The 143337-nt window shown below is 47.0% G+C and overlaps 3 protein-coding genes across 12 annotated transcripts; 2 read left to right on the top strand and 1 right to left on the bottom strand.

The window, feature by feature from the left end:
• Positions 1–20066: 20066 nt before the first annotated feature.
• On the top strand, positions 20067–41068 carry ERFL (ETS repressor factor like). Its single transcript, XM_084816297.1, has 5 exons — positions 20067–20130; positions 31338–31572; positions 36168–36357; positions 40059–40182; positions 40458–41068. Exons 1-5 carry the CDS (start codon positions 20067–20069, stop codon positions 41066–41068), a joined length of 1224 nt encoding a protein of 407 aa, XP_084672423.1.
• A 3848-nt stretch (positions 41069–44916) lies between these two features.
• Positions 44917–105314, bottom strand: ARHGEF1 (Rho guanine nucleotide exchange factor 1). Of its 9 annotated transcripts, none has more exons than XM_084815070.1 (33): positions 105187–105313; positions 93188–93287; positions 92457–92540; positions 92146–92259; positions 89177–89278; positions 87278–87320; positions 82294–82399; positions 80210–80350; positions 78546–78575; positions 76131–76233; positions 75635–75728; positions 74865–74900; positions 72026–72190; positions 71828–71930; positions 71088–71099; positions 70047–70235; positions 68395–68579; positions 66680–66826; positions 65320–65402; positions 63535–63660; positions 62486–62600; positions 59654–59754; positions 59460–59537; positions 58826–58901; positions 57813–57980; positions 55628–55715; positions 55108–55218; positions 54147–54217; positions 53341–53508; positions 52782–52955; positions 52368–52519; positions 51503–51600; positions 44917–49514 (listed from the first exon to the last, which is right to left on the bottom strand). In XM_084815070.1, the coding sequence occupies exons 2-32, from the start codon at positions 93212–93214 to the stop codon at positions 51523–51525; spliced, it is 3270 nt and encodes a 1089-aa protein (XP_084671196.1). In that variant the 5' UTR covers positions 93215–93287; positions 105187–105313; the 3' UTR covers positions 44917–49514; positions 51503–51522. The 9 variants fall into 9 exon arrangements, with proteins under 9 accessions (XP_084671196.1, XP_084671198.1, XP_084671202.1 ...); XM_084815072.1 differs by having other exon boundaries at positions 54147–54214; XM_084815076.1 differs by having other exon boundaries at positions 54147–54214; positions 72038–72190.
• A 37-nt stretch (positions 105315–105351) lies between these two features.
• CD79A (CD79a molecule) lies at positions 105352–132497 on the top strand. 2 transcript variants are annotated; one of them, XM_084815096.1, is made up of 6 exons: positions 105352–105466; positions 119274–119618; positions 123448–123921; positions 127522–127640; positions 130251–130319; positions 131120–132497. In XM_084815096.1, exons 2-6 carry the CDS (start codon positions 119573–119575, stop codon positions 131240–131242), a joined length of 831 nt encoding a protein of 276 aa, XP_084671222.1. In that variant the 5' UTR covers positions 105352–105466; positions 119274–119572; the 3' UTR covers positions 131243–132497. The 2 variants fall into 2 exon arrangements, with proteins under 2 accessions (XP_084671222.1, XP_084671223.1); XM_084815097.1 differs by having other exon boundaries at positions 105352–105719.
• Positions 132498–143337: the final 10840 nt, after the last annotated feature.

The raw sequence follows: 143337 nt of genomic DNA, 5'->3' as shown, positions 1-143337 counted from the left end.
CCACAGGAAGGGGGCCACCACACTGAAGGCTCTTTTCCTGGTGTACTCCAGCCAGGCCATGGGTCCCAAGTTGTTTAGGGTTTTGTTTAGGTATAGGCAACATTCTCAACTAGGGAGAAGATGACTGACTACCAAAAGAACACCTGGATGAGTTCAGGAACTAAGTACCGTCTGATATGATTTGTTTGTTTTCTTTTTTTTTTAACCCTCTGCTGGCATTTCAGATCTCTCTCTCCCTCTGTCTCACTGGAATTCCTCTCCCCATTCCACACACACACAGTCCACACTGCAAATCTCCTTCCTTCCCGTCTCCCCGTTGCTGCCAGAGGCGCCCCTGACAAATTGGGTGTGCGATTGGGAGCCCAGAGTTCAATTAGCAAACACACTGAGCGAGCCATCGGCGTAAGTGACCTTACAAGTTTAATTAACGTCCCATCATTATGAGAGATTGAGATCAAACCGCCGTCACTTTGATAAATTAACAAATTATCATTCCTGGGTCCCCTCACCCCCCCCCCCCAATCCTGTTCGGATCCACTCCGGTTGGCTGGACTTCAGGCTGCGCTGTGCCTGCTACAGAAGTTCAGTTTTTCAGCTCTCCGTTCCTGCTCCTTCCCAGCCATATCTGCTCTTTCCTGTCTTTCTACCTCCCTCCGTTCTGGGAAGGGCCACATGCTGGATCAGCACTTACTGTGTTCTTCCTCTAAACCCCTGATTCTACATACGTTGGATCTAGGCTTCATTGGAAGCCAGCTCAAATGACACCTGAAAGGGAATGGACCTCTTCACAGGTGACGTTAACTTTTTAGGTGTATACCTAACGAGCTTTTTTAAAAAGCGAAGTGATTAAAAGGTATTGACAAACAGGTATTTGAGAACACATTGGGTGGCAATACTGCTGCACTCGGAGAGCTGGGATCGGGCGCTGCTCCTCTTGACAACATACCTGGGTTTGTTTCTATGTCATGTGTGAAATCTCCCTGAAGATTGGGGTGATATATAATATTGGTTTGGGGATTTTAAAGCAAAGCTGCTTTAAAATCCCTGCAGGACATGGGGGCCAAGATGAGGAGATCCTTTGGGTGGCAACTTTTCTGGTCCTGAAATCCCCGGAATCTTACGAGTGTTACTTGAATTAGGGTGGATTCAAACATGTATGTAAAGCAAGTAATTATCCAGCGCTTATTTACTCAACGCTTGACGGCAGGCAGCTGAATGTGTGAACGTACTCCCCAAAAAGCATTTGGGCGTGACACCAAAGGTATTTGTCATGGTTCGTTTGCTTAGTCGGGTCATCACTCGGTGCTGGAGTCTTTATGAAATACCTAGTGCTGGAGAACGGCCGGATCTTTCTTTCCTTCCCCTGGTCCCCTTCCCTCTTCATTTCTTATCTTATTTGTTTTGCAACCTCAGTCCCCTTCCCTCCCCGCTTTTGCATCTTAAGGCTAATCCACCCCCTTTCCCCAAAGCTCTCTCCCCAACATCCGCCTGCCTCCTCTCCCTTTCCCTCTGGGATTAGAAACAGCACAAACAACCCCCGCAACTACCTGGATGCTCATGAAAACGGGGAGAATCTAAAACGAAGCGCAATTGAACAGTGAAAAGATGGGATCTCGAAAAAGAAGTGGGTGCGTGTGTGTGGGGCTAACTTTTATTTCAGATGGAACATAACTGTATTAATTTGGGCCGGTAGTAGAGCTTATCAGAGGGGGTGTGCAGAGTAAAAAAAGTTAGGTCACCTAAGGATAGGGAGAGCCGTGGAAGAGATCTTTGCTTTGGGTTTTCTCTCGCCTGTAGCGCACGGTTTTTTGCTCGGAGCTGGGTGGGGAGAGAAGCTTTGAAGTGACTGAAGAGTTCTCCAGTCTCCCCTCTCCACTTCCCGGCCCCCTTTTGAGTCCTTGCCATAATCTGGCGCGTATTAGAGTGGCCTAATTGCAAATCGATGCCGTTCGCAGCCCGCCGGGTGTTTGCAAAGTGGTTGTGGATGTTAATACCAATTCAAACTCCCCACCCCCATCCCCAACGGACACACACACACACACACACCTCCCCAAGTTCGCGGCTCTGAGGATCTCCCACAACAGGACCCAAATCCACAAGCCCGGGAGTGGCTGACCAAGCGAAGTGCCTGTGCTGTTCGGGTCTCTCTCCCCCCACCCCCTTCCCTGCCTTGCCAGTTCAATTCATGGAGACACATCTCCCAGGAAAGAAGCGCTTTCTCGTGCGTTTTGGAGACAGTGGCTTGGATGAAAGAGGGATCCGCGCTTCCCCAGAAAGAGTTTCTTGGCCTGCTCCGGTAGAGGAGCTCGGAAGGTATCTCGTCGAAGGGAGGTGTCTGCGGGACTGGGACCCCCACCCTTTCTCAGCTCGGATTGATGAATCTACTTCGTCAAAACGAGAGGCTTTCCCGTGCGCTTTAGCATCCATTGCGCACAGTAGACTCTCTACAAGGGACTCGTAGGCTTCAGTCCTAACACACTAGAAGTGTTAAGTAAACACTCTTTTAAAAAAAGTAAAATGAAAAGGAGCATGGGAAATGACGCTGCGAGGAGAACTGGAATTCCAGACAGCAAGTGTCAGCGCCATTAGATCCCAGACAGAGGACTGGTTCAGATTGGTTCAGACGTGCATGTTCATCAGCTGATGACTGCAACACCGAAGGATGATTTCCATGTCTGGATGGGTCAGGGGACAGATCTATCACCACGAATCACTTTCATATTTCCTGTACCTTTGATTCTGTGAGCCGATTCCTGTAAGCAGATTTGAATGTTAGATCATATTCTCACATTCGGCTAGAGAATTATTTGATGTGGGCGAACCGGGTCGTCTGAGTGGTAGCAGATCGGGTACCACAGACTGAGTGCTGGTGTCACCTGACACCACCTTAAACCCAAGACTTTTCATTAGCGGAGGCAGTTCACACGTCCAGCTTCCTGTTACCTAGAGAGGAGATGCCGAAGGAAGCGCCTGCATGTGTGAACGCTCAGCCCTCAGATACTGGCTACCGGTACCCGTCCAGGCGTTCCTGGAGGTACCATATCCACAGTGGAGGCTGGTGGCTACGATTTTGGTGGGGCTTTGAAGCCATTCTGGGTTTCAGTCAGAACCAGCAGGAACGCTAAAGGAGCTATCCAAGGTGCTGAACCTATTGGGAGACTAGGGTTCAGCAGCTTGGATGGCTCCTTTAGAGTTCTGGCTGGTTCTGACTGAAACCCAGAATAGATTTAGAGCCCCACCGGAATCGGAGCCGCCAGCCTCCTCTGCCCTATGCCTCACCACCCTCAACGCCTGGTCTCTCCGCTAGTTTAAATCTCCCTCCGCGCGGCCCATTTGGTAAGCTGCGTCCGGCTTTCCGTTTAAGAAAGTGCCTCTTGGGCCCAGCCTCTCCCGCTCTCTCATCCGGCCTGATGCTACTTGGTAGGCAGAGCGCCTGGCGCTGCAGCACAGGCCGGCCGCTCGCCGAGGAGCCCCCCTGAGGATTCGTCGCTCTGCAGCCGGCCGCGTTTCCCCCTCCGCTGACAAAAGGGCGTCTCGGTTGGTTTTTACATTTTCTTGTCATGGCGAAGAGTCGCTCTTGGTGTCAGGCCATCCCAGTCCCCGAGGGGGGCGGGCGCGCTTCTTCGCAGGCCGATGCCACTGTGCGGGGTGGAGAGACGGAGACCGGGGCCCAAGGAGCGGATGGGACAGGCCCCTGCTCGTGTGGGGGATAAGGAAGGAAAAGAAGGAAGGAAGGAAGGAAGGAAGGGGGAGAGAAAGAGAGATTTGGCGGATGGATGAGGATGAACAAATGGATAATGAACAGGTAGGCGGAGGAAGATAAAGGTGCCTATAGAAGAAGGGGGGGGGAGCAGAATGGATAAACACATACATTTCGTAGTTATCCTAGTCAGGGGGATGAAAAGACTGGCGATATGTCGATGAATTGTGGGTACTGTCGGGAAAGATGCGAGGCGTAATTTTATTTTAGTGTTATTTAAGAAAAAAAAACTTGGTTGAAAATCCCTGCAACGACCTGGCATCAATCTCTTCGAATCCCAGAGGTGTGCGGGCTTGTTGTAGTTTCGTAGTGGTGCGGGAAGTGCACTCTGTACATACCCAGAGGCACTCTCTTATTTCTTATGACTTCAGATATTATCAGGCTTAGAACTCTTAGAACAGGTTTCAGGACTAAATTGTGGCGAACTCCCGCTGAAATTAATCCCAAGATGCTTCGACAGACGGATATGTATGACTATAGGTAGGGGCTATATATGGGGCTGACAGAAAAGTAGACTGGAAAGCAGCAGAAGAAAAGGACCTGAGAAAAGAAACAGAGTTCAGCTGTGAATGAATGAGTACATAAGTATACTGGCAGATAGTAGTAGGAGGTGGGATGAATTTTGGACAGGCTCTTACGGCCAATAAGTAAGCCTTAAGGGACGCATTTCCACCTTTTAGACCGGGAAAGAAACTGCACAAACGCTGGGAAACCACCAAACCATCGGTGTTTGAGGGAAAGGAGGTGGGGCCAGGAGAAGGGGCCTGGCCATCTGGAGAATCCTGGAGGGCCGGATTTGGCCCCCGGGGCCTGACGTTCTACAGCCCTGACTTATATCATCCTTAACATTTCTTTAGATAATGCTTTTGGAGTGTGCACATTATCTCTCGAGCATTGTCATTCTCAGTCATTCATAACCCTGTAAAGTAGGCTCCTATGATTATCCCCTCATTGAGAGGGCGGGCTGAGGTCCGTGCGGAGACTAAAGAACAGCGGCTTGCCTTAAGGCCACCCAGGAAGTCCATGCTCATGGCGAGAGTCTGAAGAGGAAGTCTGTGGCTGGAGGGATGCCAAGGGCTGCGCAGGGGCACGGATGGGCAGAGAACGGCATCGAAAGGGTGGCAGGAAGGAGGAGGCGGTCGCGGGGATTCTAGTGCCCTCTAGAGGCACAGGCATCTTCAGAATGGTGGAGCTCCCTAAGAGCTGATTCGGGAAGAGGGTTACTGGGGGTTGAGACCTCCCTCCCGCCTCCCCCCCCCCCACTTGTCTCCTCTTTCCGTTCAGTCTAATGGGCTCAAAGTTTCTCTCACTTGTGCTGGCGATGAGGGAGGCCAGCTTTCCTTAACTGTGGGCTCAGCAACAATGGCGGGGAGATCGGAGAGGGAAGAGAAGGGAGTAATTTCATCTCCCCGGACCCAGAGTGTATATATTTATTTATGATACTCTGGTGCTCCAGGAGATGTTAATTAAGGGGGAGATTTCAAAGGGAGCCAAACAGCCGAAAGGGGTTTCTTGGTGCCTGTCTCTCCAAAGCTGCGGAGGAGTGGAGTAGGTGATGGGGGGCGGGCGGGGGAGTGTTGAAATGTATCAGCATTTTAACTGCTGATGGTTTCCCTTGGTTGTTTCTTTTTTTCCTTAAACAAACAAACAATAAATAAAAAATCAGCCACTCAGGAGCAATTTTCACTTTTCTCCACTTTCTTTACATCCTTGCTCTTGTTTATTACACACACACACATACACACACACACGCTGCACCTTTTTCATTCTTTACTCCGGCACTAGCCCAATCTCTCCTTTCTCGTTCTTCTTTTTTTTTTTTAATCTTATTTTCTAACCACCTTTCCCTATAAGTTTATTCTCTTCTTTCCCCACCCCGCCCTATCAATTCTTTCCTCCTCTTTTCCAATGAGAAATTATCTCTCTTCAGTACTTTTAAAAAAATGGATCCATATCCATTCCTTCCTGTCTTTAATCATTCGAGGTGAGGAGGGTCTGTTTATTAGATGAATCCTTTTTCTCTTCGTTTACTCCTTTTCAGCAGCTCTTTCAGTAGCCTTCTTTTCCCCCTCAGAAAATTGGGGAAGCCACCTTCTCCTAGAATAATTCAGAATTAAGGAACGTAATGGGAAGGAAGGAAGGAAGTCGGTTAGAGGACGGTAAAAAGGAAGATGTGTTGGTAAATCAATACAAGTGGGGATATCTGGGTAGAACTGGCTAGAATCTTTTAAAAATACCCATTCATTCATATGTATTTACCTGGGATGTATGCTTACCTGAGAGTAAGCCCCACTGAGTACAATGGGACGTACTTCTGAGTAGATATTAGGATTGCATTGTAAAAGATTTTAAAACTAAAAGCGTTGCACTATATATATATTAAAAATATGTTAGTTTTTCATGTTAGGATGGAGAAAATTAAACAGCAGAGCACTGAAAATGTTTGAGATTCAAAAGTGTGAATACAGAAAGCCAGTAGAGGAATTCTCTACAAAACCTTCACTGCCATTTGCTTCTGGCGAGGAATAGAAGGCGTTGCAATGTCGGATTGACCACCCTGCCGCATCCGTCCCTCTTCACTGGCGACCCAGATTTATTTATTTTGATGATGGTGATGATGATTTTCATTCTGTCCAGAGTCTCCCACTCGCATGAACAAATAGCCCCGGATTGTCACAAACGCCTGGAAATTAAAACTTTCAAAGCCATTGTTCAAAGAGAGCCCACCTCTGTCTGAGCCCCGATGACAGAGTGACATTTTTTGTCCTCTCATTTCGACTCTCTCTCTCTCTCGCTCGCTCGCTCTTTATTTTAGAAAGATCAGAGAAAATATGATTTTTTTTTAAAGAAAAAAGAAAAATCAATTTTAATTTCAGTTTAGAAGATTGTGTTAACAAGGGAGCTAGATGGGGCCATATCACTTGAGTTGTCTCTCCTATTCAGCCTGGGTGCTTTTCTTTTTCTCCATGGTTAAGGCTTTCCAGAAAATGCGCTTTCCACCCCCACCCCCAATCTTTTTCTTCTCGAACCACTCAGGAGGCGAAGGGCTGATGTTCCATTTCTGAAACACACGCTTCATTATCCTGGGATATTTAGGAGGGGAAAATACGGCAATTGGTCCAGAAGGGCATCTCAACCGTTTGTCTTTAAACACACATCTCAAATTCAAAAGCAGCTGCGCTGTCCAAGTTCCCACCTCCAGGCCCTCCGGCCTTGGAATAAAATGCAGGAGAGGGCTTGCTGAGGCCTCACTTTTGGAGCCCTGTTGAGTTCTGTTACTTTGAGAGGAAGATGGAATATTTAGCAAGAGAGGGCGTTTACTCTTGAGAGCGGTGGAGGCTGGTGGCTCTTATGTCAGTGCGGCAGTGAGTCCACTCTGGGTTTCAGTCAGAACCAGTCAAAACTGTAAAGGAGAGGTCCAAGGTGCTAAAGCTCTTGTAGAGTTCTGAGTGGTTGAATAACCTTGGATAACTCCTTTAGAGTTCTGACTGAAACCCAGAGGGGATTCATCCGCCCACTGACATCAGAACCACCAGCGTCTGCTGCTTGAGAGCTCCCTTGCAAGTAAGGCTGCAGTCCTAGGATAAAATCCAACATATGTCCTACTTAGAGTAGACCCATTGAAATGAATAGGACTGATGTTACTCATGCCTAACTTAAGTCTCATGCATTTCAACAGGTCTACTCTTAAGTAGGACTTATGTTGGATTTTACCCCTATGCAGCTCATGGGCTTACTTGAGAGTAAGCCCTCCTGAGCTAAGGGAGAGCAGCCTTATGCTTCTTTTCGCAAAAGCAAGAGCCACTAAGTTCAATGAGATTTACTCCCAGGTAGTTTGCATAGGATTGCAGCCTTTATCCCGACTAAACACGCATAGGATTGGGCCGCCAGTGCCTGTTGTTTGTTTCTTGCCACAACTTAGATGAGGTTTTGGAATATCTCTGTGCGCGTTGCACGCATAACAGCTTCAGCCGTTTATTTATTTGTAATACTTATATACCGCTTAATATAATAAAACCTTTAAGTGGTAGGCTAAACGTCTGCCTACGGCATTTGCTAACATCCACACGTTCTTCCGTTCCCATGTCCTATCCTGACTCTCTCTCCCTCTCCTGCCATCTCCCCCGAACTTTAGGGCGCTCGTTTCCATCTCATTGGTTTCAACGCGAGAGTGAAGGCTGCAGTCCCAGGCACGGTGACCTGGGTGTCAGCCCTGCGGGACTTGCACTTCTGAATGTGCTCTCAAGTCACTGGGGGCTGGTGGCTCCGATTGCAGTGGGGCTGCAAATCCTCTCTGGGTTTCAGCCAGAACCAGCCAGAACTCTAAAGGCGCCATCCAAGGTGCTGAACCCAATCTCCAAAATGGGTTCGGCACCTTGGATAGCTCCTTTAGAGTTCTGGCTGAAACCCGGAGCAGATCCACAGCCACCAGCCTCCACTGCACACAGTAGCCATAGACTCAGGCTGCACCTTTCTCACGTGCCCATTGAGAACGGGTCACTTTGGCTGGATCTGTAAGACTTTGCCTTGCGCTGCCAGCTTATGCTGAAAAACTCTTGGGACAGAAGATGCACCTCGAGGCCAGGGACATGTTACCCGTTAGGCAGGGATGGGCAAAAAGTAGATCTCCAGATGTTTTGGACTTCCACTCCCAGCATTTCTTGGTAGCCCTGGCCTGGGCTTCTGGGAGTTGAGGTGCCAAATATTTGGAGAACTGCCTTCTGCCCACCCCTGCCGTACGCTGATGGTACTTTAATGGTAGATCATAGGAAACACGGAAACTGCCTTCGCCAGAATCATACCACTGGCCCTTCTGTCTCAGTGTCGTCCACACCCACCGGCAGCGGCTCTCCAGGGTTTCAGGCAGGAGTTTTTCCCAGCCCCACCTGGAGGTGACAGGTGTTGAACCTGAGGCCAGTGGAGGCCAGTGGCTCCGATTTGTGGGGCTGTGAATCCATTCTGGGTTTCAGTCAGAACCAGCCAGAACTCTAAAGGAGCTATCTAATGGGGGAGAGCTGGGAGAGGGTTCATCACCTTGGATAGATCCTTTGGAGTTCTGGCTGGTTCTGAGTGAAACCCATAAAGGATGCATAGGGCCACTGAAATCGGAGCCACCAGCCTCCACTGCCTGAGACCCTTTGCATGCAAAGTATGTGGTCTACCACTGAGGTACTACTACTTCTACTATTAGCAGTAGTAACAAAGTAATACAGTTGAAGCTCCAATATTTTGGCCACCTAATGCGAAGAGAAAACTCCCTGGAAAAGACCCTGATGCTGGAAAAGACTGAAGGCCAAAGGAGAAGGGGACGGCAGAGGATGAGATGGCTAGATAGCATCACGGATGCAATGAATATGGACTTGAGCACGCTCCGGGAGAGAGCGCAGGACAGGAAGGCCTGGCGTGCTATGGTCCATGGGGTCACGAAGAGTCGGACACGACTGAACGACTGAACAACAACAACAATACAGTTGACTTAGGAAAGCAAGTCAAATCACACACTGGCAGGGGAGCCCTTTTGAAAACTTTCTGCATCTTTCACAGCAATTCTTACGTGTGTGTGTGTGTGTGTGTGTGTGTGTAATTTACCAGCTCTTGTTCTCCAGCAAGGCAGGAGCAGTGTCTACCTGTACAGTGGGTTTCTCTCTCCCTCAACATACCTACTTCAATGTTTACTATTTCACTTCTTCTCAGAATGCCCTGTACAATTTTCTCCCCCACCCTAATTCTTACCTGACTTACTGGGCTGTGCTAACCTCACAGGGAAGTATTATTGAGATAATGCATGTGAAATGAAGCACTTCAAATACTTAGGGAAAAGTGCTTGGTAAATGCTATATTGTGCTTGTTATTGCTTTTGGTAATAGTATTGTTACTACTATTCACACACATATTATGTATGCATGATTACTGCTGGAACGCATACATGCTCTCACTCAGAAAAGAGTCCCACTGAGCTCAATAAACCTTACTCCCAACTAAGTGTACAGTAAGTAGGATGGCAATCTGATTTAAAAAATAAAATAAAAATTGAATATTCTGAGACATATAGTGTGTGTCTTGAGAGGGCGGTGGGGGAGAGAGAGAGAGAGAGAGAGAGAGTCTTAGATGTCAAGGTCTTTGGAAGTTCCCCCTGAGCAATAGAGAACTTGTGCATGAGAAGTTAAAACATCAGAACATAAGAAGAGCCACGCTGAAACAGACCAAAGGTCTACTTAGTCCAGCATTCTGTTCACACAGTGACCAATCTGATGCCTATGGAAAGCCCTCATAAGTAGGATGTGAATGCAATAGTACCTTCCTATTCATGTTCCCCAGAAACTGGTATTCAGAGGCATAATGTTTCTGATACTGGAGGTAATATATAGCCATCATGAGTAATAGTCACTGAAAACCTATTCTCCATGAGGATAAATTCCAGGTTGGGCTGCAGTCTTAGAAGTCTGATGCAACTGCAATTGTGTGTATCCATCACCTGTTCATCTGGCTGGAGTATTTCCACTATCTGAACTATACACATGGCCTATTTCCTCTCTCTGGCAATTGTTAAAGTAATACCAAAACACAGGAGGAGACCTAAGCCAGCTGGATGCAACCAGATTTGGAAAGAGTTTTACCATAATTTTATTGTTGTGTTGAGAGTCTTGAGTTTCCATTGGAAAAGAAAAGCAAGATATAAATTGAACAAATAAATAAATGAATAAGAACATAAGAACATAGTTATTCTTTATAAGAATAAACTATCTGTGACATATAGACCATAATAATCTAGGTGAAAATTGCTATGTATACATGTATACATATATTTTCCCCATTGTTTTGCACTTTGACAATCTGGAACTTATATAAAACTATTGGGCAGTTGTACTAAACAGGATACACTTTTACCAAATAGGATACACTGATAGAATCATAGAACAGTAGGGTTGGAAGGGGCCTATAAGACCATCAAGTCCAACCCCCTGCTCAATGCAGGAATCCAAGTTAGAGCATCCCTGACAGGTGGCTGTCCAGCTTCAACTTGATTGCCTCCAGTGTGGGAGAGCCCACCACCTCCCTAGTTCATTGGTTCCATTGTCATATTGCTCTAACAGTCAGGAAGTTTTCCTGATGTTCAGCCAGAATCTGGTTTCCTGTAACTTGAGCCCATGATTCCGTGTCCTGCACTCTGAGATGATCCAGAAGAGATCCTGGCCTTCCTCTCTGTGACAGCCTTTCAAGGACTTGAAGAGCACTATCATATCTCCCCTCAGTCTTCTCTTCTCAAGGCTAAACATGCCCAGTTCTTTCAGTCTGTCTTCATAGGGCTTTGTTTCCAGTCCCCTGATCATCTTTGTTGCCCTCCTCTGAACCCTCTCCAGCTTGTCTGCATCCTTCCAAGATCCAGTCAAAATTTAAGTCGTTTGAAAATCCCACTGATTTTAATAGGCGAGATTATAAATAACAGTTAATACTCATTATGAAATCAACAAGATTTTAACAATATGTCATTGCAGGTGAAAGGTGCCCACTATAATCTGCCTCATGATAGATCATTAATATAACATATAGTATATATTGTACGTATTGAGTGTGTGTGTTGATGAGGCATAAGCTTGTGCTATGTATGTAGAAATGAAAACAGATCTACAGGCATGATAGAAATACATTGCTATATTATGATTTCTTATTTATTTAGCACCATCGTTGTGCATGGTCGTTTATGAAATAACATACAAACAAACAAAAGATGGGTTCCTGCCTCAGCAACCTTACAATGTATAAGTTTTGAAGTTTGCAAACTGCAAAGCAATTAAAGCATGTACATTTAGGCTGCAATCCTATTAAAGCATATACATTTAAGCTGCACTTACCTGGAAGTAAGCCCCACTGAACTCAATGGGACTTACTTCTGAGTAGATATGTTGAGGATTATATTGTGGGTAAGGCACTGAAATTTCTCTGACCCATCTGGCTCCGGTAATTAATAAGTTATTATCAAAATTGTGATCCCCCTTGGGGCATTTATTTCTGGGTAGGAATTTTTCAAAGGAATGTGTAAAATAGTGTGATTGGGTTTGAATTAGGCAATAGGGATCTAGGATTAAAATTGGGCTGGGGCTGGGGCTTGGATTGTCCTTTCCAGTCTCCCCTTTCCACTGGGATACCCGGGGTGGGAACGGAGGTGTCGGAAATGCAGCCAAGAGTTCCGATATGCCGGGCGGAAAAACAAACACACGAACCAACAACGTGTTGTTGGAAGAACTTGGAAGTGCATTAAAAATAATTAAATGAGGCAGCACAAGGTGGGAGGAGGGGAGAAGCCCTATTAGACTGTTAAAAAATAATTATTAATTACTTTACTTAATAAATTGCTAGCTCGCTTTCCTAGCGAACTTCTGGATGTGACCTAGGAACGTGGGCAGTATAATAAACTGTAGCCTTCACAGTCGATCATAGTCAGGTGTTTCTGTCTATCTGTCTGTCTGTCTATCTCCAAGTACAGCTCACTCTCTCCAATATACTCCATTCATCCTCCCTTCCTTCCTTCCTCCCCTGACCATCATATCCAGGTGTGTCTGTCTGTCTCCACGTACAGCTCACTCTCTCCAATACGCTCCTTCCTTCCTTCCTTCACTGTCGATCATATCCGGGCATGTCTGTCTGTCTGTCTGTCTGTCTGTCTGTCTGTCTGACTGTCTGTCTGTCTGTCTGTCTCTCTCTCCACGTACAGCTCACTGTCTCCAGTGCATCCCTTCCTTCCTTCCCTCTTATTTCTTCCTTTTTTTTTCTTCCTTCCTTCCTTCCCTCCGCAAAAAGCTGTGATCCAGTAGAATATATGCTCCAGTCCCAAGGGGATCAGCCTTCTGCATCTGCCCTTCTGACTCTTGTGTGTGTTCAGACCCCCCTCCCCAATCCACCATTTAGGGAGTTAGTAGTCAGACACTTCCTTCCTCCTGAAACTCGGATGATTCGCCGTTGTTAAACTTCCAACCTGCATGTTTAAATAAATATTTGTCCGGTATTTAAAGCCCGCTCCCCAGTCCCCCTCCTTCCCTCCCTCCTTTCTCCCTCCCTCCCTTCGCCTCCCTTCTCTGTCTTGTTAGAAGCAGGTATTTGAGTTTTGATCTGAGATTTCAGATCAAAGAGGCTTCGCTGGCTATTAGTTTCATGCCTCCGCATTGATCCCCCATTGATCGAGCGGAGTTTGCCCTAACATGTGTATAGGGGCTGCTTAGAACAGGCCTTGTGGAATGGGGGGCGGGGGAGGGCGTGGGGGGGGGAATCTTCCAGCTCTGGCTTCTTTCGCCGGAGGTTATGGAACAATGAGGGAAGAAGGAAAAAACCTTTTCATCCTCCAAACGCCGCCGCTAGATATCCAAATCGATAATTAATGACAATGAATAATTTACAGTATCGATTCCCAAAAAGGGGTGTGTGTGCGTGTGTGTGTGTGTAAAGATTGGCAAACATGCCCTTTAAGATTTTAAAACGAGAGCGAAACCGTACAAACACCTCCAAACACACACCTTTTCCCAAATTCACGGGGGAAAGTCCCCGATTTTTGCATCGGGAAGTTAGATGAGGTAAGCATTTCAAAGCAAAAGTGTATAGATGCGTCTCTCCATCCCCACTGCAAGGTGTGTGTGCAAATTTGCGCTTATGGTAGAAATAGGCATATGTCGCAGCTTGTGCACAAGTATTACTCCTGTGCCTTTATTAAAAAACCTGTAGGGGTGTGTGTGTGTGTGTGTGTACAGGGTGCAAGCTTTAATCGTGTGTTAATCAACAGAGGCTTTAGTTGATTAATCGGTAAAGGCAAATTTTAATCCACTGGGTTGGGAGTTGAGAGCACACGGGTTCATTTTTGAGGCACTAAATTCTGGTGTCATGGAGAATGACACACTAAATATTAGAGGTGGATTTTCCTTTTACCTTTAATGGCTGCTTTGATTTATTCAGCTGTTCGTTTCCCTACACTTCCTTCAGTATCAAGACACCCATATTTAGGTATTGGTAACACGCAAATTTATTTTCGGTTTAATGGGTTAAAGGGCAGATGTGTAACTAAAATATTTAATCGGTTGACAGAATACAAACAGGTGTACCTGCTTCTTTACTTCGCTCTTGTACATATGTTTAAGTCTGTGTTGCTTATAAGTTGGCTTTAGCGTCATACATTTGTCTTGAGGCAGGTATTGCAGCTTTAGGCACTAGGTGGGTGTGCACCCGAACGTGTGAATGTAGTGTTGGTTGCACGCTGAAAAAGTAAATACACGCGTGGCTCTGTAGTTTCTGCGGACCTCTTCAGCTCACTATGATACATGCAGTCCTAGGAACTAGGTCCCACTGAACTCAGTAGGACTTCCCAGTTTTAGGATACAACTGGAAATTATGTCGAACCGAAGAACAGATTCCTTATATGTACAGACGAAGCAGGGAAGGACACGTTCACACACACACACACACACACACCTCACCCCCTCACCCCCACCTCACCCCACACAGAAAGGGCACCCGGACTGAAAAATGGAATACGTGGATGTCTGGATTTTAGAGCCTTTTTTTTAAAGGCCAACTTCAAAAAATGTTCTTGGTGATCTCTCCTAAGGAGGGCATGGGGAAATTGATGGGAACTGAGTGAAAGAAGAGAGGAAGAAAGAAAAGGGAAGCGAGCAGGCTACAAAGGGTGTGCGCTGAGTGCTTTTCGCGTTTTTCGCTCCCTCTTCTCAGATTTGGGGTTGTTGGGCGCTGCTAAGCCCCCTCCTCGCTTTAGGAATATGCAGAGATGAGAGAGAGCGAGAGAAGGAAAGGGAAGGCGAAAGGGAGGGGTGTGTATGTGGAGAGGGGGAGGAAGGGAGGGAGGGAAGGAGGGGGAAAGCAAAGAAGGGAAAATTCCCTCGGCTACTTGTTATAACATTTCTCCAGGAGGTTGGAGGGAAGTTGAAAGCCACGGTAACCGAAATCAAAACTAACAAGGAAATGATCTGCGCCTCTCATCTGGGCCCCGGCTCCTGGGGGCCTGCAGGGGGAATCTGCTAGCTTCCTCTTTGATTTGTAAAAAATGCATTACCTCCCAAATCAAACGGAAAATTACTGCAACCAAGGACAAGAGGCTGGGGGCTGGCTGGGGCCGGGGCTGGGGGGTGGGCGTCGGTGACATCCTAGCAGCACGCGAGTGGGAGGCGGCAGGTTTGGGGATATTGGGGGCAAGAAAGTGAGGGGCACTTTCAGGCAGAGGGGGAGGGCTGGTGTGGGCCCCGCGTTGAGTGTGGGTCGGGAGGCTGGAAAGAGTAACCGCATGGCATCGCCAGTGGACGGCGCTGTCCGTGGTGCTGAACAATGGGGACCAAGCCCCGATTCCCGTGTACGTCTCGCATTCTTGAACATCCGCCTCTTAGTTTTCAGTATCTAGTTAAACCAGACTACTCGGTTTTTAATTTAAACTGTCTCAGCCCCAAATTTCACATTTAAATACACCTGCTTGTGGGTAGTCTCCCCTCCATGGTATCTATGTATCCAGACCTGTAGCCAGGCGAAGTGTGGGTGTGGGTGTGCTGGTCCCCCAAATTTTCTCTTCCACCTCTAAATATTTTTGCAAACAAATAATTAAAAACAGTTTACAATTTTGTCTTTAAAAGGCCTGCAAACCAGATGAACCCCCCTACTTTTCTGGTGACCTACTTTTCTGGTGACCCTTTCACAGAACTTTTAGGTTGGCTATGGACCGCTGTCTGTCTGTCTATGTATCTATCTATGTATCTATCTATCATCTATCTCCCTCCCTCCTTCCTCACTTTCGGGTTAATTTTGTTCCTTCTATTACCATCATCCATATGCCCTCTACCCATCCCCTTTATCCCTCCCAAATTTCTGGAACCTGATCTGTCTAATGTAGAAGTATGTTTGTGTCCCTGTGTTTAAGCAAGTATCACGGCATCCGTGTTTGTAAAGAAAGACAGAAACAGAGAGGCATGCACTACACACGGGTAGATATAGGTATGTGTAAAAAGGTAAAGGTGTCCCGAACCAGTCTTGTCCGACACGGAGGTTTATCTCTGCCTGTATCCCATTCTATAAATACATCATGCCCCTAGGTGGGTACAAGTTAAGGGCCAGCCCCTCCCAGCTCCAGTCTAGTATACAGAGCAACACACTGAAGTGTGAAATATATCACCCTGTGGCCTCGGGAGCGTGAATCAAAGTTCGGGGGCTTTAACAAATATCACTTTCTTTTTCTTTCTTTCATTCAGATATGTCTGTGCCTACAATTACGGGAGGGAGGGTGTTGAATGTTTGTTCCCAGTTTCTCCCCCACCCTTAAAAATAAAGTTTCAGTTCATTGAAAAGTTCGCGAGGTGTGGGGGCGAAGACCTGAATTGTGGACCTGCCAAGACAATGTTCAGGGGCACATGCAATTGCTCGTATTTATCCCATGGGGATAATACTGTAGTGAATGGCCTAAATGACCATCTGCCTTTTCGGGGAGGGGAGGTGGGGGGTATTCTGGATGTGGTGGGTGTGGAGTGAGTGGGTTTCCTTGGCTGAGACGGGGGGAGGGCAAATCCTCCTCGTCTCTTCCCTGCTTACTTTCACTTCTCGTAGCGAGTCTCTCGCTCGCTCGCCCTCTGCCTTACGCTGCTGATGGAGCAGTGGTTTCAAGCAAACACACGCCCCTGATGGAGACAAACAGAGCCAAGCGATATGCTCAGGCGCTGTTACCCTTTGCGCTGCTGCCGCCGTTGCTTCTGCTGTCCGGACTCCGCGGAGGCGGCTGGAGCTTGGATTGCCCCCGCCCCCTCGCCCCATCCCATCGCCATCACCGCAACCTCTCCGACCTCCCCTCCTTTCTAGCAAGCCTCGAAGCCGGCTGGGGAAGGTTGCGCGGGGTAGGGGGGAGAGAGGGGGAGGGAAGGAAGGAAGGAAGGAAGGAAGGAAGGAACGGGTAGAGAAAGAGCAGAGAAAGAGTAGAGTGTGAAAGGGCGAAGGAGGACAAGGAGTGGAAAAGAACTTGAAACGGGAAAAGGAACGGGTGTGGAAAAGGTCAGGGAAGGAGGAGAAAGGGAGGGAACGTGAAAGAGGCCAGGAGGGAGGTCTGGAGTAGAATTAGAGTGTAAGGGACCAGAAAGGGGAAGAAAAGAACTGTGTGTGTGAAAGAGGCCCGCAGAGGGAGGGGGGACAGGAGGGGGAATGTGAAAAAAGCGGGTAAAGACAGTGCAAGGGAGGGTTGGAGGGGAAGAAGGGAACGTGAAAAAGGACGAGGACAAGATAAAAAGGGGCAGTAGGAAAGCAGCAGGTAAAGGAGGAGAAAGCGAGAGTGAAGGATTCACGAGGAGGGAGGAGGGAGGGTAGGTAGAGAAAGCGGGAAGGAGGGAAAGAGGGAGTGCGAAAGGGATAGAGGAGGAGGAAAGGGAAAGACATGGGCAAGCAAGGAAAGAAGGAGGGAGCGTGAGAAGAGCAGGAAAGAGAAAGAAAGAAAGAAAGAAAGAAAGAAAGAAAGACAGACAGACAGACACGCACGTTCCCTCTCCCTCTTTTGTATCCGGGAGGCGAATCCATAAATGATGTGGCTCTCCGGCCCGCGTGCCACTCGCCAGGCGCCGAGCGCAGTCGCCCATGGCACCGGCTCCGCCGCGGTAATTATCTGGCAGCCCGGCCAGCCGCGCGCTCGGCCCGGGGCTGGCTGGAGGGGAAGGGAGGGGGGCGAGGAGGGAGGCGTGATTCCGCCAGCAAGTAAGCTGACTGGGAGGGGGAGGGGAGGGGGGCTAGGGATGGTTCCCAAACTAGGGAGGAGTTGCCCCCGCTCTGGGCGCCAAAATAATTCCCTAGGATGGAAACGTGGCGGGGAGAGGTAAGGAATAACTTGAAGCTGTTGTGGGGAGCTAATGGGGGGATCCGTGCGGAGAAAGCAAGCCACATCTAGGGAAGAGACGGGAAAAAGCTGAAAGGGCGGCGGGGGACGAGGGGTTAATACAACTTAATAGGAGTAAACTGAGCATGCGTTACGTATGGGAAGGAGGGGAGAGGAAAGATTTGAGGGTGTAAATGCACCCTTTCCCTGTTATTTTGTTACCTTCTTTTCCCTTCCTGTAGGTTGTAAGCTTCTGGGGGCAGAGACCTGTCCTTTTACATTTCCTCGTTATCGTTAATGTCTTCATATATGGTAGTGGATAAATAGAACTGATTGTGTAATAATAACAACAACAATGGCTGGGCGGGGGAAATCAGAGGTCTGAGGGAGAGAGTTTGAAGGTTTTCGTGTGCGTTGGGGGGGGAGAGCTGAGACCTGCCCGGGGGGCGGGGGTTGATGGAGGACCGGGCCCCAGCAACCTATATCCTACTTGCCTGGAAGAGGTAAGTATTCTGTGAAAGAAGCTGGAGTGGAGGTGCGGGGGGGGGGGGCGCTTGTTCGTGGGAGGCTACGTTTCTGGAGTCTGTGCATAAAGTTTTCTTTTGGGGGGTGAAGTGGGGAAAGATGCTGCGGTGGCTGAGGCGGGTGAGCAGGACGGGGGCTTTCTGTCCCCGGTCAGAGGAGAGGGCTCCGCCGGGAAAGAGATGGCTCTGTGCTCGGGGCCCTGTCTCTCGGAGCAGCACCTTACGCCTGTTCACTGGGAAGGGAGCCCAGTGGAATCTGGTGGCTCCGATTTCGCTGGGGCTGTGCATCCATTCTTGGATTTAGTCTGAACCAGCCAGAATTCTAAAGGAACTATGCAAGGTGCTGAGACAAGTTTGGGGACAGGGTTCAGCACCTTGGATAGCTCCTTTAGAGTTCTGCCTGGTTCTGACTGAAACCCAGAATGGATTCGCAGCCCCACCGAAATCGGAGCCACACGTCTCCACCGAGTGAGTCCCATCGCGCTCCGTGCGATGATGAACTTCCCGGCCAAGCGCGCTCGGGATCGCAGCCTGCTTGAATAAGCGCCCCCCCGCCGCCGCCATCTCCTCTCAACCCCCGGAGGGGGAGGGCGCTTTTCATTCGTCCTAACTGTTGCTTTCCCTTTTACCTCTTCCCAGTGGCTCTCCGTTTGAGCGGAGGGTAGGGGGAAATGGGACATGTCTATTACGAAAAGCAGCAGCAAAAAAACAGCAAACAAACCCCCCATTCCCTTTCTAGGGACGTGGGGGAGCGGGGTTGCAGGGGCTGCGACAGTGAGGTCGGGAAACTGGACAAAGGCTTCGTGTTATGAAAAGAAACAATATACGTATACATCATCGCCCCAAATGGGCTGCCAGAAACTGTGCGCTCTCGGTTTCCCTCGCGTCCGCGAGGACACACAGGGCCACACCACAGCAGATGTGCAAGAAACCGCACCAGCTTAACTGTACACGCGCACACCTGTATCCATGCTGGGAATGTGTTCACACGAGCATCAGCACACAGGTTTCCTGGACACACATAGAGGCAAAACACACACCAGCAGCCCAAACTACTGGCGAAGCACCTGGACTGAAGCCGCCTGAGGGTTTCTTGGGAGCAAATCCCATTCAGCCCAGTGGATCGAAGGGCCCTTTCACACATTCCAGCAGACCCAGGTCTGGCCCCAATGGGGCACAGCACCCATCTGGATCGTGACAAACGCACCCGAGTGATAACACGCGTTTGAAACCGGCCTTTGCCGCATTCACACTTTGCGATGTTTAGGTGCAGGGTACACCTTAAACCACTTAAGGGTACACCTAAAAACGTAACATGTGACTCGGGCTTACTTCCCAGTAAACAGGGAGAGGGTCGTTCTCCGTGTCGCATTCCGAGTACTCCAGCTGTTTAGCGGCTTGCAGAGAGAGGCAAACTTCTCGCAAAGGCAGCGACAGTCAACTACAAAGGTCAAGATTTCACCGTTTCTGCACGGCGGCGGCGCCGGCGCCGTCGGTATTCCGCGCGCCAGGCTAGGAGCGCGAGGCACCGCTCTCGCTCCTCTCTCCGTCTCCCTGCCCCGCAGGGCTGCCCCGCGCCTTTTACGCGCCGGCGGGAGACCGGGAAGCGGGCGCTGCCGGGGCCGGAATTTAAGATCGGGCTGGTGGCTTCTCCTTCCCCGGATTTGGCCCTTGAAGGAACCCTCAGTGCGCGGAAAGGAGGGTTTGGAGCTGAAGGAGGCACCCATCTCCTGGAGCTGCGGGGACAGTCAGCCTGCCTGAACTTTCTCTTTCTCTTTCTCTCCTCTCCCTCTCCGAAAAACTCGCTCTTTCTTTTGAACTCATTCGCGCGCTCTTATGCAGGCGTCCACTTCTGTCTCGCAAACCCATCTTCCTTCCTCTGGTTCTCTTTCCTCCCTCCAGTCTCACCATCTCGACTCCCCTTTCTCTGCAGGTGTAACCTTCTCTCACCATGGACTGTAACTGCGTCTCGGATCTGCTCCTCACCTCTCCACTTCCAGCCCTCTGGACTCCAGGTAAAGTTGACTTTATTTTATCCGAAACCTGCCCGCGGGTCCCTCTGGGCTTTATGCCTGGCCTCGCCAAACGGCGGAGGCAAGCAGGGCCTTCGGCAGGGAAGGCGGGCGATCTGAGCTTCCCGTCGTTTAAAAACGCAGACAGCGCCGGTGGGGTTTGAGATTTCGCCCTTACAAACACGGAAGGGCCCAGAATTACCTGGAAATGGAGGCGCCTTGTCCTTGACACGTCCAGGCAGAGAGCCAGACCCCGTCCTTCCCTCCTGAGGTTTCTTGAGCCCTGAGCCCCTTCCTTAATAATGCAGAAAGAGAGAGAGAGAGAGAGGGAGGAAGGAAGGTAGGTAGGTAGGTGCTGGGGTTCAACTAGCCCGGAAGTCACCAGAGGGGCCCGTTTCGATATGTTCAGGACAGGGGCAGCTCAGTGGCGGAGCGCCTGCTTTGCATGCAGAAGGTTCCAGGTTCAGTCCCGGGCATCTCCAGGTAGGGCCAGGAAAAACTCCTGTCTGAAGCTCTGGAGAGCTGCTGCCTGCTGGTGTTGGGCTAAATGGAGCGATGGGCTGACTCACGACCAGGCAGCTCCCTATGTCCCCTCCCCATTTTATCCACACAACCGCCCGGCGAGGCTGAGAGAGGGTGACTGACCCATGGTCACCCAGCGAGCTTCGCAATTGAGTGAAGACTTGAACCCAGTCTCATCCAGATATTCTATCAGCCTAGCCCAACCAGGCGCCCTCCAGATATGTTGGATTACAACTCCCATCATCCCCATCCAGCATGCTCGGCAGCCTCCGCAACTCAGCACCCGCTGTGTGTGTTGGACTACAATTCCCATCATCCCAGCCGGCATGGCCAGCAGCTTCCCCCAACCCAGCAGCCTCCATATGTGTTGGACTACAACTCCCACCATGCACAGTCATCTTGACCCATGGATGTGTTGGTTGAGGGTACTGTGCTGGGGAGGTACACTGCTGGGAGGTAGAACAGAGGATGAACTCTCTCTCTCTCTCTCTCTCTCACACACACACTCACACAAACACACACCACCACCACTACCCCACCCTATTTCAGACCAAATGTGAACAGGCTTCAGGGGTTCTGTTATCTCTGTCCTGTACACTGGCTCCATATCATACCAATCTGAAGCCTGAAATCTGACCATGGGTATTCAGTGGTGAAGGTACTAGGCACATCCTCTGGGACACTCTTTTCTGCATTGTTATTTTGACTATCCCAATGCTGAGCATTAAAAGTAGATTCTAAGATCTGGTGACAAGTGGCTCAGAGGAAGCCCTGGGACACCAAGATCTATTAGTTGAGTTCTTCAACACATGTCCCATTGAAAAGAAGGGAATGGATATTACTGTGCTCTTGCACAGTTTTCATTCATTTTAATGCAGGAGAACTTCCTGCAGGGGATTGTGCCCCATTTTAGTTAGTGGAAGTGAGAATGCCATTTAGATTTTCTGCCAGGCCTCAAAACATCTTGGGCCAGCCCTTCTTCCACATTCTTTTCCTACCTACAGGACCTCCATAATGCCTGCACACACCATTTGTCCTTCATTTGACCCCCTGGCTCAGTTTTGGAAGCTTTTAATGGCAGGGTTTCAGTCTTGCAATGTGTGGATAATAGAGGATTTCTAAGCATGTACAGACTGCCTCTCCCTCATTCAGCTCCTACATAGCTCCTATATAGGGGGAAGGTCTTCCAGGTAGAAAAATATTGCTTTCTAGGTAAGCTTGAGCCCCAGGATGACTTCTTCTTCTTCTTCTTCTTCTTCTTCTAGAAATGCTGCACTGATACATACATCATAGCCACATACTACTTGCTATAGTAGAAAACCACACACATCACCCTCAATATCACAATCATCACTACAGTAGAGGTCAAATGAATGTTCACAAATATTTCAAATGCTGGTAGTGATATTTGGTATGCAAAATTCCATTTTGAGAATTCAGATTTGAACATTGAAGGTGAATGATTTCCTCAAGGTTTGAGTGCTTTAGAATAGTAGGTATCTCTTGGTTGTTTTGATACTAACAAGTGTCAAATAGGAAATCCCATAAGCTCTCAGTTGTCAAATAATAAGGTTCCTCCTGTGCAAACACCGGGTCATTACTGACCCCTAGAGGGACACCACTTATGCTGGTGTTTTCATGGCAGACTATAGCGGAGTGGTTTGCCATTGCCTTCCCCAGTCATGACTACCTTTCCCCCAGCAAGCTGGGTACTCATTTTATCGACCTCGGAAGGATGGAAGGCTGAGTCAACCTGAGCCAGCTACCGGAGACCCAGCCTCCGCTGGGAGCGAACTCAGGTCGTGGAGAGAGTTTCAGCTGCAATACTGTCACCTACCACTCTGCGCCACACAAAGCTCTTTGTCAAATAATACTACATACCATTGCATGCCAATTATCAAATACTAATACCATTGCATGTTACTATCAAAAACAGTGAAAGGGTGAATTTGTGAACCGCCCAGAGAGCTTCAGCTATTGGGTGGTATAGAAAATAAATAAATAAATAAACAAACAAACAAACAAATAAACACCGTGGGTTGAATCCAGCCTTAGTCATACTAAGAGTAGAGCAATTGAAATCAATGGGACTTAACTTAGTCATGATTAACTTAAGTCCCATTAATTTCAATGGGTCTACTCTAAGTATGACTAAGGATGGATCCAATCCTCGGTATGTGTTTATTCATTTATTTTGAATATGTGTGCCTCACTTTTCTTCAATGAACTCAAAACAACTTACAAAAAATAATAATACAATATGTTCAACAATAGTACAATTTTAAAAAGAGGACAGCCACAAATAATAAAAAGCAAGCAGCAGAAAAAAAAAGGCACTCCCCCTGCCTTTCAGAAGGAAAGAAACATAACCAGCAACCAACCCCAAACACCTCCCTAAAATGCTGCATCTTAACTAAGCATAGAAAAGAAAGAGGGAACAGTCAGTGTAGCATTGGTGACATGACTGAAAAGACTCTTCTCCTTGTACCCATGCACTATATTTGTGTTGGTGGAGAGATCCAAAGCAGGACTTCTGGGGTTGATTGGGGCACACAAGCAGACATACATGGAAGAATATGGTCCTTAGCTACCCATCTCCCAAGTTGTTTATTGCACATCAGCTCTCAAATACAGTCAAATATCACATTCTGAGATATTTATTTTAAAAATGTATACACCATCCTTCACTTCTCAATTATGTTGTCAAATGCAAATATTAGATATCAAATATCCAGAGGCTTCTTTGGCAAATATTTCAGTGGTCAGAGAATGTTTGGTAAATACAAACATTCAGATTCATGACAGTGAATTTTGCAAGCTAATTCAATGTGGCTCCAATATAGAGAATATCCAATAAATACAAATTCTGATAAATACAAATACAGGATGGGATGCAGAGCCATCATGGATTCTGGGATCATCCTCTCCCAGTTAGCGATAAACAAACAGGCATTCTCATACCCACTGGTTTCACACATCTAATAACCACACCCTCCCCCTCTCTCACAGCAAAATCTCCCCCAAGGGTCTAGACAGCTCTGGAGTTTGTAGCTCCAAGCTGAAGGCTGGGGGGCAATCGTGACAATCAAAGGAGCTCTTTTTAACCGCAGGGCACTCTTTTCCATGCTGGGCCTCAGAGGACAGAAGGCTTGCATGTTTCATTAGCCAGCTGACTGCATTTCTTTCCCCCATACACCCAGGCTGAAATCATGGCAGGGCCGTCAAAGCAAGAATTGCAGCAGGCTGATAATGAAGAGGAGAAGAAACAACCCCCATTTTGTGTATTTTATTTTTCTACATTTGTATCTCACTGTTTCTCCAAGGATCGCAGGGCAATATATGTGGGTTCTCTCTCATCTCCATTTTCACTTCCCAACAATCCTGAGACGTAGACTATAGTGCAGTGGAGGCTGGTGGCTCCGATGTCAATGGGGCAGTGAATCCGCTCCGGGTTTCAGTCAGGACCAGTCAGAACTCTAATGGAGCCATCCAAGGTGCAGAAGTGGAGGCTGGTGGCTCCGATATCAGGGGGGCAGTGAATCTGCTCTGGGTTTCAGTCAGAACTCTAAAGCAGCTGTCCAAGGTGCTAAAGCTCCTTTAGAGTTCTGACTGTTTAGATAGCTACCTTGAATAGTTCCTTTAGAGTTCTGCCTAGTTCTGGTTGAAACCTGGAGCGGATTTATCACCCCACTGGCATTGGAGTCGCCAGCCTCCACTGCTATCATGTCTGGCCCATGGTCACCAAGCGAGCTTCATGGCTAAAGCAGGGGTTTGAACTCCAGCCTCCCCATTCTAAATCCAATACATTAATCACTTCACCACACTGGTTCTGCTTTGCAAATTAGGAGCAACCGCCATGCACGCACGCGCACCGCCATCACCACCAATTCAATACTCCGAATGTCAGGCCCAACACTCTAGCTACCACTGCACACTTGTTGTACTTCCCTTAACCCTCTGATGTTATTTGCCCTGTGTTTGTTTTGCTTGTTGGCTTGCTTGCTTCTTTGTTTGTGAGGGTGGGTGACTTGACAGAGGGTTTAAATCAAGGTTCGTGGGGGCTTAACTTGTTTGTATACAATGTACCTGTTTAAGCAAATTTAGTCCTGTTATAATCAATGTAGATCCAACCACTTCTGGTTAATTAGGGCAGAATGGAGAAAATGTGAGAGACAGAGCAGGGATCATCAGGGAATAGCCTCCTGAAAGGCGTAAAGAATTTCAGAACAGCCTCTGAGCTGATCAAGGAGCTGGAGCAATTCCCCTAAGAGGAAAGCTTACAATGTCTGGGGCTACTTAGTTCAGAGCAGGGGTGGGCAATTTGTGGCCCTCCAGAGGTTTTGGCCCACAACTCCCATCAGCCCTACCCAGTTTAGCCAATGGCGATGGGAGTTGTAGGCCAAAACAGCTGGAGGGCCACAGGCTGCCCACCAACGAGTAAGGGAGGACTTGATAGTGGTGCAACATTGTGCATGGTGTAGAGTAGCAAGTGGATTGCAATATGCTTTTGACTTCCTCACGATACACGGTCTGCTGCCCTCATGTCCTGCTTGTGGGCTTCTCAGAGGCACCTGGTTGGTCACTGTGGGAAACAGGATACTGAACTAGATAGGCCATTGCTCTGATCCAGCAGGGCTCTTCTTAAGTCCCTGCTTCTCTTCATAAAAATGAAGCAGTGGTTTGTGTCGGACCAACCTGGCCATTTTTCTCCGGGGCACAGGTCTTCAAACCTTCCGCCTAAAGCAGGGGAGGCTGGTGGCTGCGATGTCACTGGAGCAGTGAATCTGCTCCAGGTTTTAGTCAGAACTGTAAAGGAACTACTTGGAGAGCTCCTTTAGAGTTCTGACTAAAACTGGGAGCGGATTCACCGCTCCGGTGACATCAGAGCTACCAGCCTCCATTGGCCTAAAGGGAACCCTTTTTGCATGAACCTCTCTGCTGAGGAATCTTCATGTGTTGCAGAGGATTCTCTTGGGGCACGGTCTGTTCGTGGCAGGTCTGCTACACCTCACTAGTGCTCCGTATGAGCTGTGGCTGCTTTCAGAGAAGCTCACCTACCAGTTAAGCTTCCATGGGACTCGAGCAGGGTGGCCACTGAGGAATCACCCCAAACAGAGGAAATGCATCACCAAAAAAAAAACAAAAAGGAGGGCAATTTGCATGAAATTTGCAAATGTTAATTTACATGCACAGATGTAAAATGTATCCTGATAAATTTCCAGATAATTAAACGATACCAGTGGCCCCACCGGGGCTGAGTTTCTGCTCTAGAGTGCAGTTAGACATTCTGTTCTGTCAGTACAACGGCACCAGGGATGGCTGACAACTACTTGGCATTTATTTTTCCCTTTATAATTACATTATAAATAATGTTTTAATAAGTGAACACATTGCAACCCTATACATGTCTACTCAGAAGTAAGTCTCATTGTGTTCAATGGGGATTACTCCCAGGTAAGTGGGTATAATAGGATTGCAGTCTAAACAGCTTTAAGTTCAAAAGACTACCCGTATTTATGTCTCGATTGTTTAGCTTCAACTTAGAATCCCATCCCAATTTGATTGACTGAATTTCTATACCGCCTTTCTGAATCCAACCAAAGTGGTTTAAAAAGTGTTCAATTTTTTTTAAAAAACACAACAGAATAAAAACATAGTAAAACATTAAAAACAACCTTGAGAACCATAGTATCAAATTTAAAAGTCAAAAAGATTTATCTTGACCCCCATCCTGAATGCAGAGAGAGGGAACTAGTCACAATTCCAGAGGAAGCACATTCCTGAGTTTGGGAGCAACACAGAAGAAAGCCCTTTCCCATGTGTCCATCCAGTGGGTGTCTGTAAGCAGGGTGTCTTCAAGTGGGCCTCTCCTGCTGATCTTAATAACCGAGCAGGTTCATAGCAAGATATGGGGTCCCTCAGATAGCTAGGCCCTAGGCCATTTAGAGCTTTAAAGGTTAAAACCAACCCCTTGAACTGAGCCTGGAAAACAATTGGCAACCAGTGCAGATCTTTCACTATTGGGGTGATATGATCACGATATCGTCCCCTGGTTAGCAGCCCTGCTGCCACATTTTGCACTAATTGAAGTTTCTGGACACTCTTCAAGGGTAGCCCCACATAGAGCTCATTGCAATTGCTTAACCATGATGTAACCAAGGCACAGATAACTGTTGCCAGATTAATGTATCCTAAGGCTACCATCACCATAACATTTAATGCTGTGAGCCTGGAGGTGGATTGTATGGGCCAACCACATATTTTAAAATCATCAAAGAAGAAACTCCATGGACATTACATTGTAGTCCTGTAAGATCCCGTGGGCAAAAGGGCACTACTTCATTGGCCCCCTCAAGCCTTCAGTCAATGGAAGTGTGGAGAAAGATAGCAAACAAGTTCCATTGCACTGAATGTGGAGACTGGGAGGCATCAAGTGTTCGGGACTTTCCAGCCAACTACTTGGGCCTCCTGAGGGAGGCCAGTCTCACACTTTGAGAACCATGGCATTCAAGTGATGTATAGAGAGGCCATTGGGAGAGTGAATGTAATTTACTGCAGGGATGCCAAAGGTGCTCTGTGTAACTGAAAATCAAGGCATTGATCAGCACTTCATTAAGCCTGTTAATGATAGATTCATAGATAGAGGCACAGATCTGAGGAGGCTGGCTTGACCTCTCCTGCGTGGAACAGGCCAGAGTATCTCCCTCAGCACCTTCTGCTTGAAGTCCATCCCCCCTGAGCTGCAGAGAGAGCTCAGCTTTTAGCCATGATTAATTAGTTGGGGTGGAGGTGACTGAGTTGGCTATCCTGGCTCCTTGGAGATGCCTGCTTTTAAACACAGTGTCAGGTTGTTATTAAAGCTCACTGCAGAATTAAGTTCTGAACATGGACATAACTACAAGGAGTGGAGCATCTCAACTTCAGGGAAGAGATCTCAAAGGACTCAAGCAACATTTTCTAAGTAGCATAAGAGGAAAGTCATCAGCAGAGGTCTTGCCTGTATGCAAACAGTGTGCGTGCATGCACGCACAACCATCTGCACATGAGTGTTTCCATGTGCCTGGTGCTAGCAATCAGCATGGTTGGGTATATAGCAATAAATTATAAAGGGTACATTCATCAAAACAGAAGATATGAATACACAAACTGATGAAAAAACAACCTTTAAAAGAGTCCACTCAAAAATAAATTTGACATACGTACATGGTAAAATAACATCAAAAATTGCATATGGTAAAATGGTACCAGAACACCATATGAAATCCGCTCAGAAGTGATAAAGTAGCAGGGAGATTGGAAGTCCACAGAAGCATTCTAAAAAGACAACCCAATCATTCCAAATGCAGTCATTTTAAATGCAATAGTGCCTTTCTTGGATCTTTGCTTCCAGACAAACTATTCCTAGTGCTACCAAACATTGTGCAGCTATTCCATCTTTTTCCTCTTTAATGGATTCTTTTCTGGAAACAAAAAAGATGGATGAAATGGTGGGAAAACATGGGAGGGATACAAATGGAAGACATTGTCTGGACCCTTGTAAAACTCTGTGAACGTTGCAGTATGTTTGCAGAATAAAAGCCTCACCTGGACGCAGCCTTAGGGTGCAATCCTATGCTGGCTGGGGAATGCTGGGAGATGTAGGCCTTTTCTCTGTCTAAACATGCATAGAACTGCACCCTTAATCTGCTAATGAGGAATTAGCCTTATAATATACAAAATCTCTCCTAGCACCAGCTGGTGACAGATTTATGGATCCATTTCTAACTAAATGTTTTCTCATAGAGATTCTACTTCATATTCAGGACATTAAACATCAAAACATATGGCTCTTTCAAAACTCATTGCAGAAAAAAATATTTAACTACTTAGGAATACATCTTCGTAAGGTGTAGCAACCTTTAAATCCATACAAAAGCAAGACAGAGTTTTGTGGTGCCTTTTAAAGACCAACGAATTTATTGCAGTAAAGAATTATCACAAGCCTTTTGCATTTCATGGCTTTTGGGGCCCATTGTTTACATTTTTCTCCTGCCCTCTGTCCTCATGTATATACAGTATCTGCCAACCAAAACTACCACTTCATATATGTGACAAACTGGGCTCTAGCCCATGCAAGCTTATACCGCAATAAACCTGTCAGTCCTTGACAGTGCTATAAGACGGTTGTTTTTGTTGCACAGACTAACACAGCTACCCCTTGGAATGAATCCATACAGTAACTAATTCTCATAGTACAAAGGATTTTACAGTGAAGCTGGAAATATCTACTTAAAGTATATAGTCAGGAGGAAAACCTACTCTCAAGACTGCCTCTTACTTAATGCCTCTCAACATAACATATTCTTACCATAAGTAACTATTACAGCCTGTTCCCATACAACTTACTCAGAAGTTAGTCCCACAGAGTTTGATGGACTTACCCCCACGTAAGTGTGAAAGGCATTGTATGTCTAGAAGTCAAAATGACTTCAATTGCACTGGTAATGGTGGGATGTACTCTGCCCCCCACCCCTGCACTGATCAGCTGTTCTGTAAAACCCTGACAATTTTCATTTTCATTTAAAACCAAAGCAAACTTCTAGCTGTCTTGGCTGTATCAAAAACACCCCACATACAAGAGCAGACAGTGCTAAAGACTAAGGGAGCAATCCTAACTACCAGATCCACTAGCTGTAGGGGGTTAGCATGGGGCAATGAAGATGTCCCCCCATCAACAGAGAGGTGCTCCACTGGTGCAGGGGGGCATGTCCTCTTCAGAGGCCCCCATTATACCCTCAAAAAGCTCCACAGCTGCAAAACAGGGGGTGAAAGCAGCCTTGGATCAGCTTTGTTCCCCTGAGAGTTCCAAGGATTGGGCCCCACTACTATATCACCTGCAGATGCCATGGTTAATTCCCCCCTTCCATTTAAACCAATGGGGTGGAAATAAGCAAAGGGCTGGATGCGCCTGATCTCGGAAGCTAAGCAGGGTCAGCCCTGGTTAGTATTTGAATGGGATTCTGCCTGGGAATCAGGCTTCCTGCATTCAGCAGGGGGTTGGACTCGATGGTCTTGTAGCCCATTTCCAACCCTATGATTCTATGACCTAAGACCTTTTTATTCTCCCAGGCACTTTAGTTTTTCAGTTTGCTTTATGTCTGGTATTGTATTTTAAATTTTTGCACTGCTGCTAGCTTCTGTTTGGTTATTATTTGTATTTTTATACTGTAGTTTTAAATGTTTAAACTTTTATTGCCTGTATTTTATTGTCTTGTATTTTATGGTTTTAATTGTTGTGAACTGCCCAGAGAGCTTCAGCTATTCAGTCAGAACCAGGCAGAACTCTAAAGAAGCTATCCAAAGTGCTGAAACTATTTTGGGCAATAGGGTCTAGCACCTTGGTAGGTACCTAGAGTTCTGGCTGGTTGTGACTGAAACCCAGAATGGATTTACAGCCCTACCAAAATTGGAGCCACCAACCTCCACTGGTTTTCAGCTCAACTCAGCATAGCGATTTGTTCAGTACACAGGGGCCAGGATCCTCGGGCCTGGGGGCCAAAACCAGCTTCCCCATATACAAATATTTATAAAAACTGCAGATGGCAAACACTGTCTTAATTGAGGTATTCCTCCCCCACTTCTTATGCATGGGAGAGAAAGTGATTCCCCCTGTGTTGTGCTTTGGACTGATTATTTTTACTCATATACAAATGTATGCAGATGTAATTAACTGATTAATCAACAATACCCCATTTTACTAATCAACTAAGATTTCTGTAATCGGGTGGCAGCTTATGGCACATCAACTTCCAAGGAGGTTTGGATATTTAAGCAGATGCAGAATTCCATCTTTCCTTTGTGGCCTCTGATATACTGGGAAGTTCCAGGGCACAGAGCACCTTTGTTTTGCCCAGGTGCAAACTGGCCCAGGATGTGTTTCATGATTGGGCCAGGCCCCCAGTCTCCTTCCTCTGCACCACAGAGAGAGGAGCAGTTTAGCCTTTGCCTGCCACCACTGGTGCCAGAACTGATTTCCACTGGATGTGCCCAGGGTGCAGGAGTAATACGACCCTACACTCTCCAAGTCCTCATGGAATAATACATCAGGCTCTCCCAAACTCGTGCCCTGTAGATGTGCTGGACTTAGGGTTGCTGGAGAAATCCATGACAGGTTCAAATGAGTTTGGATTTCTATGAATCCAACCAGTGGATTCCACACCAGACTGGCTTTTTCTGAGTCATGCAGACTTGTGGGCCAGTTTTTCACTTTGGGGAGGGATTTGCACTCATTTGCATTAGGGCTAATGCACATTCACTAAGGCATATTACTTCAAGTGCACATTAGCACTAATGCAAATTAGTGCACATACAGTGAAATTCTGGTAAAAAAAATCCAAGTCTGTCAACAAGCAGATGACAGAACAAAAGACACCCAACAATCCACAAAACTCAGATGGAATGGATTTAACAAAGTTCGTACATCCCTAGTTGGACTACAACCCCTATCATCCCCAGCCTCTATGGCCAATGGCCACGCTACCTGGGGGCTATGGAGTTGCAGTCCAACACATCTGGGGGTGCCAGGTTGGGGGAGGCTGTAACATATGATATCTAGGAACAGATGTGATTATCCAACTTGCCTAGAGCGGGCCCTGCCTTCTGGATCAGCAGCAACTGGTTTATTCTCTTCTCCCTCTTTCCACCGGCAGGCTTCGCCTTCCCAGACTGGGCCTACAAGCCCGAGTCAAGTCCTGGCTCACGGCAGATCCAGCTGTGGCATTTTATCTTGGAGCTGCTGCAGAAGGAAGAATACCAGAATGTCATCGCCTGGCAAGGCGACTACGGGGAGTTTGTCATCAAGGATCCAGACGAGGTGGCCCGGCTGTGGGGCATTCGTAAATGCAAGCCCCATATGAACTATGACAAACTGAGCAGGGCCCTGAGGTGAGGCATTGGATGGGATGAGGGAGTAGGCCATGGGATGAGATCTTGGCCATTTCAGCACTCATGCATCGGGACAGCTCCTCAAGGGCCGGCTGGCCTTATGCTCTTGTGCTATAACACCATGGCTCCCCCTAGCCTTGTACTGAAGCATTGCTGCCTCTTCTGATTCAATGCTGGGACCCAGTGCTCCAGATGGTTTCTGAAACCCACCTAGTTCTCCGAACTACTTCTCTGAACCCACCCAGTTCTCTGACCAAGGTTCAGGCCCAATTATTGCTTCTTGTCTTGCTTTATTCCCTCATATTCCATGAGAGCCAGTGTGGCGTAGTGGTTAGAGTGTTGGACTGAGACTCAAGAGAGCCAGGTTCTAGTCCCCACTCAGCCATGAAGCTCACTGGGTGACTTTGGGCCAGTCACTGACTCGCAGCCTAACCTACCTCACAGGGTTGTTGTGAGGATGCAATGGAGAGGAGGCTGAAATTGATTAATTGCCTAACTAAGTGATTGGTTAGTTGATTACATTAAGCAGATGTGCATGGCACACAACCTGTTGTGTTTCTTGCTGCTTTGAAGATTCTGAAGGAAGGAGGCAGTTTTAATTAATTGTAAGGTAACTTAGGATTTAATAAATGAACTTAGTAAAGCAATTGCACCACTCATGCTCCTTTGATCTGGGGAGAGTAAGGCACAGCCATAACTTGAGATGTTGGGCAACACAAGCTTGTCTCCCAGTAACATCTTGGGGTAGCTTTTATACAACATTAACCATTGACCATGGAAGAATTATAGGACTTAGATCCAGATTTAAGCTGCATTAACTGTGCTGGTGGAAGTCCAGCTGCTCCGCCCCCCTGAAAATGCTGCACAGAGAATCGGGAGACCCTGATGAATGGAGTGAGCTGTGGGGTGTGTGTGTGGGGGGGGGATTCCCAAAAATTGGGCAGAGGGTTCTTCCATGAGTAGAGCCCTTTCTCTTGTGAAAGTCCCCTTCCTCTCACAAAAGGCAGAACCCGGATCCAACCAGAGGTGTGTGTACAACGTGGGTAAAATGAACCTCTTGAGGGATGTGTATATGAACACATGTCTGAGCAAACTCAAGACTACTTAAAGTGGATTCATTTCCACTAAATGCCTTTTAATTAAACCCCTGGGTTAATTAAAAATTTCCCCATACTCTTACATGATTATAGATAAAATGGGAATTGTAATCCATAATAGAGATTCTCAGTATGGATCTGGGCCATGGTTGTTATCCTACTTTAAGAATTCACACCCTCTCCTTCTTCCCCCAATGATACATAGGAAACCCTTTGTGAAACCGAGGGGATCTTGGAAATGGCATGGGGGGCAGGTCTGCCATTTAAAGTTTTCAGCACATCTCACCCTGCCTGTGTGCCTAAAACAGCACTTTGGATCCTGGCCAGAGGGGACTGAGGGATGATCTTCCTTTTAAAGTGTCTTCAGGCATCAAGAATGAAAATAGGTGTTTAACAAGAGGCCCTCTTCCTGGTGCAGTGGCATAGGGACAAGAAGACCAGGTGGAAAGTAATTGGTTTTAGTCTCACTTCAGCCGTGACCTCAGTGGCCTTAGGAAAGCCGCTGTCTCCCAGCCCTCCATCTGTAATATGGGGATAATAATAATGCAGGCCTACCTTTCAGGGCTGGTTGTAAGGATGGCTGCAGTAATGTCACCGCAATGTTTTGGACACTTGAAATGTACTGTGTTGCTGTCATCGTTAACGTATAAAGTCCCTTCTCCTTCTGCAGCTGATGGATAGGGTTAGGTTGGTCTTCTGCTTGTGATGAAGTTCTTCCTTGGAAAGCAGAGGGTTCAGCTGCCCAGTGGTTTTGATTACCCTGCCTGATGGCTGAGTCCAACATCTGCTTCCCTTCAGCTCTGTGATGCTTAATCCAGTAACAGTTTAGATTAATCTTTTTTAAAAAAAAAAGTTGAAAAGATGCCTTGATTAATTGGACAGATTTTTTTTTAAAGTTAGCATTTTCAGTATCAGGGCTTGTACTGCAGATGGCAATACAAAAAAGCTGTAGCTGGCAAAAAAACCAACCCTTCTCCCTGTGCAGGAGGGATTTTTGTGTGTGTGCCTCTTCTTAGATTGTGCCTACACAACAAATATGCATCACTGAAATACAAAGCACCTTTTTTCTTCTTCCTTCCTTCCTTCCTTCCTTCCTTTCTTTCTTCAGATAACTATTGGTTTATTCATATGCACCTTCGAGCAATTAATTACTTGATTAATCAATTAAACTCATATGATTGATCTATAAGATTTTGGTAATTAAGTGACAACCCTACAAAGTGTTATTGTTATCTATAATACTGGTTTCCCATGCTATCATGTCACAAACCTGCCCCTTCCTGGCTCTCCATAACTTTATTAAACTTTGGGGATGGGGACTTTCCCCCAGTTAGCTGTTTTCTTGTGTAATTGACTGACAGTGATATTTGTTATTGCTTATTAATTAACTGCGCCTCTCTGGCCACTTGAGATTCCACCTTCCTAATTAATATTTATGAGGAGCTAAGCACTATTGACGCTTCCTATTAACTCAGCCTGGGAATTCAGCTCTGCTCTGCCCAGTAAATAAATTCTGAAGACTCCCTGATAACCCCAGCTCTCTCCCTAGGGCACCAGCTTAAGGGAAGCTAAGAGTAGGAGATTTATTGCTAGCACAGAAGATTCACTAGGAGGCACTCTTTGTTATCTATGCTGAGACTGAACGACTGAACAACATCAACAATACCAATAGGGGCAGAGTGGGTTGCAAGGACTAAAGTGGGTGGTGTAATGTAACGTGCAAGCCAATGCCTACTGCTCCATTTGATTTCTTCTTCTTCTTGGCTGGTAAATCCTTTCTGAGAATTTATAATATCTAGACTGAGTTTTGCAGTATGGTCAGATTGTTCTTCAGGAATAACGTAGAAGTATTCCAGGTGATAGCCATCATCTCTTGTTTGACCTCAGCATCTTGTCCCAGATAGACTGCCTCTGACCACGGAGGCTGAATTTAGTTCTCATGGCTACTGGCCATTGACAATAGACCTAGCTCCCGTTAATCAGGATGCTGTGTCCCGCATTCACTTCAGCCTTTCTTCTCCCCCCTTCTCTCTTTATCAAACCTCATTTATGCACATCCCCTGGATTTTATTTACTGGTAGAGCGAGGTTTATTGTTTTCTTGTTTTAGGGGAGGGTGTTTGCCATTTTTGGAGAGTGAAACACTCCAGGTTTGTTTGCTTTTTGTTTTGCTTTTTAAGAAAAACCAAAATCTTTTTGCATCATCACCATTTGTATCAATGATCCACCACCAAATGCACTGTGGAGTTTGCTGAAAAAATACATGGAATAAAAAAAATAGTTTCTGTACCATTTGGGAACATTTCCAATCCCTCAGAATGAAAAACTCTGGGGATTCTGATTTTCCTGGAATTATTTGGATAGAAAAATAAAAGAAATAACCAATTTCTCAGCCAAAACAACACTCCACACCCCAAAATGCTCCCTAAGCAGTGCTAGTAACTGTACATTTCCCTATTTCATTTCCTACTTGTCTGGTGAATAAAATTTACATATATCCATCCTATATAAGCAGCAACTATTTATGTATTATTATATATGTATGCATATACCTATGTATGCATCTCAGATCATCTTAAATTGGTGTAGTATTTTACCAGTTCCTATGTTAAGAGGTAAATACCTATTTACTCTTTTTATTGTGACTTATTCTGTGGTGAACTGCCCTGAGTTGAGTTTAGATATTTAGATGTAAATTGTGGGTTTTGTTGGAGAGGGGAGCAAGAAAGTAAGCAGAGTTTAATTTTCCATCACTTGACAGTGTAGGGGCATAGAACCTGCTTCAGAAGTGACTGTCAGGTAGTCCCAGATCCTGAATCTTCCCCATCACCATGATGTATGCACTGCATCTTGCTTTCATCTATACCTGAAATAATTAATGAATAATTGATAATCCAGCAAAAAGGGTTCTTTTCTCCAACCATAGATGTATGCAGTAGGAAAAAACCCTTAATTTAAACCTTTCACAATCAACACATTTGTAATAGATTATTACTATTGCAATAATAATAATAATAATAATAATAATAATAATAATAATAATATTGTTCTTGCCATTGGTAAATGTTTCTGACTTTAAAACACCATTCTTAATACCAAAGCTCCAACGCTGCTTCACCCACTGAAAATACATCCCAGGAAACATCCAGTATCCAATTACAAAATTAACACAGGGGATCAACACCTGCGCTTAACCTCTCAAAGGCATATACAAAATTCACTCTCAGTTCATGCCTTTCTATGTTTATGCCTGCTGCACATTTGAATGGATGGAGAATTTGTCAGGTTTGTTGGATTGATGATCTACAATCCTTTGTGGGAGAATGCGTATATCTTCACCGAGTTACCAGTTTTATAAGATCAATAAATAATAAACAAACATCAGTCCCAGTTTTGTGCATTCCACCATGATGTTTTGGCAGCCTGCTTTGGTCAAGAGACATGTACGCATTCCACTTGTTGCTACCTCACCTTTCCCTCTTGCTTTTCCTCCTGCCAGGTACTACTACAACAAGCGGATCTTGCACAAGACCAAGGGCAAACGCTTCACCTACAAGTTTAACTTCAGCAAGGTGGTCTTGGTGAATTACCCTCTCCTGGACATGGCTGCCAACTCCCCATTTCTGCTGGCCCAGAATCCCTTCAATGGGAGCAATCATGGGGCTGACTGTACCCCGCTGACTCCAGAGGTATGATGAGCTACAGAGGCAACAGAACTGTGGGGTGGGGTGAGAGAGAATATAATGGGTTGAATCCAGACTTAGTTATTTTAGAGTAGGCCCATTGAAATTAATGAGACAAGTTAGTAATGACTAACTTAAGTCCCATTGATCTCAATGGGTCTATTCTAAGCCCGATTAAGTCTGAATTGAACCCAATGTTTTTTGCTCCTAACAGGAGCAAGTGTTTTAGGTCATGCTCTGATCCAGAATTTTGATGCCAGAGCTCAGTACTGGAATGCATGATGCAGTTTTTTAAGTGTGCCATGGAGCATGTGCAGAGTTGTTATTCTTTTCAGCCCACACGTTGTTGTTGTTGTTGTTGTTGTTCAGTCAATAAGTCGTGTCCGACTCTTCGTGACCCCATGGACCATAGCACACCAGGCCTTCCTGTCCTCCGCTCTCTCCCAGAGTGTGCTTATGTTCATATTCATTGCATCGGTGATGCTATCTAGCCGTCTCATCCTCTGCCATCCCCTTCTCCATTGCCTTCAATCTTTCCCAGCATTAGGGTCTTTTCCAGAGAGTTTTCTCTTCACATTAGGTGGCCAAAATATTTGAGCTTCAGCTTCAGTATCTGTCCTTCCAATGAGCACTCAGGGTTGATTTCCTTCAGGATGGACTGATTTGAACTCCTTGCAGTCCAGGGGACTCGTAACAGTCTTCTCCAGCACCACAGTTTGAATGCATCCATTCTTCGGCGCTCAGCCTTCCTTATAGTCCAGCTCTCACAGCCATACGTTACTTCTGGGAAAACCATAGCTTTGATTAGACAAAACTTTGTCGGCAAGGTGATGTCTCTGCTTCTTACTAGGCTGTCTAGGTTTGCCATAGCTTCCCTCCCAAGGAGCAAGCGTCTTTTAATTTCATGGCTACAGTCACCATCTGCAGTGATCTTGGAGCCCAAGAAAGTAAAATCTGTCACTGCTTCCATTTCTTCCCCTTCTATATGCCAGGAAGTGATGGGGGCAGATGCATTGATCTTTGTTTTTTTAATGTTGAGTTTCAAACCAGCTTTTGCACTCTCCACTTTCACCCTCAACAAGAGGCTCTTCGCTTTCTGCCATTAGGGTGGTATCGTCTGCATATCTGAGGTTGTTGATAATTCTCCCAGCAATCTTAATTCTGACCTGTGATTCATCCAACCCGGCATTTCTCATGATGTGCTCTGCATATAAATTAAATAAGCAGGGCGACAATATACAGCCTTGTCGTACTCCTTTCCCAATTTTGAACCAATCAGTTGTTCCATGTCTGGTTCTTACTGTTGCTTCTTGACCCTCATACAGGTTTCTCAGGAGACAGGTAAGGTGGTCTGGTACTCCCATCTCTTTAAGAATTTGCCACAGTTTGTTGTGATAAACACCATCAAAGGCTTTAGAGTAGTCCATGAAGCAGAAATAGATGTTTTTCTGGAATTCTCTTGCTTTCTCCATGATCCAGTGAATGTTGGCGATTCGATCTCTAGTTCCTCTGCGTCTTCGAAACCCAGCTTGTACTTCCGGTAGTTCTCGGTTCACATGCTGCTGAAGCCTAGCTTGTAGGATTTTGAGCATCACCTTGCTGGCATGTGAAATGAGCGCAATTGTGTGGTAGTTTGAACACTCTTTGGCACTGCCCTTCTTTGGAATTGGAATGTAAACTGACCTTTTCCAGTCTTGTGGCCACTGTTGAGTGTTCCAAATTTGTTGGCATATTGAGTGCAGCACTTTAACAACATCATCTTTTAGGATTTTAGACAGCTCAGCTGGAATACTGTCATCTCCGCTAGCTTTGTTAGTAATGCTTCCTAAAGCCCACTTGACTTCACTCTCGAGGATGTCTGGCTCAAGTTCAGTGACCGCACTATCATGGCTATCAGGGACATTCAGATCTTTCCTGTATCGTTCTTCTGTGTATTCTTGCCATCTCTTCTTAATCTCATCTGCTTCTGTTAGGTCCCTACCTTCTTTGTCCTTTATCATGCCCATCTTTGCACAAAATGTTCACTTGATATCTCCGATTTTCTTGAAGGGATCTCTAGTCTTTCCCATTCTATTGTTTTCTTCGATTTCTTTGCATTGTTCATTTAAGCAGGCCTTCTTGTCTCTCCTTGCTACTCTCTAGAAATCTGCATTCAGTTGGATATATGTTCCCCTTTCTCCCTTGCTTTTCACTTCCCTTCTTTCCTTAGCTACTTGTAAAGCCTCATCAGACAGCCACTTGGCTTTCTTGCATTTCTTTTTCTTTGGGATGGATTTAGTTGCTGCCTCCTGAACAATGTTACGGACCTCCGTCCATAGTTCCTCAGGCACTCTGTCTATCAGGTCTAATCCCTGAAATCTATTCATCGCCTCCACTGTATATTCATCAGGGATATGATTTAGGTCATACCTGAATGGTTTAGTGGTTTTCCCTACGTTCTTCAATTTAAGCCGAAATTTTGCAACAAGCAGCTCATGATCTGAGCCACAGTCAGCTCCAGGTCTTGTTTTTACTGACTGTATAGCGTTTCTCCATCTTTGGCTGCAAAGGACATAATCAATCTGATTTCGATATTGACCATCTGGTGATGTCCATGTGTAGAGTCGCCTCTTGTGCTGTTGGAAAAGAGTGTTTGCTATGATCACCGTGTTCTCTTGGCAAAACTCTATTAGCCTTTGTCCTGCTTCCTTTTGTACACCAAAACCATGCTTGCCTGTTATCCTGGTGATTTCATGACTTCCTACTTTAGCATTCCAATCCCCTATGATGAAGAGGATATCTTTTTTGGTGTTAGTTCTAGAAGGTGTTGTAGGTCTTCATAGAACTGATCAACCTCAGCTTCTTCAGCCTCAGTGGCTGGGGCATAGACTTGAATTACTGTGATGTTGAATGGTTTGCATTGGGTTCGTACTGAGATCTTTCTGTCATTTTTGAGATTGTACCCCAGTACTGCTTTTCCCACCCTTTTGTTGACTATGAATGCTACTCCATTTCTTCTAAGGGATTCTTGCTCACAGTAGTAGATATAATGGTCACCTGAATTAAATTCGCCCATGCCTGTCCATTTTAGTTCGCTGATTCCCAAGTTGTCGATGTTCAATCTTGCCATCTCATGTTTGACCACCTCCAGCTTACCTTGATTCATTGATCTGACATTCCAGGTTCCTAAACAATATTGTTCTTTACAGCATCGGATTTTCTTTTCACCACCAGACACATCCACAGCTGAGTGTCCTTTCCTTTCGGCTTTGGCCCAGCCTCTTCACTCTTTCTGGCTATTGGAGCTTAGCTGCGACTCTTACAGGAGCTTGTGGGCGGGGCATGAATTTTCCCCAGCAACCATATATTGTTCCTATTGTAATGCAAAGTGCTTCGGGGTGGCTTGTTCTAGAATGGGCCCATTTGCTTTACAAAGGACCTCCTCTTGGTGGAGAGGATAACTGGTAGAACTGCTTTGTTGATATGGATCAGCACAACTGCCTAAATTTTTGGACTGTCCTTGGGGCCCGCAGCTCTGAGGACTGTCATGATGCTCTTGCACATCAACATTTACCGCTACACCACTGGCAGTTAGGTACAGGATGGACAAGTCAGGGGTAGTTTCCATTCAGGTTCCAGTTTAAGCACTTGGTTGCAGAGGTTAACCGCTTGTTCTTTGGGCTAGTGGATCTGTGTAGACTATTTATTCTCCTCTCCCTTTCCCCTAGACCCTACAAAGCCTCTTCTCTAGTCCTCGCCTGGGGGACCCTGCTGCCCGCACCCCACTCTTTGAACGTCAGCCAGAGACAGAGAAGCTGCGGCTGGATGCAGCCTTCCCTTTTCTGGGGTCAGGTGAGAACAAACTTACTGCCCTGCTCCCCTCTCATTCCCAGCCCTAATCATGAGGGAGCGGCGGTTTCCTCCAAAGTAGGAAGGCCCCTTTTGGGGTCTGCCTGTTGCAATTAAAACACCTCCCCCAAATGTTTTTCCCCCCCATCCCATAATGCTGAGATCTAGCCCCCAGGGGTTATATGAGATCAGGAGACAATATATCAGAAATTTAGTGGCTCCAAGGCTTTGGTGCTAAGAAATAGATCCAGCTCATATCTCTTTCCTTCTCCCCACAGGTGTTGCAGGGTACACAAAGCCCCCCAGTTTGCTGACTCCATATGGCAGGAATGCTTCCTTCCCAGACTACCCCTGGAATTTTAACCCTTACTTATCCAGCACTTTTCCCCTGAACAGCTCCAAGTTACCCACTTCCCTGTACTCACCCCATTTCTACCCCAATCCCCTGTCAGGGTCACTAGCCCAGCTTCCAGCACCCATCTCGCTGCTGCCAGTGGATAGCGCTGAGCGAGCTACAGCTCTGGGGGCTGGCTCTGTTCCCCGTCTCTGCCTGCCTCCTCATGGCACAGCCCTGCCCCTGCGTGGCGAAGGGAATGCGATAAGCAATCGTGAAAAGGAGTTGCTGGGGACCAGGCCACAGAGTCCATCAGGGGGGCGAGGGGCCAAAGAGGACCCCGGCTCAGACTCCGAGCTGGAGATCACAGATCTGAGTGAATGTAGTTCAGAGAATGAAGGTTGCGATTTCAGCCCTGACAGCTTGGAGGCGCTGGAGAGCCAGGTGCAGAATTACAAGCGGCTGGAGACAGAACGGACGGCAGGAGCAACACCGAGGCAGCCAGAGGGGGCGGAAGCCACTGCCAAAGAGGGGAAGAGTCTGCTGGGCAGCTGAACCCAAGCTCCAGTGAGCCCAACTGCTGGTCCCTCTCCAGCAGCAGCCAGATTCTTCAAGAGCTTAAAGCAAACAAAAGCAAACAAAAAAGAAAACTCCACCCTGTTTGTTTGATGTCTCTATTTTTATAGGAAAATTTTATTCATTGAATATACTGAGTCTAATCCCCCAAAGCACCCTGCTTCCTGAGCTCCCCACTCCTTCGCATAGGGCTGGAATACTTTTCCACCTCAATGCCATCAATAGAGGGCCTCCCTCTGGATTCCTGCACCTGTATTCAAAGAAGTACGATTCCTAGTTTGGTGGGGCCCCCCCTCCACCCTGCAAGAACGGGAAGGCAGTAATGCATCCAAGCAGCCCAATTGGAAAGAGCTGGGTTCCTCCACTCTGTTCCCAATAACCTGCTACCAGCTCAAAGAACTTTTACCATCATCTGTATCAGCTCTTCCCCATGCCCAGCCCTGAGCAAGCCAGAATCACAATATATCTGAAAAACATCTCACAGGCTAAGACACTAACCACCTTCAACACATTCTCATCCCTGAAATTCCCTGCCCCAGGGAAGCTGTTGCAGCTTTCACCATTTAAGGGCAAGAGTCTAGTCCTCATGGAGGTGCGGACAACCAGCTTGCTATTGTGTCTGGCCCGCACAAGCCAGTTTGGTGGCTGAGGCAGAAATTCCAAATGCCTCTGCACAACTAATTAACGGTGGCCCAATCTTTTGGAAAGTTCTCCTATACAAACCTTGCTGAAATGAAGAGCAGGAGCTCTGTGGACCCATTCTTTGACTGCTTGCCTCCCTTCATGTCATTAACCCCTGCCTCATGACAAGGTCATCTCTGCTTCCCACAGGCTGGGGGCTGCCATGAGCATCCTTCTCCCCCAAGTTAGAGTGCTCTGTGGAGAGGCCTTCAAAGGACCCACCAGAATGTATAGAGTGGTTGTGTGAATCAGCCTTTAAGTACAGGCTGGGATCTTGGACTGTGTGCAGCTTCTCACATCAGAATATGCTTGCTGATCAGTAGGGATTTGCCTCAACATAGTGTGTGAAAGAAGCGTTCAGCCTTGGACTCCAGGGCCTTCCAAGATCCATCATGCTGATTTCTACTCCCAAAATTGTTAAGTAAAAATCCTAGTCCCACTCCAAAATAAATAAATAGGGTGTTGTAACCTGGGGGAGGGAGGAGCTACATTTTACCCCCACCCACCCCCAACTTTTCAAAGTGCAATATTGTCTTGTCATGCTCTGGTGTGACCCTTTCTGTAAAAATACTCCCCACTCCTCCCTCCAAGAAAGTTTTCACCCTATCACTGTGCTTGTGTCTCCGTGTTTTAAAGAAGAAAAACAAAACTGTATTTGTGTGGTTGATATAAAGAAGCTGTTTAACTCCCACCCCTATATATATTTTTCTTTCTGTAAATACTGTATTAATTTATGGAGTGTAAAAAAAATGAAAGAAAAACAGAAGGAAAAATTTACACCCAGCAGGTCATGATCTCGCTGGCCTCTAAAGCAATAAAATATCTATTCGTCATTTTGTCTCCACTCACAGGTAAAAATGTGTGCGTGTGTGTGTGTGTGTTTAACTTAGTTTAGCTTTGGTACATGTGGGGGGTAATCATTCCAATTTTAACATTACGAAGGGGCATGTGGGGCTCTGCAACAAAACGTTGCAGTGTGGCGTGCTGCTGTTCAGAGTTCTAGCCACTCTCTCCCATCTACTTTTCTCCAACACAAAACAGTGTTTTTGTCCATGCTGGGTTGTAGTGGTGATGGAGTGAGGTTGACACATTGTTGTCCATTCCCAACTAGATTAAAATCTTGGATTTTTCCAATTTCTATGGACAGTTCTCACGTCTGTCCCTGGGGATATTTAAAAATAGTGTCTCAGTGTGAATCAAAAAATTACCTATTCAATGAAATGAATAGGTAATTACATCTATGTTTTTACATCTATGCGTCTCTTCATTCATTCCATTCCCTCTCCCACCCCAATTTGTTTTCCTCCCAACAGTCTATATTCCATGCCCACTTTGTACACTTGGTCCTCTTTAGGCTGTTTCTGCCCCCTCCCCCAAGTTTTCTGTACTTCTGCAACCCTCAGAGTTATCCCATCTGCTGATAATTCCCTCTTCCATGTGAGTGGTGCAGATTCAGCTACATATGCACAGGCACGCAAAGACTTGATTCAGTATTAGAATAGATTACAAATGGCATAGCTGGTCCTGTCGTGTGAAAGTGCAGGTTAATTAAACCTATTTTTTTTCTAATGGATTTATCTGCTTTGTTTTGTTAGGAAGAGAAAGACAGGATGGGAAGCACAGGCTCCTTGGACAACTTATTCCATTTTCAGCAGTGAAAAGGAGCAGTTATAGTCAGATAACCAGAGAACTAGCAAAAGTAGAACAGGAGTACTGCCATTAACTGTTAAAAATAAGGCTAAATAAAATTTAGATGGTGTCCTAAGAATGCTGTCAAAGGAGGTAAGACACCGCTTAATTTCTAGAAAGAGAAGAGACAAAATATAGGTTGTCATATTTCCATTTGAAGACCCATCTCATCTCAGCCCTCAATGTGCCCCTTTGGCTTTTCCTTATGGTAAAGACACCAAGTTTTAGACCTATCTGCTGTCCAAACTTGTAGCTTACCCAAAGAACCTTGGGAATTATGGTTGGATGAGGCACTGTTAGAGACAACTAGCACCAAACACAAACACCTTACAGAACTACAGTTCCCAGCCTTCCCAGGGAAATGACTATTATGCCATATGAAATTACTATTATACCATTAGTCTGTAGTGTAGAGAGGTCCTCTGTGCAACCTCCCCCAGCCCCCAACAAGCGCTATCATCAGAAAAGGCAGTAGTTAACACTATCCCCCCATCCGCAGTCCCTACTGGGGATCAATATAACCAGGCATGACGACCGCCCCCACGCCACTCCAAGATGGCCATGCCGTCCTCCCCAGGGCTCAGCTCCTTTCCTCCGATCACCAATCATTTAGTAGTTTCCTGGCTTTTGTGCAGTTTTTTCCCCATTCTAAAAGGCTGACATGCTTCTCTTAAGGCTCAGAGCTTTTCTACATGAAGCTTTTAACCCATACCTTTGCTGAGACTTCTGCTTCTGGATTCTTTGTGGTATTAAGATCAGCTCCTTTACATATCATCCCCCCCGCCCCGATTTGTTCTTTCGCTGCCTTTCTATACGTTCCATTATACAACCACTAGGTGCAACTGTGGTATAACAGAACTGCACAATTACACAAGATTTCCATAGCATTAGAGGCCATTCAGAAAAAACACACTTTCCCCATTAAGAAAAAACCCATGGTAATGGTCGCAAAGCACCAGAAAGGCCCTGGAGGTTGCTGTCATGTAAAGAACCCGCAAACTACCATGTGTGAGCAATCACGAGCACAGAATAAAAGCCTTGTGTAGAAAGGCTCTTGGTTACTGGCATGAAGAGTTACAAGCTAAAAGAGGCTGGTATTTTTTGCTCCCTACCCCTGAACATAGCAGTGAGAAATCTCTGTTTAAATCTCCCATGTTCCTCATTCAGTGACACCACCATCCCGGACTGTCGCCCACCCAGCCTCAAGAGGGAGGCCAGGGTCCCCCACCACAAGGCCTGAAGGCAGCTGCTGTCACTCCATTTCAGAAGCGATGCACATCTGGGGCTGGAAAGTATCAAGATACAAGGACTCTTGGCAACCTACATCTACTGCTCCAAGGTCTCTGGGGAAAGAAAGGGCAAGATAGAAATACAAGAAATGAGTAACTAAATACATGAGAGATCAAAGAAAAATGAAGATAGAAGGCGCATCCCAGCCACAAAGGCACTGACAGCAGTGATTAATATATATTTTAATTTGGCATCTTTTACAAGGTTATCTTTGGTTCAGTCTCTCTCGGCTCCTACACGTACCTTTAACCCTCCCTCAACATGCACAAGGCCTTCAACTTCTCTTTACATAAGGGATGGGAAGGAAGGGAACCCGACACACAATCCCCATGCTCATAGCAGCAGGAATATGGTATGACACTCTTCTTCTCTCCCCAATATCCTTTCCTCCCTTCCAGTGGAGGTTGGTGGCTCCAATGTCAGTGGGGCGGTGAATCCACTCTGGGTTTCAGACAGAACTCTAAAGGATCTATCCAAGATGCAGCACCTTGGATAGCTCCTTCAGAGATCTGGCTGGTTCTGACTGAAACCCAGAGTGGATTCACCGCCCCACTGACATCGGAGCCACCAACCTCCACTGCTCCCTTCCATCCCATCATTATACAGACCAGAAAGCCACCTGACCCTCATATCTGGGAGAAGAAGTCCCACCCCTCTTCTGACTACTTTTTTTCACTGCAGTCCCCACCAGAAAACTTGCTGGGTGGAAGGGACTCACTGTTTCAAATCTGATCTGAAATCCAAAAAGTAAACACCGTACAGAGGCACAGCTAATTCTGACCACTGTAAGAGCATTCTCAAGATTGTTTAGCCCAGATTAGCCATCCCATGGTAGTTCACACAACCCAAGGGGAAGGGGGAATCAAGTGCAAGCTCTGATTTGTATCACTTGTCAAATAGAAGTTTAAAAAGCAAAAGAGCTATTCAAATTTAGTTGGCAACTGAGGCCAAGTGGTCCAGAGCAAAATAGGCACAGATTGGCATAGGATTGTGAGAATGCATCTATGAAGGGGGTGGTGATGGGGAATTTATGCTGCCCGATTCAGCATTAAAAAATAGTTAAGTAACAGCCAAGCGTAACTCACCTCTTCCTAAAACTTGCCCCCAGACACACACTACTTATGCCCCAAATAGTGAACAATTTAAGATTGCTCATCATTTTGGGGTGGGGTGGAAGACATTCAGAGGCATAGTACTGCACAATTCTGAAGCTGGTAAAAATCCACCTCCGACTGGAAAGGTTCACACAATAGAGGTAATGCAGAGGAAGCCAATAAAATTCCCTATAATTAAAGCTTGCAAGAATTTGCCCCCAGCCCCCACCAAAAGAAACACCCCAAGTTAAAATCCTGCATCAATGCAATGCATGTTTAGCACCAAGGAAGCTTACATCTTACAGTCCAATCAAGTTATGGAATTTGAGAGAACAGCTTATTTTGTATAATAGATGCTGCTTCCAAAATCCCAAGATTTGTTAAAACAGTCTAAAATCTGGGATTAAGGACTGGGTGGATGAAAGGGATAGAAAAATGAAATTACTTATGGAGCTATACAGGGCACTGAAACCACTCACCTGGAAGTCCTGCTCAGATTTCTGAAATTTCATTGGTCTGGGCCACACATTTTTCTCCACATTCATGATGGCTAGAAAATTACTTTTTGTTTAAGCCTTAAAATGTGAGATTCTGATGCCAGCATCTGTGCTTGCACAAGAATCACAGTGTGTCATGGGCCATCATACAGATATCAAAGGAGGAAACAAGCCTCTCATCTGCCTTCTGGCCTACTCCTGGCCTTGCTTTGTGTGTGATCCCTTAAGACACAAAAGTGGTAAGGCCAGAAACAGAGTTACAGGTAGTGATTTTGTATGTGTCGAACAGTAGTGGGTGAACTAATCCACAGTATACCACCTTGAGAATGTTCCCTAAAGTACAAAGTAGGTATCAGAACAGACATCAGAAACTGTGAGAACACATTGTGGGGAATGGCTTTTTTTTTTTTCTTTTAAATTCTGGATTGCTTAGTCCAGAATATATTTTTTAAAGTGTGACTTTTAAAACACCCCTTCTGACTGTAACGGATTTGGGTGCGGCTATGATACATTCCATAATACTGGGAAGCCAAGGAAGGGGCGAAGTCTCACTCTTATCTCTCAATATATTGGTTTATGCTCTTTGTACAGTAACAAACAAAAAAACCCTAAATACTAACATATATATATATATATATATATATATATAATATCACTCTATATAAAAAGCCCTGGATTTGTAATCCCAACTGGAAGAGTCAAGACCACTCCCTTATAGTCGTTTGTTTGTTTATTTATTTATATATATATATATATATATATATATATGTATGTATGTATGTAAAAAAAAATCCCGTATGAGCATCCTTAAAAATACAAGCACATTATCAACAAAATATCAAGGCACTTGGAAAAAGTGGAACATGTTCAACAGCAGAGTAGTTCAGTCTCTGAGGACATCAATGGGGACTTGGTGTTGCTTGCTCACCTCCCACTGCCCTTGGCTTTCCCCTTCGCTGCCTCTCATGACATTTCCTCCCATCTGAACTTGTGTCACTCTCTTTCCCCAGCCCACCAACAGGCCAGGCCTAACTTCCCTCCCCAATTCCCCTCCTAGTATCACCCACATTCATAGCCTTGTCTACTCTCTTAGTAGCTGGAATTTTCAAAGGGGAACAATTCTCCAGACTGGATAAAAGGGTGAAGTAATAGAAGGTGTGGGGTAAGCGGAGGGGCATGACACAGCAGGAGAGTAGCCAGAGGTGCCAAAGTCAGACAGCATATCCAGAGGCTCGGTGTTCTATGGCCCCTCTGAAGGTCCAAACTCAGGGACAAAAGCCCTCCTGCTCTGTAGGCCAAACCAGGTCTGACCACAACTCACTGCCATATGCAACCAAAGAGGTAGAAGGAGGAATGGGCAGCCCTCCATTCCCTTCCTCCAAAATACTGTAAATATTCCCAACACCTGGGCCAAGCTGCTCTGGTTACTTGATATAGCTCCACCTGCTGTCCATTTTGTGGAACAGCATGTCACAAACGGGCAGTGAGATGACAATACATTATTACATTGTGGCAGACATAACACTAATTATTCCACCACCTTCCCCCAGAACCTGGTGATTTCTCTTTATTTTTTCATGCTATACCTGTGGCACTTCATGGCTAAAAATAGCTTACAGCACAATGGGAGGAAGAAAGGAAGTCTGGTTAGAACTGAGTAAAAGGTAACCACAGATGCCTGTAACATGGGCATAATGTGTAGTAATTGTTAAAATTTCCCTTGCTGGATAGCCAACCCCAAACAGGGCTGGATTTCTCAGAACCTACTCAGCTAACGGATGGGGAGAGAAGGAAGCAGGGTGGGCTGGGGAGGAGGAAGTGGGTGCTTGGAATTTTCTGTCAAGGGCAAGAGCTTGCAAAAATGTTCCAAGTTCAATGTTGCAGAGACCAAGGAAGCCCTAATAAGCATCTGCCATGGAACCCCAGGGTGACCCAGAGCACAGTTTGGAAATCACTACCATCAACCTTTCCAGAACCACAACAACCTTTAATTCACCCTGAAACACAGGGCTCATTTCTCTTCCTCAGAAGGTGGTTGTGGGCGGTGCAACACACCTTAGATTAGGTTGCCAGACCACAATCTGATGTGGATCATGACCGGGCAGGCGAAGATCTGTGCTCTGTGAAGTGTATGTGTCACAAGGGGTGGGGGGACCATCTCAAGTTGCAGGCTGGCAGATTCAGTTTGTATAGGAAGCTCATCACCTTTTGGTTGGTGGATGCTGGAACAGGTTTAAAACAAGCCTCCAGTATGGAGGCCAACAGGAGAAGGAAGGTTAGCTCGGGGGTTGGGGAGACACTTTGGCATTATTAAATGAGGCAGAAAAGGGGAAATGATGTAACAAAGGGAGGTCTAGAAAAGTCGGTTGTGTCTAGGGAGAAACGTGGCAGAGGGGAGTTAAGGCAAGACGAGGAAGACAAAATGTTAGAATTGAGCAGGTTTCTTCTTTCTGTGGAACTTTCCGTGGAACTGCTGCAATTGCTACTATTGCCAATGGCTTCTTTTCCTTGGTTTTTTGGAAGCACCAGGTGCATATATGGAGGATTAATCTATGAGAGTAGGGCGCACCAGCAGGTAAGCTATACCACCAGGAGCTGAGGGTCAACAAATGGGGGGTGGGGGAGAGATATTGCTATCAAGCCCTCCTTGCAAACTTTCCCTGAGGAATCTGGCTGGCCACTTTTGGTAGATGGGACCATCAAGTTACCTGGAAATTGCTCTGATCCCAGCCAGGCAATTCTTACATTTTACAGCTCTGTAAAGCAAAAAAACTTACTACCCTGTCCCCATCTTTGGCCATCAGAAAGCAATTACCAGAACCTAATTTTTTTAAACCTGTCTCTCTTTGGAACCAACACTGCAAACTACTGTCATAGCTAAAGGAAAAGCTTAGACATCCCAGAGCACCTTTTTAAGCTGACGAAACAGCCATTCCCCACCCCTCAGGAAGGCTGTGACACCTTACCTAAATGCAACTCCTCGACCTCTAAATATGTCCCCCAATAGCGTGGTCTAGGCAGAATATATATAAATCCCAGAATCTCTCCCTACACTACAAATCCTCTATACAAAAAGCAGCGTAGGTCCCATTTGGTTGCGGTTGCTGGGAAAGGACCATCTGGCAGGAGAGAGCGGTTGGCACAGAGACCTCTTCCTCCTTGCTTACGCCAGGCCTAGAGAGGGGAGAACCGAGACACAAAAGGCCATTAATACAACCATAAGAGGGATGTCAACCAGTGATGCAACTCAAGTTTGGGAGTGGGGTGGGGAGCAGAAACTAGCTCCCCCAGTTTGGATCTCATTACAAGCTGAGCCCAAACAACTGTTTAGGGAGGGGCTGCAGCTCAGTGGCAGACCACGTGCTGTGCATGCAGAAGGTCCCAGGTTCGATCCCCAGCATCTCCAGGTAGGGCTGGGAGAACTCCTGCATGAAATCTTGGAGTTGCTGCCAGTCAGCGTCGACAATACTGGCCTAGATTGACCAAGGGTCTGACTCAGTATAAGGCAGCTTCCGATGTTCCTAACTCTGAAGTCTGGGCTGAGCTCATAAGTAGCTCTGCTTGTCACAATCCTTGGCTGCCGTTGCCGTCATCCTCTTTCCCTTTCCCTGCCAAGTTTACCTGCCAGTGGCAGCAGGGAGGAATCACATAGGGGGGCTCCATGAGCTACAGCAGACTTCCCCAACCTGGTCCCCTCCAGTTGTTGTGGACTTCAGCTCCCATCTGCCTCAGCCAGCATGTCCAATAGACAGAATCCTGGGATTTGTAGTTCAAAACATCTGGAGAGCACCAGCTTGGGGAAGCCAGGGCTAAAGGCTGGTCCAGCACTGCAGGGAGCCATGGGCAATGCAGCTACCATTGCCCCTAATGTTCCTAACCGTGGGAACTACTTATTTACTGGGTTCTTGGCAGTTCCGGAAGTATCTAGAGCCTAATAAAGGTCTTGCCCCTGCCACCCACCACTGCTAAGTAAGTCTGGGTAGGAAAGTGAGGTGAGGCTCGAGTTATCCTGGGCCTGACTCAAAATTGGACTTAAAAGAGCACAATCAGGCCTGATCCAGACTGAGCCCCAAATTAGCTTGTTCAAGTCGAGCCCATTCCCAATTGATTCTGGAGAAACTTGAACAGCCAGCTCTGTGAAGCAGTGGCTTTGAGGGGCAAACTCCTTGTCCAGGTGCTGCAACCCCCATAATAGTAGCCTCGCCTCCTCTGATGTCCTACAGAGTATGTGGACAATTGTGCCCAGAGTAAGGTGTACAATGTGACTTGCTACTACACAGTATATTCCATGCCTTCTTTAAAAGAACTGACAGCATGGATATATGGGGAAAAAACGGGGATAGATATAAAAGGATAATGCAGTACAGTGGATAGAGCAGTCATCTGGAAACTTCTCATAGTGGAGGCATTCTTTTCGCTGAACTAAACTTGGAGGCCCACTCCACTCTTACACCCAAAAACACCTATTTCAAATCCCAGCAGCTCAACCATGAAAATCAGTGGGTGACCCATGAGCCACTCACCATCAGCCGAACCCTGCCTTTCCCCAACCTGGCACCTTCCAAATGTGTTGGACTACAGCTCCCATAATCCCCAGCCAGCATGGCCATTGGCTAGGGATTATGGGAGCTATAATCCAACACATTTGGAAGGCACCAGGTTAAGGAAGGCTGCCTTAACTTAATCCACATGGTCGTTGCAATAATATGCTTTGGGGGTGGGAAGAAGTGTCATCATGACCCAGTTCACATGTAAGGACAACCCATGGGTTTTTAAACTATGGGCTGTCAGGGCTGCAGGTGAAAGAATGAGCATACTGCCTCCCACGCACTCATCACTTCCACTTTCAATCAACAACCCAGGAACACCATTCCTGGCTTATTATCGTGACAGCTGAACCCGGAATTCGCGGGGGTGGGGGGGGTTAGGGGCTAAGCAACCCAAACTTAACCCAACAATTGCCCATTCCTGGATTGTTGATTGAAAGCAGAAGCATCAAGCACATGGGAGGGAACACGTTCACTCGCTGCTACTTGGCCCCAACAATTCCGGGGTTAAACAGCCCAGGAATTGTTGCAACCCTTAAGCAGTAATGCAGATGGTGCCAAATGCCTCCACCAAGGGCCCAGAATGGCAGTGTGTGCATCTGCTTCCTTCGTTACCTTCCCTGCTTGGCTAAGCCTCATGTGAAACTGGGCTGTTGAGATGGTGTGAGTTTTCCTATCAGCTGCTGCAGGCGCCAGTAATCCACTTCGATATCCTAGTAGAACAGACAGACAGACATACTGAGAAAAATCCTCAAGGGTGTGGGGGGCGGGGGAGAAAGGGATACAAGGTATATGTGTGTGTGAGAATGAGCTCAACAGTGTGGCCTCTAGACCCTCCCAAACCTCAAGGATGGGAGGGTTCACATCTAAAGCCCTTGCGTTGTAGAAGATAATATGGCAAATCCATTATACACACAACCTGGGGCAGTAATGGGGGGCAGGGGAGGTTGCAAGGAATTCTTTTTAAATGAAGCCTTCTTAGCTGAAGTGTGAGGCTGGGGATGCGAAACATATCTCAGCATGCATCGCATGAGACCCCGCTCCCCTGCTTTTGCCAGAGTATAGCAGAGACAGGCTTATGTGAAATGGGAAAATATCCCATATGCAGAATCTGGACTTGGGGGATATGGCCCCTCACCCATCTCAGCTTGTCTAAGTTTCTAGTCCTCGTGGACTAGGGAAAAGCTTTGCCCCTTTTTTAACTAAAAGCTTCAAAACAAAACGGGAGCTATAGACAAGGATTGCAAGAGTCAAAGGATGTCTTGCACAGCTCCATGTACCTCTTCCCCACTCTCAACTCCAACATGGGGATTCACCTCTGTCCCCTTCCCTCTACTGCATGCAAAACTCCCACAACTGCTTCCCATCCACTTCTTTCTCCACCAAACTACTGCTTTCCAAAATATTTTTAAAGCGCAAGCAGAACTGAACCATACATTCTGAGCATGCCATGTAGGGAGTCCTTACTACCCTTCCTCACCTTCAGACTCTGAACTGCGTCTTCTAGAAGCCGTAAGTGATGCTTCACCCCGTCAGATTGCTGGTGGGACAGAACAATGGAAGAACGGGGCCCTTCCCTATCCAGGTGCTCTGAGCCCCACTCTGCCTCTTGAGGGCCATTTGGGGTACCTCCTGTTAGAGACAAATGCTTTTAGTGTTATGCCTGGCATCTATTTTTGTACATACGTCTCAACCCCTTAACACAAAACTTTCCCAGAAAATCCTCTCCCCAACACGCTGAGACAATAGTTCTTCCCCTTCCACTCCCCTCCTCCGGTTTGCACGCCTGATTCTCCCACCCCAGAATACACCCTTATTCTGTCTTTCCCAGCAAGCCTCTTTTATCTCACAGCCCTGTTTTTTTCCCAGCATGCACGTGTTCTCATACCCTCACCTCGATGCCTTCTGCTGCTGCTGCTGTCTGTCTCAGTCCTGTGACCCATGTCCCACTCCTCTTCTTCTTCCCCCTCACGGGGGTTCCCATTCTCTGGTGGATGGCCCGTATGCTCTGCTGGGAAGATGGTCTCCCCTTCCTCCGATACCTGAAGTAGCCTTTTCAGTGCCATGACTGTACGGACACAAGCAGGGCCAGCCCTACCATTAGGCAGAGTGAGGCAGTTGCTTCAGGCAGCAGATGCTAGGAGGTGGCAGCTAGGTGTTGGAGGACAGCTGTGTGCCACATGGCCTGCCCTGTGCCCCTCTAAGCTCCTCTGCTGCCTTCAGGTGCAGCGGAGGATGCTATCCCACCTCCAGTACTGAAATAAGATTTGACTTGTACACGGAATGGGAGGGGGCACCATTTTGTCCTTTGCCTCAGGCAGAAAAACCTATTTGGCCAGCCTTGGGCTCAAGGTTTATATGAGATTACTTTCCTCACAACCTTGACCAAGGATGAGGGCTGAGCTGCGAGGGCAGAAAGAATCTCAACAGAGAAGAGTGGGAAGGATACACACCTCTATCCTGTGCAGCAGAGGCCACGTTTCCCTGCCCGACTGGCCGAGGCTTGTAGAGGGTCAGTATGTCATCCAGTAACTCCTCCATTGCCTTGCTCAGCTTTGGTTCGCCCACAGGGCTATGTTCCTCGAATTCTGCCCCTTCCAGCACCCCATCCTTCTCTCGTTCTGGTTTGGGGTAATGAAAGACCAATCAGATCTTTGCCCTTAAGAGTCCCCCAATTCCCTCTCCCCTAAGCCTGGGAATGGGAAGCAGGCCCATTCCACCAGCCCTGCCGAAAGGCCTCATTTCCCCCCTCTTCCCTTCCTCTTCCTTTTTCCTTGTGTGTCGTGTCTTTTAGATTGTAAGCCTGTGGGCAGGGACTGTCTTCTTTTATGGAGAATATTCATAATTCATCATACATGGAGGAGAAGGCTATCAATGGCTACTAGTCCTGATGGCTATATGCTACCTCCAGTATCAGTAGCAGTAAGCCTATGTACACCAGTTGCTGGGGAACTTGGGCAGGAGGACGCTGTTTGCACTCATCTCCTGCTTGTGGGCTTCCCATGGCTGGTTGGCCACTGTGTGGACAGAATGCTGGACTAGATGGACCCTTGGTCTGATCCACCAGGGCTCTTCTTATGTTGATATTGATTACTGGTAAGCCACTCCAGGAGCCTTTTTGGTTGATAAGTGGAATAAAAATACCCTAAATAAATAAATAATAAATACAGACCCAGACCTTCTATGCCTTCTCAACCTTTTCCCATTACTTTCCCCCTCACCACAACCCCCAGTTCAAAACCACTTCTCATAAACTCACCCTCAACGCTCAGTACCTCCTTGAGGGAGCTGTCATTCTCCATCCCACCTAGCAGTCCCTCTGAGAAGCTGCTGGAGAAAGAGAAAAAAAATGTTGTGAATGTAGGTAGGTGTGTGCCAAATAGCCAGCTACTTTCTTAATACCATCTGAATGCCCATTTGGGGAATGAGATTCCTGCTCCCTCCTTTTGGTCCGACAGCAAGGCCTCTCAGTTTCAGCCTCCAGTTTGGGGTTCCAAACTGCATTCTGGCAAGAGTCTGCCTGAGCTTTGTACATTCTATCATTGACAGGTAGCCTGCACTAAGGAACTAATTATGTACAGGGCAATGCAGCTTTCCAGCTAGCTACCACCTTGGGTGCTCTCCTCCCAACAAGTGTGGATGTCATCGTTCCAGCATCCTTTTTGGTGGGGTTTTATTTATGTAGCTCCTCACTGATTTTAGGGGCATCTAACCCAGGGAAGGACCTAGATTAGCTTTTTGGCCTTCTTGTGCTTTGTCACAAGCAAAGCATAGACGCCTTTGACTGAAGGCAAGACAAAAAGCTTCCAAGAGAGTCCCTGCCCAATACTATGCTATCATATTCAGGTCTAGTTCCTTTAAGCTTTACACCTTTCCCCTCCCCACAGGAACACCATACTTCAGGGGTGCAGAACATCAGCTCCAGGGTCCCAGTCTCACCTGGGGTCCCCAGACGGCCGTGCCCCCTTCCTCACAACCACCATTCATATGATAGTTTCATGGCTTCTGTGCAGGTTTTCCCCATTCTAAAAGGCAGAAATGACTCACCTAGGGTCTAGCAGCCGGCAGTAAGAACTTTACTTCAAAATATCCTGGTATTTTTGGCCCCGCCCTTTTTGCCTTTGGTTCTGCCCGCCACTGCCACGAGGCTCCCAAGAGTTTCTCCAAAATGGAATTCAGCTCTCAGGCTGAAAGTGCTTCTGCACCCCTGTCATACTTACTAGCTGGGGCTAGGAGGCGAGGTTCGGTTTGGCACAGAAAGTCGTGGTTTAAGGCTGGCAGAGCCAGGAAGTTTTAGAGAGCCAGCAGTGTCATTGATCATACTGCACCAGCTAGGATGAAACAAAGGGAGGGAGTCAGAGCCTACCTAAAAGTAAAAACTACCTGATTTCTTAAACAACAAAAAGTGGTGCTGCAACTTGAGCTGGCCTGGAAGCTCTGAGCTCAGAAGTCTTGCCCCTTAATATCAAATGTGCCAAGCCTGCCTATGGTGAAGGCACTTGGCATGTGCTCAAAGGCATCCTTCTATCACTACTCCAGGGCAGAGGCCTAGGTCAAATTAATTAAATTTATTACATAAAGGCCTTATCCAACTTTTGGGCAAATGCCCCTTAATCCAAATTGAGGAGGCTCAATGACCCCCAAAAGTACTGTCTCTGCTTCAGCTGCCCACCCCAGCTCTGCTGACACTAACCCCTTTGGTTTCTCCAGGCATCACAATTCCCCACCCCAATGTCTTACTTCTTCCTTTCCAACACCGTCTGTGCCACCAGCTCGTAGATCTGATACCCGCCTTCCCAGCTGATGATCACGTAGAAGGCTTTGGTATCTAATGGGAAAGAGAGGACAATGACCTTTCCCATCACTCTTGCCAAGGCTCCTGTCAAGCTTTGCTCAGTCAAGAATTTCTAACCAATCTGGGTCCCAAAGAAAACACAAAGTTAAAATTAAACTAAAATTGGAATTGTATAGAGCAATTCCCTCACCCCAAGTGTACTTTAATCAGAATATAGGCAGGGTTGTGTGTATGTTGCAATTCCAAAGAAGTGCAGAAAAAATACAGGAGGCGATGCTGGGGGCAGAAATCACTTCTTGGCTGTTTTATTTTTAAGCAAGTTTCTAGTCCTCATCACTGCAAAGATACACTCAAAACTGTGTGTGTGCTGTAATTTCAGAAACCAGAGAGGTAGAAGAATAAAGTTTCCAGTGGTCAGAGGGTGGGGTGTCAGTATCATCCCACCACCCCAATTATGCAGTATTATGGAAATTACAGCTGCAAAATAAGAGCACAATCCTACACTGAAAAGCTCAGGTCCATAGGATTCAGTGGAATCCCTGCTAATGTAAGATGCGCTGCTGCCATGAAAAATAGGCCAGAACATCCCTGGTATGCCAGGAGAGCACTCTGCCAGTGTAATAGGTGAAATGAGGTGGAGCCACAGGGGATGGGGAAGGAAGGGTTGATGAAGTGGATAATGAGGGAAGAATGGGGATGAGAAGGTATTGAGGAGGGGTGGGGCAATTAGACCTGCCGGGATGCTACTTAGCAGGGCCAACCTATCAGGCAACACAGCAGGGACAGGCTGGACTGGTACCATGGGTTGCCAAGGGGAAGGGTGGGCAAAAAACCATCTGGTTGGTCCATGCAAGGCCCAGGTCACTGCTCCATACAGCATTACTCTCGACTGGCTCCAGTGTGCCTGGGCACCAGCTTTCCTCGTGTGGGAGTATACCCTGGATTTGATCCTGGGACCTTCTGCATACAGGTGAGCTGTTCTACCTATCTGGGGCTCCTCCTGCAGCCCCCATGCCCCTGGCATTGATTAAAACAGCAGCTGTGAAAAGCAGAAGGGGATGCAAACCTCTGCCTGGAGAGGCGACTGGCAGTAGCAGGGTTGTTGCTGGCTATGCCACTGGGGCTGGTGGAGTAGGGCGCTGTGGAGTCATTTTGCATTTTGTGTGCATGGTGCCCCAGAGGCCTTGGCTAGGAGAACAGCCCTGTTATCGTGAGTTCACCGGTTGCCTTTCTATGTTAGCATCGTTGCTGGCACCATCCCTGATTGGTGGGCTCTGGCAGTGTTCCCAAGGATTTCTGCCGTGTTTACGCTGTTCTTGTATTTTCTGGTTGCATGTTTCCCCCCTCCCCTCCCAGGCTGAGCACACACTGGGTAGAGCAGCCACTCCACCCGTGTAGAAGTGGCGTATCTCTGGACCTAGCACAATGTGAGTGTAGGATTGCACTGCCCGTTACACAAGGTACGAAAATCTGTGCACAGTTGCCCAACTTGCAGGTGGCAGAATTCCACATTTCCTGGTGCAGAATTCAGACCACCTGGGTGCAGATTACACAGCCTGGAATATGCAAGGGAAATGCCTCCAGTCACAGAATCAGGGCAGTACTTGTAGCAGAACTGCAGATCCATGGATTCAAAGCAAGAGACAGGATCTTGTTTTTTCTTTTCTTTCAAAAGAAAAGCACAGGAAGTCTAGACCTGCCCTGAGTTTAGTGCTGGGCTATTAATAACTGCTACGAGGATTGGTTTTTAAATCTTTTAGCAGGTACTGTTTATGCCTTTTCTTGCACAACCACAGAAGCTTACAGACATATGAAGCAGTTTAACTGACAGGATAAAGGCCTAGCTAGCTCAGATAGGTCTACTCTGCCTGGAAGACAGAAGACACCCCCCAAGGGCAGCCACCAGAGGTTCTTTAATAGCTAGGGATGCCAGAGAACCAACCAGGGACCTGCTGCATGCAAGGCATGTGCTCTGCTGCTGAGCTATGTGACTTTTCCGTCCCCTTCAAAACTGCCTTTAAAAAGGGCATTCCTCATTCAGTGTCCTGGGACTTCTCCACTGCACCAGGCCTAATTAACACCAGTTTGAGGTGGAGGCATCTGCTGGCCGCCTCTGTCTCCAGCACCCACCTGTGGCCACTTCGCGGGTCATGGCTGAATTGAGCTTGATGATGGGGTTTAGCATCTGCTTCCCATCAGGGGTTGGGGTGATGGTACGGCTGTGACATTTGAGGACCAGGCGCTCTTCCTGCTTCTGTAGAAGGACCAAGATGTCATCCAGCAAGAGGACGTGAACATCTAGAAGAGGCCAGAGGGGGGAAAGAGGACATGAGAAGAAGAGTAAAACAGAAGCAAGGGGGCAGGGCAGGGGGGAGAGAAGGTCAGGTCTAATATATGCTTCTGATGCCAGGTTCAATTCCTGGGCCCCCCAAAGCTTAGTTTATAAAAATGAAATGACCCAAGTGCCTCGAGCCCACAGGAAGTCCATTATCTGACCTCAGGAGTCTCACCCACTAAAACCCAAACATGGCCAACATCAACACATGGCAAGACTGGACGGAAACACAGGACCCATTCAAGTTTAGCTCCAGCACAATCCCTAATCCTCTCTGCCCAGTACTCTCCTGGCATTCAGAAGGACAAGTGAAGACCCACAGAAAAAAATAGATGGCACATGCCTATTGGGAGAGAAGCAGGCCTGTTGTTCAGGCCGTTGGATGGGGAAACCGCCCACTAAGACCCTCCAAGCCAGCTGTGGAGGGTGGGGTGCAGTAGGGGGAAGCGACAGCTTTGGTTATTCAATAATGAGGGAAACACACTCAGCACATGCTCAGAGGTACTCTCCCTTATTCTTATTTCAGTGGCATCAGCACAGAGCCCCTGGTATCCAGGGGGAGGCTCCAGAGCAGCCTTCCCCAACCTAGTGCCATCCAGATGTGCTGGACTATAACTCCTGGCATTCTTGACCATTGGCTATGCTGGCTGGGGCATGATGGGAGTTGTAGTTCAACACATTTGGAGGGCACCAGGTTGGGGAAGGCTGGTATAAGCCCTGCCACCAAGTTTAGTCCTGCCCACTCCCGCACCCAGAACCCATGGTGGCAAAAAGGTAGAGCTCCTGGGCATCAAATAGTTCAACTAACCTACTGATTTATCCTTGGTAACACGCCAAGTCAGGGGTCCCTCGTACACAAGATTTTTCTTGGTAATATCAGTGTTCTGTGGAAAGCAGCTGATTAGACTCTGAGCTTTTGCATACATTAACATTTCACAAACACACATGGATGTATTATGAAGCAGGAGAACGGAGATAAATTTGGGGCCCTGGGGAACCTAGAGCTCATGGAAGACCACTCCTAGCTTCAAATCAAAGAAACTCTCTGTTGCTTTCAAGTCTAATTTACAAATCTCATTATTGAAACAGAGAGAGCTAGAATAGACCAATTCCTCAGAGCAACCTGAGATACATATTTTGAAAAAGGGCTCCCTTTTCTCCTGATAGATCCTGTCCCTTTAACAGCTGCATGATGACAAACAAACTCAGCAGCTGCAACCTAAGCTTGGCAAGAGAGGATGCAGAAATTGCTGAACTTCTCTTGGTTGTGATGTTGTTCAAGGCACAAAGCCTCTATCAGGAAACGGTATCAGGCAACACTGTTTAAGAAGTTCTGTCCCCCTCTTGTGAGTGCTGGGACTTGAGTAGATGGACAATCCATGCACAGCTACATTCTGCTGCCCCCACTGACTGATGGGAAAAAATACTAGGCCAGAACTCACCCTAAATTCACACAGCAATGGATCTGTACTTTGCTTCAGGTTGGAGAGGTCCAAACGACGCTGATAATCTTTGAGTTTCTGAAAGGTGTAATGAAAGGGAAAAAACCCACATGCCAATAAGGGAAGGAAAGAGAGGGCGACAGTCAAAAGGAGAAATAATGCCGGCTGACATCACCAAGAGGAGGTGCTCTTACCAGGAAGTTCTCCATGTTGCACACCTCCTGGTTCACATGGTTGAGGATTTGTCGGCAGCATTCGGCTGCCCCCTCCACCTTCTGGCGTTCCTCAGCCACCTCTATAGTGCAGATTGAGAAAGGCAGAAGGGCTTTAGAAAGGCATCCCCTTAAATAGAGTCCCAGGGTTTCTCCAACTGGAGTTCAGCTCATATTGAGTTCCAGGATTTTACAAGCAAGAGACCTATAGTGGGTCCCCCTTCAGCTCTGTCCACAGCAGAATCTATCATGCAATCTCTTGCACATACACACACAGGCAGCAGGCCCTGTTAGTAACCACAGCAATAGATTATATAGGATAGGGAGAATATATTGCCTCACATTTCGTGCAACAGGCCTGCTGAGTAACATCGCATCTACTTCCAGCACTGGCCAAGCACTGTTCCTCCTTGCCACCAGTCACCTCTTGCTTATGCCTTCAGCCACACCTTCCTATGACCTGAAAGGGGTGAACAGCTAGCTGGGCTCCTGTGAGGAGCAGAACCAGGAGGCTGGAGCTGCCAAGGAGCAAGGTGACTGCTGTTGCTCTGCTCTGTGGACTCAGGGATTGATGAACTTGCATGGCAGGCTGAGACTACTTCCAGAAGCAGCCCACGTTCTGTAGGGAGGGTGACTGCCCAGATGCCTGTAGGGCTGAGCAACAGCCTCTGTGTAGCATCATATGGAAAGCTGTGCTTAAACATAAGCTTGGCCAGGCAAAACACCAGTAAGGGGAGCAACTGCAGAAGCAACAAAGGGGGAAAGGATGAGCTACGAAGCAGAATTCCTCCTTCTCTCTTGCCCCATGAGCATATGGGAAGCAGAGCTTTTCCCAGAGAAAGGGGTGTGGAGCAGAAATAAGGTGCTAGAAAGCCCTTGGTCCTGGCTGGGAAAAGTTATCTTTGCTGCTGTCTGGAAGATGTATGATTGCAAAATGGAGATGGGAAGTGAATTGAGAGCTGCCTCTTTTAGCCTAAGGCCAAACAAATGTGACAGTGGTCAAAAGTGTTTTCCAGGGTCTCCAGACAGTGGGTGGGCCGCTTGCCAGTTTGTGGGGCCCGGCAGGCATCCAGCAGTGCTGACCACCTACTCTGGGCCTGCAGGTGGGGCTAAAGGATGTGTAATCGGGCTGCAATCAGGAACATGGTCCCTCCTCCTTCAACAGGTGTCCCAATTGCAGCTCTTCTCTTGGTTCTTTCACTCCTCTGATTTTTATGGGGAAATGGCTACTCATGGAGAGCAACAGCTAACAGGGCCAGAAACATTGCCTCTACCTGCTGACCCAATCTGATGTGAACCAAGGCACAAATGAAGCTCTCCCTTTCTCTCTCCCCCTCGCTGTGCTCACACACACACACACATGGTTCTGTCACTTTCTCCTCTTATTCATGCCAGCTGCTAACTTGCATTGAACTCATGCAGGAGGCGGTGATGGCAGCTGAGGTACTTAAGGGGAGAATTCCGACTTAACTGCCCACACAGCAGGTCCACATGTGAGTGTTAAGGAGGCCTTTGCCTACAGGTGCTTCCAGATGGAGGGCTCCTAGTGCTACCTATCAGAAGGCATTATGCAGCAATTCCACCTTTTCCCCCCCTAATGGATTGTCTGCAGCAAGGAAAAAGGCATAAAAAGAGGTGGGAAATATGGGAAGTTTACAACTGAAAGACAACGCCTCTGGATGCCTTGTGAACTCCTGTGAACGAGGCAGGGCGCTGGTGTGATAAAAGCCTCATCTGGAAGCACTATGTGACCAGCTTTCATGATCATGAAGGGGAAATAAGGCATGGTGGCTTATTTTCACCCGCCTCTCCCCAGCAAATACTGGTTGCATGCTGGGGGAGGGGGGATTAGCATAATTATCCTCAGCAGCATGGCTTGTTGTGTTATGTAACCCCGATCAGAGTGTCTTGTCTGTGGGTAACAAGCCACACAGAATCCATGGGGGCACATGCGGGTGGAAATAAGCCATTGTGACTTATTTCCCCTCCAAGATCGCACAAATTGGACCTGTATCTCAGCCAGGGAGACAATGGTGTAAGTGTGTATTTCTATAGAGGAGGAATGCTCCTTAAGATCAGGGGATCTGTTCTGGAGGCTAGACAGGAAAACCACCAGGGACTGGGTAAGGCCCCTTAAGCCTCCAACTGTGTACCTTAGCCTACATGCTCTTCCTCCATTTACCAATATTTTTGTGATCAGCCCAGGTTCCTCACCCCTTCAACCCCTTTTTAGAACTTCCCCCCCAAAGATAAAAGGACTTCTTGGTCCTTAGCCCTGTGCTATAAAGTATTGTATCTGATCCTCCTTTGGAATAGTTATCCCATGTAACTATCCCGCCTTCTCCTCAACCCACAATGAGGGATACTCAAGGATTTTCTTTGGTCTAAAGCAAACCAATCCAATCTGCACCTCTCAGACTAATGTGCAGGTTGGAACACAATTAACCTTTGGATTGCACATATCTTTGAATTTTGAGATGCAGTTTTCTGCTAAAAAGACATACCAAAATGCATTTAAAATGTATCATAGGGTAAAATGTGTATAAATATGCATATTTTAGGGTCAAATTGCATATTAAAATACATATTTTAGGGGGGAAGCATATAGAAACATATATAAATATGTATTCTAGGGCAAAATATATATAAAGTGCATATTTAAATACATGTTTTCTTGCGGATTGTAAAAAAAATTCACACATTAAGTGAAGAAATGGGATGGAATGGACTTGGGAATGAACGCATGCGAAACTGACAAGGCCTGGAAATAAGACCGCCTTGTCCATCCCTACCCACCCAGCCCCATCTGCTCACCAGTGCATTTGGCAATGTTGTGAAGCAGCAGCGGGTACTTGGTGAGCCTCTGCATCTCTATGGGGATGATGTCTTTCAGCTGTAGCCGCCGGCACCGAGGCTGACTTTCTGCCTCCTTCAGGGATGAGGAAAAACAAACGCCGCTTAGTCTCTGCGACTGGGGGAGGTGCTTTGGGAAGGGTCTGTCTGGGGTGGCTTTTTGGATCTGTGTATCTGGGGTCTATATTTAGAGGACCTTCCAAAAACACACACAACCAAACTACAATACTTTTTCCTTAATATAAAACATTTGATTTGCGAAATATTTACTTGATCCTAAAAGTGGAACATTAACTGGGAAAAAGGAGGCCAAAACCTTATCGCTAGGACTATTTTTTTTTATTCTGTTCCTCAAAAAGCCAAATAAAGTTTCCAAAAAACCCTGCATAAACTAAGTTCGTTTGGCATGTTTTAAATAACTTATTCTGCTTCGGGTCACCTAAGCCTCAAGGAGCTATCTCTAGGAGCTATGCACCCCCATCTAAAATAAAATTGCCCCACATACCTTTTCAAGCTAAGCTTAAGAACTTTAGGGTGCACCAGCCAGCCTGCATTTTCACTACATGGGCGATTTCGCCCATCTAGCCGCAGTGCTTCCAAGTGGGAGTGAAGGAAGCTGGGGTGAGCATAGGAAGCTGCATAATGCAGCTTCCCTGATCTCCTTCCCTCCCTACCTCCAGGACCACCCCATTTTCCCTGTCTTTGAGCTCCATTTCCAAGCGTGGAGACATAGCCAGAACCACACTGGCTCCGAGGGAGAAGAGCATGGGTTTCTGGGCTCCGGGGTTGGAGCCCAGAAATCGAACAGTCCTATGTCCTCCCAGATGCTGTCTGGGTGCATCAGATTGCTCTCTCCAGGACTAGAAACTCAACATTGCTGTTTTTTTTAAATGAAGGACAGGATTCTTGGGGTGCTGAATTCTGCAACAAATACCAAATTTCATGCCTGAGCGGGGCATCAGAATTCAGACAGCCCTACTCTAGGAAGAGAAGCCTCCTCCAGCGGTTACCTGGATGAACTGGTTGAAACGGGGCTCTTTCTTCTGCTTGGCCTTCAGCTGCTCCAGCGCAAAAGATTGGTGACTGCAGAAGCGTGCCGAGATCTTCTGGAACCACTTCCCTTCATCTCCCCCAAACTGTGGGAAAGATCAGCAAGGTGGTCGCATACAAAAATTCTTCAAAACTTTTCTCCGTCCTGACTTCCGGGATAACCCCTGCCTTGCCCCCACCTCTCCGCCCACCACCCCCCTCAAACCATCCTTGGCTGTATTCAAGAATTGTAGTAATGTATCTGTGTATCTGGGCTGGTCCACAAGTGCAGTCATTAAGTGACGACTTGGCATGCATGAATCAGCCCACCACAAGTCCTGCTCTGCACCTTTTTTTGTAGGTGCCAATGGTCACACTGGTCAGAGGAGACGGAATTTGTAGCCCAACACATCTGGAGAGTACCAGGTTGGGGAAGGCTGACCTATAAGGAAAAGCTTGAGATCTCTTAAAAATAGCTAAATAAATAAACTGTAATACCCGCAGGCTCCGCCCCCTTCTCTGATACCCGTTTACTGACTATCCCCACATGGCAGATTGGGGCAGGGGCGGGGGGAGAGGAAGGGTACAAATCAAATCAATTAATCAAACAAATAAATAAATAGAATCATAGAATAGCAGGGTTGGAAGGGGCCTGCAAGGCCATCGAGTCCAACCCCCTGTTCAATGCAGGAATCCAAGTCAGAGCATCTCTGACAGGTGGCTGTCCAGCCTCATCTTGAATGCCTCCAGTGTGGGAGAGCCCATCACCTCCCTAGGTCATTGGTTCCATTGTCCTATTGCTCTAACAGTCAGGAAGTTTTTCCTGATGTTCAGACGGAATCCGGCTTCCTGTAACTTGAGCCCATTATTCACTGTTCTGCACTCTGGGATGATCAAGAAGAGATCCTGGCCTTCCTCTCTGTGACAACGTTTCAAGGATTTGAAGAGTGCTATCATATCTCCCCTCAGTCTTCTCTTCTCAAGGCTAAACATGCCCAGTTCTTTCAGTCTCTCTTCACAGGGCTTTGTTTCCAGTCCCTTATCATCTTCGTTGCCCTCCTCTGAACCCTCTCCAGCTTGTCTGCATCCTTCTTAAAGTGCGGTGCCCAGAACTGGATACAGTACTCCAGATGAGGCCTAACCAGGGCTGAATAGAGGGGAACTAGTACTTCCCAGGATTTGGAAGCGATGCTTCTATTAATGCAGCCCAAAATAGCATTTGCCTTTTTTGCAGCCACATCACATTGTTGGCTCATATTCAGCTTGTGATCTACAACAATTCCTTCTCGCTTGTAGTGTTGTTGAGCCACATATCCCCCATCTTGTAACTGTGCATTTGGGTTTCTTTTTCCTAGGTGCAGAATCTTTTTCCTAGGTGCAGAAATACGTTGGAGGAAAGAACCCCAGCTCATAGCTTGTGCTTTTAACCAGGACACTACATGTAGCATATTTATTGCTTTCGTTATATTTGTATACTGCCCTGGTATCTGCAAGGATAAACAGCCATCATACATAGATAGATAGATAGATAGATAGATAGATAGCTCTGCAGACTGCTAGGCAGACCTAAGCCCATTATGTAAAAATTAAGCATTGCTCTAACCCCCACCTGCCCATTATTCCCTCAGACTTGCTACATCATTCCACTCCTCATCCATGGACCATTCTAACTGACTTCTGATCCCTGCTCTAATGCCTTCTAATTCCTCAGAACATTTCTGTCCCTCAAATACCTTCCCATGCTGGCCTTTTCCCCCAGCTCTTACCCGAGCCAGCAGAGTGCTTCCAATTTCAGAAACAACTGAATTGTTTTCTTCCCTGAGCTTCTTCAAGTTCTCCAGAAACAGTTCTGAGGAAAGTCAGACATGGAAAGATGCAACACAGATGATAAAGCAAAAACACCACAACGGCACGCTCCCATGTCAGCCCCCATTTACTGCATGTGCATCGACCCATCACGTAAACTAGCACAGCTGGTCATACTGACAGGCCCCAAGCTCCTAGCTTTCCAATTCCCCCTTCAGGCACCTCAGCCAGGCCACTAAAATCCCACCTCGTCTAACCTGCTTCATACTAGAGCTACACACTCCCACCAACAAAATGGCGTCCTTTTCTTTGAGACTCTGTGGCAGAAAAGCGCTTCCTTAGAGGTGATAAGGCTAAATTGTGGCCTGTACAGAAAAGGCCTCAGTTACCATGACAACATAACCTCCTCCACATTCGGGGCCTTTTTCAGTTCCTCGCCTCAAAATTAGATGGGCCTATACCCTTTGCCTTTAATTTCCCAGTCACCTTATCTCGCATTCTCCAAGGTCACACTCTCAAGACCATTTATGAGATGAGTTACCCCTTATTTTAAGGTTGCACTTCAAACAAAACAACTAGCCCTGCTGCTGTGCCTGATACACAGGAACTCAGTAAATGAAACTCTTCCAAGCACAGAGATAAACTTAACGGGACAGAAGCTTCACTTGCTACATTTCTGAGGATAGGGCAGCTGTTCAAGGCACAGAGTAGGGTCACTTAAAAAAACAAAGATGGCGATCCTATTCAGCACACTGAACCATCCTTTTTGTAATCACAGGGTGCTTAAGGCTAGTAGAAAGGTAAAGCCCAACACGTGTTTATAGGCAGTATTAGAATGAGAATTCTAAACGTCAAGATCAGGTGAGGATTGCCTCATGTTTCCTGTGCTACATGCTGAGATGAGACAGGGGGTTGCCAGGGGGTGGGTCTTCTTGTGGGTGGCACCCCAAGTTGGTGAATTCCCTTCCTAGAGAGGCTGGCCTGGTGCCTGTTTTATTAGCACTTAGATGCCAGCCAGTATCTCTTTATTCTCTCAGGCATTTTAAAGCCAGTTTTATTGGTGTTCTTATTGCTAGGTGTTCTTTGTTGTTACATGGGTTGTTATTGCATTTATGTATGCTTTAATTTGTAAGCCACTCTGAGAATTCCTGGAAGTTGAAAGGTAGGGTATAAAAATAAATCAATTTATGATGCTAGTGATTGTTAAATACAGAACCAAGGGACTGCAGTTATTCCAAGTAAATAAAGCTTGAGTATGTGTTTTTGGTACACTGCCTCAGCCCTATCTCCATTTCCATCCTCTCCAGTGCTCTCTCTCACTGTGTTCGTCGACCAAATCCTCCAAGCTGGGGAAGATGTTCCGCAAATCGCTCTCCACAAAGAACCCCTCAGTCAGCAAGGGTTGGTAAAAGATCTCCAGCAGCACCCGGAGCATTCGTAGGTGGGCATGTTCTGTAATGAACAGCTCTGCAGAGGAAAAAGGCAGAGGGAACATCAGAACAGGTATACATCTAGAGAGCCTGTACCAGGGATGTTGAACTCTTTGGGCCTGAGGGCCAAATTCCATTTTGGAGAAGTTCTCGGGGGGCACATCCCAGTGGTGTGCAAGGCCAAGGGCAAAAGGGAAGGCCCCAAGTACCCCAAAACCACCTGGCTAGTGAGTTTAATGCTCTAATTGCCAGCAACTAAGCCTTAGGAGAGACATTTTTTACCTTTTAGCATGAAGGACAAATGCACAAAAGCCAAGAAACCAGCAAACAATTGGTGGTGGGGTGGAAAGGAGATGGGCCAGGGGAAGGAGGTGTGGCCAACTGGGGAACCCCAGAAGGTCAGAGCTGGACCTCAGACAGGCTGGATCGGGCCTGAGGTTCATCACCCCTATACAATGTAGGTATTTACACGGATGTGGGACAAACTGGAGACATATCATGGAGAACTCTGGAACAGCTGGAACAGACCCACATTTACTGGGAATTCCTTGGTCATGGGGAATAGTAGCTAGTCAGCATTGTTTATGGTAAGAACTACAATGGTATCTGATTGTCTGTTCTTGATCACTGAAAACTAGTTAGAAGGCCAGAGCATGAGGGAAGACTCCCTTATGATTTATTTACAAGAACTAAAAAGAAGATTCTAGTTCAGCTATTCAGTGAGTAAAACAGTGAAAACGGATCCAAGATTCTCCCACCCTCATTGTCCTCTTATTTGGAAATGTTAACTATGGAAACAAGATTCATTATGCAGCAACGTATGCAATTCTACTGGAGCTGCATATTCTGTTAACTGCATTGGAGTTCTTATTTCAGAACTTTGATTACATCTGGGGGCAGAAGATGGAAGAGGACAAACACACCCCTGGGCAGTGATTAACATTTGGGGGCATGCGGTGCATGTCTGTGTGTGCACACATGCCAAGATTCATACAGTGGTACGTCTGTGTGTGGACATCCACAGCCCCTAACCGGAAAAGAGGGAAGAGAATCTCTACTGACAATGTAGAGCATCTATCCTTCCAAAATATAGCAGAATGTCACTTTCTCCCCAAAACTGGCAAATGGAGAGGTACACATATTATCATGCTACTGGAGAGAACACCAAGTAAATACAAGCCCTTGGCCAGCTGGGGTGAGGAACACAGGGGTTGCTGACCAAGGGTGTAGGAGGGGGGTGGAGAAAAGGAAACTGGCAGCATCCTCAGAGCTCAGTCCCACCCTTCCTCCCCACCAGTGTGTACGCTTTACAGGAACACAGGAAGCTGCCTTATACTAAGTCAGGCCATGGGTCCACCTAGCCCAGGACTGCTGACAATGTCTGATAGTGGCTGTCCAGGGTTTCAAGCAGGATTCTTTCCACACCCTCCCTGGAGATGCTGGGGACTGAACCTGGGACTTGCACATGCAAAGCAGGTACTCTGCCACTGAGCCACGGTCCTTTCTTCCTTCGAGCTGTTTTCCCCCTCTCTTTCCTTCACATGTCCAGGTGTGCCCCACGTATTTCTGAAGTGGGCCATCCAGGGGCAAGGGTCCGCCACATACCATTGATCACCTCTTGCCGCTTCACTTCACTTTTCTTCAGCCTGAGGAGGGTGTCGGGGGGGACGAGCTCCCGCCAGTTTGGCGGTTCAAGCTCCAGTTCCGAAACGCGCGGCTCAGTCTCCTCAGACTGGGGATGCAGAAAGGACGGCGGGGGCTCCCCTCCCCCTGCCCCTCCTGGTTCCAAACTGTATGGGTCAAAAAGAGAGAAAAAGACAGAAATACAGTAAGGGTAAGCCTATACAAATCCTCATGGGCCCATCCCAAGAACTCTGGCATCTGCAGCTCTCACAAAACTACAGTTCCCATGGTTCCTTGGGAGAAACCACAATGGTTAAACCTCACAACCCTGTTCTAAATTTGCAGGGCATATCTATCCCAAGATGCAAAACGGCTGCTGTAGAACATTCTCCCCTCTGATAATTTCACATCAGCTAAGCGGCCACATCATAAAGCTCAAAACTGTCGATATGAGAGGATGGGCTGATTGGAGCTCCTCTACTGTTCATCCCCCTTCTTCCTGCCCAATCAGTCCTATCATCCAAATAATTGGCATTAATATCTGCTATAGATACTTTTGATTTACCACATGTGTTTCCTCCCTGGCATTTTACCACTGCGCAAACTTAAGAGAATTCATTACAACAACCTTCCCCAAGCTGGTGCCCTCCAGATGTTTTGGACTTCAACTCCCATCAGACCCAGCCAGCATGGCCTATGATCAGGAATGCTGGGAGCTGTAGTCCAACACATCTGGAGGGCACCAGGTTGGGAAAGGCTGCACTCCAAGATGTGTTGTTTAGATAGTTTAAGGGTTTTTTTAAGATTAGAACTGATTTCCATGAATTTCAGTGGCTATTAGCTAAATGGAACCCGCTATGGTCATCAGTGGTCCCCCTCTAAATACCAGTTTGGCGGGGGGTGGGGGAAATAAAGAAATCATCTGGCCAAGCCACTGTTAGAAACAGAACGTTTAACTTGTCTAATCCAGCAAGGCTATTCTCATGATGCATTCTAGTGCTGCTGGGTTCCCGCTTGGGACAGTGGTGGTTTGTTGTTAAATTACAGCAGGGGTGGGCAACTTGCAGCCCCCCAGATGTTCTGACCTACAACTTCTGCTAGCAGAGCCCATGGTGAGGGGTGAAGGGAGTTGTAGGCCAAAACTCTGGAGGGCCAGAAATTGCCAACCCCTGAATTACAACGATAAGAACCAGTGGCAGTTTATGGTTTCCCATGGGAAGCTTGAAAGGGGTATTGGGGATGATTTGGGAGTAGCATTGGGCGGAAGAAATAGTTGGCTAGAGTGACTGTTTCAAAATCTGATCCTACCTATTCCCTTGGTTAATAGAAGGGAGTACAGCATCAGGGCAAGAGAAAGAGAAACGGCATTCGTTTAATCCCTACTGGAGTGGCTCATGTCTGAAGTATGAAGCTGAAATACTTCACTGCCATAGTTAGCATGGGAGTAAACTGTCATCATTTGAGAAGGTACATGTGAACGCATCTTATCACAGCATTTACTGCAGGCAACAGACAGACATCCCTGGGGTGGTTTGCAAAGGGATGGTTAAACTGGCTCCTGCTACAGTTGCCCCACTGATGCCTCCCACTGGGGCTATTGGGGGGGAGGCATCTCAGGTTCCTTCTTCACCTACTTGCGACTCCCCTGCTTCTGCCGAGCCTGTTCTAGGGACGGCTTCTCCTCCAGCTCACTGGCACGGGCAGCAGCCTCGATGTCCACATCGCTCCGCGAGCGTGGCTGCTTGCCCTTGGCTGAGCCACGCTGAGACCGCTTCCGCTCGTAAACCCGCAGGCTCTCCGAGCGGCCCAGCTTTCCTGGCAGCCTGGCAAGGTGTGGGGGCGGGGGAAGGGGCACAGAGCCAGGTCACAGACATAAAAGACACAGACCAACCAGAGGGCATGGGGTGGGGGGACAACGTTGGAGAATGTTGGGTTTGACAACCCAGTTGGAGACAAGGGGAGGTGAAATGAGCCACAGAACGTGGAAGGGCCACAGACCAATCACAAGAGACATGGGGTGGGTCAAAGAGCCACGGAACGTTGGCACCGTACACCAATTGGAAAGGAGATGGCAGGATCACAATCGATACGTGCATGAGCCAAGCGAACACCCAGTGGCAGGGGGTGGAGACAGACGTTAGCAGCACATGCAGAGGTGGAAAGAAAAGGGAAGAGAAAGAAACATGAGAACCCCAGAACCAATGAGAGATCCATGCACCAAATCAAGGGAGGGTGAAGTGTGAGGTTGCAAGGGCAGACGCACCACTGGCAGGCTGAATTTCCCATGCTGCCATGCACAGGCTTGAGAGAGCCTCAAGAGAATAGCTCTGGCCCCAAAAGATGTGGAAACCTCAAAAAGAAACCCTGCTTCTTGCGAAGGCTGACCCCCCCCTCACCTGGGCAACGCTCAAAACAGGTGCATTGCAAGAGGCAGGGAGGAGAGTTCAGGAGCAGCAGGCTGCAGTAACCAGCGGTTCACCACTGTGGGCATATGTAGGAGGAGGCACCGAACCAAGTAGGCATTAAAAATGGTGCCATTTCACACACAATTGCCTTGGGGAAGGGGGCGTTGCTCCAGGGAATGGGGTAGAAAGTAATACTTAACTCAGTTTGTGTGTCTTTCCCTGAGGAAGAAATTCATGCAAAGGGTGGGGGGGGGTGAGGAGGCCACCAACCTTTTTCGCCTTCTAGAAGGGAAGAACAGAATATAGAAGGGTGATTATGTTAGCACTGAAAGGAGAGGAGAGAAAGAGAGAGGAAGGGGGGAGGGAAAGAGGGAAGGGGGGGAGGCCTATCCTCATAATAAAAACTCAGGAAGGGGAGAAGAGGGGTTTTTCTAATAATAATTTTTAAAAATCTCTTTAGATAAGAGAGAAGGAGGATGAAGGAACATTCTCTGAAATAACTGACAGGGGAAGTGGTAGAAAGTACGCAAGTCTCAACAGCAACCCCGGGGGAAATTGTGGGGTTTTCTTCCAAGAGGACATTTGCAAGAATGCCACTTCTTACTCTAGGTTGACTGTGCAAATCCTATCCCTGCCTACGCAGAAGTAAGCCCCACTAAATTCAATAGGATTTACTCCCAGGTAAGTATTATGTATACCATGGGTGGGGAACGTGTGGCCTTCCAGATGTTGGCAGACTACACCTCCCATCAGCCCTAGCCAGGATAGCCACTGGTGAGGTATGATGGGTGCTGCAGACACATGCTCCCCATCCTTGATGCATAGGAATGCAACCCAAACCATCTAGAACCAACAACTGGTGGTGTACGTATGCAGACCCTGAGAATCCGCAAACCACACATAAATATACATTCATAAAGTGGGGAGGGTAGAATCCACTGATCTCCTCCCCATTCCCACCCCATACACAACCCCACTTAAGGCTCCATCGTCGCCCCACCCAATCTCACCTTTCATTTTCTGCACCATCATCTACTGGGGGCTGTTCCCCAGCCAGCAGTTGCTCCATAACAGGGGAGTCCCCTGAATCTGCTGGAAGCTGACTGTCCGAGCCTAAAGGTAGGCAAAAGGTGGGCATCAGTGGAGCAGGAGACGATACAGACACCTCTTTTCCTCCTCCCACTTTACCGTTTCTGCCCCCGGCTCACCCCGGCTCTCACCCTGCTCTCCGTCATTGCCCTCCCCGGGCGGGGGGTGAACACTGACGAACACTCCAGGGGGATCCAACACCGGGGGGGCTCCCTTGCCCCGCCCAGGACCTCCCACTTCTAGCTTGGGTCCTTTCTTGTCCAAGGCTGGTGCCTTATCACTTGCTGTAAGGAGACAGATGTGGAAAGAGGGTGGGGGGGGAGGTTAGAAGACAGAGAAAGCAAATGCACATACTGCCCCCAACAGTTTCAAATGCATGGTCCTCCTCCCCACTCCCAACCCCATCCAACTTCAGGCTACACTCCCCACATCGCCCCTGAGGGTTTATGCACAGATTAAGCCTCCACTTTAGCTTAAAGATCAAGAGGAAACGAGGCCATTTAGTTCTAGTAGTTTCCCTCCTATATGGTGAGTGGTTGTTCTCTAGGGGGGGAGGGGAGGGATCAGGACCATGGGCCAAATCTAGCCCTCCTGGGACCCAAACCCAGCCACTGGGTTTCCCCCAATGGCCACCCCCTGTTCTCCAACCACCAATTGTTGGTTGGTTTCCCCAGCTTTTGTGCAGGTTTTTTTCCTCCATTCTAAAAGGCTGAAATGCCTCTCCTAAGGCTGAGTTACAGGCTGAGTTTCTGGCAGTTAAGAGCTTTAAGCTAAAATACGCTGGTATTTTTGGTGCCTCTGGCCCCATCCACCACTGCAATGCAGCCGCCAAGAGCTCCTCTGAAACTGACTCTGGCCCTCGGGGTGAAAGAGGTTCCCCACCCTTCCTGTGGAGGTAACTGAGGATCTACCAGGGGCTCTTCATAGGTCTGGGCCTGATTCCACTGATTGCTGGTTCCAGCCGCATCAATGGAGATTCAGCTCAGCCCAGATCCAAATACAGTCCTAACCTCGATGGTTACCTAGAATTGTGTCCACTCAGGCCATTCCCGAGGGTTCTTCGAGCGTAGAAGGGAACGGGGTTGTGCAACCCTTGGAACGAGCGTGCTCCAAACCAGAGGTCATGCGGTCAGTAGCTGGAGCTGGCCGTCAAGAAAGCAGGGCGGAGAAGGCCCCGCTCTGCTGACAAAGCAGGCTTGGCCAGTCCGGAGGCTTCATATTACCTGTGCCAGCCACCGGGGAGATGACAACTTAGTTACAGGGCTGCCAAAAAGCCAAGGGGTAAGCAAAGCAGGTGTTTTATTCCACAAAAATAAACAGTTCCAATGTGTTTAGGTCCTTCTTCAGGGAATTTGTGTGACCAAATTTGATAATGCTTGTTCCTCAAACTCCAGTCTCCTGTGCTCTCATATTGGCCAGGTTCACATGGTCAGCGGGGGAAACGATGTAGTATGGATTGTTTTTCCTGTTCCCCATGCACCCAGCATTTCCTTAATTACCCATGTTGTGTCACAGGTTGCTGTGTTGTCCGAACCCAGCACACGGTATTGTGGGGTGGGTTACAGCCACCCTGCCATGCTGTGCTCCAAGTTTATTTTTATTTATTTATTAAATTTATTAATCGCCCATCTGGCTGGTCACCCAGCTACTCTGGGCGATGTACAACATATAATAAAACAGTTTAAAACAATAAAATTCTACAATAAAAACATTTTCTAAAATACCCTAACCCACCCCAAATGCCTGCCTGAAGGTTTTTAATGCACGGCAGACGCTCATTAAAGAGGGGGCATGACGGAGTTCCTTAGGGAGGGAGTTCCACAGAGTCGGGGCCACCACAGAAAAGGCCCTTAGGCCTTTTAAGTTAGGATGATACAGCAACCCACAATGCAACATGGGTAATTAAAGCAATGCTCGGTGTGCAAGTGGCAAATGCATGGGTGGGGAAAACTGCTGATTATGCGAACCCGGTCATTCAATTATTAGATTTGGTCATACTGAATTTCCCTGATGAAGGGCCTGTATGTGGTCCGAAACACGCTGGAATTGTTTATTTTTGTGGTATAACACACCTGTTTTGCTTAGCCCTTGGCTTTTGGCTTTTTGGCAGCCCCTGTAACTAAGTTGTCATCTCCCCCGGTGGTTGGCACAAGTAGTATGAAGCCTCTGGATTGGCCAAGCCTGCTTTGTCAGCACAGCGGGGCCTTCTCCGCCCTGCTTTCTTGACTAGCAGCTCCAGCTACTGACCTCATGAACTCTGGCTTGTGGAATAAATATTCTTTTGCTTAACCCTTTGCTTTTTGCCATCCTTGGGGGGAGGCATTTTATGGGGTGGAGAGCAAAGGGGGCTAGGCCCCCTTACTTTTTGTGATGGCCGCCTTAGCTATCCTTTTAGAAGGCTACGGAGGGACATGATTTGGCTAAATTTGGTGGGTGTCAGGGTGTGCAGCTTGCGGACTTCATTGAAGGCCTTCCTACCTCCCCCCACCCCAATAATTCCACCACTGATGACAACTATCCAAGAACAGAGTTAATTCACAGTGGGAGGATACAACTGTACAAGTCCATAACTTGTGCATAAGCCTTCAGAGAAAAGGGTGGAGCCCAGGAGTCCTACACCCCTGCCCACCGCCCAACTCCAACCCAACAGACCATTCCCCCAAACAGACAGACAGACAGACACACAGTGAGCAGCCACAGCATGCCGAGAAATTTATCTGATAATGTGATGGGTGCGATGGACTTTTATAGGGTGTGATACATATTAGTATATTATTATGAACAGGGCGAGCGGACAGGTACATCATTATGTAAAACCATAATTACAAAAGTTAGTGCCTGTTGTTATAATAGAATATATTAGTTTCATGTGGCTCCCTCCGCAGAGGGACAAGGTGATACATGGGGTGCCATGCGTTATTGGGGAGTTGGTTTGCAGAAAGGAGGGGGTGCTGGTACCTTCACCCTCGGGTTTGGATTGTCTGTAATCAGAATCTACAAAAAATGCAGGAAAAAGAAGGGGAAAAATGGAGGAGGAGAAGGACAACTGAATGGGGAAGAGGAAGGTATAAAATCAGTCCCCTCCCAAGAATACACATGCTTGCATTAAATAAAAGTTCCTTTTGGGCAAAGCACATGTCAAACTTACCACTCACCTTGGCCTGCTCCACGCAAACGGGCCACTGTTCTGTAGTGGCTTGTAACATTTGTATTACTTCGTTATCTGCAAAGTGACTCTAGCCCCTAGTCCTCAAAATGCTAAGAAGATAACAGGCAGTTGCTAGCAGAAGCTTCGTGAGGATCCTTTCCAGGTCAGCCCTGGAAGCATGGCCAGAGCCCAGGTAGAACTGTCAGCCAACCTCTTTACAATCAGTGAAAGAGCAGTGGCTGTGTGCCATTCAGGTTTGCACTGACTACCAGCACTGAGACCCAATTACAATAAGCCCTTCTTTTCCCAGAAGGCACGTATGGCCTCAATCCGTCCATCTTCTTGCTTATCTCCCTGTGCTTCCAGGGTGTGGGGTGTGGGCAAGAGTGAACACACCCTCCTTGGTGGCAAGCCTTCATCTTCTGGGGGATTGCACAAAGCTCTTTTCTCTTGGCTTAAGTGGACTATATAATCAGAGGGTTTAGGATATGGAGCTAAGCACAAGGCAAAAGCCTCCTGGACAAGGACGAAGACATACATTTGCCCATAGAGTCCGCCCTTGCCCCAAATGCATACTTACAGTGGGAATCACCACGGTTCCAGCGTGACGGGTCCAAAATGCTGAAGCCCTTCTTTGGTTTGGAGGCCTCCTCGGGCTTCTTGGGTACTGAAATCTGGATTAGCAGGAAAGAGGGATGGGGGAAGAGGAAAAGCAAATTTATCATACCAAAAATAACACCCCACCTCCAAATATGGGCTCTGCAGGATCGTTCTAGATATGCCCCATCTCTGCAAAGCTGAAGCTCTGTTGTCAAAAAACAAAACCTGCGACTTTCAGGAAGTCAATTTTTACACCAATTCTCGGGGCAGCTGATCATTTTATTTTATTTTATTTATGTGTTTGTTTGTTTGTTTGTTTCTATACTGCCCAATAGCCAAAGATCATTTGGGGGAGGGAGGCTATGGATGGGCACCCCCCTGCCATGGCTCCGTAGGCTGCTCCTGGATCTCCTGCAGTATCAACAGCCCATCCATATCCACACACTCACCTTTCCTGGTTTCAAATCTTGACTTACTTTCTTGCGGAAGAAGTTGGCCTTGGACTTCTTGCTATCAGCCGATTTGGTCTTAACCCCCAGGTGCTTCATATATGTCACGATGGCAGTGAAAATGGCAGAGCTAAATGACCAGAGCAGGGAGAGAGAGAAAAGAATAGAAATGGAGTGGTTCCAGAAAGCAGTGGCAGAGGTTCAGATGTCCTGAGAACCCTCGTTTGACTGCAAGAGGAGTTTTGTTAATCCAGTCAAGCATTGGCTCAGATCCCTCCACTCCCGTGCCCACCCACGTCTCAGCTTCCTGCCACAATTAGGGCTGCCACTTTTTTACCCCTTTGGCCAAGTTCCTAAACAGTTGTGGGGCAGACAATCAACAAGTGAAGACCTCACGGCTGGAACATGCATCACCTGTCATGTTCTCACCTGTCACACAGCTGTAAAAAGATGCATGAGTCCTGCCAGAAAAAGAAGTTGGTACCTCTAACCATAACTGGGCACTACTAGTCAGTTTGTGGTTGCTCTGGGGAGAACTAGGAAGCAGCTGTTTCTCCCACCTCTCGGATCTCTGAGCATCATGCCGCACATGACTGGTTCTTGAAGAGTGGCCAACCATGCCTGGAAACTATTTTGCTTTATTTATGACATTTTTACCCCACCTACCTTCTTCTAAGGAGCTCAGGACACATGGCCCTGCCCATTTTATCCTCACAACCATTCTGCGAAGTAGGTTACGCCGAGAGCATGTACGTGTGAGAGCGCCTGGCCCAAGGTCACCCCGGGGACATTTGTGGTGGAGTGGGCATTTAAAGCTGGATCTCTCAAGCCACTGCACCACCCTGGCTGGGGAACCTCTGCCCCTTCAGCACAGAGAAAACAGAAGAAGGTGAACATCCAAAGAAGATCACAACGAAGACAAACAGGTTCTCAGGATGCAGGACAGAATTTATTACAAGAAGCCCAATGCGTTTCAGCCTTGTTTCTTATTTTAGGCCTTCTTCAGGGGGTAAAGAAAAAAGTCAGTTGCCAGTAGATTGACACAGGAGACAATCTTTTGCTGAAAAAATTCTGCAGACTTTTTTCTTTACCCCCTGAAGAAGGCCTAAAATAAGAAAAAAGGTCAAAACATGTTGGGCTTCTTATAATAAATTCTGTTTTGTATCCTGAGAACCTTTTTCTCTTCTTTGTGACCTTCAGCCCAGAGACCTGGGAATTAACAGTAGTTTCTCTGTAGGAAAGGCACTCCTCAAGGGATCAGAAGGGCTCTTGATTCTGTTCCAGGCCTGAGCCCCAGTTCAAAATTAGGCCATCTCTTTATTTATTTATTAATCGCCCATCTGGCCGGTCACCCAGCCACTCTGGGCGATGTACAACAATAAAATCTCTCTCATTCCCCAACACATACACACTCTCACACACTCACACAAACACCTTCTCATACCAATTTTCAGAAACCATACCCGAGGGCCAGTTCATATGCAACATTTCTTGCAGCTTTGGGAAGGTATTATGTAAAAATACGCATGTGTGTATGTGGGGGAGAAAAGCCTATTCCCATGCACACTTGTTCACGGGTCAACACTCCAAAGTCTCTACAGAGAGTTACATATACAGAACCACCCCGGGTATAATTCCAATGGAGGTTCGGCTGGTTGTGGAGGGGCAAGGGGTGCTCTCTCTGTGGACCAGCCACAATACTTAGAGCAAACCACCATGGGTAGTGGGGTGGGGGGTGGGGGTTGTGCTACAAACAGCTGTGGCAAGCCCCCGCATGAGACACTTGCCTCCAGCACTTCCATTAAACCTCTAATGGGCAGGGACAGGAGAGTCTCAAATTCAAACCTGCCCCTACCAACAAGTGTAGAGACCTCATAGAGCAAACCAGAGTCTCTTCTCCAAGGAGGGAGGAAGAATAAGTGGAATCGGGGGGGGGGGGAGGGGGCCTCCTCCTTCCAAACCTAAGATGCATGCAGATAAACAGACAGCAGAGGGCGCAGCAAGAATCCTCATCAGAAGGGCAAAGCAGACACTTTGCATGCAGAAAGTCCCCAGGTTCGATCCCTGGCATCTCTAGTTCAGAAACAAAGCAGGTAACAAGGCTGAGGACCTTTGTCCGGGACCCTGGAGACATAGCGTCAGTTTGAATAGACGGTACTGGGGCTACAAGGACAAATGGTCTGACTCAGGAGAAGGCAGCTCCTTCTGTCTGCACGCCAGACTGGTGCCTCAAGGGTTAAAAGAACACACTGCATGCCCCAGTCGCCCACCCACCCCACTTCCTGAGCAGTGGCAGAATGAAGCTTGCTGTGAGCCACATCCGGCAGCACTTGTGATGTGGCGCTCAGCAGAGGCTTCAGTGGAAAAACGGAAGCCCTGCACACCCCTGCACATCCCACCCAGCCACCTCTGCAACCCTCAGCATTGCACACCCATACACACCTTTTCTCCTCGTCGGTAGAAATGGTGGGGCTGGAATCAAGAAAAGGAAAAAAAGACAGAAAGAGATTGGCTTGTGAAATTCACATCGATTTCGCTAGTTACATTTGAGTCCCTTGCTCGGTCCAAGGAGCTCTGGGTGGCTTATGTGGGGCTCTGCCATTTTATCCTCACAACAAGCCCAGGAGTCAGATGGGACTGCAAGATCGTGGCTGGCCCGAAGTCACACAGCAGGGCTTCCCAGCCGAGCAAGGATTTGAACCCGGATCTCCCTAGTCCACCAAACTACCTGTGTGGCCTCTCAAATAACTGAGGGGAGCAAGCCAGCCCTCTCTGTGCAAAAGCTGCTCCCCAGCCTAGAGGCGGCTGCATCGCAGAGGATTCTCTCTCCCCGCCCCTTGTATGTTTAAACTCACCGGTGCAAAAGCCCCATCTTTGCTTGGTAAGAGAACAACAGTCAAAAAGCAAATAAGCATGTTCTGTGGTGTAGGATGCTGAGAGGTGCCTACAGCTGGATCGTGCCGCTGGACCAAGTTGGATACAGCAATTGAACCAGGGAAGGGGGCGCAAGAGGAATTTATACACCCTGCAAGGATGATGCAAGAGGAGGCAATATCCAGGGATGGGTGGAGGACGTCTCTCTCCTTCCTCCCCCGCAGTCCCCCCCCCCCGACAGCTGGTTCTTATTATCTGGTAGGAACTTGGCAGCGAAGGGTGGGGGGAGGCTGCAGTTGGTCTGCTGTGGCCACAGCCCTTGTTCCTCAGAGATGAGAGATCAGAGGAAGAGGCTGATTCCTGGCCCTGGTCCCAGTGCAAATGGGATGAGGGCCAGGAAACAGAAGCTCAGTTCATGGGAAAAAGGGGCGGGAGAGAACAGGGCCTCTGTGATGGATGGAGACACTAATTTGGGTGAACCCATTTTCCTGGTTTGGAATGGGAAGCTTGGATGGGACCAGCGGGGCCAGCGGGGGGGGGGGGTTGCTTAAGGTTAATAATAAGCTGCAGAGGTCCATTAAATTTAGATAGGAAGGGAAAGGTAGACTAAAGCAGGAAGGCCTTTCTGGTTTTGTTGACCAGGCACAAAAGGTCAGAAAGAATATGGGTACGGAATGGACAGATAATTTTTTCCTCCCAGCCCAGTAACGGATCGGCCTATTGGCATGGTCCACAAATAGGTGCAAAGGGGGGAGAGGGACACAGGGCCCATGAGTGGGAACTGCCACACATGTCACAGCGTAGAATGCTCCTGTTCAGGGTCCAGCTTTTGCCGTGACACTCCATTCCACTCCCGGGTCCTTGTCCTCCTCACAGTTTTCCATTTCTTCTCCCAAGATTCAACCAGTATGCTCAGTCCCCACTGAACTTTCAACCAAAGAAGGGGGGGGGGGTCCTTTCTCCCTGAAGTCATTTTTCCAAATATTTTGTGCACTTCTGTAAAACTTGGGGCTCTCTCCAACGCTGCTGATTCTTCTCTTGTGTATGGATGGTGCTCTTTAGGCTACGTAAGGACTGGCCCTTGAAGAAGGAGTCCACTGAATAGGCTCATAGGGTCGGGGAGGGCAGACCCAATGGCAGCAGCTTGGGAGGAACCATTCATCTGGCTCTGAAAGGGGCAGGGAGGCTCATTGATCCAGGCTTTGGGGGTGAGTACGGAGATGTTCACTCACTGCATCTCCTCTAGTTTGCCCAGGAGCAGCTCCGCCAGCTGCTTCTCCTTGGCGTCACGGATGCTCCTGTCCTTGGTCCGATAGCCTTCCAACTCAACAAGCTCCGCCTCCCCTGGTGTCATCCCCATCTTCCTTTTTTCCCTGCAGGAATCAAAGCAGGAGCCATTAGGACTCTGTCCCACCACAAATATACATCTGGAACTAAATCAAGCAGGGGGAACGGCAAGCCCCCCACCCTCCCCTCTCCCCAGCAGAGTCGCCTGGCCCCAGTTTACACTCTCAGTCCCTCCTAAAGCCAGTGGTTTTCCCTAACAGTGTTTCTGGATACCTCGGGGACCCTTAATGAGAAGCTTGGTGGCAGAGGACAGGTTGCGCCGAACAAAAAGTCACCCACTGCTCCCACCCTTCTGCTGGAGTGCACACGTGCAGGAAACGTTGGGCTTATTCTGAGGCATGAACTCCACACTGATTGGACATACTGAGGCCCAACACCAGGGCAGTGTGGGAATTCAGTGTATGCCCTATATGTACCCCAGAATCTCCTGGCACACACAGGGGTTCAGTGACAGAGACACAGAGGTTCCTCAGCAAAAAACAGCTATGGCAAGTGTTCCCCAAAAGGTAAAAATTTGAAGGCCACTGTTAAAGTGCCAGCAGAGTGCCCAGGGCAAGTCTCAAACTGGGGATCACAGGAGTCAGGATCCATCCCCTTACCTCTTCTGCAACTAGCACTCTCTTCTGACTGTGAGCCCAGCAGGCTGAGCTCTGGGCTTCAAGGGCACCATCTAGGCTGCAGTACCAGCCCGCCTAAGCATCTAGTCAGCTGACCTCAAGGGTCAATCCCAGCTCACCAGGCCATATAAAGCTCCAGCCTCAGAACTAGCTGCTCAGTCCAAGCAGCCATTGGCTACATTCACATGTAATGCTAAGCCATGGTTTATGTTAACCATGACTTGTTGCTTTAGCCATAAATTGTCTTGCAGATGAGCAAACCACAGCTTGTTTTCCCTATTTCTGGTTTGTTCCTTTCCCTCCCATTTTGCCAGCTTTCACAGCAGTTTCATTTTCAGGCTGCTCTTGTTGGGCATGCCTCTGATTCAGGGCGGACAGCAGCACAAGTGAGTCAGGGATAGGCCATGGTTCTGGGTTCAGACATCACGACAAGCCATGGTTTGGACAAGCCAGACTTTGTAAGCCCACAACAAATCATAGCTTTCATTTGGTTAACTAACCATGGTTTGTTTGCAGGGATTTATTCGGAAACAGCAACACATCAGATTTTAACACGCTTTGCACATAAAACCATAGTTTCATTATCCATGGTTTGTTGAATCACAGGTTGTTGTTACATGTGAACCTGGAACTATGGTTTAACTTTGGGTTGTTAACCACGAACAACCCATGAAGATTCCCATGGTTTGTGTTTGGGTTCCCACGGTTTGTGATGTGTGAGCTGTTTAAACCATGGGTTGTCATTACATGCAAACTCAGAATCATGAGTTGTTTTGCCAGGCTACAGAGGCAGCGGGCAAGAGTGGTAAAAAAAAAAAAAAGCCCAGCCTTTTTACATGCCAGTACTGCAATGCTGCAAAAGCAGTTGGGATACAGGGAGGTGAAAGAGGAGGGAAACAAACAACCCAGGGACTGAGAAAATAAACAGTGGTTTGTCTGATCATGTCAGACAAACTCTGGGTAAGGCAACAAACCATGGTTTAAATAAACCATGGGTTAACAATACATGTGAATGAGGCCTAAGTGTCATGTGCGAACCAGGCCACTGATACCATCACGACATTACCCAATCACTTGCCCCCTTTGAGCTTGATCCGTTTAGTTTTGACTATGCACCTGCCACTGGCTCATCCAATTCTTGTTTGCTCCTCTAGAACTAAACCCCTGCCCTCTTTTGGACTGCACACTTGCTTCTGGCCCACTTGGGCTAACATGGCCTGCTCCCCTGGGACCCAGAGCCTGGCCATCATCATTCTAAGCCTTTCCCAAATATCACTGCCTTCTCAAACCCAAGCCCATCCTGTCTTCTGCGGAGTCCTCCTGCCACTTCCTCAGAGCCCCAGGATCCAGACCTGAAGTCCTCCAGCTGACGGGCAATCTCTGATTCTTGGAAAGCTTGGATATCTTGCAAGTATCTCCGCTGCTGGTCATCAGGAAGAAGTTCAGGCCTGTTTCGGTCTGCAAGAAGAAGAAGAGAAGGGCCCTAAACCAGGGGTGTTGAACCTCTTTCAGCCTGAGAGCCAAATTCCATTTCAGAGAAGCTCTCAGGGAAGCTCTCAGGGGAGAGCTTCAGAGAAGCTCTCACCACCATTCCAGTGGTGGGCAGGAACAAAATACAAAAAAATGCCAGCATATTTTTGCTTAAAGCTCTTACTGCAAGTAACTATGGCTTAGGAGAGGCATTTCAGCCTTTTAGAATGGGGGAAAAACACACAAAAGCTGGGAAACCACCAAACCATAAGTGATCAGGGAGAAGGGGAAGGGTGTGTGGCCATCTGGGCCAGATTTGGTCCACGGTTTTTCATCTCTGCCCTAAGCTTCAGGCATGTGGCAGAACTAGGCATGGAGTTATAGGAGGCTTTGGGACCCAAGGGGACAAGCCTGGTTTCACAACCCAAGGTAAGTTCTGTAAGGCAGGAGAATTCTCCCTGAAACTCCAGTTGTTTTGCATCAGCTCCAGGTACCTTCCTCCTAGCAAATGCCCAGACATTCAAGCAGTCCAAATTACAAGCATTCCTGCTGCTCCAGGGAGACACAAGAATGTGGAATCCTACATCTAAAAAAACCTGCCAGGAGGACGCATTGTTGTAAATTTAGTAATAAGAGCATAATATGCAAATTCATATGTGCAATCTGCATATGTCTGTGCAAACCATTTTTTAAAGAATTTGGAGTGGACAGGGTACCAATAGGAAATACAATAAGGAACCGCTAGGCAAGTAGAGAAATTGAGGCATCGTGAGAATTAGAACAGAAGCTTGCTTTTCTTTAATATTAAATAATAATTTAGCACTTATACAGCACATTAGAGTGTCCAACATGCTTCACATATCTCAGTCATTCTTGCAACAACCCTATAAGGCAGATCTATATTATCCCCACCTTGCAGATGAATGGGGTTGGGGGCTGAAGCACTACAACTTCAGCTTGCCTAAATGAATTCATGATAGAAGCAAAACTTGGATCTGGATCATCCTGGCTCATAGCTCAGTCTTTCAGCCATTACACTACACCAGCGCATGAGGTTGACTGAGTTTGCATACTGTATTTAGTGTGCAATCTGCTACTAACACATTTTTTTAAAAAAGAAATTGGATGTTCTTGTTACTTGTTAGAAATATGGTAAGTGTGAAAGAATGAACTGCTGGCACAGAAGGGTGCAGGATGTAAGACATCATGAGAACTAGAAACTTGGGGTGGGGTGGGTGTTAAATCGAAAAAATGATCCTCAAAATTGTAGCAGATTCAACACTCAAGTCTTCACTCTTCAACACGTGGCAGGGTTGCGACTTTGCAGAATTTAGCCCCTTCTTCCTCCGACAACATCATGACCACGATTTCCTCCTCCTGCTAGCGTCCCCACACTAATGTCACATCTGCGCTTGCCGCAAGAGTGTCCTAGAAACTCTCCCAAACCCAAGCTGATCTGTGCTTCCTTTCATGGTTTGCGTCCTTAATGTCCAGAGGGGAATTCTTGTTGCTATATTTGTACAAAAGCAAAAAAGAAAAGAAAAAAGGGCACCACACAAACTCAGAATAAACCTCCTCAAAGCTCCCCCAGCTGTCCTGGCAGCTGGCCCGCAACATAAACAAAAGGGACCGGCCTGCAGTACCAACTTAAGAACTGTCGGAGGATTTGGAAGCCGTTCCAAGGGGAGGTATCTCCTCTGTGATTCCGGCAAACACAGCATCATCCAGGCAAATCGCTTGCAGCTGCTTGGATGCTGCTGTGCCAGGCTTGCTGCCAAGACAGAAGATGCTTCTGAAGCAGAGCAGTCTGCCCCAGTAGTACAATGTAGCCATCTCTGGGGTGGTGAAGCTGGTTTGTTTCTATACGGTGCCCTCCAACGGGGGTGGGGGTGGGGGAAAGAGTCACAGCTGTTTCTGGGTTTCAGGCAGCTGTTCACCTTCACAAGGTGCATGATGCAAGGACCTGTTGCACACAGAATGTCCCAAGGATCTCCAGGTGAAAAGGATCTCAAATACCAAGGCTGGGAAACAACTCTACCTGTGACCTGAGAGCAGCTTTCCCCAACCTAGTGCCCTCCAGATGGTGTTGGCCAGCAACTCCCATAATTTCCATCCAGCATGCTAGGAAAACATGTTAGGAAAGGCTGCCTTAGAGACCCGCGCACAATCAGAGGATGCAACAATAGGCTAGGTGGACCAACCGTCTGACCTAGTGTAACTTATGGCTGCTTTATACGTTCACAGGAGAGAGGATGAACAGGGCCTCAACAGCATGGGCATGCGCCACCCCTGAAATGCTCATGAAAAGCTACTGTGTAGGGGTATAGGAGGTGGGGACTAGCCACTCTGCCAGCACATGGGCTTCATGCATTCAGCACATCTCTGACTGTAGACAATTACTTTCCGGATTTTCACCTCCACATGTGTTTTGAAGTTTCTAGTCTTTATGGCTATGGAGATAAAGATCTAAGTGTGTAGGCAATGCTGGGTGAAATCTCAGGAATGTATGGGCAGGTTCGCACAATCACAGAGAGAAAATAAGCCATGGTGGCTTATTTTCCCTCCCTCCACGTGCCAGTCATGAGCTACTTAATTACCATATTTACCCTTGCCGGGTGCAAGTTGCCATGACGTCTGAACCCAGCAAGGGTGGGTGGCTGGGTTGGGCTGGTTTCCAAACCACCCTGAAAGCCATGGCTTTTACCTGGTGAGGGTAATTGTGCAAGTCAGGCGGCTTGCAACCAGCACGTGTGGGGAAGGAAAATAAGCCTCTGTGGTTTATTCTCCCTCCGTGATTGTGCAAACCCGATCTTTGTGTGCGTGGGGGGAACTGGCAGTGCTGAACTGGATTCTTAAATATCAGCGAGTGGGGTCTCAGAACTCTTTCCCACTGACCACAGGCAACAATCATGTAGTATTGATTGCTATTATTTTAAGCACAGAGTATACAGATCTCAGGAAACAGTGGCGTTTCTCTCCACCATTTCTAAAACAAAAAGCCCACCTGCACGTCCCATCCTCCTCCCATCCCCCACCCCACTGTCTAACCACCATGATGAGTTCGAGTAGCACTGTGGCTTCCTTTCCGAGAACAAGCTAGAGAGCTTACTAAGGCGGGCAGAGCTGGGCAAGCGGTTGGCTGCAACTGGCAGGCATGGCCACTAGATGGTGCCAGGAGGCTGAAGGACCAGCTGACTACCTACTAGCTAGCTCTCCACCCCCACCCCCCACCCCTCCACCGTGGCAAGAGAAGAGGCTGGGCTACTTTGCCGCTGCAGATGAGCTAATCAATTGGCCAGGGCAGCAAGAGATCAGTAGCCCTCCCTGTCACTCTTCAAGCCCTTCCACTTCCTGCCTTTCACACAATTTCACTAGCTGGGTGCGGCCCCCCGACAGCTGCAGCAAAAGCCAGGAGGGGGAGCTACAGCCAAGAGATGGGGGAGGTGGGTGGGGAACTAGGGAAAGTGGCAGGGCTGCGGCTTGGACTGCGGCGACTATCCGGAAAGGCAGCAAAACTGGAGCAGTAACGACAAAGAGTTTTGCGGCACAAAAACCAGAAGAGAGACTAAAACACGGTTATTATGTGACAAGCTTTCGCGAGCTGCAGTAACAAGTGCTGGTCAATGCCTGCTCCCCTATAGATGTATTTACTCGCAAGCAAGTCCCCTTGTGATCAATGGCACCGACTCCCAAGATTTTAGCCCCCCAAGAGGCCCTTCTTCATCTGCCCTTGTATTGTGCAAGGAAAAGATCGCAGGCTCTGTGAGCTGTTGTGCTGAAGAAGCAAGGAGACGGTCACGCCGCACCCCAAATTGCACGCTCCACAACTTCCATGCCCTCCCTCGTGGGCAGTCTCATCTAGACCTGCAGCTCACGCAAAGCTTTGCGTGTTCTCTATGCTTAAAATAAAATTAAAAAAAAATATTCACAAAGAAAAGCTGAATTCTGCAACCCAGAGATTATCCAAGCCTTAAACGGTTTAGGACGAAGTTACCTGAAAGACCTCTTTCACCCATATCAGCCTGACTGCACTTTAAGATCAGAGAGGCCCTTCTCATCTGCCCACCCATGAGAGCAGTTAGCTGGGTGACCACACATGAGAGGGCCTTCTCTGTAGTGGCCCCCCATCTCTGGAACAAATTGTCATCAGAGGTCCACCATGGTCCATCAGTACAGGCTTTTAAGAAGGCCTTAAAAACGTACTATTTTACCATGGCCTTCTCTTGATATGACTGCTGTTGTTGCTGTTGTTTTATTGTCAGCTTTTATTGTTGCTTTTATTTTCTATTTTAGGTGTTCATGTTTTATCACTTTTAGTATTTTAACTGTTTTTATGTATTTTATTGCTGTGAGCCACCTTGGGAGGGCTTCTACCCTGAAAGGAGGCCAAACATTTTTTAAAATAAATACATAAAATTAAGCAGACTCACATAATTTATTTCTGCCTCTGCTGGTCATGGGAGGGGTCACAAACTAAGGAGAGCACTGAAGCCCCACCCTCTTAATGCCTGACCAATGGAAATTCTATTCATCACAGAACCTCCCTCCCCAGGCAACGCCCACACATTTTGCACATCCATAAGAGCTAGAAACTTGCTCTTTGAACACAAGCAAGCAAACAGACCACAATGCTGCAGCCCAGTACCCCATAACCCTGTATTTGCTTTACTCGCCTTAGTCTCCCAGGACATTATTAGAATTATGTAAAAATACCATCTAAGTGATTAATTTGCATCAAACATATTCTGATTGCAAAATTCATTGCTGTAGAAGAAATGAAGCTTTACTCCTTGTCGATCTATAACAAACACATCTATAACAATCTACGAACACACATACACACACACCATTAACGCTGCCTCTTACCTAGCTCGAATTGTACATGTGGTGGAATGGGGACCCTCAGCAACTGCAGAAAAGATCAGACATAAAGTTTAGAAGAAGCAGGGAAAAATACTGTGCCATGAGGAAGCCCTCACAGAGGACAAAGCTAGCCACAGCTATCAGCCACAAAATGGAACTACACGTTCAGAAGCAGTATAACACACACATAACATTATAATGCTGGCACTGGTGTAGTGGTTCATTTTGAAATGCAGGTGCTCATCATGACAGACCACACACCCCAAGAATAGCCCAAAAATTCAGGCAGCGGTGTTGATCCATATCAACAAAACAGTACTAGCAGCTGTCATCTCCATCAGCAGCAGGTCTTTTGTAAAGTTAGAGTGTCTCACTCGCCCATTAAGACACCTGAAAAAATACTTTGCATTACAACAGGGAACAATATATTGTTGCCAGAGGGAATTCATTTCTCCCCTGCCTCCAGCTGCTGTGAGGAATGCAGCTAAGCTTAGAGGGAACAGGGAATTCTGGGTGGCAGATGACGACGGGATCCCTCCTAATAATTAAAAAAAAGTGCTGGCACTGTGTCCCTGTGAGTCCTGGCTTCACTACATCACTGATTGTGCTGGAGACGAACAGTGGGTGACCACTGCCTTCGCTCCCCACTAGCCAGTGGAAGCCATGGGAGTGGGCACGCTGGACCTCTGATGTGATGCAGCGAGAGTTATTACATTCTCATGGGAAGTGTAGGCTCAGCTGCCCCATTCCCCTGGGCATACAATAAGAGTTATCCTGCCACCCCCTGCACTGTTGTAAATAGGAGAGAGCCCAGCAGTCCAGGCATGGAGAGGGAAAGAGGAATTTGGCTCAGCTGCCTTGGTGGACTAAGGGATGCTTCAGACCAGCCTCCCAGAACCTGGTGCCCTCCAACTATGTCAGACTACAACCCCCATCATCCCTAGCTTGCTATGCACAAACGCCACATTTCAGTTGTCACGTGTGGACACTGCACGCTCCTGACACCAGGAGAGGCCATGAACAGAACTGAGGCCGAGTTCTGCAATGCAGTTCTCACAGCGATGTAGTGCAGCCAGGGCTCACAGGGATGCAGCACCAGCACTTTTTTATTAGCAGGGACACTGATGTCATCTGCCACCCAGCTCAGACTTCCCTGCTCCCTCTAACCTTAGCTGCAATCCTCACAGTATATATTGTTCCCTGTTGTAATGCAAAGGCTTTGGGGATGGCCTGGTTTTGAATGGGCAATTAAGACCCATTAGCGTTACCAAAGGGCCTGCTCCTGATGGAGAAGAAAACTGCTAGAACTGGTTTGTTAATATGGATCAACAAAGCAGCCTGCATCTTGGCCTCTTCTTGGGGGTGTGGCTACGAGACCGTCATGGTGAGTGCCTGCCCTTCAAGATTTCCCACTACACCACTGAGTTCTCAGCTCAAAAACTGTCCAAAATGGGTATAAAGACGAGTATTTTCAGATAAAATACATTTAGAAACAAATCATTACAGAGAACACATGTTTATAAATGTGGATTTTGTAAGGAAATATATTCAAAAATGCATTTTAAATACATATTTAAATATAATTTTTTGTGCTGGTTTTTTTTAAAATCACAGATTAATGAAGAAACTTAAGAATGAATACAGGAGAAATCGACACAGTCTAGCAGTGGAGGCTACTGGCCCCGATGTCAGTGAGGCAGTGAATCCGCTCCGGGTTTCAGAGTTCTGACTGAAACCTGAAGCAGATTCACCGCCCCACTGACATCACAGCCAACAGCCTCCACTGGGTCCGGGAGGAGACTGAGCCCTCCCTCCTTCCCTCCCAGCAGCTACCAAGACCTTGGGCGGGGGGGGGGGGGCAAGAACAACATGATGAAGGGATCTTCCCTACAGCTCACTCACCCCAGCTTTGTCCAGGAACGTGTGGCAGAATTCCATGAACTGCTTCTTTGCCTCCTTGGGTCCGAGGTGGGATAGTATAAGGTCCACATGCAGATAACAGAGCTGCAGGAAGGGAAGGCAGTTAAGAGAGCCACCGAGAGCTAACGTAGGAACCAAAGGGCTGGACCCCTTCTTGCCTGGCCTTCCCCACACCCCAGCCCATGCTTCAGGACTAACCAAGCCAGATATGTGTGATGAAGAGAGGGAAAGAGGCTTAAGTGGTTACACAGCCATTCACACTAACCTTGCAGTCTTAATCCTCTCCTGAAATGACACCCATGTACATGCCATTGAAAGGAGAGCATATGTTTCCCTGTTTACAGTTGTCTGGTCCATCTCGCTTGCCTTCTTCTAGCACAGGGGTGCAGAACCCCAGGACACCCAGGGTCCCAATCTGCCCCCAGGGTCCCAATCTGCCCCCGGGGTCCCAATCTGCCCCCGGGGTCCCAATCTGCCCCCGGGGTCCCAATCTGCCCCCGGGGTCCCCAGAAGGCCATGCCCCTTATCTGTATTCCCACCCCTTTCCCCCATTTTGTGCAATTTTTCCCCCATTCTAAAAGACTGAAGTGCCTCTCCTAATGCTTAGTTATAGGAAGGAAGAGCTTTACGTTAAAACATGCTGGTATTTGGGGTGGGGTGGGGTTTGGCCCTCCATGCATTGTTTCCCCCAATTTCGGAGTTAAGATTCTAAGCGCCTTGGGGCAAGGACCTGTCCTTCCATTTTTACTGATCTCTACGGCACAATGTAAATTAATGGCACTGTATAAATGAATAGTAACAATAATAATAATCAAGAATAAATACTTCTGCTAAATTTAAAAATATATATGCCAAGTGCCATCAAGACATTCTCAAGCCTGGAAACAAACATCCCCCTCACCTGCCAGAAAAATAAAGGAAGCTGTGGTCAACTGGAGTGACATGACTGCTGATACTTGACAAGCAAAGGAAGTTCAGAAACCCTGCTCCACATTTCTCCCACGTATTTTATTTTGTATTTATTACATTTGTATCCCGCCTTTTTTCCCTCCTTAAGGAACCCAAGGCAGCGTACATAGTCCTCCCCCTCCTCCATTTTAGCCTCACAACAACAACCCTGTGAGGTGGGTTGGGCTGAGAGTCTGTGACTGGCCCAAAGTCACCCAGTGATCTTCCGTGGCCGAGTGGGGACTAGAACCCGGATCTCCTGACTCCCAGTCCAACACTCTAGCCACTACACCACACTGTGTAATCGAGCAGCCTTTCCCAACCTGGTGCCCCGCAGAGGGTTTGGAGTACCACTCCCATCAGCCCATGATGGAAAGTGTAGTCCAATCCCTCTGGAGGGCTCCATGTTGAGGAAGGCTGTAACAGAGGGAAATGACGCAGAGTTATCATTGCTCCCCTTGCTTGTCAATCATTTCTCCCAGCTTCATCAGAGGAAAAGGTGAGTCAGTGTGGCCCTCCTCATTTTTCCCAGCTGGGACCAAACGCCATTTGCCTCCACCCTGCTCATAACTGCCTCCTGCACTGACCTTGACATCTGTGATGATCCCACCTCATAATTATGTCAGAATATATTATAGCTAATATCATGCAAGACTTGGTCCTTGCGTTTGCTTGCTCCCTCCCTCCTCCTCCCTTTTTCCTTTCGTGTCGTGTCAATTAGATTTCAAGCCGGTGGGCAGGCACTGCCTTTTAAACAAAATATTTGTGCGGTGCTTCATTAATGATAAATAATGATAGTGGGTAATTGAATGTGCTTATTTGCTTCTTCCTTCCACACCCCTTCTTTGCTTAGACTAGAAGGCAGTGGGGCAGGAGCCAGGCTAGTCTACTCTTTGTACAGCAGTTAAAATATTCTTAAGTGCTTAATAAATAATAATCAAACTCATTGCCTAGGGCACTGAAAGGCTGGAACAGTCTTCTTACAGAGCAACAAGGTACTGTCTGCTTGCAGGTTTCTCCTTATATTTCCGCAAGTTAATGGAATTCACTTAAAGCAGTCCCCAATCTGGTGCCCTCCAGAAGTGTTGGACTACAATTCCCAGGCGGCATGAAAATTAAGCTGAAAATTCAGGGAAGGAGCCTGGAACATTTGCGAGATCCAAGACTCCCCAGCCTCCTGCCCTGGCTATATGCCAGGAATCTTTCTCACACTCACACCCACACAATGACCTGGTTCACACAACACAACAAGCCAGAGTACTGGCTGAGTATGGGTTGAGTGTGGATTGTTGTTGAACCACAGGCTGTTGTTGAGTCGTAGGTTGTTGTATTGTGTGAACGCAGCCAGGCTAACAAACCATGGTTTGTTAACCATGAACAATCCACAGTCCACAAGCCAACAACAAACCATGGGTTCTCTTCATGGGTTGTTCATGGTTAACAAACCATGATTTGTTAGCCCGGCTGGGTTCACACAACACAACAATCCACGATTCAATGACAACCCACAGTTCAATGACAACCCACACTCAAGCTGTACACTGGCTTGTTGTGTTGTGTGAACCCAGCAAATGTGTGTGGCCCATTAATAGAAATGCCCCTTGGCCACACTGAAAGCTAGGCTAGAACTGTTCTCCCAACTTACTAGTTTTGGATGCACTTTATATAGGGGAGCATTTAACATGCAAATCCTCACCTGCAGACTAAAATGGTGCAGCCCAGCAAAAGCTGCCCCATGCAGTTCTCCTGAACATGCATGGACATGTGTGAACAGCACTGAAGTTAAAGTGCATGAAATGTCTGTTAAATGGAAAATAACTATTTGCACAAATGTGGTGTGGCCCAAGGAGACACAGTCAAGCTCATCCTTGCATGAGCATATGGCAGCCTGCAGGGAGATGTCCACACACAAACACCCCTGTACTTCATGGCTGACGGCACCAGGAAACAAGACGACACAATGGCACGGATAAAACACAGGCACACATGTATGCAAAGCTTACCAGGGGGCTGGAGTCAAATTGCAACACCACATGCTGTACAAAGACCATCAAGTAAGCAGGATGCACAGTTAGAAGCTTCATGTTCTGGAATAAGCAGCTTTGAGCATCTGGGTTCTGGAACCGAGGGAAGAAAGACAAGCAGGAAAATCAGAATTATCCCCCCCTTGACTTCTCCAGCCCACCCTCCTCAGCACCCGTGCAAGCTGCACCTGCCTCTTCCATCTCAAGCCCAGTGCCTTATTTCCTCCTGCTGTGGCCACCCTTCCTCCCCCATCCAACACTGTTCCTGCTGGTCTCTCGCTTATACTTACAGGCTCAATGTCACTTTCAAAGTCTTCATCTTCTGCTCCAATGATCGCCATGGCCGCCCCGCCCCGGGCACCCAGTGCTGGGTTCTGGCAAGGAAGACACAGGAAGTAGCCAGGAAAGTTCCACCTCATCCCACCAGGATAGCCAAAAGCTTTGGGTTTGTATCCCTGATCTCTCTACTCCCCCGCCCCCCCCCCACACACCACCACATTCAAATATTTTTTTTCAGGCATCCCAAGGGCCAAAGTAGGTCTGAATCCTTTTTCTTCTTCTCCCATCCCCACCAAAAAAAGCTAACATAAGCAAAGAACCGGGTAGGAACCATATATTCCCTCCCCATTTGCCAACTGGTAAACCTAACTCAGTCTCTCCCAACCTGGTGCCCTCTAGAGATGTTAGACTACAACTCCCATCTTTGGTCATGCTGGCTGGGAATGATGGGAGTTGTAGTCCAACACAACTGGAGGTTGGGGAAAGCTGCGTATTGCTCTCCTTAAGGCAGCCTTCCCCAACTTGGCAGCTTCCTGATGTGTTGGACTACAACTCCCATCAGCCCCAGCCAGCATGGCCAATGGCTAGGACTGCTGAGAGTTGTAGTCCAAAAGAACTGAATAATGCCAGGTTTGGGAAAGGCTGCTCAATGGCCTAGAAAGAATTTCTGGGCCTCTGGATTGGGGAAATTTCCTCCCTTGCAGATCTACTGCCTTCCACCCCCCACCAGATAGTTACTCACTCCATTGTATCCCTCCTCTGGCTCCATCCTGCCCCCCGTGGGGTGGGGGGGAAACCAGCAACTGGATCAAGGGGTCCAAGTGTTCCAGATCACCATATACCTTCAGGTGGTACAGAAAAGAAAAATCACCAACTGGGATTGGGGGAGTAACCCCTCTAAAACGTCCACTGCTTCTTTGCAGCCCCAGATTTGGTGGGGGGAGGGGATGGGCTGCCTATCTCAATGGGGACAGAGGCCAACTGGAATAAACCAAAGACGTTTCCCTCACAGTTAGGGATCAGCAACTGGCAGTCCCAGGGACCAAATCCATGCCACTGAGGGATAGAGTTGTTAAGTCAAAGGCAAGGAGAGGTGTGTGCATGTGTGTAAGAAGTGATAATTGTGGGGTATGCGAGCAGCTGGTTCTGGGGGGGGGCACTGGAGGCTGGTGGCTCTGATATCAGTGGGGTGGTGAATCTGCTCTGGGTTTCATTCAGAACCAGTCATAACGCTAAAGGAGTCATAACTCTAACGCTATCCTTGGATAGCTCATTTAGACTTCTGATTGAAACCCAGAGTGGATTCACCACCCCACTGACATCAGAGCCACCAGCCTCCACTGGTGGGGTGGTTGAGAGATGCTCTTCGGCCTGGCCCAGTTTATCCTCATCACCTTTTCAAAGCAGTGTTCCATCCTCAGCGGCCCTCCTCCGTAAACCCCTGGCAAAGGAAGTGAGGCGGGTGGCTACCAAGAAGAGGGCCTTTTCTGCTGTGGCACCCCGGCTGTGGAATGAGCTCCCTAGTGAGGTTCGCCTGGCACCTACATTGTATTCTTTCTGGTGCCAGGTGAAGACCTTTTTATTTTCCCAGGCATTTTAGCTTTCTAGACTTTTCGCTTTGCTGTTTTAAATCTGTATTTTAAATCTCTGCATTGCTGCTAGGTTTTATTCTAGTTTTATTCTGGTTGTCTTGTTATATTGTGGTTTTAATGTTTGTATATTTTATATTGTTTCAGTGTGTGCTTTTTGGTTTTAAGTTTTGTGGAACGCCCAGAGAGCTCAGGCTATCGGATGGTATACAAATTAAATAAATAAATAAAATTGGTTGCAGACATCAACTCAATTCTCACTCAGGTGTTAGCCTCTACCTTGATTGTGCCACTGGAGACTGCAGGTGGCCTGGCCAGGGGGGGTGGGAGGGTTGCTGACATAATGGAATGCTCCCCCCTCCAAAAGATTCCGACACAGACAATGCTGCAACCTTTCTCCTACTCATCTTGTTTTCTACATGGAACAATTTGTTTATTTTTTGCATGAAGGAGCGCTCGAGCACATGAGCCTCCACCCACGGTCAGAAGTGGTACAGCCCAGATATACAGGTTTATCACCTCAATAAAAACTAGGCCAAAGACTTTTTGGAGTGGTGTGTGTGGAAAGGACAGAGACTTTCCTCTGCCTTTCCTCAAAGGGCAGGGGAGGGCAACTTGTGCCCTTCCAGCTGTTTTGGCCTACAACTCCCATCAGCCCTAGCTAGCATAGCCAATGGTGAGGAATGGCGAGTCTGTAGGCCAAAATATTGGAGCTGTAGGCCTACCAGTTGCCCACCTGTGGCCTAGAGGGTGGTATAGGTTTTGTGGCCTCTAGAAACTTTAGAGTCTGAGGGATACCAAAGAGTGTTCCCCTCAGATACGACCCAACTTTGCGAGGATTCAGTTTTTCAGGAAGACAAGCTGTGGTCCCATCCCATCCTCAGGAAGAATATGGGAGATTGGCTGGTGTCTCTGTGTGTGTAAAATGAGTTGGAGGAGGGGGAGATTTCACACACAGAGAAGTATTCAAGCTACCCAGGCCATCCCCCCATCTCTCCCCCCACCCCATTACTCAGAAATTCCTGCACTAGGTGGAGGTACAGCAGGGCATGAATACCGCCTCTGTCACCTACAAAGAGGCCTCAGAGAAATGGTGCCGGCAGGAGGGAAACTCCACACCCCACAGACAGCCTGACTCATAAAGGGCACCATTCCAAGAGGCTGGCACTAGGGCAGGGAAGAGCTCGTTTGGGGAAAAATATGGGTCAAAAATCAAAAACACCCCACTGCAACACTCAGAGGAGCTGGAGGACACTGTCTTTTCCACCACACACACGCGCACGCGCACGCACACACACACACAATATCCCCAGAAAAAGAGAGACTGAGTAACCTGACTATTGGAGCTTAGTCCTAGATACCCATTCATAGTGCATGGTATTCATTTGCCATTAGGCACCATACAGGCCATTGTAGGAAACAGGTGAAGACTGTGGCAATTAAGGGCTTAGAGCCTTGGCGTCCTGTAGTGGAGGAACAGCAGAAGGATGAAAATAATCACTCACTGGGTATTTTACACTTTGGAGCCTCCGGAAGGGGAACAAAAGAAAGTACTCTTCAGCAGCCAGGTTTGGCACCTGGATGTCCCGAAGTGGGGAACTGACAGAATAACATTCACACAAAATGGGTGAAACCAGATTGTGAAGTCCTTTCAGGACACATTTACACCAGGCTTATAAACAACCCCTCATTCAGCCACCTTGAACAAGTAGGAATTGCCTCCAGGTGGCCACACAAGGAAGCTTAAACATGTTTGCTCTTCTTTTTCCCTTTGAGGCCACAAATGGCTAAGAAGAGAGAGAGAGAGAGACGGTGAAACAGGATGGTAAACACTGAGGACTAGTAGCTTCAGAACAGTTATGGACATATTTCCAAGGCTAAACATTAAGTTCAGTTTCAAGCTAGTTTAACCAACAGAGCTGCCCAGCCAAGGACACACTTTCTCAGACAGAGACTCTGTGACATTTGAACAGCTGCCCCCCGCCCCACTCAAAACAGAAATTCAATACGGATACATCTTTTCCCATCACCCTATTGCTGCAGTAGTCTTGAATTTTTAGCCATGACAAGGCTGAGCGCCGAAGAATTGATGCTTTCGAACTGTGGTGCTGGAGAAGACTCTTACGAGTCCCCTGGACTGCAAGGAGGTCAAATCAGTCCATCCTAAAGGAAATCAACCCTGAGTGCTCATTGGAAGGACAGATAATGAAGCTGAAGCTCCAATATTTTGGCCACCTAATGCAAAGAGAAAACTCCCTGGAAAAGACCCTGATGCTGGGAAAGACTGAAGGCAAAAGGAGAAGGGGACGGCAGAGGATGAGATGGCTAGATAGCATCACGGATGCAATGAATATGAACTTGAGCACGCTCCGGGAGAGAGTGCAGGACAGGAAGGCCTGGCGTGCTATGGTCCATGGGGTCACGAAGAGTCGGACACGACTGAACGACTGAACAACAACAAAGCAGTTAGAAAGACACACAAGTTTAGTTTGAGTGAAAAATGGTAGCATCCCTGAGCCTGACACAACCGAATATGAGTGCAGCCTTCCCTAACTTGGTGCCCTCCAGATGTGTTAGACTACAAATCCCACCATGCTGGCTTTGGATGGGAATTGTAATCCAACACATCTGGAGAATGCCGGATTGGGAAGGTCGAAGTATGGATCATGACCCAGCTTTCAAACACATTCCTTAGTGTTCCATGTACTTTTCAGAGGCTAGTACAGACACAGCCTAGCATCACAGGGCCATGAAGGCTATTTTAGAGGGGAAATGTGGTTATATATATATATATATATATATATATATATATATATAATATCTAAGTAAATAAATTAAATAAATAAATAAGAGAAACCACAGAGCAGAAATATCAAGCTTAGACGGAAACAAGCTATGTGGTGGTGCTCTCAGATAGCACTGCATGTAGATATGGGAAAAGGGGGACGGGCATCCTTAAAGAAAGCTTTGCTGCCTTGACAAAAACAGCTGTCAAACTGCAGGATGTAGTGTGGGAGCTAGATGAAAAAATGAAGAAACTGGAGAAGCGGTGATTGTGTACGGGCAGCAAAATAAACATTTATTTTTTTTCACTAATTCTATTTTTTCCCCTCAGGAGTACTTCAATTTGTTCTTAATATCCTGGAAGGGGGGGGGTGCGTGTGTTGTCTATTTATATGCTTGTATGTAAATGGTTTTTTATTATGTACAATATTGTATTCTTAAGGTTTTTAATCTTTGAAACCCACCCAGAGAGCTTTGGCTACTGGGCAGTATAGAAATGTAAGAAATGAAATTGAATGAATGAAAAATCTTTCTCAGCCGTAAAGCATGCTAGGCAGCCCTGTACAATTCACTGTGCCTATCCTACCTTATAGGGTTGTTGTGCACAGGAGACAAAGAAGTAGCTTGCACATAACAATGATGACATGAAGAAGAGGAGGAGGAATGGCTAAACCAGCTGGGCAGTGAATCAAGATCTTCTGCAGCCATATTAGGGGTAGGGGGCGGAAAAATGCAGAAAAGGCAATTATGGTGCAGGAAAACTGCTTACAAGATGGACTCCGTGTCTGCAGATGGAGGATCGGTGACTCTAAGAATATGGGATTAACACACAATACATCCTTTTCCATTTTCAGAGGAAAGCTCCAGGGTGAGAGAGCTGAACAAGCTCCTAGTCCCTTAACTCCAAACTTTTGCCTGTTACGCGCTTCACAGCTGCCGCTGACTGCTGGAGGACCAAGAATACAGACAGGAAGTGAAGCTGCAACACAAACGCCACCCTTCCCCCTGTTTTCCTTAGTTGCCTCCCCAACAACAGGGGGAAGGGGGGCTGGAAAAGCCCCATACCAGGACACCTGTGTGTTCCTTTCTTGGGGCTTTCCCCTTCCTTCTGGAATAATGGGTCAGCTTTTGGCGCAGCCGGGTTCTAAAACAAAAGGAGCAACCCAAAATATATACAAAGAGCACCAATTTCCTGCTTCAGGAAGTGATGCAAGCATAGCCTTCACACACATACACACACACTTCTGCAGAGAAAGAGATGCTCACTATCTCAAGAGGTTACGTCACCTTTGGAACAAAGGCCAAATTTCGCAGGTTCAGGAGGCAACAACATCATAAGCAGTGCCCTTCTGGATCAGACCAAAGGTTCGTCTAGTACAGTATTCTGCTTCCAATGGTGGACAGGCAGATGTCTCCAGGAAGCCCACAAATAGCACCCTTCCACTTGTGCTCCCCAGCAACTGGTACTGACTCTGATACTAGAGGCTCCCTTTTGCAGTCATGACTTTGTTTTTGTTGGGTCTTCCTCCTTGAACTTTGTCTAGCCATGGTGCGGGAGTTCCCCCCACCCCCCAAAGCCCTCAAAGCCAGCAGCCACCACATCTTTCAGCAGTGAGTTCCACAAATCATGTGTGGGCCAATGGATCTATAGGTAGATCTCTGGGTGATCTGCAGTCAATCAGCAAGGATCTCCAACTCCTAATTGTTTACCAAGAGCCATTTTTAGGCCTAAATTCTAGAACATTAGAATACCTGGTCTGTAGTAACTGAGGTGTAAATTTTTATTTTTGTATGCAGGTCAGCTCAAAGTGTATAGCAAATGAAGTGCAATAATTGCCTCTGCCCCCTAAGCCTCTATTTTGTCTCTGGTTCCCAAATGGCGGACCTTGGGGTTCTCGTTAAAAGCAAAGTAGATCCTGGAAGCCTGAAGTCTGTTGAGCCCTGCCCCATATGGATTTAGTTCAGTCTTTCCCAACCTGGTGCCCTCCAGATGTTGTGGACCTCAACTCCCATCAGCCCCACCCAGCACAGCCAGTGACTGAGAATCCTGGGACTTACAGTCCAAAACATCTGGAAATCACCAGGTTGCAGAAGGCCATGTGAGTTCCTCTGCATTCGCCTCCCCCAACACGCGCCGGCTTCTGTCCCTTGGCTATTCTAGCCAATACCTCTCAATCTTAGGGAGAAACTTATTTCTCCAATTTATTTCACAGCTCAGGGCTCTGATGATGGCCTTCCGAGTCCCAAAACGCAGCCCCGCTCCTTGCCCCAGTAGTCCTCCTCATCCTTATGGGAATTGCGGGAACAGTCATGTCTTCTCCTGCCCCCTTGGCATCTCCCCGAAATTCCTCCTTCAGCTGTTTAGTTGAGGAAAGGGGGAGGAGGAAGAGGGCTCGGAGAGGACTGTAAGCCTATCAGAGTGAGGAATCCTGTGCATGCTAAAAGTGGGGCAAGGGAGGGGGGGAAGAATGCCTGCAGCTTTTCAGCTCCCCTTGTATAAAGCATGTCTCCTCCATGTTGCTTTCATGCCAACATTACTGCCCTATATGTCTGCCCCCCTCCCCCACCATGGGAACAGACTCTGGACAAAGCAGCCGAGATGGAAGGCAGCTTAAAATGGATTTGAACTCTTTTGTACATTAGTGGTAAAACAATGCACAACTCAGCCAACCCCCCAGGAACCTCCACCCAAACCAGCTCTGCTCCGTCCTTCTGCATTACTCTCTGCCCTTCTCATCATCACCATTTCACCCTAGTTATTTGTTTTAATAATTTTCCCTGAAAGAGGACATGGGGGAGGGAGAACCAAGACACCGGGGTCAAGAGGACCCCATAACTACTAGTTATGGCTACTAGTCATGATAGCTACATGCTACCCCAGAATCCGAGGCAGGATGCCTCTGAATACCCATTACTGGGAAACACAAGTAACAGCATGCTGTTGATCTCATGTCCTGATTGTGGGTTTCCCAGAGGTATCTGGCTGGATGCTGCGGGACATAGGATGCTGGATTAGATAGGCCTACTCAAGCAGGAATCATCTTATGTTATGTTCTTATAACGTTAAGGATCGCCTTTCTCTGTCTGTTCCTCTCCAAGCGCTTAGCTCAGCATTTGAGGCTCTGCTTTGGATTGCCCTGCCAGCTGAAGTACTGCAGGCTGTACTGTATGAGGAGTACTGTATGAGGAGGAGGAGGGCCTTCTCAGTTGTGGCACCACTAACACTATAGAACACCCTCCCTAGTAAGGCCTACCTTGCCCAAATACTGATCATTTTTAGACAACAACTAAAAACCAGGCTTTCTTGAGAGGTCTTCACTGTGAGTTGCTTTGTTTACATTGGGTTTGTTTCCACACACCACCCTCATTTTGAGATGCCATTGCTTTGTCCAGATTATACAGTTGCTTACTTTGCAGTCTTATGTGATGTTTCCTTTTTTATTATTTTTATATTGTTGTTTTGGTACAGTCATGATTTTATTGTTAAGACACCCTGGTTTCTTTTTCTTTAAGAAAGTGGGATAAGCAAACAACCCAGTAACAGTACAATAAACAATAAGAAGAAAAAACACTAGGGTCACTTCCTGTGGTCTTCTGAGCATGTGGAAGCCACATGAAAAACCAGCCATGTTGTTTTCAAGTTCCTTCAGCCTGTGTGGTACATCCCCAGCCACCCAAAGAAAATCAGTTTTGGAACTCACTACAGCTCAAAAAACATTGCCTGGTTTGTGCCTCATGTGGAATCTTGCACACAGGGGCAGAATGAAACAGGCAGAGAGCCAACACAGGCAAAACAATTCCCTGATGCAACCACATGGCCATGTGATTAGCTCTCACTTGAACTTGCTACCTTTTCTCGCTTCCCTTTGTCATCTCCCTCAAATATCAAAATTTAAACTGTAAGCTCTTTGGGGCAGAGATCTATCTTTTCTCGGTTTGAGCTGCTCTGGAAAGCTTCATGCACCCAGAAGACACTACATTGGTTTTTTTTAAAAGCCAGCACATCTGGAGGGCACCAGTTTGGGGAAGGCTGCTTTAGGGCACGATACTTTGCATGTTAGACAGAAAAAAAGTCCTAGAACTCGCAGCCTTCGCCACCTAGTATGGGTGGCTGGGGAATGCTGGGAGCTGTAGGACTTTTTCTGTCTATATATGCATAGGATTGCGCCGTTAGAGTGACCAAGATGGGCTATGCAGATAGCAGAGGACTGGATTCTTAATAGCTAGGGTCATCAGTGCAGGAGCAGATTTTAGCTCTCCACCTTTAACTTTCTCCCGTGTGAGTGATTGCCATTCATTTCTATGGGAAAGACAGAAAGCAACAAAGGGAATATTGTTGTAGGGAAGGAAAAACCTACCCTTCAGATAAGATTTTATGGGGGGGGGGATACGATGTGTGTACTCAAAGCACCCTGCATTCTCTCCCCTCCACCCCCAGGACCTTCCAAATAGAAACCCATCCTTCTTGCCCCTGCACCCCATCAGAAGGCGTTTTGGTAGTAAATAAAAGCAACTTATTATTTTAATGACCCCTTGGGGGAATCCATGCAGAGTCCACCCCCTCCCGCAATTCATGGACTAAACGGATCCATGGGGAACTGGCTGGATGATGATGATGATTTACACTGTGAGGGGAAACTGATTCACACACACTGTTTGCCACAGGCAATTCAGTCCATGCAATAAACGCAGCCTGGATTTAAACGCAGTGGTCCTCTTTAACTGGGGCATGCAGGAGAGGAGAGGAGAGGAGAGGAGGCAGAGGGTGGCAGGCAAAAGACAGGACACAGAGGGCTTCTTGGAGTTTACTGAAACCTCACCAAGGCGAGGCAGGCCCAACCCCTTTCCCCCAACCGCACAGCCCCTGGCATGCACTCTGGAGCTGACCTCACAGGTTCAAGATGCTCCCTCAGACTCCCTGGCCAGAAAAAATGTCTGGCATGCAAAAGCTCATCCCAGGGCAGCTGGAGTGATGACAGAAGGGGAGGTGGAGGTGGCGAGGGGCGGCACGGGTGTGTGTGTGTGTGTGTGTGTGTGGGGGAGAACATGCCCTGTAGAGGGCACCAGTTCCCAATTTGGATTCAGGTAAGGCTAGCACTCCCGCCTGAATGCCAACATGTCACGGCCTCATAGGAGTTCAGAGGTCCCCTATATCGGGCAGTATCGCTTCGAAGCATCTCTTGATTTTTATGTTATGTTTCCTCTCTTAGTTCCAGGTCATGGCAAATAGGGGTTGGAATAGGATAGAAGGCTTGCCCACAGATAGATATGTAGTGACGAACAGACCACTCTGGATTTGCGATTAGTGCAGCCCAGGGATGCCCCGAAACATTTTGCTGCCTGAGGCAAAGAACAAGATGGTGTTCCTTCCAGTTCCATGTAGAAAAGCTGACTTTACTAGCAGCTGAATCTTTCTTTGATGCTAGTTATGAGACAGCTTCCTCCACCACCCCTGAAGGCAGCAGGCCATCTCAGGGGGGACAGGGCAGGCTGCGTGGCACACAGCTCTCTCCTCCCACACCTTGCTGCCTCCCAGCGTCTGCCGCCTGAGGCAACTGCCTCACTCTACTTTATGGTAGGGCTGGCCCCGATGCAGCCTTACCTAGCGTGGTGACCGTCGGATGTGTTGGACTGCAAGCTGGCTGTGGGCTGATGTGAGTTGTAGCCCAACACATCTGGAGAGCACCAGGTTAAGGAAAGGGTGGATTAAAAGGTTCCAGGCACAGAGAGAAACTTTTGCCGTCTGTTGAGATGCTGTTTTGATTTTGAATCCAGGACGGTGTAATAGCAGGAGGGAACCAAGCACTACAAATAGCAGGGATGTTAACACACTTACACACACACACACACACACACTTACTTCATGCATTAAAAAACAACAGCTCAGTCCTCCTCCCAGAGTTCTGCCCGAGTGGCCCCCACCCTTTTCTCATGATATAAACACTCACCTCCAGTTGGAGTAGACAAGGGAGCAGTTGTGGCTGTACACTGTGGCTCTCTATGCCCTATTGCAGCGGGGAGGAACCTGTGGCCCAGTGGATGCTGTTGGAACTCCAAGCCCTTTCAGCCCCACCCAGCATTGGTCAGGGATGATGGGAACAGTAATCCACCACCATTTGGAGCAGCCTACCCCAACCTGATGCCCTCTGTATGTCTTGGATGATGACTCCCAGGATTGCTGACCATTAGCTGTGCTGGCTTGGGCTGATGGAAGCTGAAGACCAAAATATCTGGAGGGCACCAGGTGGGGGAAGACTTCCACACACACCCCACCCCAGTTCTACGCTATTTCTCAAAATCTAGTCATATCGATACCACCAGAATTCCACCACAGGCAACTTCAACACAACCCACTTGCATTGCACCAAGTTTCCCCTATTTTAAAATACAACTGGATCCTCTTTCTCACCCCACCCACCCCTGAGCTATCCCTGGGAAAAAGATTTCTACATCTACAACAAACACATTAATGTCTCATAGGCCAAGAACCAATTTTTGTGAACCACCCAGAGAACTTGGCTATGGGACAGTATAGAAATATAATAAATGAAATGAAGAAATCAGCCATGGCCTGAAAAGACGTCTCTAAAAATCCGGCCCCCCCCGGACAGACTCCACACATGCAGATCTCCTCCATAAAATGCCCTAACCACCATCCCCAGGTACAGTATCCCATACAGAGCTCTTCCATTCCTCACGCTCGTCACAGCCAGCCCTCTGCTCCCCAGAAGCACACAGGTGTCCCAAGAAGAGTACAAGACCTCTAAAGAGTGTGCAGCTGAAATGCCCCAAAGATTTAATTAATTTGGAAACTGGGACATTGGAGGGGGGGATTCTGGCCACTTCTAGCCTCCACTAAATGCAAAGTTTATGCAACCCCACCCCCAAACTACAGCAGCATCTGATCCCCACTGAACTGCAGCAATGGCCTTCATTCTCCAACCCTACTTTCCATCTCTTTCAAACCTAGAACCCACCCTTCCTGCTATTTTTTGTTTTAGAGGCATAGCCACCTCAGCCCCTACTCCCAATACACTCCCATCTTTTTTAAAAATCCCAAACCACGTCCCTTCTTTTCTTGAACCTATCAGCTTTTCATGGCCTTTGCATTGGCTCCCCCAACCCCCAAAAGAAAATTGAACTTTCTACCACCAGTAGTCATCTGTGAGGTCAGCCCAGATCCTTTTGTCAAAGTACAGCCCTGGAATAACAAGAGCACAACAACAACAGAAGAGTCTCGTGGAAGAGTCTTAAAGATGGACAAATTTATTCTGGCACAAGTTCCCCTTGCCTTTAAGTTAGAATCAAATACAATTTCCATTCAGGCATATTTATGGCTATATTGAACCATGCATATTTTGGGATTTTTGTCATCCGATTCCTTCATCTTGGCTTTTCAGGCCTCTCTACTGTGCTGATTTCCCACTTTATGGATCATTGTCAGTTTATTCAAGTTATTAAAGTGCTACTGGCAAACTGTCCAATGAAAGCTTTCAAAGAGCTTTAAGGTGCCACAAGGCCAGCGTTCCCCAACCTGGATCCCGCTGGATATGTTGGACTACAAGTCCCAGCATCCCCCAGCCAGCTGGAGGATGCTGGTAGTTGTAGTCCAACACATCTGGAGGGCGCCGGGTTGGGGAAGCCTTCACAAGACTCTTTGTTGTGGTTTTTTGCAATAGACTAACACACGGCTACCCTCTGGGTTTTCTTGCAAGAGAGCAACACACGGCATTCCGCCCGCGCCCCCAATATCGACTTGCCCAAAGCGCCAGAGCGTCCTCTCTCCTGCAATATTAGATTTTGTGGGAGCAGGGTCTACGGCAGCTCTGTGCAGACGGAAATGCCCCTAGCGCATGCTCAGATGCCCCCTCTTTCCCCCCTTTACTCGGATTATCCAGGGCTGAGGCACAGCGCTGGGAAAACACGCTCCGAGGCTAAACCGAGTGCCCTGGCCACCGAAGAACGACAGCGACTCGCCCTAAAGCAAACGCGATTTTTAAACGCTGCAATCCACTTGCTCGGGAGTAAGCCCCGTCTAACCGCGGTTCAGAGACTTACTCCCGAGTACAGCCGCGCCAGGACTGAGCCGTGAAGGGCAGCCCTTGCCGCCAAAAACCAAGACGGCTTGATGGCAACCCGCAGGCGCCGAACCTCGGTTCTCTCCGCTTTCAGGCAGGCGCCCGCCGCAGCGAGCAAGCGCGCAGCTCAGTGGGAACAATGCCCCGCTCCCTCCGCCGCGAGGCCGTTTCACACAGGAAATGTCCACTCTTCGGTCTGCACAGCCCCCGTCCCCACCGCCCCTCGGCTTCGCTTCGAATCGGTGCAGGCGCGCCGCGAGCGGGGCGGGGGGCGCGCGCAGAGGGCTCACCTGGATCGAACTTGAGTTTGACTCCCACCTTCCGATGCAGGGCCCCGGGACAGCGCTGGCGGGGGTTTCCTGTTGCGGACACAGGGCGGCTTTCGGGGCAGGAAGCCGCTTGCATGTTCCGGATCCCTCCCAGCCCTCTCCGCCTGCCGCTCCTCCCAGCCCCTCCTCTTTCATCGTCCTCTTGCAGGGCTTCCTACATCGCGGGCTGTGCAGCCGCAGCTGCAGCCGTCCCGAGCTCTGTGCGCTCCCTCTGCCTAGGAATGCCATGTACAGCCCTCAGGTAGACACGCGCCGGGGAGGGCGGGGGGCTGCACGTCTGGGCGCGCGGAGAGGAGGAATCGAGGGCGCCCAAAACGTAGTGTGTCTCCCCAAAGAAGCGAAAGCGATTGGCTTGTTCTCTCGCCCGTTTCTCAGGGCGGGTAGGAAAGGGGAATTTCATAACAATAAGGCTAAACAAGCCCCCCCCCCCCCATCATCATATGCGTGTTTACTCAGAAGTACACCCTGTCAGCTCCGTGGAACTGGACTCCCAGGTAAGTGCGCCTCTCAGCGGCGCGGCGTAATCCTAAGCACGTTTTGTGCATTCAAAACCAAACTCAGTTCATTTCACGGAGGCTCGCACGGTCGCCCTGTGCATGTCTGCTCAGAAGTAAATCTCGCCGAGTTCAGTGGACGTGGTCCCGGGAAAGTGAGTTTATATAGGATTGCATGGTTCAGCTGCAATCCTGAAGACATTAACCGGGGAGTAAGTCCCATTGAATTCAGTGGGACTTACTTCTGAGTAGACATGCATAGATAGGTTTGCACTGTTAATCAAAGAATAATAGAATTGGAAGGGTCCTCAAAGGCCATTTAGTTCAACCCACTGCTGATGCAGGAAATTGTTTCTACAGCACCCTGATAGATGGCCTTCCAACCTCTGCTTAAAAACCTCTGACATCACTTTCTGAGACCCGTCACCTTCCAAGACAGTCTCTTCCAGCACTGAACAGCTTGTATCATCCTAATGTAAATAAAATCCACTTTATTGTAATCTGAAGCAGTTGCCCTCTGTCTGGAGCAACAGAAAACAAATTTGCTCCATCACCTATATGGCAGCCCTTCAAATATTTGAGGATGGCTATCTTATCACCTCATAATCATCCCTTCTCCCAGCTAAACATGTCCTCCAGCTCCTTCAGCCTTTCTGCATAGGACTTGGTCTCTGCCAGCCCGATCTCCTCCATGTTTACTCAGAAGCAAAACCCCTGCCAAATAAGTGAGGATAAGATAGCATAAGTAAAGATAAGATACCTTATACTCACTTACCTGGAAATAAGCACCACTGAACTCAGGGAAAAATACTTATTTACTCATTATTATTTTATTACATTTATATCCCACCTTTCTTCCAAGGAACCTAAGGCAGCGTATATGATCCTCATCTCCATTTTATCCTCACAACAACCCTGTGAGGTAGGGTAGGCTGAGAGTCTGTGATTGGCCCAAAGTCACCTAGGGCACAATCCTATGCATGTTTAGACAGAAAAAAACATCCTACAACTCCCACCATTCCCCAGCCAGCCATGCATAGGATTGCAGCCGTAGTGAGCTTCATGGCCAAATGGGGTTTTGAACCCAGGTCCAATATTCCAACCACTCTATACCACACCACACTGGCTCTCATTGTATTTTCATCCAGTATTGCCAGCTAAAAGTTGTCTCCTAATGTGCCTCATACCAGTTAATTTAATATGCAGTGCTGGTGCCGTACATATAAATGAAAATAAAGACATCCTCCCACCACCATAAGGTCTGTAAACTAAGGGCACAGAACAATATATGTTTAGACAGAAAAAAAACTCCTACAACTGAAATCCAGAGCATGGCTGGCTGGGGAATGCTGGGAGCTGCAGACCTCTTTTCTGTTTAAAGATGAATAGGATTGCACCATAAGGTGGCAGTCCTATGCACACTTACCTCAGAGTAAGCCCTATTGAACACTCTGTGACTTCTGAATAAACATGCATAGGACTGTGTGCAGCCACAGAGGAAGGGGAGTGAGGTCAGTTTGGCAAGGGCAGAACAGAGCAGTGAGTTTTTAACAGGCACTTGTATCTAGTTTGGCAGGGGCAAGGAGAGACGGATCTTATTATATCTCATCCTTTCTTCAAGGAGCTCAAGACAGCATGGTTCTCTCTCTCTTTTACCTGCACAACAACCCTGTGAGGTCGGTTAAGTTAAAATGCGGCAACTGGACCAATGGCTAGGGTGGCCAAATACAAAAGAGGACAGGACTCATGCCCCTTTAATGGTTGTGCAGAAGAGGGAATTTCAGCAAGTGTAGCTTGCATGACAGGGTGCACTTCCTGAAATTCCCTCTTCTACACAACTATTAAAGGGGCAGGAGCCCTGTCCTTTTTTGTATCTGGCCACCCTACTAAGGACTAGGGATGTACGGATTTTTTAAAGTCTGTTCTGTCTGTGTTGCGCAGATTGTCAGGTGCCTTTCATTCCATTGTCCACTCATTCACAGAACTGGATTTTTTCCAGTTTCCTGCATTTGTGCAAATCCCCCCAAATGTGCATTTTCGTGCTTTAGCCTATGGGGGAAATGTGTATTTTCAGCTGGTGTTTTTTATTTTACGTATTTTTCTACAACTGCATTTGTGTAAAATTCTAGAAAGTTAAACAAAAACTGATATGCAAGTCCACAGAATCCATGCGACTTGGGAAAAGCCAGTCTGCTGCGGAATCCATGGGTCGGATTCATAGAAATTCAAACTCATCTGATTCTGCTGCTTTCTCTGACATCCTTACTAAGGACACCAGAGAACTTTAGGGCTGAGTGAAGACTTGAGCTCAGGTCTCCCCAGTCCTAATCTGACCCAGAGGTAGGCAATCTGGTGCCCTCCAGGCATTTTGGATTACACCCCCTGCTAGCCCGGCCAATGGTCAGGGATTATAGGGGGGTTGTTGTCCAAAACATCTGGAGTATACCAGGTTACTGATCCCTGCTGTAACCACTACACCACACTGGGTCACATCTTCTTTTCCCTTACTGGTGACCTTTCTAGCATGAAAGGGATGTCAAATACATAGCAGCCTTCAGTCCCTTGCTCATTCCCACAGAAGCCAGAATGAACTTTCCTTCACCACTGCAATTCCAGAGTTCTTTCTGGCAGGGTGTGGGGAAGCTAGCTCCCTGCAACTTCTCATTTTGTGGGGCTAGACTGGCCTTCCTCTTGCATGGTGTTTTTTTTCTGGGTAGGACAGAGGAAGGGAGTGTACTGTGTAAATGCTTGCAAATATTTCCTTTGTATTATTGTAAAAAGTATTATTAATTTGGTCAAAGTGCTTCACATCCATACTTTAGCAATCTTTTCAACACCCTTATAAGGTTGGCCAGTATAATTATTTTGTTATTTTCTCTGAGCATATTAGTGTCATTATCTTACAAGTGGGACCTGCAACAAAACATTGCAGCATGGAGTGCTGCAGTTCATTGTTTCCAGCCAGCCATGCCCTTTTCCAGGGTGCTCTATTCCATTCTCCCTCCCACCAGGTTTTTCCTTCCCCCCCTTCCCAACAGACACTCAGTAGTTCATGGCCACTGAGCATGTCAAGAGTCCTCATCAGGCTGTTTTGGGGTTGTTCATGGGGGATTTTTTCCCCCTCTAAAGGTTTTTTGTACTTCAGGCTTCCCCAGAGCTGATACCGTCCTCTTGTTTCTCAGGGGCCCTGTTTTGACTGCAGTTCTGTCAGCATGCACCACCTGAGTTTGATGTTAGAGAGAATGATGATTATATTGGGAGCAGGGTGGGTGGGAAGGAGGCTGACATTGAGAGACAGTGATTTGCATACAGGCACCCACAGAAGCAGAAGAGATCAAGAAAAGGTGGCAAGAATATATGGAAGATCTGTATAGGAAGGATAATAATATCGGGGATAGATTTGACAGTGTGGTCAGTGAGCTAGAGCCAGACATCCTGAAGAGTGAGGTTGAATGGGCCTTAAGAAGCATTGCTAATAACAAGGCAGCAGGAGACGATGGTATCCCAGCTGAACTGTTTAAAATCTTGCAAGATGATGCTGTCAAGGTGATGCATGCCATATGCCAGCAAATTTGGAAAACACAAGAATGGCCAACAGATTGGAAAAAATCAACTTATATCCCCATACCAAAAAAGGGAAGCACCAAAGAATGTTCAAACTATTGAACAGTGGCACTTATTTCACATGCCAGTAAGGTAATGCTCAAGATCTTGCAAGGTAGATTCCAGCAATTCATGGAATGAGAACTTCCAGATGTACAAGCTAGGTTTAGAAAAGGCAGAGGAACTAGAGACCAAATAGCCAATATCTGCTTGATAATGGAGAAAGCCAGGGAGTTTCAGAAAAACATCTATTTCTGTTTTATTGACTATGCTAAAGCCTTTGACTGTGTGGATCATAACAAATTGTGGCAAGTTCTTGGTGGTATGGGGATACCAAGTCATCTTGTCTGCCTCCTGAGGAATCTGTATAACGACCAAGTAGCAACTGTAAGAACAGACCACGGAACAACGGACTGGTGTAAGATTGGGAAAGGAGTATGGCAGGGTTGTATACTCTCACCCTACCTATTCAACCTGTACGCAGAACACATCATGTGACATGCTGGGCTTGATGAAGCCAAGGCTGGAGTTAAAATCGCTGGAAGAAACATTAACAATCTCAGATATGCAGATGATACCACTTTGATAGCTGAAAGCGAGGAGGAGCTGAGAAACCTTATGACGAAGGTGAAAGAAGAAAGTGCAAAAGCTGGGTTGCAGTTAAACCTCAACAAAACCAAGATTATGGCAACCAGCTTGATGGATAACTGGCAAATAGAGGGAGAAAACGTGGAGGCAGTGACAGACTTTTGTCTTTCTAGGCGCAAAGATGACTGCAGATGCTGACTGCAGCCAGGAAATCAGAAGATGTTTACTTCTTGGGAGGACAGCAATGACAAATCTTGATAAAATAGTGAAGAGCAGAGACATCACACTGACAACAAAGGTCCACATAGTTAAAGCAATGGTATTCCCTGTAGTAACCTATGGCTGCGAGAGCTGGACCATAAGGAAGGCTGAGCGAAGGAAGATGGATGCTTTTGAACTGTGGTGCTGGAGGAAAATTCTGAGAGTGCCTTGGACTGCAAGAAGATCAAACCAGTCCATCCTCCAGGAAATAAAGCCAGACTGCTCACTTGAGGGAATGATATGAAAGGCAAAACTGAAGTCCTTTGGCCACATCATGAGAAGACAGGATACCCTGGAGAAGATGCTGATACTAGGGAAAGTGGAAGGCAAAAGGAAGAGGGGCCGACCAAGGGCAAGGTGGATGGATGATATTCTGGAGGTGATGGACTCGACCTTGGGGGAGCTGGGGGGAGCGATGGCCGACAGGAAGCTCTGGCGTGGGCTGGTCCATGAAGTCACGAAGAGTCAGAAGCGACTGACCGAATAAACAACAAAAACCCACTGAAGTCTTGGTCAGACACGAGATGTGAGTCTGCAACTTTCTAGACTGCAGTCCAATGCAAAAAAGGACAGAGCTCCTGACTGTTACAACAATACAACAATAGAACCAATTCCCTAGGGAGGTGGTGGGCTCTCCCACACTGGAGGCATTCAAGATGAGGCCGGACAACCACCTGTCAGGGATGCTCTGACTTGGATTCCTGCACTGAGCAGGGGGTTGGACTCGATGGTCTTGTAGGCCCCTTCCAATCCTACTATTCTATGATCCTATGATTTTATGAGGATGGACAGCCATCTGTCACGGATGCTTTGACTTGGATTCCTGCATTGAGCAGGGGGTTGGACTCAATGGTCTTGTAGGCCCCTTCCAATCCTACTATTCTGTGATCCTATGATTCAAAACACAGGTGCCTAAGGAGTCTGAAACAGGGAACTGAAATGTGCTTATCATATAAGAGACAGTCTCCCCAAGGCTGTGCGTGTATGATTTGCATGCAAAACTCCAGTTTCTTATTTACATTCATAGCACTGGGGGCATCAGGAGTGAAACTATGTCTTACAAAATCAAATGTTAGGGTTGGATATAATGCCAGAGAATCTCAGGGGACCGTCCCCAGTGATGTGTATGATATGGTGTGTGCCTTATTTTGGGGAGCAGAGATGTGCAAACTCCAATGCCTTACTCAGGCTGCTTTTGCACCTCTGTTGAGGAACTTCAGCCTTGAATAACTATGCTAACTCTCCATTATTCTCTTACCTTCCAAAATAAGCCAGACCTCTCACTGCCAGTCTTAGCTCCAAGGACCTGTTCAATGTTCCTTCCAGCAGTGATCCCCTCTTCTAGGAGGATACGCCCATTTGGGTTCCCATTTTTCTCGCTCCTGACAGAACAGGGTCACCAGAACACAAAGGAAGAGGCAGCAGAACCACAGATGGGCTGTGTCAATCTCTGCCCTAGACAAATAGCAAAAGCAGGTTAGGGCGCAATCCTATGCATGTTTGGACAGAAAAAAGTCCTACAGCATTCCCCAGCCAGCACTGCGCCCTAAGTTGGGTTACTGTTCAGATATGCAGCAGGTTCTCAACAAATCGAGGCTTAGCACCACCAACCAGAAGCGTGCTGTCATGGCACAGAGCAGTGCACTGAGGCAGTGTAAATAGCTCGGAGGCTGATTGATTTGTAGAGCCTACAGCAGGAGACTGCATGCTTTGAACAGGATGCACAGATGGTGATTAACATGAATGTTTTTCCAGAACTCCCTTGATAGGATATGGAGTAAGTAGAAAACCAAATCTGTTGTACTTGGTTCCATAGCCCCAACCTTTCCTTCTTTAGCCACACTCATTGAACATTACCTCCTCCTGTTTGTGGCCATATGACTTATTTAAAGAAACATACATGAAGTATGTAATAAAGCAAAGTACCTCTGAGCATGTACAGAGTGCCTTTCCCTGAGGATGTCCCTGCAGATTTAGAATTAAGCTCAACAATGGAGCTTGGGGACTCTCTATCATCAGATATTTGTAAACTGAGGCTGGAGAGCCTGTCAGGTATGCTGTAGATTTCCTAGATAACTTAGATTAAGGACTAGATAACCCTTGAGAAGACTGAGTTCCAGCCCCTCCCTGTTTACAGAGTCAGGGTGCAATCCTATGCATATTTAGACAGAAAAAAGTCCTACATCTCCCAGCATGTTTAGACAGAAAAAATCCTACAACTCCCAGCATGGGGAATGCTGGGAGTTCTAGGACTTTTTTCTGTCTAAACATGCATAGGATTGCACCCTTAGTGCTGTTACCAAGCTCTTTTGACAATACAATCTTTCTATCAGTGCAACCAAAAGGCTTGAAAAAAATGCTTAAAGCTTAGGGCTTATGGCTATATTTACATATCACTGCAGTACCCACTTACTTTTCACGCTACCAATAGTGGGTTTCTCCTTTTCTCCAAATAAAATGCTAGAATATGTGATCATCAACTAATGAAATGGATTGGCCATAGAAAATATGCCTTCACACAAGCAGCACGCAGTCCCCAACCTTTTTGGGCTGGTAGGCACATTTGGAATCCTTAGGGTGTTGTGGGCACTCTCACAAAATGGATGCCATGAGGGGGCTTGTCTGTTTACAAAATGGCTGCCATTGTAGGCATCGCTAGTCACAAAACACCCATTTCCCAGGAGGCAAACTAATGAGGCTTAAAGAAAAGAAAGTTGAGCAAGAACCTAAGTAAAAGGAAGGGGTGCAGTCTGAGTTCCAAAACTCAGAACCACTCTTTTGAACCCTCTGAACACCCAAAGGGTGTTGGAGTTTTCTGCTCCAACACCCATCTCTGAGAAGACAGACTGGTGATGCTTAGAGAAACACACACACACACAGAGCACAGGCAAAACACTTCTCCTCTGACCCTTTTAGCCAGATGCTCCCTACCATCACCCAACTTACCTTTTTCTTTTCGGGGGGGGGGGAGGCATCTGGCATGCTTCAAAACAGAGCACTGGGCTGCAGGCAAACACATTTTTATTTTGAGGGGATGCAGAGGCATTCTTGGAAAGAAAGATAGTGCTGGAGGTCAGAGCTTCACTTTAAGAAAATAAGAAGAGCCCTGCTGGATCAAACCAAGGGTCCATTTAGACCAGCATTCTGTTTACACAGTGGCCAACCAGCTGTCAACCAGGACCCCACAAGCAGGGCATGAGTGCAACAGCACCCTCGCACCCATGTTCCCCAGCAACTGGTGTACATAGGCTCACTGCCTCTGGTACTGGAGGTAGCACATAGCCGTCAGGACTAGTAGCCATTGGTAGCCTTTTCATCCAGGAATTTGTCCAACCCCCTTTTAAAGCCATCCAAATGGGTGGCCACCACTACATCTTGTGGTAGCAAATTAGCACCATGCCAGCCCCCTAGTTAAAATAATAATAATCAGGAGGGGCAGCGAGCCAGGTGGGCACCAACAGAGGTCTCCATGGGCACATTGGTGGCCATGGGCACCATGCTGGAACCCCAGGCATAATATGGACCAGGCTGCTGCAGAGATGATGGCTGCATCCATCAGTGGCTATTAGCCTGATGACTAGATGGGGCCTCCATGCCCAGATGCTACATTTGCTTGCTTGCTTGCTTGCAGTATTTTTACTCTACTGTTCAGCCCAAAAAGGCTCCCAGAGCAATTTACAGAATTTAATGATGAGACAGCCCCTGCCCTCAGGCTTATAATCTAAAAGAAAGGAAACAAAAGGAAAAGGGATTGGGAGGGAGGAGGGGGGAAAGCAAAACTAGGGCATGGGTTCTTCATTTCAAAGCTGAATACCACTTGCAGGGGAAGGGGGGGGACTGCTTAGCTTCATTCCTAGAGGCTTTTTGTGGGAAGGGGGATGCTGTGGCAGATGGACCTTCGCTCTGATCCAACAGGGCTTCTTTGTTGTAATAATAGTCATAATAATGTATTGCAGTGTCATTGCTTCATCTATATGAGAATGGGCAACAGTAGCAAATGAATGCAGTGGATCAGTCCAAAAGAACATCCTGTAACTTCCTGTCTAGGTGGGTCACACCAACTCCAAAAAGGCCAGGTATTTATTTACTTGCTGATCGGGCCAAAATTTGGATGCTTGCATAGAAACCATCTGTGAAGAAAAGAGCCAAAGTTCGTTATTGGGATCTGAACATTCCCACTGTTCTCTTCTTTTCATCGCTGTCCATTCCGAATCCACTGGCATGTGGCCACGAGGCCCTCTGCCAAGTCTGCCCTGTACTTTTGCCCAGCAACATAGTGCAGGAGGCAGTTTGAGTAGTAGTGGTCTCCCTCTGCTGGTGAAATGTGGACATTACACAACTTGATTTCTTAATTTCAATCCCAAACCCACTCAGATTTAAAACTGTAGTAAAATTTTTGGGGTTTTATTTTCAGAGAAATGTGTTTAGGATCACAATGCCAGTTGTAGTTAAAGCTAAAGACTGAAATTACATCTTAGGTTTGTATCCAATGAGCTATATATCCAATGTTAGTCTAACTTAAGCCCCATTCATTTCAATGGGCAGGTCCATCATCAGAGGTAAGCATGGCTGGGCACCTGCCAAGGACTCACTCCCCAGCAGGGCCCCACTGACAAGAGCCCCTTGGAGTTGCTTCTCCTCTTCACCATTGCAACCTGCTTCTTCCCCTGCCTCTCGCTGTGGCCCAGACACCGGTGGGGAGCAGGAGATGCTCCCTGCTGACTGGATGATCAAGCAAGCAAATGGTAGCAATGGTGAGAAAGAGAATGAGAAGCTGTAGCAGGTGGTGGCCATGGTGGTGAGAAGGTGGACTCCCCGAGGGAGGGGGCCCACGGAGGTGTTTGGCCCAAGGGCCCTCAGAAACCTGGAACCAGCACTGTCAGCTCTAAGCCTAATGTTGGATGCAACCCTTAATCTTGAAAGCTGTGTAGAATCCTTCAGGTAGTCTAGTTAAACACAGGAAGCAATCACACCTGTCATTCTACAGCTGCTGTACGCTCCACCTTGCCATTATTTTTGTTTTGTCTTAATGCATAGTCCCACCAAACTCGTTTTTCACCATTGGGGTATCTTGTAACATGGGTTGCCATCTCCTGATCCAGACACTGCCTGGGACATACAATCTCTAGGACAGTTTACAAATACCATGGCCAGGATGAGACACTGCTACTACTGTTACTGCTCCAGAATCCTTTAAGCATGTTTAGCCTTGAGAAGAGAAGACTGAGGGGAGATATGATAGCGCTCTTCAAGTACTTGAAAGGTTGTCACAGAGAAGGAGGCCAGGATCTCTTCTCGGTCATCCCAGAGTGCAGGACACGGAATCATGGGCTCAAGTCACAGGAAGCCAGATTCCGGCTGAACATCAGGAAAAACTTCCTGACTGTAAGAGCAATATGACAATGGAACCAATTACCTGGGGAGGTGGGGGGCTCTCCCACACTGGAGGCCTTCAAGACAAGGCTGGACAGCCATTTGTCAGGGATGCTCTGACTTAGATTCCTGCACTGAGCAGGGGGTTGGACTCGATGGCCTTGTAGGCCCCTTCCAGCCCTACTATTCTATGATTCTAACCTACCAGCAGGATCTCTGGGCCTGGACACAGCAACCCTAAACCAGCCTTGTGTTTCTGTACTCACTTGGTCACCGTAGGTGACAAGCAATGGCGTGCAGGTGAGTTTGCAGGCTGAGAGAGCAGTTCTGACTGAAGCCCAGAGCAGATTCACTGCCCCACTGATATCGGAGCCACCAGCCTCCATTGCAGGTAGGCTGCTAAAGAAAGGAAGCCCTATCCGCTACACCCAGGATAGAAATCAGAGGGCTGCTGGTAAAGGGACAGAACTCTCAGTCCTCCGCCAGTCCCCAACAGGCTAGTAACTTGTGTGAGCTTATTTACAGGGCTGCTATATTCCTAATGTTTCCATTCCTTTGCTGGTGGAGCAGAAGATGCAGATTTAGTTATCCAGCCTGAAGCATCATGTGATGTTGTATGCCTTGAGTGGTGTTCCACCTAGGAGCAGTGAGACTGGAATTTGATCCTGTGCTTCTGTTTGCTAGCTCTGACCTGTCCTGACCCCAGTGGCAATATAGGAGGCTTTCTCTGTTGTTTCTGTCTACTCTTAGGCGCATTGGGGGTGGGGGGTGGGGTTCTTGTTCATTTGACAATAGGCATTTGGTGACCAAGTTTCATAGTTGGCATGGAATCTGCATTATTTAATCAGCCATGCATACCTGTACTGTGGCCCTACTGAAAGAAGAGGAAATGTGTGATGGAGGCTGTTAGTGAGAAAAAAGGAACCTTGAACTACAAATTCAGATATCCGTTAACAAGTTGGCAAATTTTGCAAGTGCTGCCAAAATATAAAGCAACAACCTGTAAGGGCAGTTGTAAAACAGGACATTTTCACTGTGTGGGAAGGGTGGGGGGAATAATTCTTATGTCTGCTCCATTTTTAGGGATTTTAGCTGTGGAAGATTGGAAAGTGATTAAAACACGCAGACTGTTGATTAACCAGTGGGCTAGGAATACGTCAGCTATATATGATGTAATGTTCCCTGTTCTATAAGGATGGTCCCAGTTTTCTCACTGTACCTGTTCTGGTAAAAAAATGTTTGTATTTTGTTTCTGGTAGAACAATGTTTTATTTTGTCTCTATTTGGCTACTGGGGGAGGCGCCCTTCCAGATTTTTGTTAGAATGAATTGTTAGAACCACCATACTTCTGATTTCAGCTCCCCAAATCTTTGGAAGTTAGGTCTCTGAGGCTGCAATCCTATACACACTTTCCTGGGAGCAAACACCATTGAAAACAATGAGGCTTACTTTCAAGTAGGCATGCATAGCTGTGAACGGTGTGTTTGCATTCCTTCTCGTCTCTCATATGCATGCATGTAAATGAATGCACATAAACAGTAAGGGGCTGTTCACGCAACACGCTCACCCACACTCAGTAGTCGAGTGTGGGTTGTTTGTTGAACCAAAACAACCACTGAGTGTGGGTTAGAGTATTGTGTGAACAGCTCCTAAGAGTGCAATCCTAACCACTGCCAAAGAAAATTGGAGGGGTGTTAGGGTGGGTTGGAGGAGGAGAACTACCAGTACCACCACAGAAAGCCCTGCAGGTATAGGAGAATCACCAGCAGTCTTTGTGCTGGTTGATAGGGGTCAAATGAGAGTGTTCCGGGGGCATGTCAGGGATGACTTTCAATCCTGCAAACTCAAAGCCCCCTCGCTCCCCCAAGAGGCCCCAGGATCGGCCCTGGTAACTATGCCAGCTTGGAGTTGGCTTACTTAATTCCCTCCCACTTGTATCAATGGGGGAAAGGAAAGGTTCCTCCTGTGCAAGCACCGGGTCATTACTGACCCCTAGAGGGACGCCGCTTATGCTGACGTTTTCATGGCAGACTATAGCAGGGTGGTTTGCCATTGCCTTCCCCAGTCCTGACTACCTTTCCCTCGGCAAGCTGGGTACTCATTTTACCGACCTCGGAAGGATGGAGGGCTGAGTCGACCTGAGCCGGCTACCCGAGACCCAGCTTCCGCTGGGATCAAACTCAGGTCACGGGGAGAGTTTCGGTTGCAATACTGCCGCCTACCACTCTGCGCCACACGAGGCTCTTGGGGCCTCAATGGGGGAGGGGGTCAAAATACTGCAGCTCCGCCAGGGATATGAACCCCCACCACACACCTCATGCCCTGGCCAGCATAAGTTGGCAGGACTTTGGAAGTGGAACATAGGAAGCTGCCTTATCCCGAATCAGACCATAGTCCATCTGGCCAAGAATTCTCGGCAGCAGCTCTCCAGGGTTTCAGGCAGGAGTTTTTCCTGGCCCTACTTGGAGAAGCCAGGGATTGAACCTGGGACCTTCTGCATGCGAAGCAGGGGCTCTCCCACCAAGCCATGCTCCTTCCCCAAAAGTGGTGAATCATTTGCTATTTCACTCTCCCCCTCAGGATCACTCTGCCTGGCACCATATGATGCACAGTCTGCCATTTCATATGCAACAGTGCAGTGGAGGCCGGTGGCTCTGATTTCAGTGGGGCAGTGAATCCGCTCCAGGTTTCAGTCAGAACCAGCCAGAACTCTAAAGGAGCTCCTTTAGATAGCTCCTTTAGAGTTCTGGCTGGTTCTGACAGAAACCCAGAGTGGATTCACTGCCCCACTGACATCAGAGCCACCAGCCTCCACTACTACAGAGCTGGCTAGTTCTAGAGCATTGGACTGGGAACTGGGAGATCCGGGTTCTAGTCCCCACTGGGCCATGGGAGCTCACTGGGTGACTTTGGGCCAGTCACAGACTCTCAGCCCAACCTACCTCACAGGGTTGTTGTTGTGAGGATAAAACGGAGAAGAGGAGGAGGATAATGTGAGCTGCCTTGCGTTCCTTGCAAGAGGAAAAAAGGCAGCGTATAAATGCAATGAATGAATGAATGCATAGCACCATTTTTTTCTTTCTTTCCCCCTGGTATATCTTTAAACCAGGGCTGTTGAACCTATTTCATCTCAAGGGCCAAATTCAATCTCAGAGAGGTTCTGGGGGGGCACATTCCAGTGGTGGGTGGGGCCCAAGGCAAAGTGAGGGTGACAAAATCCCCCAAATACCAGCATATTTTAGCTTAAACCTCTTACTGTCAGTAAGTCAGCCTTAGGAGAGGCATTTCCTAAGAACCTTTTAGGATGGGAGGGAAAACCTGTGCAAAAACTGGGAAACCTCCCAACAATTGGCAGTTGGGGGAAAGGAGGTGGGGCCAGGGAATAGGGGTGTGGCCCCCTGGGGACCCATTGAGGGCCAGATAGGCTCTCCAAGGGGCCAGATTTGGCCCACAGGCCTGAGGTTCAACACCCTTGCTTTAAACCATAGGAATCAGTGCGGTCTTTGCTTTCCAAGCAGTGCGGGAGGAGGACTGGGTGTTGCAGAGCAAATGAATACAGCCACAGCAAGTGGAAATGAGCCTTCAGCAATGTATAATGGGTGGAGTGAGGCAGCTTTGGACAAAGATCCTTGGTAGGAGAAGTGGTGTTACAAGCACTTCCCTGCTTTCAGCTGTGAAAGGTGGGAGGGCTGGGGATGTTACTTGAACCGTTGCCTGTGCTTTCTGCAGAATGAGGTGGCTCTCTGTACACCCTCCTACTTAAAAGGGAAGGAAAAAAAAGAAATTTCTAGTGAAAACTGAGGCTTCACTGCATGACAAAAAACAAACAAGAAACAAACCTCATTAGCTCAGTTGGGTGGAGCAAGAGAGCAACGGGGCGCATCTCCTGGTGTCTGCCTAAAAGAGGAAAAAAAAAAAAAGCCTACAAGTAAAAAACAACCCCAAAGTCCTGCAGAGACAGTCACAGTTGCACGCATGCCAAGGACAAGGTGGCTAACTCCGGGTGGATCCAAGGAAGTGATAGCAGGATGGAAGGCCAGCTCTGTTCCCTGCTCCTCCTGACTCTGTTTTCAGGTAAGAACTACCACCGGAGACCTTGTGAAAAGGCGTGGAGATCTTTGGAACGTAGGGTGCTTCCAGATGAAGCTTTTGTTGAGCAATGGGCCAGTCTCATTCTTAAAATGTTATAGGAAGTCCAGATGTCAGCGGCATCTTCTACATGTAACCATCCTGTGATTTGCCTCCACTTGTTCCCTCTTTTCTCTTACTGTAGAAAACCCATGAAGGAGAAAAAAGGAGGAAGAGAGAAAAATAGTGAGAAAAAAAGAGATAAAAATAGCTGAGCCAAGAATAGTGGCTCAGCGCCTTCTAATTAGTAGCACTAGGAGCCCTCTGTCTGGAGGCACCCAAAGAAAAGCAGCACTAATGTGCAGGGCTTTGGGAGCAGCCAGACAGGTAGCAGTTCAAGAGGTAAAGTGTTACCAGGAAAAGCATCACCTGCTTAAGTTGTGTCAGATTGCTTCTAAAGGCATCGAAACAGTGAAGCTATTGGCACCTGTAGGTCTGGAGGGTGCCAGAGGTAAGACAGCTCAGTTTTATACACAGCATGTCTACTCAGAAGTAAGCTCCATTGAATTCAGCTGGACTTACTCCCAGGTTACTGTTTATAAGATTGCAGCCTAAAATGTGAGCACTGCAGCTGAATTTAGAAGAGTCTGTAAGGCTTGGAAAGAAGCTTCAGTGGAGACCAGTTTTAAGAGGTGGGGCTATAAGTTAAGTGAACAAACTTGTTTACCTTTTCTAGGGTGGTTTGGTTCTGAGGCATTGTAGCATCTGGAGGTGCAAAAGCAGGTAAGCATCCAAGGCGAACCCAAGAAAGAGAGATTGCCTCAGGATCCTGGACGATATTTTTACTGGTGAAAAGCCTGACGCATTTCAGCCTCTTCTTTATTACAGGGCCTTCATCACGGCATTATAGCATCCTCCAGATGTGTTAGACTACAACTCACAGCATCCCAGTCATCATGTGGTTGTGCTAACTGGGAATGATAGGAGATGAAGTCCAACACAACTGGAGGGTACCGGGTTGGGGAAGGCTGGGTTATTGTGACAGAGAAGGAAAGAGAAAATGTTAACAGAAATATGGGCTTTTCTTGTAATTAAAATGTAAATTGCCTTACACTCTGGGGCGCTGTTATAGCTCAGTGGCAGATCACATGCTTGGCATGCCAAAAGCCCCAAGTTCAGTCCTTGGCATCTCCAGATAGGGTAGGGAAAGAGCCGTATCTGCAAACCTAGAGATGTGCTACCAGTCAGTGTAGATAATACTGAATGAGGTAGACCATCAGTCTGAATCAATATAAGGCAGCTCATTATGTTCTTCAGTATCTCAAAGACACTTGTATTCAGTTTTTGATAATATGGCAAATATCTTTAAACATAACTGGTTAATTAAAGGTTATCCATCAGCTAAATATTATTTATTCAGTTGAAAACCTTAACTATAACCCCTGACACTTTATGGTAAAGTTGTCCTTGTTCTAGAATATCTCAGCTTCATTGAATATGATGGGTGTCCCTTGCTTTGGAATTTTTATCCAAAAGAATATTAAAATATAGAAAACTTTCCTAATTAACCTGTGCTACTTCATGCTTTATGTATTGTCATTCAGTAAAGGGATCCTAAAAAGACACTGGAGTTAGTTAGACCCCAATTAGAGTGGGATAGAGAAGTGAGTAATTGAGAGCACAATCATATACATCCCTACTCAGTAGTAAGCCCCACTGACTTCATTGGAGTTTATTCCCAGGTAAGTGGATTGCAGCCTGAATGTGTAAGATCCTGGAGATCAAAATGACCCCAACAGGGTGAAATTGACACAGTATCTGCTTTAGGTTGATGCAGTAGGAGGATTCAAAGTTTAGCATTGCTTTTAAAATTCATAGTTCTAGGATGTTTGCGTACAAGTAAGGTACCAGGGGTCTGCGAGACTATAGGAATCAGCATTTGGTATACACATATACCAGATACCATCCTTGCATAACTGTCCTCCTGTGATATAAATAATTCTAAATAGAGTTCCACATTTTACATTAATTTGGAGGCACTCTCAAATATTAGTGGGATTTTAAAAAAAAAACTATTAACTTAATTGGGGTTTATCATATTAGTAAACTTTACTAATCTGATAAACCTCAGATTAGTAAACTGTTTTTGGACAAACATAGGAGAGTTAAATTAAGTCCTTGGAAAAGGCAACAGATTTCCATAGCATCCCTTTGTTTTGAAAACCTTGATTGGATCAGCCCTATCATATATAAATTAAGCTTATGCATGTTTACTCAGAGGTAAGCCTCACTGAGTTTAATAGGGCTTACTCCTGAATAAATGTAAAGATTTAAAGATTGCAGCCTCAGAGCACAATCCTGTGCATAACTACTCAGAATTAAGTCCCACCAAGTTCAATGGAACTTACTCCCAGGTTTAACTTTGCAACCTTAGCTGCTTTGCTTGGATTTCTTCCTAAAGCAGATTTGTATATAGCCACTAACTTGGTTGCCCTTGGCAAGTAGGCATCACCTCCAGGTGACCAAGCAGGGAAGCTTTTGCAAACTGGGAGGAAGTTGGTTCTTTTTGTCTCTCCTTTTGCTAGGCTTCAAATGACTAAAATACATAGAGGTGGGGAGGTGAGTAGTAGTTTGTTTCTGTGTGCTAGCAACTTTTTATAGACTTACTTGTCATCAAACCTGCTGCCCATTCTTGTCAGATTTTGCTAGCCAAGGTCTGGATTTTAAGAAGACACCAAAGCCACCATATCCTATTCCATGGCACTGAGCCTTCAAGCTCTACACACTTCCTTCCCGATAACCAACACCTATTTTAGCCAGCAATCCCCTAGAGCCCTGCTATATATGGTTCCACCCCATTCTCCAAGGCCCCTTAACTTCTGCATGCACAAAGGTGGGCTGCAAAGTTCCTTTTTTTAAAACAAACAAACTCCCTTCTGTTTCCTGTCAACAGGGGCAGGAAAAAGGAACTAAAACCTGCGCAATGCCCTTGAGGGATGTTAGGGGGGCATTTTGCAGTGGAGATGTGGTTCAGTGGTCTGACCAGCAAGGAAGGAACTGTGGAAAGAAAACTATATAGCTTGTTATTGGAAAGGTAGTATAATATATTATGGGGTGAGGGGGTTGACAGCTTCTTTTTTATTTAGGTTTTTAACAAGCCTTATTCCTGTGCCTGGCATGGAGAAATTCAGCAGGTGACCACTGACCAAGAGAAGTTTAATCTCTTACATTTCTACACGTTATTTTGCTGTCAAATGCATAGCATCCAGGTTGTTGACATTAGCAACGTTTTTACCCATGGAGGCTGGTGACTCCGATGTCAGTGGGATGGTGAACCTGATCTGGGTTTCAGTCAGAACTCTAAAGGAGCTATCCAACCTTGGATAGCACCTTTAGAGTTCTGACTGAAAATCGGAGCGGATTCACTACCCCACTGACATTGGAGCCACCAGCCTCCACTGGGTTTTACTGTAAGTTGGATAGAACGTAGGAAGCTGCCTTATACTGACTCACACCATTAATCTGTCTAGCTCAGTATTATCTACTGTGACTGAGAGCAGCTCTCCAAGGTGTCTCAAGTAAAGATCTATTTCCCAATACTGGTACCTAAGATTGTTTTAGCTAGAGATACCAGGGAGTGAACCTGAGAAGTTCTGCATGCACTAGTTTCCTGATACCTTTCTAATCCACTTGTACCCTGTTTTCAAGGATGCTGCGAAGTTGGAAGAGAATGGACCCCCAGCGATACCCTTCCTACAGTATGAATGACTAGGCCTGAGAATATGGTAGCTCACAGCTTTTGTAGAGCAAACGTTCTCTCTTCTCCTGTCCGTAGGTTACATTTGTGGAAATGAGACCACAAGTACAAGCAAAACAATTCCAACAACAGAGCAACCCAGTGGCACAGATCAGATTGTCAGTACAATTGGAACAGCTCCCGATGCTGTGAAAACTACGGATTGTCTGAAATCGCAGCCTACACTGGCAAAACGTACCCAATTTCTCGTGCCTGTGGAACCTGGACCTGCATCTCACATCATCACTGAAGGGGAGCCTGCCACACTGGAGTGTAGGTTCAAGGCCCCAGTTGGGGCCAAGGTCACCTGGAGAAGATCCTGCTCTCTCAACTGCAGCATAAGTACTGTTGTCAACAATACAGACATCCAGGAGATCATGGTGGACATTGGTCAGGGGCTGTCAACACTCTTCTTCCATCAGCCCAAAACGAATGATTCTGGCATGTACTATTGCGTGGTGCATACTGATCGTTCCCAAGGCCATTCATGTGGCACATACCTATGGGTCCGGAGTGAGTGTGAACTTTGTGCCCATATGGGTTGGGTTGATATCTGTAAAGGGATGGCCAGGGCAATCCATTGCCCTATTATCACAAATGATTGCTCTCAGATCTCTAGTTGGCTCTCAGTATTGGCAGGCAGGTTGAGGGAAAGGCATAGGTTGTCCAGTGGTGCTTAGGGAGGTCTGAGGGCTGTTTCAAAAGTTACATTGACCTGCCAATGTTTTTTAAAAATACGTGCAGGACAGTGACCAATGCATGTCAGAGGGGAGTTACAAGATGATGAAACCCCAGAAACTCTCAGGAGTTATTCTGAAAAATGTGGCTCTCATATAGCAGGACTGGGGAACCTACATCCCTCCAGATGTTGATGAACTACTATTCCCATCATCCCTCACTATTGGCCTGGATGGCTGGGGCTGATGGGAACTGGAGTTCAACCACAGGTTACCCATCCCTGTCATACAGAATTGAAACAGAAAAAATTACACGCGCTTGAAATTTGGCAATATTTCAGTATGTGACTTTTTTGAACATTGAACATTTTAAACATTACTTTTGACATGTTGTTGTAAGTTTTGGTTTGAATTCGGTTCATGTTGTTGTAAGTTTCGGTTGTGGGGTAGCGGACAGGAGCCCTGGACTGAGAGTTCAAATCCCTGCTAAGTGATAACGCTCACTGGGTGGCAATTTAGGATGCAATCCTATGCATAAAAACATGCTGGCTGGGTAATGCTGGAAGTTGTAGGACTTATCTCTGGCTTTCTTCACACGGAGCTTTTATCCTGTGATTGACATTGCTCCCTCACAGAAGTTTGCGAGCTCTTTACATGAGGCCATGACCCTCCAGGGCATCTCCTGCACTAAATGCCCTTTGTTCTGTTTTTAAATAGATTGCAGATAATGAGCTATTGAATTACCCAGTTGTGCTCCGCTTGAGTTCCCTCTGTGAAAAAAAGGAGAAGCTGCAAGAAGAGGAGCAAGATAAATGGAAGATAATGGAAGACTCAGATACGGGGAGAAGGAGGGGGAAAGGGGAGGGGGGGAAGGAAGCACGAGAAAAAGGGAGTCATTGTGATCCTGCATTTAAAACGGAAGCAGAAAGCCCCATTTTAAATGCAGGATTTTAGGCTGGTGTAGAGATGCCCTCTGTCTAAACATGTATAGGATCACACCCTTACAGTCTTAGCCTAATCTGGCTCAGAGAGTTGTGAAACCTTTCTATGTGTTCCACTCAGAGCTCCATGGTGGAAGGGTAGGATACATGGAAGATAGATAACTTTTAAAAATAAAGCAAAACTTACAGGCTGATCTTGCTTATGTTTACTTGAAAGTAAAGCTTGCTATTTTCAGTGAGGCTTCCTCCCAAGTACATGAAGAGAAGATTGCAGCCTTAGTTTGAGAGGCACCTGTTTTGGCGGGGGGGGGGGGGGGGATGTTAACATTTTAAAGTTTTGCTGATAGAATTTCAGGAAATAGTGTAAACTGTTGATTTGTGTTGTTCAAACTGTACGGCTGATTTTTGTCGCCTTTTAACATCCTTCAACCCAACAGCATCCAAATTTGGGAGAGCTGGTAGGTGGGAAAAGGGGGTTAGGAAAATATGAATTCAAACATTTACTAGCAGATTTCAGGTAAGAGAAATTTGCTGGAATTTCCCACTCAGCCAACATATTTGTTTCAGCTCTGAGCATATATTCAGAGTCCTGATGCTGCAAAGACATCCATCTTTGACCATTTTCTGGCCACTTGCCTTCATGAAGCTTAAATACACAAATTGGGAAAATATCAGAGGTGGGCCTTGGAAGGGTTAAAAGCAGACAGTCCAGTCACAATTAGGTTAAAGTTAAGGAGCAGGTCAGTGTTGGCAAACAGAAACAGGAGTCAAGGTATAGAAGGTCTAAACCTGACTGGGCCAATGGGAAGCAGAGGTCTTCATTCAGGAGCCACTGTAATGAACAAGATGGCCGTTCAACCCTGGGAAAAGGGAGCACAGAGAGGAATTGCACAATTGTCTAGAGCAGGAATAGGCAACCTGGTGCCCTCTAGATATTTTAGACTACAGCTTCCATAATCCTAAACCAGCAGGTCAGGGATTATGGGAGTTGTGGTCCAAAACATCTGGAGGGCACCCGGTTGCTTACCCCTAATCTAGAGCCAGAAAAACAGCCTGATGGGGCTGGAACATGGTTGCAATTGCAGGAAATAGTTCCCTTTTCCCCTGTAAGATATCACAGGCTAAATACTGGTCATTTACTAAGAGGTAATTTCCTTGGTGGGCATGTAACTGCTTGGTAAGCTGGTTGTTATCATGTGATAATTTTCCCTGCCTCCCCAGGTTTTTGATCAGGTGCAGGTGTGGTAAAACTCACCTTCTCCCTTGGGAGGGGAATACACAGTAACTAAGTGATAACTTGCCACTCAGTTAAATGTTTGCACTCCTGGTGTCAGATATAGGGGGAAGAGAATATGGTGTACACCATTCTAGTGAAGCAGCTTGGAATTTCAATGCAGAATTTTCTATGGTCCTGGCCAGGTAGGGGATACCTATGCAGGGTTCCTGGACTGGATTCTTTAAGGTGATGGTCCTTCCAAAGGGATGGAAGCTTAGCTAGTATAGTGTCAAGGATGAGCTCAGAGGCTGGTACAGGTGAGTTCTGAGTTTCAAGGGATATATGCCAATATGAATACATAACATTTAATTACATTTTATTCCTCTGTTCCTCCAAGAGGCTTAGGTTTCCCCCCCCCCACCTTTTATTCTTACAACACTGTGAGGTAGGATACGTTGAGAGATAGCAACTGGCTCTAGATATCCAGTGAGCTTCATAAGCCAAGCCAAGGTTCATACTTTTTCCAGACAATGTCTTGGACAGAGTTTTGTAAATATATTTCACCACCACCACATGTTGACAATTATTACTTTCATTTCCTGTCTGAAATTGCTGTTGGCCTGTGACATTGCTTTTAGCCTGTCAACCCACACAACATATAATCTGAAGTTTTAAAATGGATGGAAAGTGTTTGCAGAAACTTTGGTGGGGGCTTTTTGGCCTTTCACAAATTTCTCTTAGGAAAAACCCCAGACAGAAAGAGGACCAAGTGTCCATTTTTCCTAGGACAACCCTGTGCTACTTGTGAACTTCGCTGACTGTTCAAGGCTTACTGAGCAGTATGGACCTGTGCAGAATGAAAAACCAGGGTACAGATCCAGAGACAGTTAATTGCATAAGTTCCATCAAAAGGAATGGGACAAGTTAGGACCAACATCAGACTTGTTGATTTCAATGAGACTTAAGTTCAACAAACACTCTCTAGCCTGGGAACAATGCTTATTGCATCTGGGATCCCCTAAATTAGAGCGTAGCACATGCTGTTTCTATATCCCAAGATCATGTCACCCCTGTTCCTTGGAAAAGTATTCCACATTTTGCAAAAACTGCTATCAGACTAAACTCCACAGAATAAATTAATACAAACATCGGTGATTTGCTGCAATATTTTTCAGAGTGCAAAATACATGGAATTGCAAGAAAGTGATAGAATGGGGAGGTGAGGGATGCTGTGAGATTTCTGGATCAAACAGCCTCTCTTTTGCTTGCTATCTTCTAGGACATCTCCCGATCTCCTTCCTGGATATGAAAGAATCCATCAAAAATAAGATCATCACAGCTGAGGGCTTCCTCCTACTCATCTGTGCCATTGGCCCTGGTCTTTTTCTGCTGTTCAGGGTGAGCTGTTTTTTCCCTCCACCCATCATTTGCACACACACAAATGCATGGCATGACTTGTTCTGAATATGTCTGCCTACAGTTTCCAGTTACCAGATCTTGTTCTGCTTTTGATGTTATGTTAAAAAGTGGTCTCCTCTCCCAGGCCCAGCAAATCATCTGTTGGATAAATCAAACTGTTTTAAGCTTCTCATCTGGAGATTTCCCAAAGGCCAAATCATTTTTGCAACTATGTTCTAGAACTCTTTCCAACACCCTTTTCACAGTATGGACACCAGCATTGGGCAGAACATCTAGCTAATGACCCAGTTTGCACATAACGACCAACCATGGGTTAGTTAACCCATGATTAGTTGGGGCCTCCCACTCGTTCACTGCTTCTGCTTTGCATCTGGTTTAGAAAACAACCCAGGAATGCCCCATTGTTCAGCATGACATGATAACGAGGAACTCTGGGTTGTTGAGGGGGAAACAACCCAGAGTTTTAATCCAACAACAAACCATGAGTTAAAACTGTAATGTGTTTCCTCTTCAACAACCCAGAGTGTTGGCTTTGTGCACTAAACTGGATGCAAAAAAGAAGTGGTGAACGAGCGGAGGCGGTGTGCTTGCTTGTTCCTGTGCAGCCCCAACCAACCATGGGTTAAACAACCCATGGGTTGTCGTTACATGTGAACTGGGCTAATTGGTCCATTTTTTTGTTTGGTGAGAATTGGCTCTTAAATTGTCTATATAAACTAGTTTAACTGTCATTAATTCCTCCAGTAAGCCCCCACCTACCCCCACTTTAAAAGCTTGCATTTCCACTATACTGATAATTAGTTTACCCAATATGAGTAATGGCCTCACTTGTTCTGATTTTTTGTTCTGTATGACCAACACATTAATTAGTATGGTAGATAGCATGGTGGGCACCATGGCAAGCCTATGGGCACCACGTTGGTGACCTTAGAAATAGGGCCCATCGTTGTAAGGTAGCCACCAAAAACTTGATGGATGGGGTTGTACTCACTCTTAAGCATGGCCTGCCCTGCCATTAGATAGAGCAAGGTGGCAACTTGAGGGGATGGATGCTGGGAGCCTGGGTGTGTATGCAGCAAGATGTTGGAAGACTGAATTGTGTGTGCCATATGGCCTGCCCTCTAAGCTAGCCTGTGTCAGGGTGGAAACTGAGCCAATAGAGCCCCAGAGCAGTTCTGATTCTGAGGAGGAACAGCAGTCCGTGGGAGAGGAGCTCGCTCATCTCTCACAAGCACAGCAGCTGGCAGAGATTCCTCCTGCCAGCATTCCTGGGATAGATAGTGACCCTAGCAGTGAGAGAGCACTGGAGGGGGGCTTGCTGGATGCTCGGCGCAGACGCAGGGAGCAGCGACAGATGGAGGGCACCGAAAGGAGGCGTAGCGCTCGTTTGGCATGCAAACAACGGTCGCGTCCTGAGGACCCAAGGGAAAGAGGGCGGATCTCTCCCTAGCCCATAAGTTCAGGGTCTTCCTGTGATTCTCCTTCAAACGGGGACCAACTGCCTTAGCAGAGTAGCCTAAGCTCCAGGTATCTTTCCCCAGTGCTGTTCCTTGCTTTGGCGCTAGCGATTAGTATTCTGAAAGAGTCATAAAGTAATAAAGGAATAAAGTCTCGGAAATAATTCCTCGTCATCTGTGTCCTGAGTTGGCTATTGGTGGGGACTGCAAGAGGCAGCTAGGGCGCCCCTGACAGCCTGCTGCCCTCAGGTGTTGTGGAGGATGCTGGCCCATTGCCAGTGTTGAAGTAAGGTTCAGTTGCATCTGTTCAGCTGCTGTACATGGAATGACGTCTTGTCCTTTGTGAGGCCTTTCCCCAGTTTAGGGGGGAGCTATAGCCTTCGACACCAATTATGAATCAGAAAGGGACTGCAGAATCAGGCCCAGCTGTGCGAAGCCTGACAACTAAGTCCTACCCTGCCTCCCACTGGCTTGCCAGTGGGGGGCAAGGGGGAGATGCAGGACGCTGATACAGCCTATCTATCTCCAAACCCAGGAGGCCCGACCTTGATGGAGGCCCCTGCTTCTCAACCAGGGGAGCCTTCCATAGGAACAGGGCAGCAGCAGGAGGTCTCTGCAGGAGAGGGTGTCTCAGGGGTGTCTCCTTTACTGTGTCAATTAAAGAGGGTGGAGCAGAGGCATCCCATGAGATGTAGCAGTCACCTAAGGGGCAGGTTTCCCTGGCAGGATCAAATTTCTGATACTGATCTTTAGTGGCCACTCTCTTGTATTTAAGCCAGAGCCTTTACCAGTAGACTTTGCTAGAAAAAACACTTGGATGACTTGCAAAGCTTCCCCACTTGTTCTTGGATTCTCTGAACTTATTGGGATTTATTCTGCCAGCTTGATTCAGGGCTGCTTGGGGTTTTGTTTTGGTGCTCATGAACTGAACCTGGCCTAAATCTTCTGTTGTGAACTGTTACCTGCGGATTTTTATTGGGGCTGTGAATGCATAAATCTATTTACTGGAATTATGGCAGGTTTTATTGTGAATTGGGCCTTGTGTCTGGGAAGTCAGGTGCCAATATCCTTCACCTCAGGCAGCAAAACGTTTTGGGCTAGCCCGGTTAGTCTTGTCTTCTTCCTTCTGCAGAAGAGATGGGAAAACGAGCGCCTCTTACAGGCCAAGAAGAAGGCTTACGAAGAGGAGAACCTTTATGAGGTAACTCCAGGAGACAAATGTGCAAGGGAATGTAGGCAAATCCTTTAGCCAAGGGAGATGAAGTGATGGTGTATTGATGTCAGTGGAAAGAGAGCCAGTGTGGTGCAGTAGCTAGAGTGTTGGACTAGGAGTCGGGAGATCCGGGTTCTAGTCCCCACTCAGCCATGGAAGCTCACTGGGTGACTTTGGGCCAGTCATAGACTCTCAGCCCAGCCCATCTCACAGGGTTGTTGTTGTGAGGATAAAATGGAGGAGGGCTATGTATGCCACCTTGGGTTCCTTAAGGAGGAAAAAAGGCGGGATATAAATGTAATAAATAAATAATAAGAGGAATCCCAGCCAGCAACCCCGTTCTGCTGCAGTGTAGTCTAAAATCTGACACAGAAGTTGAATGTGTTAGGCATATCAGTGGGGATCCCTGCCAAATATTAGTAGATTTAAAAATAATGACGACTCTTTGATCCAAACAGGGAAGGTGGTCAAGAACATTACTATTTTTTTAAATTTCCTGTACTTACAGACCACCTTTCCAGCTCAAGCCTAATTCATAATGTGACTATGGAGTTCTGCTTTGGCCTATTTCTAGAAACACCAGGCCCTTTCCTGAGAGAAGGCCTGAGGCCGGTACAAAGAGGAGAAAGTTACGCCCATTAACTGTTCACTCTTTGCCATATATTCCCACGTCCCACTGAGTTCAGTAGGGCTTACTTCCTGGTAAGCTTGTTTAGGATTGCAGCCTACAACTCCTCACACCCCATCAACTTCAGGATAGTGAGCCCTTTTTGTTTTTCCCTTCCTAGGGACTGAATCTGGATGAGTGCTCCATGTACGAAGACATTTCACGGGGGCTGCAAGCCACCTACCAGGATATAGGCAATGTCAAAGTGATTGATCTGCAGCTGGAGAAGCCAGAGAAACCATGATAAAAAAGGACCTTGTTCTATATTCACTTTCCAGGAGCCTTCTGTAAAGAGCCATTTTGGATTCTCTCGATTTATCCTGCAGATAAGGTGGAAATTCTGTATTCTCCTGCCTCTTGAACACTTGACACTTTGTATAAATATTTCACCTATACAGTCAGGAAGCTGAGGAGAACTGAGTGGTTCTGCATTGTTGAAGATCTAGCTTTAATAGAGTAAATGAAATAACGGAGGGGATTCCCTGACATTTTTTGTTTTCCAAGCAAAATATTCTGATCGGTACTATCTTCATTAGACATTTCTCCATTCTGTTTTCTATTTTTGATACCCATTATGTTGGGAATGGAGGCTTTCCTCCCTGATTCTGGAAAAATGGATTCTGAGACCTAAATAATGCTAAATGTCCCCTTCAATGATATTCAGAGGGTACTATTCATTCCTTCAGAACTTGTGCTCTCTTCTAACTTCCCATCTCAATTTGGGGGGAAAAGAGAGCAGCAAGACTGGTTTAGAAGTACCCTCATTCTGTTCAGTACAAATGTATCTTTTTTTCCTTTCTAGGGCTAAACACTGAAAAAAATGTTCTACAAGTTTGTAGCGAAAACGTGCTACATCCCTGCTGTGGATGGTGTTGGTTAGGTAGTGCTTGTGATTGTTATGCCTGTCATGCAAATTGCAAAGCTGGGAAAAAGCTGGAATGACACAATAGAAGAAACCACTGCAACTTTCAATATTACATCTGTCTTCAGCTTTGATCTACCCCTTGTGTGCTTTCACATTCTTGAATGGTAAAAAAATACAGCACTGTGAGTGTTGTAAGTTAATTGGGAAGAATCCACTATTAACATCCCCACTTTCTTCAGAGGTCAAAGCTAATGAGACAAGTAAGGGATGAAGGGCCTTACTTGTGGCAAAGAATTAATTAAGGTTAGGAGGACCAATGAGTTTTGGCTTCCCTGGGGCCAGGATAGAAATTACAAGGCCTTTCACAGGACTTGATTATTTCCCTAAATAATAGGCTTGCCTTCTCTTCTCACTGCAGCATACAAAGCTCTGGCTGTGTACTATAGCACATGGACAAAGGTAGGTGAACTAAAGTAGTACCTGGAAATTGGGGCAAGCTCACCATAAATCCTTAATCCAAGCTCTACCGGAGGAGAGACTTTCTAATCCTATGTATAACCACAGACCAAATTTCCTTTGTTTTTAATGTTTTGTGAACTGAAATGTTAATAAAATAACCAGATCTTTAATGTCATGGGTTGGAGTCCATGTCTTTGTTCGTAATTGTTCATGACACAAGGTAGAATATGAATTGTATTTACATAGAATACTTTATTTCACCCTAAGTTTTTCATCATTATTTATATCATCCTTTCCCAGCTTGTTGTTGTTGTTCAGTCGTTCAGTCGTGTCCGACTCTTCGTGACCCCATGGACCATAGAATGCCAGGCCTTCCTGTCCTGTGCTCTCTCCCGGAGCGTGCTCAAGTTCATATTCATTGCATCGGTGATGCTATCTAGCCGTCTCATCCTCTGCCGTCCCCTTCTCCTTTTGCCTTCAGTCTTTCCCAGCATCAGGGTATTTTCCAGAGAGTTTTCTCTTCGCATTAGGTGGCCAAAATATTGGAGCTTCAGCTTCAGCATCTGTCCTTCCAATGAGCAGTCAGGGTTGATTTCCTTTAGGATGGACTGATTTGACCTCCTTGCAGTCCAGGGGACTCGTAAGAGTCTTCTCCAGCACCACAGTTCGAAAGCATCAATTTTTCGGTGCTCAGCCTTCCTTATAGTCCAGCTCTCACAGCCATACATTACTACTGGGAAAACCATAGCTTTGATTAGACGGACCTTTGTCGGCAAGGGGATGTCTCTGCTTCTTACTATGCTGTCTAGGTTTGCCATAGCTTTCCTCCCAAGGAGCAAGCGTCTTTTAATTTAATGGCTACAGTCACCATCTGCAGTGATCTTGGAGCCCAAGAAAATAAAATCTGTCACTGCTTCCATTTCTTCCCCTTCTATATGCCAAGAAGTGATGGGGCCAGATGCCATGATCTTTGTTTTTTTAATGTTGAGTTTCAAACCAGCTTTTGCATTCTCCTCTTTCACCCTCAACAAGAGGCTCTTTAGATCCTCTTTGCTTTCTGCCATTAGGGTGGTATCGTCTGCATATCGGAGGTTGTTGATAATTCTCCTGGCAATCTTAATTCCGACCTGTGATTCATCCAGCCTGGCGTTTCTCATGATGTACTCTGTATATAAGTTAAATAAGCAGGGTGACAATATGCAGCCTTGTCATCATATGCATTGCCTGCTCCTCACACACTATGGTCCTGATCAAGATCAGCCCTGCCCACCCCCATGTTTTAATTTTTAAAAAACAAAGCAACTGACATTGCTTCAAGCAAAGCATTTAAAGTAACTTGTTAAGTATTTAGGTTCCACTTCTCCACCTTTTAGGCTTGATATGTCAGGGCAAAAGAGGTAAGGATCTGTGAGGATGAAAGTAGCCTGAGCTGCTATTAGTGTTTCCTGCTACCTCATCTCCAATTCTTAACATTTTTACTTTTCTCCTGCTCTTAGGGATGTTATGTAAATGTACATAGGAAGCCGAAATGCTTTCATTATGGGGCCTTAGATCTAACTGCCTTGAGGACTCAACTAGATATGATCTGTAAAATCTGTGAACAGGATTACCTGTTGGCTTTTTTAAAAGGGCTAATAGTAGTCCGGCGGGGGGATTTTGATCAGGACAGCAGAACTGGGCAAGGAAGTGTAACCCTTCCCAACTGTCATTTTCCCCTATTCTAATTGCCTCTCTAAAGATATGTGCCCTGAAGGGCAAAATAGGGATAGTACCTGATCTGTCTGTTTTGCCTCGAGAGCACAGCTTCAGGGAGGCAGGCAATTTTCATTAGGAAAGTAGCATGGGGACAGTGAAGGTAAATGGTTACCCCTCTCACAGCACTGCAGCCTCAATCCAAATAACTTCCCCTGCCCCCAACTGTCACTATTAACCCTTTTAAAAACAGGATAATGGCAGGGCCCAGCTTCAGTACTGCAGTGGGCCTTGTAGGTTATAGCCAGGATTTGATTGGAAGTAGCCTGGAAGGGCTTGGGCCTATTCAGTTTCTGGAATGTCAGAGTCTGTGTGAGCTTATCTCTGTTAGTGTTCTCAGAGCAGAGCCAGGGGGAGTCACCCAACTCCCTGTCCACCTCCTGGTCTGGCCTTGACAGGCTGGAAGCTATCCATGAGAGCCTGACAGAGGAGGCATGGGTTTTGCAGAAGGGTCACCCAGGTTGACTTGTCACTGCTGGAGGGCTGAGCAGTGCCGCCCTGTTCAGCCAGGCCTTGCTGAAAGGCTCAAGGCCTGTGTCTGTCAAGGGATCTGGAGGGGGTGTCCTACAGTCATGCCTTCCCTTTTAAGTTGATGCAAAGGTGAAGAGCCTTTGCTAGGAGCATCTCATCTTCGTTGCCCAAAGCCTTCTCTATTTGGATCCATCACTGTCTGGGCTTTTGGAGGCACTCTGCACATGGACTGGAACTTTGGATTGTTAAGGACTTGCCATGAAAAGTACTGTCAGGCTTTTCCTAGACTTGAACTCTTGTTGCTGTAGCTTGTGTGTCTGTGTCTGTAGTCAGTTCAGTGTACTGGCAAGCTGTATTTGATCTACAACTTTGGACTTCCCTCTACCAGAACTCATGCAGCATGGATTTGCCAATGCAGAACTGGTGGCCTGGAACTCCTTGCGTGTGTGGGTGAGCCCTTCCCTTGATCTTGATGGGCCTTGACCATGCAGCCTAGAGTTATCAATAAAAGGGTCTATGGGTGTGAGTTGTTAGGCCTTTCAAGAAGTTATCCCCCGATTGCCTGATAGGTTCATTCCAGGACTCATTCCCTTTCCGTGTCTGGAGTTGGAGCCCCAGGAAAGGATTGTATGGATTAGGTACCCAAGAATCCAGAGTCCCTTCCCTTGTGTTCAGAACCATATAGATAGCAACAGAGAAACCATGTTGAGGATCTCAGTCATGGTAGTAGTGTTTAGCTTTGGATTGCTCTGGAATTACATAGAGCCTATAGCTACTGACCGTCAGCTATATGATTTCTGAAGAGTGTAACCATTAAGCTCTTGCTGTGAGATCCCTGCAATAAAGAAGTCTCACTGATTTGGGTGTCCAGTGTCAGATTGCCTGAGCGTGTGCACTGGGGGAATCAAGAAACCTGACAGATATCCTATTCTCCTGTGACAATTATATTTTGGCCCTGATTTTATTCTGGTTGTGATTGCAGATGGGAGCATATCATTTGACAAATATAACAGTTTTGAGAGGGTTTAGGGCTGAAGTATATGTTCCATGCAAATACACATAATAAAAATCTCTGTGGTTGCTTCTTCTTGGCAGAAGGGCTTTGGCAGCTGCAATTCTGCAAAATGTGGCCCCTCCAAGAAATTCCTGACTTGTGTTGCTATCTTCCTCCTACAAAAAGTGGAGGAAGGAACTAGAGGATTGCCTATCCTTGACTTGATCCTAACCAACAGAGATGACTTAATGGATGAAGTAGCAGTTATGGGAACTCTGGGGGGAAGTGACCAGTTATACTAGAGTTCTTGGTTCTAAAGGAAGCAAAAGCTGAGTGTAGCCAAACATACCCTGGATTTTAGGAAAGCCAGTTTTAATAAACTCTGAATAAGTAAGGTCCCATGGCAAACGACTTCAGGGAAGAGTTCAAGATGGGTGGGATTTTTTTAAAAAGGAAATTCTAAAGGAACAATTACAAACAATTCCAACAAGAAAAAAAGGTGGAAGACAACAGAAGAAGCCAATGTGGCTTCATAAAAATCTTAGACTTGACTTGAAAACAAAAAAGGACACATACAGGCAATGGAAGGCCAAGCTACAAAGGAAGAGTACAGGCAGTCAGCACAGAATTGCAGGGATGGCATCAGGAAGGCTAAAGCTGAGAACGAGCTGAGGTTAGCGAGGGATGCTAAAAGCAACAAAAAGGCTTTCTTCAGATACATGCATGGTAAAAGACAGAGGAAAGAAATGGTGGTTCAACTATTAAGTAAGGATGGCAAAATGATAACAGATGACAAAGAAAAGGCAGAAGTGCTCAATTTCTACTTCGACTCAGTCTTCTCCCAAAAGAGGGTCTATGACCACCCTAGCAAAGGCAAGGTACAAGCTGAAGGGGTAGGATTGCAGCTTGAGATGGATAGGCATATGCTCAAGGAACACCTAATTACTTTGAATGAGTTCAAATCTCCAGGGCCAGATGAACTGCATCCTAGAGTAATAAAGGAACTGGCAGAACAGCTCTCAGAACCACTGTCTATTCTCTTTGAGCAATCATGGAGGACAGGTGAAGTGCCAGATGACTGGAGGAGGGCTAATGTTGTCCCTGTCTTCAAAAAGGGTAAAAAGGAGGAACCTGGGAACTACAGACCAGTCAGTCTGACATCAATCCCTGGGAAAATTCTGGAGCAGATGATAAAGCAATCCATCTGGAAGCACCTTGAAAACAATGCAGTGATTACTTGAAGCCAACATGGATTTGTCAAAAACAAATCCTGCCAGACAAATCTGATCTCATTTTTTGATCAGGTAACCTCCCTTGTGCACTGTGGGAATGCTGTGGATATAGTATACCTCGACTTCAGCAAAGCTTTGGACAAAGTGCCCCATGATATCCTGATGAGCAAACTAGCTCAAAGTGGGCTAGATGAAACAGCTATCAGGTGGATCCACAGTTGGCTACAGAATCGGACTCAAAGAGTGCTTATCCATGGGACCTTCTCAAACTGGGGAGAGGTAACGAGTGGGGTACTGCAGGGCTCAGTCCTGGGCCCAGTGCTCTTCAACATTTGTACTAATGACTTGGAGGAGGAGGAGGTGCAGCCTGTACATCAGGGAATGCTGATCAAATTTGCAGATGACACCAAATTGGGTGGGATAGCTAATACCCTGGAAGACAGAAACAGAATTCAAAGTGATCCTAATAGGCTGGAGCGCTGGGCAGAAAACAGAATGACATTTAATAGGGATAAATGCCAAGTTCTGCACCTAGGAAAAAGAAACCAAATGCACAGTCTATCACAAGCTGAATATGAGCCAACAACATGATGTGGCTCCAAAAAAGGCCAATACTATTTTGGGCTGCATTAATAGAAGCATCACTTCCAAATCCCAGGAAGTACTAGTCCCCCTCTACTCAGCACTGGTTAGGCCTCATCTGGAGTACTGTGTCCAGTTCTGGGCACCACATTTTAAGAAGGATGCAGACAAACTGGAGAGGGTTCAGAGGAGGGCAACAAAGATGATCAGGGGACTGGAAACAAAGCCCTATGAAGGGAGACTGAAAGAACTGGGCATGTTTAGCCTTTAGAAAAGAAAACTGAGGGGAGATATGATAGCGCTCTTCAAGTACTTGAAAGGTTGTCACAAAGAGGAAGGCCAGCATCTTTTCTCGATCATCACAGGGTACAGGACAGTGAATAATGGGCTCAAGTTACAGGAGGTCAGATTCTTGCTGAATATCAGGAAAGACTTTGACATTTCGAATAAAACTTCATGCAATATGGCAATGGAACCAATTACCTAGGGAAGTAGTGGGCTCTCCCACACTGGAGACATTCAAGAAGAGGCTGGACAGCCACCTGTCAGGGATGCTTTGACTTGGATTCCTGCAGGGGGTTGGACTCGATGGCCTTGTAGGCCCCTTCCAACCCTCCTATTATATGATTCTGAATTTGAAATGGAGGAGGGATGCTTATCCATGCCCCTGGCACTGCTTTTCACCTCCATCTTCCCCACATGCTTTTTTCCCTACACATTTCCAGACTTTTGTTTGCAGGGGAAAGAGGCATCTGGATACTTGTTCCCACCCACCTCGGATGGAGTGGGCTAGAAGAAACCTGCAGTAGAAAAGCAGTGGCCAGGGTGAGAGTTAAGCATATAATCTTCCCTACTGTTTCAATTTCAGATTGTCCCCTCACAAAGCTGCTTTGCCTCTTATTATACATGCTTACATGCAATGTGTTTTTTGCCCATTAGTTTCATAGTTTCAAAATAAAGTGAGATAGATCAAGCATATCATGACAACTGCATCCAAAGCTATTCCTTAAGTTATGGGCAGATCCTGCGCATTACAGTAACAGCAGTCACTTTTTTTGGGGAAAACTATTTATTAAGAGAACATTAATGCAGAAGAGCTCTGCTCAGAATATTCTTAACCACAGAAATAAAGACAAAAGTTGTATAGTGTGCAAGCACATTATCACTTTGTCGTACACCAAGGGCAGCTAGATGCAAAAGAGAACAGGGCTCCTACACAACCTTTATTAGTGGTGTAGAAGAGGAAATTTCAGCAGGTATACCTCATAATTCCCTGTTCTGTACAATTATTAAAGGTGCAAGAGCCCTGTCCTCTTTTGCATCTGGCCACCCTATGTACATGTAGATTTTTTGTCAGATGGAAAAGTGACAGTTTGGCCTGTTTTTCTTTAAATCAAACCCCCTGACCCTCATAATAACATTGGCTCATTTTGGGAGGAAGTAAATTGGAAAGAACTTTGTGGATACATATCAGGTCTGCCAAAGCTAAAAAACAGTGACTACGGCAAAGCGTAAGATGGCAGTATAGAACACTGCAGCTCTTGCTTAATAAATCAGATCAGGTAACTCCATAAATAGTAAAGTTCCCTATGCTTGGTCCTATTGGTCCCTGAGGAGAGATGCTAACCTTTAGTCTCCACAGTTATATATGTATAAGTGCATACATATGCACTTCTTAAATATTAAGAGATCAGCTTTTATAGTAATTTGTTTAAAACCATAAGTATGAAAACTGTGTAATAAGTTTTCATGACTTGCCATGTAACACCTCGCTGCTAGGGTCACAAGATCCATACCCAAGCCTCTGTGTCTTAAGAGCTTTGAGATAGTGAGGCAGTATGAACAGTGATACTGCCTTCAACCATGGCCACTGTCCATTTACTCATCCTTGAGATGCAACTGTCTGAGTAGAGGACTGAGTAGATGGACTAGAATCTCCTTACTACAGCTGGTAGGAAAATGGATCAAACACCAGTGGGACAGCTGCTTATATTATTGATGTTCCTGAGTCAAAAACTACAGTTAAAGTCTCTATGTTGAGATGGGTAAATCTATTCGCTACAATGCACTAATGTGGCTTCTCTCCTGTGTGCGTTCGCTTGTGGCTGGCCAGGTTTGATGACCGGCTGAAGCTCTTCCCACACTCCCTACACGAATAGGGCTTCTCTCCTGTGTGCATTCGCTTGTGGCTGGCCAGGTCTGATGACACGCTGAAGCTCTTCCCACACTCCCTACATGAATAGGGCTTCTCTCCTGTGTGCGTTCGCTTGTGCCTGGCCAGGTCTGATGACACGCTGAAGCTCTTCCCACACTCCCTACATGAATAGGGCTTCTCTCCTGTGTGCGTTCGCTTGTGCCTGGCCAGGTCTGATGACACGCTGAAGCTCTTCCCACACTCCCTACATGAATAGGGCTTCTCTCCTGTGTGCGTTCGCTTGTGCCTGGCCAAGTTTGATGACCAGCTGAAGCTCTTCCCACACTCCCTACACGAATAGGGCTTCTCTCCTGTGTGCATTCGCTTGTGGCTGGCCAGGTCTGATGACACACTGAAGCTCTTCCCACACTCCCTACATGAATAGGGCTTCTCTCCTGTGTGCGTTCGCTTGTGCCTGGCCAGGTGGAAAAGGTTTTTTCCATTGCTAATGTGATGTTTCTTCTCTGCCTTTATATTTATATCTTTTAAAAATGGTGTCTCGTCCTTGTATTTGTTTACACCACTTGGCATTAGGCACTGCAGCATAGTAGTGTAGGAAGCACAACCTTTGATTCTGAATTGAGATTTCTCAGCTAGTGCACTTTGCAGTTCTTCAGCCTGTATTCTGTACCCAGAATGCTTCCATTTCATATGTTGTCTGAGGTAATCTTTGCAAGTGAGAGCTACCTCAGAGGAGGGACATCGATGACAGCCTATATCTTGCTTCTCCATCAAGTATGACTTCTGCCTGTGAACTATTTGCAAAGAAAAAATTCTAAATAGCTATTTTCCAGCATTTATTTATTTATTACATTTCTGTACTGCCCAATAACTGAAGCATTTCTGAGAGTAACAAATAGCAATGGCATATAAAACTGTTTCACTTAGGAATGTGCTGTCAATCAGAATTCCTACCTAGGGTGCTTCTAGGTGGAGAGTTCCTAGTGCTACCACTCAAAGCATTGTGCGGCTATTCTGTCTTGCCCTCTTAACAGATTTTCTGTAGTAAGAAAAAGGACAGAAGCAGCAGTGGGAAAGCATGGGAGGGTTAGGAGTAGAAGACATTGATGTCTAGACACCCAGTAAAATTTCATGAATGAATCAGGGCAATAGTACAATAAAAGTCTTATCTGGAAACACCCCTATATATCATGCACTGCTTTTAGACAGCCCAGAGATAAAAGCAGCAGGAGAATTTGATATCTACTGCTAAATCCCTTTTCTACCTTTCTTAGCAATACTGTTCAGTGTCGGGCATGTCTTATTACCTTTTACTGCATTCTTCAAGAGTTTTCCCTTATTTCCTAGAATTTGTGAACTGCTGTGTATTGCTTTTAACAAGTTTATTTTCTGGGACACTTTCCATAGAATAGTGACCAAGATATGTTGCGCCTTGGGTAAGAGAGTTACCAAGGTATGTCAAATCTTGAATAAGAGAGCTTCAAAAGTATGTAACTTACCTTGCTCCAAGGGAAGGGTTTAAGTGTCACCACCAACAACCATTCCAGCAGGCCACAACAGAGGGAGATAAGATGGGAAGCAGGGCCAATCCACCAGCCCTGCTGAAACACCACTCGCCATCCCTTTCCCCTTTGTATCATGTCTTTTTAGATTGTAGGCCAGTGTGTAATGAGTGTCTCATTTTTATTGATTGCGTGTAAGCCACTCCCCGCTTCATGGATCACTGCCTTGTTGTGGCGAAGGGACTTGCATAACTCAGTGAAGCCATAAGCTATGCCATGCAGGGCCACCCAAGACAGACAGGTAATTGCGGAGAGTTCTGACAAAATGCGGTCCACTGGAGAAGGAAATGGCAACCCATTCCAGTATTCCTGCCAAGAAAACTCCATGGAACATATCACAAGCCTAAAAGATACAACACCAGAAGATGAGCCCCTCAGGGTGGAAGGTGTCCAACATACTACTGGGGAAGAGCAGAGGGAATTTCCAAGTAGTGCCAGAAAGAGTGAAGCACCTGGGCCAAAGCCTAAAGGACATTCAGCTGTGGATGTGTCTGGTGGTGAAAAGAAAGTCCGATGCTGTAAAGAACAATATTGTTTAGGAACCTGGAATGTCAGATCAATGAATCAAGGTAAGCTGGAGGTGGTCAAACATGAGATGGCAAGATTGAACATCGACATCTTGGGAATCAGCGAACTAAAATGGACAGGCATGGGCGAATTTAATTCAGGAGACCATTATATCTACTATTGTGGGCAAGAATCTCTTAGAAGAAATGGAGTAGCACTCATACTCAATAAAAGGGTGGGAAAAGCAGTACTGGGGTACAATCTCAAAAATGATAGAATGATCTCAGTATGAATCCAAAGCAAACCATTCAACATCACAGTAATTCAAGTCTATGTCCCAGCCACTGAGGCCGAAGAAGCTGAGGTTGATCGGTTCTATGAAGACCTACAACACCTTCTAGAACTAACACCAAAAAAAGATGCCCTTTTCATCATAGGGGATTGGAATGCTAAAGTAGGAAGTCAAGAAATCACCGGGATAACAGGCAAGCATGGCCTTGGTGTACAAAAGGAAGCAGGACAAAGGCTAATAGAGTTTTGCCAAGAGAACATGCTGATCATAGCAAACACTCTTTTCCAGCAGCACAGGAGGCGACTCTACACATGGACATCACCAGATGGTCAATATCGAAATCAGATTGATTATGTCCTTTGCAGCCAAAGATGGAGAAGCTTCATACAGTCAGTAAAAACAAGACCTGGAGCTGACTGTGGCTCAGATCATGAGCTGCTTCTTGCAAAATTTCGGCTGAAATTGAAGAACGTCGGGAAAACCACTAAACCATTCAGGTATGACCTAAATCATATCCCTTATGAATATACAGTGGAGGTAAGGAATAGATTTAAGGGATTAGGCCTGATAGACAGAGTGCCTGAGGAACTATGGACGGAGGTCCGTAACATTGTTCAGGAGGCAGCAACTAAATCCATCCCAAAGAAAAAGAAATGCAAGAAAGCAAAGTGGCTGTCTGATGAGGCTTTACAAGTAGCTGAGGAAAGAAGGGAAGTGAAAAGCAAGGGAGAAAGGGGAAAATATATCCAACTGAATGCAGAGTTCCAGAGAATAGCAAGGAGAGACAAGAAGGCCTTCTTAAATGAACAATGCAAAGAAATCGAGGAAAACAACAGAATGGGAAAGACTAGAGATCCCTTCAAGAAAATCGGAGATCTCAAGGGAACGTTTTGTGCAAAGACGGGCATGATAAAGGACAAAGAAGGCAGGGACCTAACAGAAGCAGATGAGATTAAGAAGAGGTGGAAAGAACACATAGAAGAACTATACAGGAAAGATCTGAATGTCCCTGATAGCCATGATAGTGCGGTCACTGAACTTGAGCCAGACATCCTAGAGAGTGAAGTCAAGTGGGCCTTAGGAAGCATTACTAACAACAAAGCTAGTGGAAATGACAGTATTCCAGCTGAACTATTTAAAATCCTAAAAGATGATGCTGTTAAAGTGCTGCACTCAATATGCCAACAAATCTGGAACACTCAACAGTGGCCCCAAGACTGGAAAAAGTCAGTTTACATTCCAATTCCAAAGAAGGGCAGTGCCAAAGAGTGTTCAAACTGCCGTACAATTGCACTCATTTCACCTGCCAGCAAGGTTATGCTCAAAATCCTACAGGCTAGGCATCAGGAGTATGTGAACCGAGAACTACCGGAAGTTCAAGCAGGGTTCCGAAGAGGCAGAGGAACTAGAGATCAAATTGCCAACATTTGCTGCATCATGGAGAAAGCAAGAGAATTCCAGAAAAACG

This window comes from Heloderma suspectum, chromosome 10, assembly GCF_057233095.1.
Source record: "Heloderma suspectum isolate Gila_16-S chromosome 10, 16-S_ref, whole genome shotgun sequence".
Taxonomy (NCBI): domain Eukaryota; kingdom Metazoa; phylum Chordata; class Lepidosauria; order Squamata; family Helodermatidae; genus Heloderma; species Heloderma suspectum.
Note: the sequence above shows the minus strand (reverse complement) of the source record. Positions and strands in the feature narration are given on the sequence as shown.

Bases quoted from the DNA above. Each gene is read 5' to 3' on its own strand.
- ARHGEF1 (XM_084815070.1), bottom strand. From the start codon at position 93,214: ATGGAGCCAGAGGAGGGATACAATGGA. The intron at 63,661-65,319 runs GTAAGAGCTGGG...TCTTTCCCACAG, and splicing joins GAAGCACTCTGCTGGCTCGG to TTTGGGGGAGATGAAGGGAA. The intron at 59,755-62,485 runs GTGAGCAGATGG...TCTGCACTATAG, and splicing joins CAACATTGCCAAATGCACTG to AGGTGGCTGAGGAACGCCAG.
- CD79A (XM_084815096.1), top strand. From the start codon at position 119,573: ATGGAAGGCCAGCTCTGTTCCCTGCTCCTCCTGACTCTGTTTTCAG. The intron at 119,619-123,447 runs GTAAGAACTACC...TCCTGTCCGTAG, and splicing joins CCTCCTGACTCTGTTTTCAG to GTTACATTTGTGGAAATGAG. The intron at 130,320-131,119 runs GTAACTCCAGGA...TTCCCTTCCTAG, and splicing joins AAGAGGAGAACCTTTATGAG to GGACTGAATCTGGATGAGTG.
- ERFL (XM_084816297.1), top strand. From the start codon at position 20,067: ATGGACTGTAACTGCGTCTCGGATCTGCTCCTCACCTCTCCACTTCCA. The intron at 20,131-31,337 runs GTAAAGTTGACT...TTCCACCGGCAG, and splicing joins TCCAGCCCTCTGGACTCCAG to GCTTCGCCTTCCCAGACTGG. The intron at 31,573-36,167 runs GTGAGGCATTGG...TCCTCCTGCCAG, and splicing joins AAACTGAGCAGGGCCCTGAG to GTACTACTACAACAAGCGGA.